This window comes from Colossoma macropomum, unplaced genomic scaffold (assembly GCF_904425465.1).
Source record: "Colossoma macropomum unplaced genomic scaffold, Colossoma_macropomum, whole genome shotgun sequence".
Taxonomy (NCBI): domain Eukaryota; kingdom Metazoa; phylum Chordata; class Actinopteri; order Characiformes; family Serrasalmidae; genus Colossoma; species Colossoma macropomum.
The window spans coordinates 46,976,443-47,120,621 of NW_023494787.1; the positions used below are offsets into that span (position 1 = coordinate 46,976,443).

General features: G+C 40.5%; 1 protein-coding gene across 1 annotated transcript; it reads left to right on the plus strand.

Moving 5' to 3' along the window:
* Positions 1–9,461: 9,461 nt before the first annotated feature.
* tshz1 (teashirt zinc finger homeobox 1) lies at positions 9,462–66,312 on the plus strand. The gene is made up of 3 exons (XM_036567600.1): positions 9,462–9,532; positions 11,928–12,542; positions 61,733–66,312. Exons 2-3 carry the CDS (start codon positions 12,503–12,505, stop codon positions 65,119–65,121), a joined length of 3,429 nt encoding a protein of 1,142 aa, XP_036423493.1. The 5' UTR covers positions 9,462–9,532; positions 11,928–12,502; the 3' UTR covers positions 65,122–66,312.
* Positions 66,313–144,179: the final 77,867 nt, after the last annotated feature.

Below are 144,179 nucleotides of genomic sequence, written 5' to 3' on the forward strand. Positions count from 1 at the left end.
CCTCGTTCTGAAGAATACTGCAAAAGGATTTCCTAAAATATCACTCATAGCAGGATTTATGACCCAAAACAATGTTTTTTGAATAACACTGAAAAGAGTTTTCATGATTAAACAATAAAACAATGATATTTCAATAATTCTGTAAACTCTTTTCTCTGGAATGTTATAAACTAAATGTAAGAAACTGATATATGATACAAATATATATTATTATTTTAAATCAGTAAATATGTGTATATTTGAGTAGGAAACTATATATATATATATATATATATATATATATATATATATATATATATATATATATATATATATATGTTGCTGTTGTCTGAAGAAAACCTCATATCTTCAAAATGGTAACTTTACAGGAGAAGGAAAAAACATACTTTACTTTTAATGTAAGTCAATGGAACCAGACTTTTTTCTGAGTCATTTTGGGCTGTTTCTTTTGGTCCATTCATCATTAAATTTACACTCAATGTAAAGGCCAACAGGCATTTTCAAAGTATGTCAAAAACTGAAAAATGACAAAAATGAAATATGAGGTTTTATATATATATATATATATATATATATATATATATATATATATATATATATATATATATATATATATATATATATTTTGCAAATACAAAAGAATATATACTTGTTAAACCGCCAATAATAAACTAGCAGAGATTCACCGTTATCTCTATTGTTTTACAAAATTACCCTTTTCACTTTCACTGTCTCACCTTAACATGATAAACATTACCATTACCAAAGGCTCAACAAAGGCCACGGCAGCAGATGTAGGAGGGCCGATACAGGCTTTCACGGCCTGCTATTATAGAGGCCCCAAAAGTGTCGTAGTGCAAAGATCATTACAGCATGGTGGGGCACTTTAAAGACTCACTCATAACGGTCTTGTTTTGAGGAAGAGGTCCCGGGTTTCTCACTGTATCGAGTCTGACACGGCTGCCGTAGTGCGAGTCACTACAGTGTTAGTGCTAGTAGTATCGATAATATTAATAGAGGTGGTTTATCTGCAGTGGCCTAATTATGACTGTTTTTGGTACGTACGACTCATAAATGGACCTCACAGTAAAAGTATATGATGTCTTTAAATGCAAAGTCTTCGTGCAATAAAGATAAAATGTATAATTAGGCCGTGAGTTCTTTACTGTAGGTAGTCTACTGCAGCTGCTGTAGTGTAGAATAGCAATAGTCACTACAGTATTAGTGCTAGTAGTACTGATAGAGGTGGTTTATCTGAAATAGCCTAAATATGAGTTTTATCTTTTTTTATTGCACAAAGATTTTGCATTTAAAGGCCTCATATCTTATATTTTTCTGGTATGTTTTCTGTGAGGTCCATTTATGACACTGTATGGTTTTTTTCCCCAAAAAAATGTCATAATTAATTTTTACATGACTAAGGTGCCATTAGAACCGATATATGTGAGTGGGCAGGGCCAAACTGCTGTAAGCTGAATAGGTGGATGTATGTAGATGTGTTGACATCACAAAAACAATTCATTCAAAATGAGCTGCTTAGTTTCCATATTTAGAAATTTATTTACAGAAATTGTATTCATACTACAGCAGTCTATTAGTCTACTATATATATATATATATATATATATATATATATATATATATATATACACACACACACACTTTACCGGTAAAATATTGGTTGATAGACTGAATGTGACTAAATACTTCATCATAATTTCCCCCTCATATTTCATATATTCCCATATTTACATAACATCCCATACTTGTACCTTACTATTCAAAAGTTTGGAAATATTTGACATAATTTTATATGCAATAATAACTTATATAACTTGCATTTAAATGTTCACCGAAAGATTTTTTTTTTTCAGATGTTTTATTCAATATTTCAAGATTTGTGTGAATAAATAAAAAAAATAATTAAATAAATAAATAAATAAATAAATAAATAAATAAATAAATAAATAAATAAATAAATACTGTAATTTTCTATTTGCATTTTTTTTGATGAGGTTTCCTAGAAATTTGATCTCCACCATTAAAACATAATGAATTCTAGATATTACTTTTATTATAACTACAGTTCTCACAGCCATTTTAGAATCTACAGCTGGGGAACATTTTACTTCTACTGACATTCATTCCAAACCTTTGAATGGTAATGCATTTATATATTTCCACAATACCCCATATTTACATTAAGCTTTCAACTTGCAGTGTTGGTACTTCATGTGTGGGAATATGAAAGGACCAGAGTGACAAAACACTTTAAGACGCGTTCAGCGAGCAGCCGAGTGTTCGGTAATGTAACCATGAGCATTAGGGCCTCTGACCTGTGGGTTGCCACGTCGACCGCTCCGAGGGATGATGTCATCACCTGTAGGGTGGGAGGAAACGTTTAGGAATGTTTACATTTAGTGAAATCTCATCATAAGTCTTTGTAAGCCTAAGCCTTAACCTACAACATAACATATTATAATAATACATCAAAGGGCCCAGATTTTTAATATGTGAGAGTTGGACACAGCCTGTTGTTGTGATGTTACAAACATATTTACACATACACTTATACAGCCTACAGCAGCTTGGCCCCACCCATTCATGTCATAACATGAAGTTACAAGGAGTTTTTGTAACGAGATACAGTACAGCGCAGCCAATCAGAGCACACATATCAGCCTTAAAGGTACAGTAACAAAAACAGCCAGTTTAGGTTGGAAAATGTCAATGTAGAAACACATTGTTGGTTCATAAACCTACCAAATGTTATTTGTGGACTTCAGAAAATATGAGAAAAATGGAAGATATGGGCCTTTTAACATAATATCATTATTTACAGTCGTGTGCAAAAGTTTGAGCACCCTCGGGGAAATGACGTTCTTAGAAAACAAACTTAAATATGGCATTTTTCTGCAAATTTTAGGGCTCAATTTCTATTTATTCACTGAATTTAACATATTGGAACAAATGGAACAGAAAAAAAATTGCACAGGCCACATTTTATGTTTTTTTTTTTCCCAATATGATAATAAGATTTAACAAATAACCAGTAATTGTGCATTAAAATGTGGAGGAAAATATTTTCCCTCACAAAATCAACTAAATGTGAGATGTACATTGTACAAGAAACAGCACACAATGTGATTTCCCTCACATATATCTGCACATATGCGTATTCATTATACGTCAGGGCATTAATAAAGTCACAAAATTGCTGTCCAACCACACTAACACAACATTTGCTGTCCAGAAATTCAAGTGTACATGACAATTATGTTAGAACGTCATGCTGTTTTAAAAGGAAAGCATGTTTTTTTTTCCCTTTTCCGAAGAGAAAACATTGTCATCGTGACAGTCAGCATCTACAAAGGTGCTCCGCTCGCAGGGAGAGAGGGGGCTGACGCTGTTCTACGTTTATTGTTTATAGATGTTTAGATCTTGACGTACATATCTGCGGACACGTCCTGCGCCGTATAGCTCGCGAGCGATCGGGATGAGAACGTTGATCTAATGTGACGAGCCGCGCTCCTTCAAAGACCAACACTTCAAATCTCCCTCTGCACTTCGCTTCTAATCCTGTCACAGATCCTGCACCAGATACAGCCTCGGTTTGAGGACCAGCTCCACAATAGTGTCGACTCTCAATACGCGATCGCAGTGAGATTGTGTTCATAGTTGACTTCAGTCTAGATGGGAAAATACATAAACAATGAACAATAAACAATACAAGGTCTTGTCCAGGGATGGACGTTAAGACCAGCTGTCACTGTTTGTAGGAAAACCTCGCCAAAATGGAAACTACACAGTAGAAGAAAACACATGACTTTGAAGTTAAAAAAGATGGTTCTTCAAGGGTTCTCTAGTAAAGACAGTGGTTCTGTATGGAACACTTACAGAACCATTTGCATGCTTAAATTTTTCTTTGCATGGTCAAACTGTTCTCCAGATTGATGGAGAATGTGTTGTGTATGGTTCTATATAGAGCCTTTTTAAAAATAGCACCAAACAGGGTTCTTCTATTGTTACAAGCTTGACATCGTAAGAACAGCAGAACCCTTTTTTTATGCTACATAGAACCATTTTCAATAAAATATACACATTCTCCATCAATCTGACGAAAAATTTCATCATGCATAAAAACATTTAAGCATGCAGATGATTCTATATATAGAACTCATGGTTCTACATAAACCATTCCTTTAACTAAAGAACGCTTGAAGAACCATGTTTTTTAAGAACGTATAGGATTTTATTCCAAGTGATTTTGAACCATTTTCATGCGTAAATTGTTCTCCTGAGAATATGTTGTGTATGGTTCTATATAGTGCCCTTTTGGAAATGGCACCAAAATGGGTTCTTCTACTGTTACAAGCTTGACATCGTAACAATAGCAGAACCCTTTTCGATGCTACATAGAACCATTTTAATATATATATATATATATATATATATATATATATATATATATATACACACACATTCTCCATCAATCTGAAGAACCGTTTTACCATGCATAAAACATATAAGCATGCAAATGGTTCTATATATAGAACTTATGGTTCTGCATAGAACCATTCAATCTTTAAAGAACCATCTTTTTTTAAGAACGTGCAGGTTTTTATTCTGAAGCATTTGCATGCTTAAATTGTTCTTTTAATGGTGAAATTGTTCTTCAGATTGATGGAGAATGTGTTGTATGTGGTTCTATATAGAGCCTTTTTGAAAATGGCACCAAAAAGGGTTCTTTTATTGCTACAAGCTTGACACCATAACAATAGCAGAACCCTTTTTGATGCTATATAGAACCATTTTCAATAAAATATACAACACAATCTGAAGAACAATTTCACCATGCATAAAAACACTTAAGCATGCAAATAGTTCTATATATAGAACTTAGGGTTCTATACAGAACTGTTCCTTTTACTAAAGAACCCGTGAAGAACCATCTTTTTAACAGCATACAGGATTTTATTCCAAGTCATTTTGAACCATTTGCATGCTTAAATTGTTCTTTTAATGGTGAAATTGTTCTCCAGATTGATGGAGAATGTGTTGTATACGGTTCTATATAGAGCCTTTTCGAAAATGACACCAAAAAGGGTTCTTTTATTGTTATAAGCTTGACACTGAAACAATAGGAGAACACTTTTTGATGCTACATAGAACCATTTTCAATAAATACACTCATTCTCCATCAATCTGAAGAACAATTTCACCATGAATAAAATCATGTAACCATGCAAATGATTCTATGTAGAACTGAGGGTTCTAAACATAAACATTCCTTCTACTAAAGAACCTTTGAAGAACCACCTTTTTTTAAGAACGTACAGCATTTTATTCTGAGTCATTTTGAACCATTTTTATTCACCCACTCATGATGAAGTGTGCATGCAATGTAAAGAGCAGCTGGCATTTTCAAACGCTGTTATAAACACTGAACAAAAGACTGAAGTTAAAAGCTTTTAATATGACGGCGAAAAACTTCAACACTGAAAGCTTTTATATCAGCTTGTTTTACTGTTAAATAAATACATATCTGCTCCGGCTGCTCACTGCAAAGGACGCAGATACGCTTAACAGTGTCGCAGTCCATCTCATGCACGAGTCTGAGCACCGAGCTCCGGCGTGAAAGAGCAAAATGCAGGCGTGTGCAAAAGTTTAGGCGCCCCCGGACAAACGACACGTTTTGTTGATTTCCAAAGTGAGAATAAGTCAACACCTCCTCCACAGAGAAGGCAGTTCTGCACATGTTAACGCACGATCACTGTTTATTTGCTGAATTTAACATATTAGCAGAAATAAAAGATGAAAACAGAGGCTTGTGTGAATGATTTTCGATGTGTTTGACTTAATAATTTACAAGGAAACACACAATTTGAGCAGCATGTTCTAACTCTTGCAAGCAGACCTCTTCATAAACTCCTAGAAAATAAGGTTCCCTTTGGTTCCCTCAAGAACAATGCGTAAAAAAGAGAATGTAAGCATGAAGAACATTTTAATGATTACAAGCCCTTAAAACATGATGTGAATCTGAGGCTTCTTTACATTACACTGCTGTTGGAACAAAACCTCGTATCTCCATTTTTGTCTTTTGTTTTTCAGTTTTTGACATCGTTTGAAAATGTCTGTTACGTTGTGTGTTCATTTTATGATGAAGAGACCAAAAGAAACGGCCCAAAATGACTTCAATCCAGAAAAATCTGGTTCCATTCACTTACATTAAAAGTAAAGTACGTTTTTTCCTTCTCCTGTAAAGTTATCATTTTGGAGATATGAGGTTTTGTTCCAACAGCAGCGATTATGTGGCGATTCTCTCAACTCGAAAAAGGAACATAATGTACAAAATTGAAAGAGAACCCTTTTTCAGCACCTTTATTTTTAAGGGCGCAGGGTTGCACTGATATGGGAGCCGTGGGCCGATGACGATATCTGATATTTTTCCATATCTGCTGATATACATTCATGTGCAAATGTTTTAGGCACATTAAATTAGATTTTAAATGACATTTTTCTGTGCAGTAAAACAAACAAATAAATATAAATAACTAACACAATACATAGTGATTTTGTGTATGTCAGTGTGTTTGTTTTTCCAAAGCTCTCTTCGAGGAAGTTTAGTACTATTTGTAAATATCATCCAATGCCTGTTTGACTAATCAGTACTTCATTAAATTATACCAAGTGAGCTGGTTGTCAATTTGAACATCTATGCATTGACTTAAGAGTGTTCAGGAGAAATCTAGAACCAAATCTGCATTGTTCTAACCTGCTCACTGATTTTATTTTTTTTGGAAAAAACAAGAAACGATCTGTCTGCAACAAGACAATAATGCTTGTTTGCATGTATTCTAATGATATGTAGTGCCTTTACATGCTTTTTCCATTCAGTGTCCAAAGATAAGTGGTTTCAAACAATGTGCTTGGGTGCCAAAACTTTTGCACAGCACTGTGTATTTACATTACACATTCATAAAATGTAGAAATTGGCACCTGCAGAGAAATGTAACACTTATATGGGGCTACAAGTGCAATAAAATGAATTAAATACAGGCATTTTATTACAGTAAGCCAGCGTCACCTAAACACCCTGTTCTTCAGTATAATATGTACATTAAATTATAATTAAACATCATTTATAGGTTTGAAATATTGGTTAAATCTAAACATCCACCAGCACTGTTTAAGCACATATCTGCTGATACTCATATGAGTCTGATATCATCACACACCCCTACTTTGCAGGGTAAAGTGTGTGCTCTGCCGTGTTCAGGCTGATCTAGGCCACTTTTATGATTAAGAATGCAAAAATGCTGCACTTTAAATGCCAAACACGAGAGAGCTTTATGTACGGTGGTGTGAATTAAGGTTGATATCTTGGGACGTGTCTGTGGCACGAAGCCAGGTACGTTCTAGCCTGAGCGCAAGAGGGAAAAAAGAGAGTGTCCACGTTTCATATACAGTCCATTTTCTCTTGTTGTTTGCCACAACCTTAGCAACATCAGAGCATAACGACAGACGGACAGACAGCCAAAAACGGCCTGAAATCCTCCCTAAAATTCCCTTCATCGACTACATGGTAAGTGAGCAGATCATGAATCATTTAGGAGTAAATGGCCGTGTTAAGTTGCAGGCTGAAGGCGGGTCAAGCCGGTTTGCTGAGGCGCGAATATGTATTTCAGAGAAGCTTCCACACTTCAGGACGATTAAATCTGAAAACAGGTGAGCTCGTACCTCCTCCTCTTTCTCTGCGCCCTCTACGCAGTGTCTCCAGGGTGACGCACGCGACCTACATACATGCATATCTCCCCCTTTAACCCGCAAGCTCAGCGTCCCAATAACCGCACGGTCAGGATGGTATAGAGAGGCATACGTGGCCCTGTGGTTTACCTGCGCCGTAAATCAGGGCTCCACACCTGGTTTACAGGGTCGGTTCCACTCTCAGAGAGCTAGAGCTTAGTCAGAGAGGCAAACAGAGAAACGTGATTTGATAGCAGGGAGACATTTAGGCTGACACACAAGCAGACAAGGCGAGTTTTGTGCATGTAGAATAATCAATAATGAATATAATGATGATGCTAATAATAGTGCTGCTGCTACTACACCCTTAAAAATGGTTCTTTAGTAAAGATGATGGTCCTTTATAGAACTGTGAACACACGTTTGAATGCATGAGTGGCTGGTTCCCTCTATGACGGAACACATGGTTGTTTAAGGAACGTTTTGCAAGAGTAATCAATAAAGAATATTAATGATGAGTAAAATGAATATAAAGAATATGATGGTGCCACTAATAGTCCTACAGCTGCTACACCCGTAAAGTTTGGCTCTGCAAGCTTCTCACTTTTGAATACATGAATGGTTCTTCACATGGTTCTCTCTATAATGGAAAGCATGGCTCTTCAAAGAACCATTTTGAGAATGGGTTTATGTAGCAGTGAGACATTTAGACTGCCACACAAGCAGACAAGGCGAGTTTTTTTTTTTTTGCAAGAATAATCGATATAGAATAGAATAATCAATAAAGAATATTAATGATGATGGTAATAATAGTACTACAGCTACTACACCCTTAAAATGGGTTCTCCAAGGTTCTTTAGTAAAGATGATGGTTCTTTATAGAACTGGGAACACATGTTTGAATGCATGAGTGGCTCTTTGCATGGTTAAATGGTTCTCTCTAAGATGGAAAACGTGGTCCTTTAAAGAACCTTTTTGAAAATGGTTCTATTTAGCAACAAAAGGTTAAAGAACCCTTTTTGGGTACTACATAGAACCAGTTTTGCTAGGACTACTACTGCTACTACTACTACTACTACTACTACTACTAATAATAATAATAATAATAATAATAGGCTTAACAACAATGCATTAAAATACATATTAATACTATACTAATACATATTAATACTAATAATACTAATAATACTAATAGTACTAATAATAGTTTGCCGTTCTAACTAACCTAACATTTATATAACAGTAAATATTACTAGAATTAAACATGTTGAGAAGTAAACACGTTGATTATAATAAACACATCCAGAGGCTATAGATATCTAACTAGCTGTACGACCAAATTTTAAATTTTAATTTATTATTAATATTAATATTTTTATTCTATGCAACAAATACATACACGTACACATCTGCAGGCTGTCCAGACCGCTGTGTTTATTTCTATGTATGTACATATGGATGCCCTACCACTGCTGCCATGCTGAGCGGTGCGTGATGACTTGATGGAAGCGTGCGTGATGGAAGCCTGGTGACGTAAGAGCCGTCAGCAGCGACAGGCAGGCGCGCGGCGGTGGGCGCGAGGATGGACGGACAGACAGATCGCCAGATAGACGGATAGACAGACAGATGGAGGGACGGGCGCCCAGGCGAGCGAGCGAGCGGACGGACGCACGTCGGGGCGGGACGCTCTCCACATGATCAGCCTCCGCCGACGGGCGAAGGGCGCGAGGGATCAGCAGCGCGGAGGCAGCTGGCGCGAGCTGGAGGACGCGCCACTCCGCCAAAGGTAAGAGGCTCCGCGAGACTCTTTCATTCCTCCTCGGTGACAAACGGCACCGCTCTGCTTTTCCTTCTCTCTCTCCGCACGAGCTAAGTTATGGTCGCGTGGCGGCACGCGCACTACTAGCGAGCGCAGGCGAACGTGCAACAACTCACCGGAATCTCAATCGGTGCGCAGCGTCATCATCATCATCATCATCATCTTCTTCTTCTTCATCTTCATCATCCTCCCTTTTCCCTTTTTCTTCTTTTTCTTCTTCTTCTTCTCGTGCTCGGTAAAGGGAAAGAAGGAAGCGCGCGTGCGAGGAAGGGAGCTTTGAAAAAAATAAACAGACATAGGCAGCGAGGCCAGGCGCGCGCCACTACTTTTCAAGGAGGCCGGCCCCAAAAGAGAAACAAAAACACCCCCCACCAACTCCCAACTCACCCAAAGTGGACAGAGTGGACACAGAGCGTCCAGCGGCGAAGTTCAGCTTTCTTTTAGTTCGCTTAGTGTCAGAAAAAGAAAGAAAGAGAAACAAGAAAAAAAAAGAAAAACGATGTTTTGTTTTCATTCTGCGACGCGCGAGAGCCACGCAATTTCATTTACAGCTGTTTTGCACTTGAATGAATAAGAATAAGTAACGCGCGCCTGTGGAGAGAGAGAGAGAGAGAGAGAGAGAGAGAGAGAGAGAGAGAGAGAGAAAGGGGGGCTCTCTCTCTCGCGCGCGCGCGGCCACGCTGAACCCGGCCGGCAGTCCCACCCCTTCCCGTGCAAAGTGCTCACTTCCTAGTAAGGTGGAACGAATCAATCCGCAACTTCCAACTGTCTTTCACAGAGAGAGAGAGAGGGGGGTGGGGGTGTCGGGGGTGGGAGACAGATAGGAAACACAGAAGGGAACATGCTTAAATGATTAAACGAGTCGAGGAGCTCAGTTCTGTCCTTATTTAGAACAAATAAACGACAGAACCGCCTTAAGAAGGTGACTAAATCTGTCCGCGTCGTTCACTCGCTGCCATTAGCGTAGCTGGAAGGGGAGGACCAGCGAACTTGCAGAATTCAACGATTTTAGTGTAAACAAAGTCAGAGTGGTTTGGTGTGGCAAAGAAACTCGACATTTCTTTCCAGTTTCCAGAGGGTCACATATAGGCAATATATACGACGAGTTAACTATATATATATATATATATATATATATATATATATATATATATATGTGTGTGTGTGTGTGTGTGTGTGTGTGTGTGTGTGTATGGCTTTTAGGCCAAAATCTCATAGCCATTAAACTCGTCAGACGTCTGGTTCCTATCATCAGTTTCTTTCTTTCTTGTTTTGTAAAAAAAATCAGTTCCCCTTGAAAACAGATTAAACACATTAAACACATACATTTCCCCTTCAAAACCGACTAAACATATACAGTATACAGTAAAATAGTATATATATATATATATATATATATATATATATATATATATATATATATATATATATACTGCTTTAGTTGGCTTTCAGGTCACTATCGTGTATCAGGCAGCATGCTCATAGCCATTAAACTCTTCAGACGTCTGGTTCCTATCAGTTTCTGTATACCAAACCACTCTGAATGACTTTACTTAATTACGGAGATTTCCCCTTTTTTTTAAATATTGGTGGAGTTCCCCTTCAAACCAGATTAAACCCTCAAAACCAAAGTTTCAGGAGCCTGAAACGCTGCTTTGTTTGCTGGAGAAGACAAAGTCCCAGCCGCGGCTTCAACCGAGAGATTCAAACAGACTGTTTACATTGTTTCTTGTCGACTGTGTTTGACGAGAGTGAATAAGAGTAAAGAGTCGAGCGGTGTGATTTCTGTGTCCCCCTCCCTCCTCCTCCTCCTCCTCTCCCTTCTCCTTCTCCTTCTCCTTCCTTCACTCCTCACTCCTCCTCACTCCCAACCGACCCTGTTTTGGGGAGGAGGGAGTGGAGGAATAGGAACAGAACAATTAAAAAGATTGACAGGTAGGTTTTCGCTGTCAGAGTGACGCTCCTCGGAGGGGTGGAGTGTAGAGAGGGAGCACGGGAGGCGACTCGATGCGTCTGTCTATCAGTTGAGGCTGTCTGAAACGCTCTCTCTCTCCGTAATTTCTCAGTCAGGAGACCGAGCACCGAGCACCGGAGCCCGCTCGCGGTTTCCTCCCCGGCTCGCGCCTTTTCGCTTAATTACTTCCCCCGCGTCGAACGCCTTTTATTCCTCCTTTCTTCCTCTTCATCTTCCTCATCCCCGGGCTTCCTAAAATCGCCCACATGTCTGTTTTTTCCTCCCTCTTTCGTCGAGGCTGCTCGTGCTGCTGAAGTGACTGACTGACTGACATTAACCGATTAACCGTCTGCTCTCTTCTTCTTCTTTTTTCCCTTCCCCTCGCTCCCTTCTTTCGCTTCGGCCCAGAGCTTGAAGTCGCCTGGAGTGGACATACAGAACCCGCGCAGTTGGACGAGGCTGTTTATTTATATTGCTTTTTGTTTGTTTGTTTCTTTCTGTCGTATCTGCCGACCGTGGAAGTTTTTTTTTTTCTGGTGAGCCCTCCGTCCTCCGTGATCCCTCCCTCCCTCCTTCCTTCCCTCTTTTTGATTCCGGATGGCAGCGGGGAGAATGAACGAGGCGGACGATCATGTCGAGTCCACCACAAACGTGTCAGCCTGAAAGATCTCCGCTCAGGAGGAGGAGGACCGCGCCGGCTCCGCTGAGGAACAAACTTGCGTCGTTTTTCCAGAGCAAAGACTTTCATCCACTCCAGTGAAGGACAGAGAGACAGAGAGAAAGAGAGACAGAGACGGGAACTAAAACAAACAAACAAAAAAGACCATCTGCTTTGATCCAGAGAACGGAAACGACTGAAAAAAAAGCAGAAAACGTCACACGTATCATTCTCACGTTTTTACGTTTTTGCGTTTTTACGTTTTTTTTTACATATATATTCCCTTCCTGTATGAAAAGTCAAGTGGAAAGAGTTGGAGACCAGCATGCCGCGGAGAAAGCAGCAAGCACCCAGGCGATCCTCAGGTAATGAACCAGCCACATGCACCAACACTACACTGTTTATGTATGTATGTATTTATTTATTTATTTATTTTAATATTATAATAATACCCATAATAAGAATAATGATACAAATTAGCCTACACAGCTTGCAACACAGGCCTCATGAAAACAAGAGCCAAGCCAGGGTAGTTGTCTCACTAGATCCAGCTGTAATGACTTAATGTTGTGATAAGTTACTTTTACTTTATTATAAATATATATATTTTAAAATTTTGGTAAATTCTTACAACAGCTAATTGGTAGAAGCGTGCAGAATATTGCACGGGGTGGCCTCCAGAAGATCAAACGCACTTTGCAGAGTTTTCCAGCGCTCGTGTTTTGGTCGCGCGTTGCCATCCTTCATTTGATGCTTGATTGATCGCCTGTCATGTGGCTCCCTTTGATCTATTCAGTCCCGATAACCATCAGCGAATCATTCACCATGGAAACGCGCGTGTGCGTGCGTGTGCGCTCTCTCTAAGAGGAGGACAACTTTTGCCCCCACTGGTGGTGGTGGGGGGGCATTCTTGTACTTTTTTTTTCTTTTTAGAGAGAGAGAGAGAGAGAGAGGGAGAGAGAGAGAGAGAGAGAGAGGAGGTTGCTGGGGCGTGTCACTGAAAGTAACACCCAAAAACATCTCTGCCCTGATAGAAGGTGCTGATTGGGAGCTTCAGAAGTGCTTGTAGGTTATGATTTGGTTGTAGAACAAGGCGCCCGGATGAGGACGGGCTTCTCGTTTGGTTTTCTGGTGTTTGTCTGGTTTTCGAGGGATGTGGACGTGCGCCAGAGCTGGACACTTCAGTCCACCCCTTCATAAAGAAAGTAAGAAAGTAAGAAAGAAAGAAAGGCATGGATTGTAATGAAAGGCACATTTAGCCCCAGAAACAATGAGAGGAAAAAGTGCCTCGCCACAAAGCCGCCGCAATCGAGTTACGTTACGATGTGCTCGGCGTTAGAGCCCCCGCGAGGTGGTGTAACAGGCGGGCTTTAAGGTTTAAGGCTTCATCTTTAACCCAAAGTTGATTCCGTACTGCTGCGATGAGGGACGTCGTCCCGAAATGGAATGTTTCACTTCCGAAACTTTCCTGGCGGCGTCGACTCATCTGGAGAGACTGTCATCGGGAGTTAAAAGACTGGCGGAGTTGAGATGGCGGCTGGTAATCTGACCTGGCAGGTCCTACCCAAAAACAAGCCATCAAGCCCCGCTCCCCCCACCCCTGCACCCGCCTCCACTGAATATTGATTTAATTGTCTGTCTTTTGACAGGCATATACATCATTGGCTGTAATGGTCAATCAGAATTTGGCAGGGCCTAGTTTTCCATCAGTCCCACAGCCTGATGCTTCTCCTCGCACTGTCGAAACGAGTCCAAACAGGGAGAGGAAAACGGGAGAGTAACTAGTTTGATAAGATTTAGCGCACAGCTACTATAGACTGGAGCAATCAGGTGCTCTGTTTTTTCGCTCCTCCTCTGTCTTAGCCGTTCGAGCGATTTGGCCGCGGAGTCGGGTCCTGCTACGGTCGTTTTGGTGCAGTGGGATCAGAGCGGCCCTCCCAGTGTCGGCCTGCTGCAGCCATTCGTTTTTATTTGCTGCTTTTCCACCGAAGCAGGCGCAGGCCTCCCGTGTTGAGCCTGAGCAGCAGCCGAGGAGAGCTGGAGAAGCTTGTATCTACATTCGAAAGGCTCTAGACAGTCTGCTCGATCTCTGAAACTGAGCAGACTTCAGGTTAAACCTTTAAACAGTTTTATAAGCTGGCTAGCTCGTCTGTCGAGTAAATGTTTTGCACCTTTTTTTTTTTATCAGTTGGCTGGCTAGATTCAGTTAAATCCTTCAACCTACAATCCTCTTTGCTATTGTTGTGTTTAAAACAGGCAGACAAATTAAGAAGCGTGGCCGTGGCAAAACAGCAGCAGACGAGGAGCCACCGAGCGCTTGGTTTTGAACCAGCACAGGGAGTCATTAAACTCAGCCCTTTCCTGAGGACGAAAGGCTTCTTAATTATCAGGCAGAGAGAGGCAGAGAGAGTGAGAGAGTGAGAGAGAGAGAGAGAGAGAGTGAGAGAGGGGGAAAAAAAAAAAAGGTAACAGTTCCTCTGCTGCTTTCGTTAGATAGGGGCCCTAATTATCTGAGCTTCTGATGGATTTGTGACAGCTCCTAACGATTAAAGCTGACAAATTCAGCTAGGTGTCAGCTCGGCAGCTGCCTTGATGTAATCAAGTTGATATTATACAGTTCCCATAGCCCGTAGTGCCGTATTAACTCAATTTTCAGGCGCAGGTGACAAATGGACTTTGCTACCTGACTAATCACGTCACCGCGGCGATGCTGCTTAATGACCTCGGTAATCCTGGCTTTTAACCGCACCGCTGGGCCCACCGAGGCTCTCGGCCAATCAGGGCCCGCGCTTAGTCAACACGCCGCCATTATCTCCTGTGTGTTAAATCACCCCCGCCATTCCGTATGTTATTGAACACGCCGCCGGTCCGGGCTGCTCACTAAACACTGAACTACTTGTGAACACATATCTGTATCTCTATCCACTCTTACACGGCATGATAAAAGCAGAATTGTTTATGTAGCGCGCTGGCTGTGTTTTTTTTTTTTTGGTTGTTTTTGGAAATTTTAGTTTTTTGATCACTGTTTTATTACAGTGCTGTTACAGGGGTAATTCTGCTTTCGTCTTGCGGCAGCTCACAGATACGTTTAGTCTGTAATCTCGTCCTGATCTGATGAGGATCAGGGGCAGATAGCTGCTGTTGTGGTGTGAGGTGTTTTCCCCACGGAGTGACCTTGACTGTTTTATGCATTTTTAACATGAGATATGTTTCATAGTTACACTGTGCATGTGTTTAATTTTATTTAAGAAGCTTTTTTTATTTTATTTTTTTTTGCTAGATTGAAAAATGCAAGCATGCTCAAATCCGTGAAAATTTGTAGTCATGTTATGATTCTGATTTTTGGTGCCCATTTCTTTAAAGAACCAAAAACAACATGTTTTCTATCATAGAGAACCATTTTTTGTCGCAATTCTTTAGAAAGCTTGTACTCCACTGTTAGAAATAAAGGTTCTATGCAAGTACATTTTTTTGTTCATTAAGGTACAAATAATGTAAACGTTCCCTCAAAGGTACAACAGTGGTTTTAGGGTCCAATTGTGAAACTTTTTTTTTTTTTTTTTCCTGGTGAAAAGTTCGTGTTTGTACCTTTTTGTAAAGCTAAAGTTTTAAAACTGAACAGTAAAATAAAAAGCCTGGAGACGAGACGGGGTGTGTGGAGTCAACAACTTAGAAAATATCATTTCAGTGGATTATTGTACAGTTATGTTCCCTGACTAAAGGAACTGAGATGTACCCTTTAGGGTCCCACCCCAGTGACAAGAGGGGGACTGCCCCAGTGACAGTTTAGTAACTTTATTTCTGAGAGTGTACTGTTAAAGAACTGCTGTTATTTAAGGGGGTAGATCGGGGTGCCAAAATTTTTGTCTTGGGGGCTAAAGTGTAAATGGTGGGCAGAGGGCCAAAAAGACAAAATAGAGTTTTTAAAAAATATGTTCTGTGATATTATACTCTATACTGTGACCACGATGCTTTAAACAAACAGTAATAAAACTAAAAACAAAGTGTAAATTTAACAATACAGATTTAAAAACCAGTGAATGAAGCCCAAGCGGCGTCATGGGCCAACTTTGGCCTGGTCTGCACTTGGGGCAGCCCTGGTGGAGATAATCCACCGCGCATAACGTGATAGAAAACAGTACGGCCGGACGCCCGAGGCGACTCGCTGTCATTAACCGGTGACATTGACCTCTTTAGTCGATACTCATGTTTACGCCCACCACTCAAAAGTAATAGTTTAATTTGCATTCGGGGCATCAAAGTCAGTGGCCTATAGGAAATCAAAGAGTATCCAGTTGTTGGGGAGGTTATAACCCCCTCCCCTTCGCTCAGAAATGTGGAGGTTGAGTTGAGTAATGAAGATAGATGACAGGTTTTATGGGAAAAGCACGGATCGAAATGAAAATATGCTCGGGCTTTACAGTATGCCAAGAGTATGACTGCATGTAGCAGCGCCGCGCTGCGCCACTAGTAAAGCTATCCCCGAGCCTAATGAGCTTTTTACACGATTGGGAGTTTTTAGTTTCCACATAAGTTATGTCAACTCTCCATCTCTCCTCAGACTGAATTAGGAGTCTCTCCAGACTGCTTTCTCATTTTCTGTGTGCGCCGCCGGTCGTTCGACGCCTCGGTCAGATAAAAAAATGTGCGCACACACATACATGCAACTGCTAAGAGGTAGCGTGACACCAGCGCGGGCTTGGAATAGCATAGGGGCAGCATAGCATTATGGGAAACGGAGCTATCAAAGGGACCAGATGCATTTTATCTGGCTATCTCTCTCTCTCTCTCTCTCTTCTCTGTATCTCTCTCTCCCTCTCTTGTCTATTCTGATCGTTTCTCAGCTAATTTGGTCCGCAGTGAGTCAGATAGAGAGAGTGAAGAAAGAGTACAAAAGAGAGAAGAGCCGAAGTCGTGACCCAAAGAGGAGAGTTTCGGAGCTGGGGGAGTACGCGAGGGTCAGCGCGGACCCCTGGGACCCCTAGTCCCGACTGCTCTCCGTCCTGCGCCGCTCTCATCTGTTGCGGTTTTTCACTCTGCCTCTTTGTGTCCGCTCCGAGGGGGAGAGCGGCGGTTGTTTTTAGAGGCTCGCTCGAGTTTTCTCATCCCAGTGTGGCGTTTTCCTCGGCGTACATCCGCATCAGATAAGACACACAAACTGCAGGACTGTACCGCCGTCACATCTACTCCGGGCTTCAGAACACGCCTGCGGGGGGCCGGCCTTTGATGTGTGCGAGTGTGTGTGTATGTATGAGTGTGTGTGTTTCAGTCCCTTCAGGAATTTGCGATTGTAGAGTCACACAAATTCAACCGACTCTCGCAATATTTGCAAAGGCTCGCAATTTGTTCCTTCTCCACATCATCTCTGCATTAAACGTAGTTTTCACAGTGCTTTCACAGTCAATACAAGCCTGCTTCTTTTGCGCAACATGCAGGGTGCCGTGTGCACCATGTGTCCTCTTGTGGTGGGCGGTGAGGGGGGATGATATAATCGATAATTGTTTTTTTTTTTTTTTACAAAAAGAAAATATGATAGGGTCGAGTGATTCAGTTTCGCACCGAATTTGCAATTTGAGCAGTTTTCAAATCGCAAAATTTAAATTGCATTATTATTCAAGAGTGTTTTAACATGTTTTAAGTGGGACAATTTAATCTGACAACACAGAGCTTTAAGAAAAGCTTAATTTATAGAAAAATAATCACATTTAAATCACAATATTGATAAAATAATTACAATTAGATATTTTCATCAAATCATCCATCCTAAGAATATGGTGCTAATTGTTTTTAGATCTTGTCCATGCCTCGTTACCTTCTACCGAAAAAAATTTTGGCAGTACTTTTTTTTACTTCTTTACCTGAATAATAACTTCAGAAATATGGAGCTTGTTTAGTATAAAAGTAGTTTCATTACACCATTTCAATCCAGCAATTTAAAAAACTATATTTTCTTTGAGAATTTAAAAAAGTGTTAAATAGTTTTCTAATTTTGAGTTCTTTCTCAACTTTTTGCAGTTTTTTGCAACAAAAGCTGTGCTTTATAGTGCCCTAATGTAAGCTCTATCCATAAGCTAACATTACACAGAAGCTAATGTGCTGGTTAACTTATAGCAGTATAATTTGATGCAACTTGATACTTTGTATTTTTACATCTCTATGAAACTGATAGTTCCAGTTCTGAAATCTGATTGAGTTGTGTTTGAAGCCATAGTAAATATACTTGCTATACGCACACCGATGACCGCCTCACAACAACTTCATTCTTTATTGTGCACTCACTAAAAACTGTTGTGATATGAATGGACTGCTTGCACGGACCACAAAGTGTGCTGATAGGATAAGTAAGAGCCAATCATGATGGTTTGTTTAGAACAAGAGGCTGACAACTTATTTTCTTAACAACTGAGCTGAAAATTAGCAGGCTAAACAGGTGTCGTGTCTAAGAACACCGCTTACCCGTGATAAAAACACTGTAATGAATGGCCGCTCGTGACTTATTGTTCTTTTGACTGTTTATATAACATGAATCAAATAAGATGGTACATTAAAAGTAAGAGGACAGTAAGTCATGTATAACAATGCTATGACATTTTAATGCAGGTGTAGCAGCAGTATAACAAAGTTCTGCCAAAATCAAAATAACAAACTAGCTGATCATGTGTTTAAAGCAGAACGCTACTGATTCCGATCGTGCATCCCTACTATATATGTGGGAGCTAAGAGGAGTTGCTGTTGACCAGCAAAGGATGAAGATTTTGCGCTGTAGCAACAGTCCGGTGACGTCTGTGGCTCATTGATTGTTCACATGAACACTCAATGAACAACAGCCAGTAAATCTAAATCTATGTGTGAAAGATTGACATGATTCCTCTCTGTGAAGTCAAGGCTAACAGGACTGTAGACGAGCCTGTCTGTCTGCGTTCAGCCGCATCAGTTTTGACAGATGAACATGAAACAAAGGGAAGCTCTTTGATGATGTTGGGTAAACACGTGTAAAGCCCCCTTAAACTCGGGGAAGTCACGTCCTGGGACTCTGTGTTCCTCCTCCTCTACGCCCCCTCCCCTACTCCAAATATCCTGCGCGGGTACAAAAGACCAAAGATGAAAGACAAAAGAAAACGCACTTTGTTGTTACCTTATTTTCTTAAACAAAGGCGTTTTAGCTATTTTAGCTCAATGAGAGAACGAGATAGGGAGGGAAATAAAGAGAGCGAGAGAGAGGAAGAGAGGGCGAGAGAGAGAGAGAGAGAGAGAGAGAGTGAATGGGGCCTAAAATAAGAGATTGGAGCACGGGAATAAAGGAACGGTGCTCAGAAAGGTATTAGAGCTGACAGATGAACAGAAGTGGGGAGAAATTCTCCCGCAGCAGCTGGCACCGCAGTCATTATCCTGACAGGTGTCAATTAAGAATTACTGCCTGCCTCAGTCCTCCGCATGGCCCAGCTGTCTCCGCACCGCAGAAATAACACTTTACCCTTGTCACTTTGTTAGTTCTTTCGCCCTAGCCTCCGAAAATGAGCCGCCCGAGCAGTAATCGATAACCAGTGTATTAGCAATTATTTTGCACATTGATTTACGAGGGCCAACGACTCCTACTGTGCTGTTATTAGCCCTTGATTAGATCTGCCCGAAAACACACACGCACACGCGCGCACAGCCCTGTTGCCAGGTGGATATATGTTTCCTTTGAGGCCCTGAGGTCTAGAACAATCTTAGTGCACAGCGTTAGTGGCCCTGTTGGGCCCTCCATCACGAGTGGCCGTTACAGAGACAGGCCCCTCTTTAGTGCCCCCCCCCCACTCCACAACGCACATATACGCACACCCCTTTCCGTAGGCTGTGAAATACAGTTCCATCTAAGGCAGGGTCTGGATGGATGCTGGAGGAGGGGGAAGTTGAGGAGGCTTGTAAAGGAGGGTATTAGAGCGGAGTCGTGGTCTGTTTGAGCATAATGGATGGCCGTTTGGCGTGTAAGACGCACCTGCTTACTTAAAGCAGGATGAACGGGGAGGGAGTGTCTGTTTGAAAACACATCCGGTCCTGTTTAGATGCCAGAAATCTGTGCTACGTTTAGACTTAGCCAGCTTTAGTTATTAGCTTCATGTTTGGTTAGAACACAATTTAAAACTGTAGTCATTTGAATGCAGTTGCTCCTTTTTGCGCATGTGCTAGGACCTGAGCAATGTGTAAATGGTCACCAGTACTGATTTTATGAAGATAAAAATTTGGGTAACATTTCTAACATTTGACTGGTTTTATTGGCCAGTATAATGGAAAAATAAATAAATAAATAAAGATTGTATAGATTGGTCTATATTGGTATATATTTTTTCAATACTAACCTAACAGCCTTGGAAAAGAAGATTCCAAACTGTAACTTTCGGGTACAAACACTGCCACTGGGGTTACATCTGCTGTACCTTTAGCTAAGGACTATTTAAAGATTGCAATATCTTGCATTAAACATTATGTTGCATTGACTCTACACAACTTGTCAGGCTTTTCATTTTATTCTTCTTTTAAAAAACATACAAATATGCACCTTTCCCCTGGGGATGTGAATGTGCTGTACCTTGAAAATTCATTTTAAGGTACACATCTGGAACTTAAGGACCCTTGCTGTTCCTTTAAGGGTATAATAAAAGCCTCTTGATACAGTAAAGGATACAGTAGAGACCACTTGACTTTATATTTACATTGTTTGTACCAGTACCTGTATAGTACCCCTTTTCTGACAGTGTAAGAAGACAACATGGGCAACAAAAACCATGCTCATACACTCTCAGAAAAAAGGTACTAAACTGTCACTGGTGTGGGACCCTCAAGGGTACATCTCAGTTATGTACTTTTAGTCAGGGAACATAACTGTACCGTAATCCACTGAAATTATATATTTTTTAAGTTGTACTGACTCCACACACCCCGTCTCATCTCCAGGCTTTTTATTTTACTGTTCAGTTTTAAAACATTAGGATAAGAAAAGGAACAAATATGTACTTTTTATCTGGAACAAACTAATTTAAGGTGCAAAACTGGACATTAAAACAACTGTTGTACCTTTGAGGGAACATTTACATTGTTTGTACCTTGATGAATGAATAATGTACCTGCACAGAACCTTTATTTCTAACAGTGTAGGAGAAGCGCATGACAAACTGCCCACATAAAGCTGCTGAACTACTCTAAGTAAAGTCCATTATGCTGGTGAAACAAAGTGACCTTTAGCTACAGATGGACTGATCATGTACTGAGGATACGTATCTTCTCAGGGTTGTGTATTGCATTTATTTTACAAGTGTACTGATCCAATATGCAGTATATATTCTATAAAATATATGTATGCATATACTTAAATAAAGTGATTCTGATATGTTTATGATGAAGAGCATTACTACACTGCAGTGTAAATTCCAAGGTTTGACCACAGAACTGGTTTGGGGAAAATCAATCACAAAAAACCTTCAGAATTATTAATTATTATTAAAAAATACTTTGTAATGCCACTCTGTAAAGAGAAGCACCACACTACAGCTATTATTATTATTATTATTATTATTATTATTATTATTATTATTAAGTGCTGTCAAGTCAATTTCAACTCCTGGCATCCACAAAGGCTGCACAATATGTTGTTTATTAATAATTAAACTGATATAGTGTAGTGCTGATTTTACTAAAGGCTGGGTTTGATCATTTTAAACAGCGTATTGCATTTACAGTATGATAATATTGCATCAGTGTTCATTAACATGGGGAAAGTGATAAGCATTTTGATTAAAAGCACTTAAATATCAATGCGGCCCAGAAAGTTCCAGCCTTTTAAGAATGTTGTTGCATATCGCTGCTTTTGGGACAAAACCTTGTGTCTCCATTTTTGTCCCTTTTCAGTTTTTGACATAATTCGAAAATGCCTTTTACATTGAGTGTAAATTTCATGATGAATGGACTAAAAGAAATGACCCAAAATGCCTTGGGGTGTCTGGTTCCACTGACTTACATTAAAAGTAAAGTATGTTTTTTCCTTCTCCTGTAAAGTTACCATTTTGGAGATATGAGGTTTTGTTCCGACAGCAGTGATATGCACGGTGAGGTTCAACATTTCCAATCTTTTACATTCCTCCTTTTGCATTGCTGCACTTTTAATGAAGGTCTGTCTTCTTAAATTAAAGCATTTTAACACATACAGTATCAGAAGAACCTCTTTCAGATTGAAATCTGCATCGGAATTACTGCAAAACTATAGAGTAAAATGTCTTTAGACTTAAGATCTGTTGGTTCTGGATCACTGACTCCAGGCTTGATCAGTGTAAAGATGAAGCTTCCTAATCCGCAGCAATCTTGTCCACTTCTCAGAGCCACAGCAGCGCATATTAGGGAGACAGAGTCAAGCCTTCAGCCGCTGGTGACACCCTCTCTCTTTCTTTCTCCAAGCCCATAATGCATTACTCCGAAGTGGCCGAATAAAGACTCCTCTCGTCTTTTATGAGCCAGCTTGAAGCACGTCTTAAAACGGCCACGCAAAAGCCTCAGCCTCCTGTGTTTCTCTCGTGACACTTTCATTGGCCATTTTTCGCAGAGTGTTTAGGGCCGAATTTGCAGTCCATCACTTCTTAAGCTGGAGAAAGAGGCCTCTGTCACCCCCCCAATCTTTTATTACCACACTGATAAAGGCCAGCCTGCACTGGGTAAGACAATAGTGAGGTAGCGTGCGGAGTAGCAGTAATTTCCAGCCAGCGGGGGAGAAGTTGCGTTTAACTGATAGCAGGCAGAGAAGTAATGAATATCATTTTTTGGGCGCCAGTTTTATGGCACTGATAAGGCAGCTGGGAATGGATACAGCAGAGGACCGTCATTTGGCCTCGAGATGGACAACAGACAGGTCATCGGCTCTTACAATTTAGGCTCTCCCGCTCTTGCTTTTCTCTCTTTCTCAGCCGTGTTTCTTTGCATCTCTGTCGTTTAGTCTCTCTTTGTCTTTTGCCTCCCATCATCTCATTGAGGATCTCTAGACTGTCTCAAGCAGCAGATACAGCAATCGATATCGGTGTCAGAATTTCTCAAGTGATATAATAACCAGAAAGTGCCTTGTCTCAGTTTTAAAGCCACAAAAAAGTCTGATTTAGACTATTTTCCTCTTATGTCAAATCGGCCAAGACATATCTAGTGTCTAAGGTTTGCTACTTTAAATTGCCACTGGAGCTATTAAGCTAATTTGGCTAAACGTTAGCAGTAAAAATGGACGACTATACATCTCATGACGGCTGCTATTACTGTTTTTAGCTATGCCACATATCTGTTTTCGTAGATAGCAGTATCACAAACTACATCAGTAAGGCTATTTGAGATGGCTTAATGTTTACAGGCCTTGATGTGATGATTTGCAGTAAGCATAGGGCTGACTGGTCGGGTATAAACACTTGTTAGCTACATTATCCTTGTAACTCCAGTAAAACATATCTTGGCTGAGCGATATCATTCGGGGTAAAAGAAAAACAGTTTACAAAACTCTGCCTTTGAAACTAAGGCCTTATGAACATCTATACTAAGTAATCAGGTTAGCCTGCGCAGAAGTTGCCTGCATGCTCAACACAGACAGGCCAGCAGGTTGCGACTCGCCTCCCGGCTTAACTTTATAGGTATTTATAGAGATCGGACACAATCGCACCCAAACTCCAAATGCCACATGTTGCGAGTGGACTAAAGCTTATTTTAAGACAGTGTCAGACAGGCAGCGTCAATCAGAACTATAAGCTTATAAGTCTTACATCTGAGGAGATGGTGGGGGGTATTCCCTCCAAAATCTCTGTCTCCCCTCCCCTGTCCTGCCAGTCTAGCTGCTGCTGTTTTGGCAGAGCAAAGCAAACTGGCCATCTTTGTCCGTGTGAGGATGCCTGACGTATCCCGCTCATTGTTATATGATCAAGGCCTTGTAGAGTATATGGAGATATATAGAGAGATATGTCATTGAGACAGGCTCTGACTCACATACACTCAGTCACCAACAGCTGTCTCGGAAATGAATGAGCCTACATATAATACACTATATATAGGCTTAAAAGTGATCAAAGTATCTGCGTAATTCAGTTATGGGCATATAAAAAGAAAGTGATTCAGAGAGGTTTCATGTAAAATGTGAAAGACTCTGATTTCTTTACAGTGGTGGTGATAGGATGCAGGGACAAAATGCCTACAATGTAAATATAGCCGTTTTATTTGCTATCAAAATGACCACTCAACCTATATGTCTTCTGAGTTTTATATGTGATGTTAATGATAGCAGAATAGTGATAAATCTGACAAAATAAGTTTTCTTTGGGAAATATTTTGCCTCACAATGCTCTATATTTCCTTTTTTGTCATGAACAGCTTTTAAAAGACATGTTGGCAACCAAAACCTTCTCGAAACTAGTAAGTAAGTAAGTAAGTGAGTAAGTTTTATTTATAAAGCACTCTTAAAACAACTTGCGTTGACCAAAGGGCTGTACATCAAATCAGCACAGACATAAACAAGTAAGAGATTAAAATATGAAAAAAAATAATAAGAACAGTTACATAAAATAGGGAAGGAAAGTGAATAAAAGAGGTAAAATAGTAAAAGCGAAATAAAAAACATAAGATGATCAGTAAAAAACAATCTTATTCAATTAAAACTATTAAAACTATCTTATTTTTTAAGATTACTTTCTGGGAGCTTTTAAAGGCTGTTCAGACATCTGGTTCCCATCACCACCACTGTGAACAATTCAGACTTGGGAAGTTTCTCTAGCATCTCTAGTATACTGCATGACTTTGTTTACATCTCATCACTTTAACTGTGCAGAAATTTTGGTGGAATTCCCCAGTAAGGGACAGTTCAGCAAAAATCACAATTGTAAGTTTGAATTGAATTGAATTTTTTAACCTATTAACCCAAATGAAATAAAACTGGACTAAAGTACAGATAAAATAAAGTTGCTAACACATTTTTTAGGTAACGTAACATGCTTTTGTCCATGTTTATAGACAAAAGTTTCTTATACAGTGTCAGAAACCACATATAGAAGTCTGTTTGAGATTACTTAAGAACTTAACACAGTTTGAGGCAATTGCTTGATGAATTATTCAATGCTAATTGATGTACATAAGCTTTGTTAAGTCCAAAACCAAAGAAACAAGCCTCAGACACCAAACATACCTCGGCTAATCGACTGTGTTTGGATTAAGGGTGAAAACTGTGTAAATTTAACGGTTTGAAATCCCATTGCTGTTACATAGACACCTAGAAAGAGATGAGGCTCCAGTGTTAACATGTCCCAGCAGAATAAAAGCAGCATTTTTCAGTGTAAGTTTGACAGCAGTGTTGGTTACTGACCTCTTTCTTTCAGATATATTTGTGCACCTACGACGTCACACCTCCAGAACTCGGGTTACCATCAGACAGTTGTTAGAAAACAGCAGATGCAAAGTTAGAAACGAATGAGTGACGTTTTTTTGTAATCAATAGTAAGACAAGAATAGATTCTGCATTTTTAATCCCCTTATGTCTGTTCAGAGTCAGCGCGAGTCACTTAGCCTGAATCAGTGCTGCGCATGATAGATGCTTGTTTGTCATTTTACATTTTCGCGTCACATAAAAATGCCCTGGCTAAGTAAATTTCTAACGACTGTTTTCTTAAAATGCAAGCACTTTCAATTCATCTCCGCTCTCGGGTTGAGACGAATGACGCTGTGTGTGTGAGCGAGTGTGAGTGAGTGTGTTTAGCTTGTCTGGGATACTGCATCATCCCCATGTTAAATTGGTTATGGCAGTGCAATCCAGCCCTACTTATGGCCGTCAGAGCAGCCGCAGCGTGTGACGAGCCTCAGTGACGATGGGTCATAAATACTGAAGCTGCGAGTGTAGCACTGTTTCAGCGATCACTCGTCAATATTCCCAACCCTGCACAGCGCTAAATGCTTTGTGTGAGTAAAGGAAATTAAAAATGAAGGTTTCGTTGGTTGCTTGAGCTTTGTGAGGACGCTTTGTGTCATATTTAGGGGTGGGCAGTGTAGAAATATTTATCATTATTGTGCTAAACTACGTCACAATATTATTATCCGAGCATTTACGTTTCCCTTTCTGGCAGACATTCTTATTTAGAACGATTTACAATTTAATCATGTTAAAGATGTAGCTGGATGTACAGTTAGGAGTCTAGCCTAAGGACTCTTAAAGTATACATGCCAACAGCAGAGGCTCACTTTCATTATTCAGCCAAATCGTAAATATAATACTTAATTTTTATGGGCCAATCAGAGGTCAGGTAACGTCACAGAAACGAGACCCATGTTTTGTGAGATTCAGATTCAGATTTTTTCTTTAGTACCTTTTTGAAAGGTGAGTGAAAAAGGTTAGTATAACTTTAGAGTGAAAGTATAAGAGTAAATTATCATTGTTGCCAACCAAGACAGTCAAGTCAGCTTTCATTTGATTTTTGTCTATGAACTGTTGTAACTGCTATGGCGACCATCTACAAATTCGCAAGTGGCAATCGTCGGGGTCCAAGCACTATGCGCCAATAAAGGAGCCATTAGAACACAAGTGATGGGCAAAGTTTGGAATGGTTTGCCAAATTTTTGTACACACTGGCCTTTTGACCTTGATATGGTAAGCAATACATTTTAAAATATTTTAAAAAAGGTCATAATACCTAAAAACTATAGTTTTTGGATATGACATATTTGTGTAGTTGCTGAACTCAATTAACTAAATAACTCCACAGCAATTAATAGCATCTTAGTCTCAGAGTATACCAGATTTTTTCCTTTAAAACACTAGAATTTTCTCCTAGGAATGATGCCGCTGGACCTTGCTGCAGGGGATTGGTTTCTAAACGTCTCACCTTTTTCAATTCTTGGAAGTTTTCACATCTGTTAAGGATAGAGTATGGTACTCTCGCACAGGCAGGGTATCAAATCCCAGTTTACTCACACAGTGTAGTGTTACTCACTAAAGTATCTTGTTTCATGGATATCAGCAGTGCTTAAAGATTGTGGATGTTTGCAGTACTGAAAGAACTCCAAAAAGAACATAATTAATTGAATTGCAGTGCAGAGTGTGAAACATCAAATAAAAGTGATTGTATTCATAATTTCTAATAGTATTTTTTACATGTTGCACTACTTTTGCTTTTTTTCTGTTCCAACATATCAAACCTTAGAAAAAATTAATATCATACATATCACAGGAAATGACAAGGTATTGCGATATTAGATTTTTGCCATATTGTCCACCTCGAGTCATATTGAGAGTTTTTTGCTGATTGTCCTGCCTTATTTTGACCCCAAAAAAAACTTTTTTTTTTTGGATTATATGAGCACCTTGATTCCTGAAAACACTCTCAGAAACTCATCCTGAACTGTGAGTGGTTAGAAGCTCGTTTGCATATTGCAGCCTTTTGCAGTATCGGTAATATCAAAAAAGTGACAAATAATATATTGTGCAACCTTTTCTCTATACATGAAATGTTTCACGATATTTTGTTGTTAAGAGATTTGATAAGAACCAGCAGTGAAATGTTTAATTAAATAACTTTGAATACAATTTTTTTTTTTTTTTATTTAACATTGCATATACTGTGCTGCCCTAAATCCAATGAAACAGGACTTGTGGTCTCTGTGTAATGTACTCTTTAAGTACTGATGGTGTCCGCAATATGAAAAGTCAAGTATATTATGAAGTAATTTGTCATAATAATAAATATTGTCGTAACACCAGCCCTTCTGCTGTTGCTGTAAAATTGCAATAATGATGAACAAGTGATATATCATGCTGCCCTAGTGGACTGGATTCAGTATCTACTATGAACTTTATGTAAGTTCTGAAATTACGAGAGTGAGGAACTGAAATGTGAACCCACATTAGGCCCTTAGAGCTGAAGGGGTTTATAAGAGAGTTCAGGTCGAATCATAGTGCTGGGTTTGTTTGAGCCAGGCCAGAGAGTGTGAGGGGGGGGGCTGGGTGTCAGTGTTGTCTAACGCTCATCACTCACTGGTTAATGATACTCTTCTCTCGTTTATTCTCGCCATTCCCCTGCCATTCCCTCATTCTCATGGGCCTTCGCGAGGCAGAGCGGGGGTCATCCAAAGTTCACGACCCCCAGGTGGTCACCATAATACTGCTGTGTCCTCAAGCATGTGTGTGTGTGTTTGTTTTTGTTAATTTTTAGGACCTTTGGGGCCGGTTTCCCAGACATGGATTAAGCCTAGTCTTTTCACCATTGGAAATTCCTTTTAGTCCAGGTTTAGACTTAATCTGTAATGCCAGAGAAAAACAGGGAAAACTTACAATGCAGGTCCAACAAAATGCTCCCTTTTTGAAAAGTATCTTTACTACCCTTTACTTTACTTTTGGGGTATTTTAAGCCGACCGTCAACAGAAGTTCTAACTTCTGGCTGATGCTATAACACTTTTAGAGGGCAGCAGTGAGTACAACCTGCAGCTAATCAGACAGTTCAGCCACTTTAGACATCATAGTTTTTGTATTTCAACCCCTTAAAATCCCAGTCTTATTACATACTAAGGCTTATTATTGCGTTACTACAGGGACTTCAATGCAAACTGGCTGAGCTATTCTTAGGTTATAGAAGTGTGTAATAAAGCTTTGGGCCTGCCAGTGAGCTCTGGGCATTTAAGGGCTTAATCACATTTAAAAAAGAACATAATTGCAGTTTATTAAGTAAGTTCTACATGCACTAGTATAGTTTTATACTAGTGCATGTGTATGCAGTGGGTCAGTTGGGCCAAAACGGACAAAATTTTGAAAAGTTTTACATTTTTGGCATCTTAGTAATAGTACTTTTGTAATAGTTTTTACTAGTTTTTTATACTATTACCATTGTCACTTCTTCTACTACTACTAATATTAAAAACAACAATAATAATATTACACTCTTATCAAAAATGCCTCTGTATAGTACCATATAGAACTATATATAACATGTTTTTCATCACAGAGAAGAATCATCTGGCTATGCAAAAGACAGTTTAAACATGGTCTTTTGAGTCATCAAGGTTCTGTATATAACCACTGTCTTTACTAAAGAGCCCTTAAAGAACCTGCACTCATAATTAGAAATAGAAATATTCTCCACAATGCTAATCCAAGACTATCTTGCCCTGTTTCTGCATTTTATTCATTTTATCACATTATCAGTTGCAGTTGTTAATATGGCAGCTGAACACCAGATACAACATCACGATTGCGACGGCCCCGTGTTGCATATTTTAAAACTGAAAGAGTGAAAGCCTTGTTTTGGTCAGTGAAGTTAAGAACAGGGTTAGGTTTAGGGTTAGGCTTTGAACATTCCCCGGCCTCGTTGGTTCTCTCTGCCTCTGTGAGCGAGTGTGAGGTGTTTTGTGAGCAGAATGGCAGATTTATAGGCTTTGTGCTGTTCTCGTGGTGTGAGAGTTGAAAGGAGTCTCTCTGGTGCTGTCACTGAAATATGTCAGCCTGTGTGCGCTTCTCTTTTTTTCAGAGGTGTTGGTTGATTGTAACATGCTGAAAGTATTTAGTACACGATTGTCTGAGGATGTTTTTTTGGCCGTGTTTGTGTTGCTCTTGCGTATGTGTGCGTTATTCGATCGCTTCTCGTCCACTCTCGACGTGTCCTGCGAACCATCAAATATCAAAATGCGGAGTAAAGGCTCCATTTCTCCCACCCCATGCTGCCCTCACCCCCCTCCCCAGCTCCTTTTTTTTCTCTGCACTGCTCCCTCACTCACTCTTTATCTCTCCTGCATCCTTTCCTCACACCAAATTTGGGTCACAGCTGTAAAGGCAACGGGCCTGATTTGTCTAGTTCTACTGTTTCTACCTCTGACAGAGAGACTAGTGCATGTGTACACAGAAATAAAACATTTCAGGGTCAGTTGGGCCAAAGTGGACACAATTTAGAATAGTTTAACATGTTGTGTAGCCTGTAATACGTTTATAATGCTGTTACTGTTGCCACTACTACTGCTAATAACAGTATAATAATAATACTTAGCAAAAAGGCCTCTATATAGTATCAAAAAATGGCCCAAAATTACTTGGGAAGATGTCTGGTTCCATTGACTTACATTGAAAGTAAAGTTTTTCCTTCTCCTGCAAAGTTACCATTATGGAGATGCAAGGTTTTGTTCTGACAGGAGCGATATATTTATTTCCCATCATAGAGAAGAGCCACCTAACCATGCAAAGAACCATTTATGCATTTAAACGGTTCTCTGATTTGTCGGAGTTCTGAACATAATCATTGGTTTTACCAAAGAAACCTTGAAGAAGCCTTTTTTAAAGGTGTATTCATAACAAGGGATGCTGAATGATATCAGAATCAGAAATTTACTTAAAAATTATCAATATCAGATATTTGAAAACTGAATATTTGATTATGTATTTATTTTACTCCAAATGAGCAGAACATGTAGGCAGCGCTGAGTATTTACATTAAAATAATGCAAATTGTATTTATTTTACTGCATTAGAAAGCTTATAGAAATGATTGAGTCCATTTTATAGAGCTGTGTTTGACCACTTTGGACCACAATTCCCATATTGGCACATCCTAAACAAGCTAAAGTTCTATGGAAAAGTTTAAGTACCCCGGTCAAATGACATGTTTTGCTGATTTTCTAAGGGAAAACAGGTTAACATCCTCTAAAAACTAAAACTAAAACTGTGGCCTGTGCAAAGTTTATGGCACATTTTACATGGGTCAGAACAAAACCTTCTGTTTTCATTGTTTATGTTTTAATTTTTTTCACATAATTTGAAAGTGTCAACTGTTGTTTACATTGTATTAAAATTTCATGACAAACAGACCAATAGAGATGGTCCAAAATGACTTGCAACAAAATCCTTTTACTTGAACTTTTAAAAATTATATTAAAAATTAAGAATGTTCTTTTTTGGAGATATGAGGTTTTGTTTCTGACAGTGACGATATGTTAAATTCATAATAAATACTTAATAAATTGTTAAATTTGCAGAAAAATTCCATATTTATGGTTTATTTACTGAATTTAATGTGTTAACCTATTTTAATGTAGAAAATCAGCAAAATGCAGTTTGGATGTTCAAACTGTGCATATGACGGTATGTGCTAATATTTTGGGCCTATTCAGCTTCTACATCATCAGAGTGTCTTCCTTCATATGAAGAGCTGGTTTTCTTTTCTGAACTATTAAAAAATGCTAGAGGTGAAATGATACAGCTTTTTTAAGACCACTATCAATGAAATCTTGAATGAGCTTAACTGAAACACTTCACTTAAAAAGAGCATCTAAGCTACTCCACAGGAAGGAATACACAGCTAACACTGTGAATGAGCACTGTTTCAGGATCGATTTATTACAGATTCCTTCTTCTGTCCGATACCTAGTCCAGCATTTTCGGCTGATGCTGATGAGTGGTGTCATCTACACCGGAATACTTTTAGCCTAAAGTTGCTTTAAACACCTGAAAGTTTTGAGTGCTGACATCACAGTACGAGGTATATAACACATGGTGTACAAATGATATAATAACTTTTTATAGTTATTATTAAGTTATTGTCACACATAAGGTATAGTTTTCCTCTGGTTAGTCGCAAAAAAGCCTGGTGTCCCAATACTTTTGGTTCAGGCAGCATATTTTTGTCAGCGTAGGTGTGCCTACGCCTGCACGATCAGGTCGAGAAAGCCCAGAGCCGCGGAATTAGAGTGTTTACCCCAGCTAACGTCCCTCTCTGACCCGCGTCCAGCATTCAGCGGCTGGCGGCCTTAAATCAATCTCCGCATTCAGCGGCCTCACAAAGGGCCCTCTCGTTAAAAACGCAGGAGAAAGGCGAAGGGGAGGGGAAAAAAGAGCCCGGCAGTTACAGTGCTCTCCTTTGGAGGAGGAGGACGAGGAACGGGGGGGTGGTGGTGGTGGTGGTGGTGGAGTGGGGGGGGTCTGGGTTGGGGGGGGCTTATATAAAGGGCACGGTCTGCGTCCATGCCAGAAAAGACGGTGATTTCCTTTTGCAGCGGGGCCATACATCAGAGGGCCTCCCAGCTGCACTGTCACAAACTGACAGAATGACATGTGTCATTTATCAAAGGGGGGCCAAGGCTTGGGAAAACTCATATGACAAAGCCTGGGAGAGTTCACTCCCCTGCCTACACACATACACGCTTTCACTTCATCTCTCTCGCTCTCTCTTTCTCCCTCTCTCTCTCTCTCATTCCATCTCTCTTTCCTCTCGCTCGCTCACTCTCTCTCTCTCTCTCTCTTAATCTCACACACACACAGTCCCCTCCCACCTCGCTTGCCTGTTGCCAAAAAATGGGCCTGCAATATTTCTGTCATCCCTGCACCAATGCTCCCTCTTGTCCTCTCTCTCACTCTCTCTCTCTCTCTCTCTCTCTCTCTCTCTGTATGTGTGGGGCGAGAGACATGCACAAGCAGCAAAACTTTTTTTCCTCCTCGCCTGTTTACCAGCCGTTATTTACCAGCCGTTATTTACCGTTATTTACAGTTATTTATATTTCGCCGCCTTTGACAGTCGTTGTACAAGCACGGCTGGCATTGTTTAATCAGTATTACCAGTTAATGGGACTGATTAAGGCTAATCAGCATGCTAATTATATAATCCTCTATAGTTAAAGAGATAAAGTGCTCCACGCTAGCTATATGCACACAGCCACGCTGTGACCAGACCTTACTCTTTATGTCCTGGGTGGGGGTGGCGGACGGGGGGTCAAATACAGTTCAGATCGCATTGCTCTAGTCTCCGGGGAACAATCCTGCAGTCTTTCAACATGTGATCTATGTATTTTTTTTGCTTTCTAGCACCGGATCTTAACTTCATGTCAACAGTTTAGTGTCCTTCAGTTTGCATGCTTGACTAATAGAAGTCGCAGTTGTGGCTGGCGATAATGAAAATCATGTTTATTTTAATTATCTCTGACCTGCGTCTCATTGAAACAAGTGCAGATCCTTAAGTTTCAATCTATTTCACATTTAAGTTTCTAATTAGAACAAGAATTCATCGCTTATTGTTGTAAAATTGTAGAAAAAAAGCATCTTTTATAGTTTTGCAATGTTTTTGTTATTGTTGCTCACATAAACAAACAGGCAGACGCAAACCTGTCAATACAGAATGCAAATATAATTTACATAACTAACCATGTAATTAATTGTTTTATTATGTGATTACATTTAGAGAATCTACCACAGGGGTCGGCAACCCTGATGTTAAGAAGAGCCATTTTGTCCTGTCAACAAAAATCAAACCACCTTGGGAGCCACAACATTTTATGTCCTTTTAATCGAAGTAACGTTTCACCATTTTGGCTGTAAATATGTCTCAGTATGTGCTAATATACCAGTATAGACTAAAAAATGTAAACGAAAACAGACTTACTTTGCTCTGCTTTAAGCTTTAGCTCAGCTATAGCTGCTTTTCTCGCATCTCTGGCAGGAAACTTTTCCACAAAAGTAGAATATTTTCTAGTGTCTAGTGTCTCTCAATGTTCATCTTTTACGAGGCAGCTTCTTGTTCGAATTTTCCCGTTCCACCTTAAATGGGCCTGAGGCACCAGAATGTAACTGCTACACCATTTAAGGTGGAACGGGAAGATTCGAACAAGAAGTTGCGAAGAAACTTTGCTACTTTTTAGTGTTTGACAGCTTCTGGTTGCAGATTAAACGTATCAGGAAATCAGCTGGAGAGATTATTATTATCGATGTTTGTCTTAAATCGCTGTCTTTGCCTTTTCGTTAGCTACTAGCTAGGCAAGATTCTTATCTGCATTACTGTGACCAGCAGCCTTTTTTTTTAAATAAGGGCACCCTAACTGTTAAGATATATAAGCCTCAATATGGCACACATGACCAATACCATTAAAATATGTTGTATTAACCAAGCAGCATATCGCTGCTGTCGGAACAAAACCTACCATCTCCAAAATGGTAACTTTACAGGAGAAGGAAAAAACATACTTTACTTTTAATGTAAGTCAATGGAACCAGAATTTTTTCCAGGTCATTTTGGTCCATTTCTTTTAGTCCGTTCATCATGAAATTCGCACAGAATGTAAAGGACAGCAGACATTTTCAAATTATGTGAAAAAATGAAAAATGAGGTTTTCTTCCGACAACAGCAATATTCTATTTATTAATAAAACAAAAAAAAGTTGCTTGGCTAGTAGGCCGCCATTTTTGTTGCAGCCTTATTTTTTTGTGCACTGAGTCAGAAACATCTGATTTAACTCAAATAGATCATTCACCCTTTCAAACTGCAGCTGGAGCATGACATTAGATAGAAAGAAAACCTTTGTGATCGTCCTGTTTTGCATAGGACTGAGTTCAGTGCAGCCATATCATCACAGTGTGACGACCTACTAGTAGAGGGGTTTAGCCTGGTTATGATGTGTTTTACTATAAAGCAAACATTTCCATTTGCTCTGCATATCAGTATTGAACATGTTCACTACTCTGAAGTCTTAACTCTTGGGTTTCCCTTTAAGACAGTTGCCAGCTTATCCAACATCAAGATACACATTGTGTATTGCGAAAATAGTATCGTGATATTGTAATCGCCCACCCCTCGTTGCAGTTGTGTAGTTATGAGAGAGAAACTGAAGCGCAGTTGTTGGCCATCGCGTCCCCCAAGCTGGGAGGGAGGAAGAGAGGAAAAAAAAAGAAGTGGATGATGTGGTCAATGGTGCGTCACACACACACACCGAAACGTTTCTTTCTGGAACACACTCTCCCCAGGCCGCCTCTCATCCTTTCACCCACCCCTCTCCTTCCCTCTGTCTCTCTCTCTTTCTCTCTGTGTGTGACAGGGCAGGGTTTTTCATTTGTCTTCATAAGCTTAATTTATTTTTGCAGCCAGATGTGAGCTGACAGGCATCAGTCAGCGACCCCCCCCTCTTCACCCCCCTCCTCCTTCCCCCCCGTCCTGCCGTTCCTGGGTCAGTACAACAGGCCCGTCTCTCCGTTTGACTGAGTCCCCCCATCAGCATTACACAAGATGGATGTGTCTTTAAAGGCCAGATTGATTGTGGATATCAGAGTTATGGCATCATTTATCATGGGAAATATTATTCAGGTGCAGGGGGACAGAACAAGCCAAGGGGAGGCGGTTGAGTGGGGGGGGGCGTGAGGGGGGGCATTGTTAGAGGGCAAATTGAAGGCAGCAAAAGTTTAATTGTGTCCGTGTACGCAGCGGTTTTCTTAGATTTTCTTTTTAGGCCGAGCGTTAGACCCGTCGAGGCTACTACCGTTAGTTCGTGGTCATCAAATGGGCCAGAGTAGCTATACTGAAAAAAGATTATAATTAGTTAAGCTGACTGTGATTATTCTGGGTGTGTTGTCATCAGTTGGGTTGAGACAAACTTCATGTAAATAAAATAATTAGATGCATTTATTAAGACACAGAATGGGTCTTACAAAAACAACGAAAGTTCTGACTTCTGATGATACATCACCTTTAGAGGGCAGCAGTGAGTACGTTTGTTTATTTGAGCTCGAACCTTGTCTGTCATCATTTGGGAGCTACTAAGTATCAGTGAGGATTTTAATGAATGAACAGTTCTTTCTAGGCGAAAGATTAATTTGCATATATTTCCATATTAACTCCTTAGAGCAACACTAAATATGGTCTATTTGACAGATCTATTTGAGTGTGAAGAGTGCTATAGCAAGTCTGCAAACATCCAGGAGGGGGAGCTCTCACTGGTTTAACTCATTGATTGAAGAACAAAGATTAAATGTCTTTTCAACATCATATTTCCATAAAAGGACTAATATTTTAGTCAATTTTCCGTATTTCATAAAACTTTATTTCTTATCCTCTTTCTCCAGGCCCTCTAGTGGCCATTCCACCAGTGGAATGGAAATCGATTCATACATTTAATTAACATAATCAAGTAAATAAATAAATATAACTCTATAACTCTGTAATCAGACTAACTAGGAGTCTGTGTTGAGCTGCTAGCGAGCAATGCGTGTTAAAAGGGGAGGGATGAGAACCTGAGGGGTGAGAAAATGCTGTGCGTTTTATGGTTTCTGTGAAAAGGGGTTAATTCTGTGGTTAAAGCCTACTCTGCCTAAGCTAAATGCTAAAAGACCATAGCGGACACATTACAATAGAGCTAGCTAGATGCTGTTCCTCCAAAACAAGCCAGCTCTCCTCTCCACTGCTGTATCTCACTGCTGTATCCCCTGGGATCTGAACGTGGTGCGTCTTTACATTTGAGAGTAGACTGAGCATTTTACTTTGGCCAGAAAATGAGCACATGGTGCGTAAAAACATACGCTAGGAATCAAACTTTAGCCTACCAGTTACATCCAAATGTCTGTACCTCATCCAAGATGGGTGTGAGTTTGGCCTAATGGACCCCTGGCTTACTTAATGATAGAGGAAACATTGCATCTGTATAAAAGGACAGATGTTTTCCCTCGTTCACAACGGCCTGGTGAATCTTCCATGCCTCTTCTCTCTCTGGCTGTATTAGGTTTTGCTGAGAGATGTGCTTTTTTTTTTTCTCTTTTCTCTCTCACTCAATTGCAAATGCACATGCACACTCTTTTTCTTTCTGCTATCGATGGTTTGCTAAGAGACATCTTCCTGCTGAGAAATCTGTGCTCTCTCTCTCTCTCTCTCTCTCTCTCTCCCTCTCCCTCTCCCTCTCCCTCTCCCTCTCTCTGTGTTATTGATTGTGTGTGGTGTGGGCCTCTGTATGATTTAGTGCTCCTCTCGGACCCTCCACACACCCTGCTCCTCCGTCCGCCCACTTTCGCAGATCCTTCTGGAAAACAGAGCACCTCCCTCCTCCTCTACTTCTTTGTCTCCGCCCCCTTTCTCCTCTCCAGGGTCAGCGGATTGTGACTTTCAGCTTCTCTCGCCGCGGAATCCATCATTATGAGTCCGGTTTGAGTCACTCAGCGTTCAGTGGGAGAGGAGATTTCTTAGTGATTCTTCACAAGGCACAAGCGTCATTGCCAAACATTAGGCTCAGATCACAGAGATGTTGTTCTCTCCCTACTTTGGAAAGAGACCGAGACAGTTTTACAGCCAAAATGTACGACAACCTATTATATCAAATGTCTTCAATGGCTGCTGCAGTGAAGCACACTAATTAAGCTAACAGTTAAGGGTGTAACGGTTCCAACAGCAGGGGTGCCTAAACTTTTTATCTTGAGGAGCCAAAGTGTAACGTTTGTGGGACCGAAGGCCAAAAAGATGAAACAGTATACAAATAAAGAAGATATCGCTGCTGTCGGAGCAAAACTTCATACCTCCAAAATGGTAACTTTACAGGAGAAGGAAAAAACATACTCTACTTTTAATGTAAGTCAATGGAACCAGAATTTTTTTCCAGGTCATTTTGAGCTGTTTCTTTTCCTCCATTCATCATGAAATTTACACACAATGTAAAGAGCAGCAGGCCTTTTCAAATTATGTCAAAAAGTAAAAAACAATAAAAATGGAGATACAAGGTTTTGTTCCGACAGCACTTTTAAAAATGCCTTTTTTAAGCATTACAATATAGTTTACTACATATTTTCCAATTTTAAAATACAGTTTAAAAGGAAAATAAGAGTTTGTTAAGTTGCATGTGTTTGTTCTCTCATTGTGTGAGGGAGTGGGGTGGCATGCCAGACATCCTCAAAAGCCACGTTTGGCCCACAGACCACAATTTGGGCAGCCCTGCAGTACAGCATCAAAAATCTAATGCTTTTATGCTTCTCGCTCATTCCTGAAGGTCTCATGCATCGTTTTCCGTGGAAACCACTGTCAGTGATCAAAACTAGGCATCTAGATGCAGCCTATCAGAGTACAGCAAGCACAGATGGGGGCGTGGCTTATGTTAAGCATACACCAACGCTGAAATGACTGGGCTTTTTTCTGAAGTGACTTAAAAATTCTAGGATGGTGTGATTTTTCGGTGTTTATTTTTGTAAGAAGGGGCGAAGTAGGTGGTGAAAAAGTTCTGATGGAGAACCTGTATTAATCTGAGCCAAACTAATCTGTGTAGAATAGAATTAGAGCTCTGTACGGTTATGCTTTAACACCTAAAATGTTGAAAATGTAATCAAACCCTGACCTTGGAATTGAAAAGTCATATCAAACCAGAAAAGATAAATAAAAGTTGTCCATATTCTGGAATATCTTCATGTATCCTGGTCCGTATTCATCTGTGATCTCTGATCACATATTTATAGTGAGAGTTAATCAGCCAATTACAGTCTGTAGCCAATAGAGCTGCACAGTAAGGACAGAATACTCAAGTTGTGATTATATTGCAACATATGGATATACACTTTAAAATGCATTGAAAATGCATGAGTGAATCAGTAATGTGACACAGTCAAAGAATGGCCTGCATTATTTTGAGCAAATATATTTTTGGAATATCTTGATACATCAAGTATCACTATAAGTAAGCGAACAATAGCTTTATTAGCCTATTGATGCTTCTGTCTGTAGTTTTATATTCATCAAACTGAAACACACGATTGAGTCATTCGTATCTGAGCCTAAAGCCTCGTTGTGGAGCATCACCTTCTCCGCTGTAGCGCGTGTGACCACCATTCATCTCCTTCCCCTGCACACATCATCAAAGCAGGAGCCTGGATCTGCCCGGGAGCAGCGATTGGACGAGGTCGCAGCACGGCAGGGGCTATGCTACTTGTATGTCTGTGCTTGTATCATGTGTGTCTGCTAAAAGGCCTCAGCAGCATGTCCTGCTTTATGAGGAAGTGTTATTTACGAGCACTGCCCTCAGAGATACTCTTCAGAGAGGAAACTGACACCAGCTGGTAGCGTTCTGGACTGTAGCGAGCGGCTAACGTTTATGGCGAGCTGACCTACTGAGGCCTAGCAGTCACCCCTGCGAGCTTAGTGTGCAGTCAGAGACACCACAGCAAAAAAACAAGGCGTTTTGCATGAGAGCGCATTGTAACTCCACAGATATGCCACCTTCACCGCCTTACTGCAGGATTATCATCCAGATGTTAGTCTCTAGTAAGGCTTAAGCAGTAAATACTAGGAAACAATTATGAGAGTGAGGAACTGCAGTGTGGCCCCATATGGACCCTGACAGTTTAATGGGAAATCACATTTTTGTATTATTATGTCATTTTTGACAGTAACGTCAAGTGTTATATGCCATCAGACGCAACACGAGCTCAACTAATGAAATACATCACTCAATAAATGCTCCTGTATCTTATTGTAGGAGACAAACAACAAATATTAGACACAAAAAAAAAGTTAGACAAGGACTTTAATGTTTACAAACACAGCAAAACTCTAAACAACATATAATCAACCAAAATGATAAATAAAAACTGTTCTATACAGAACAGTAGAGCCTGCATGATGATCTATGTGATGAAAGAAGGAAATAGTCCACAAATTGGAGAAACTGTGGTTCATTCCCCTAGTATCACTAGTTTAATGTGACATAAACCGTGTCTCCAGTTTACAGTACTAAGAAGTTAATAGCTTTATCACATATAGATTCATTTTATAGTTATTTTATAAATCATAGTAGGAACTATGTTAAGATATGTGCATTTATTATGAAGGTTTGTATGAAAGTTACAGATCAGCCAAGATGGAAGTTGATTGTTATTTAACCCCTTAAATGACCAGGAGCTGCAGGTCCAGGCTACCATTAATCACACCTATAACGTAAGAGTAACTGAGTCAGTTTGCTTCATTTTCCATTTAGATATTCAATAATAATCCCTAAAAAAGTGGTTCTTCAGGGGTTCTTTAGTAAAGACAGAAAACTTAAACAGCACTAACAGCGTAAACTGGTCTTTGAAAACCTGTTAAATGTGGTTCTTTAAACTACTTGTAAATGTAGCTGTACAAGAACTTTTTGTATTGTTTAAATGGATACTAAAACAACCATAGAATATAATGTGCAGTATGAAAATAAGTAAGTAAAATTGCATAAATTGGATAAAAACAGTTGGGGGGTCTCACAGAGCTGAAGAATTTGAGGTAAATATATAATTGCAATTATCCAGATTTTTTTTTTTGTTTGCAAGTGCAAATTAAATGTGACTATTTTCTTCATACTAAGCTCAGCACATCCATTTTTACAAGCTTCAGACTTGAATGCTGAATATATCCTGCTAGCAGTGTGTCCGTTCATAAGTTCTGCATTATTAGGTTATATTTCTCCAGCTAAAACAACACTAAATAATGTAGGACATAAATAAAATTGCAGATTTGAAAATTGCAGTCTGTAAAATTGCGATTTCAATGTAAAATCTATTACTTGAGGGAAAAAAACATCAGCAGTGCCACGTTAAAATAGCTATCAGTATCTATGAATACAGTGACTTTTATTAAGTTTTTTATTTCGCTGTTGTCAGAACAAAACCTCGTATCTCCAAAATGGTAACTTTACAGGAGAAGGAAAAAACACACTTTACTTTTAATGTAAGTCAATGGAACCAGACTTTTTTCCAAGTCATTTTGGGTCGTTTCTTTTGGTCCATTCATAATGACTTTTACACACAACATAAAGGGTAACAGGTATTTTCAAATTATGTCAAAAACTGAAAAATGACAAAAATGGAGTTACAAGGTTTTGTTCTAACAACTGCGACATACTGAGTCCAGCTAAACAGGACTAATTGTGCTCTCTTTGTAATTGAACACGCAGCTGGTCAGTTCTCTCACACACAGCAGTGATAAAGACTGTCATATTGCCCATTATTACTCTTAACCCTGTAATAACAGTGGATGTAAATATAATGCGAGTCTGAAGGAGAGCAGAGCTGAATGAACGTGTTCTGATTCGTATCGTCCTCTGAGCCACATGTGCTCTCTGTATGTGTCACAAATGAATGGCTTCTGCCCATATTTGTCTCCAGCCTGTGCGGGGTTTCCCGGTCAGAGAAGGGTCAGATTCTGGGAATGTGCGCGAGTGCGCGTGAAGGGAGGGATGACGGTACTGGGGGAGTTGATTGATGGGTTATTGTGCAACCAGACTCAGCTAGACTGAACTGGTGAGGTCATGGCCTGAACACAGACTCTTTTTTTTTCCCTTTTCTTCCTCTCCCTGCCCTCTCATTTTCCCACTCCTTCTCTCCATTCTGCTGTTTTTCTCTCCCTCCATTCTCACCTCTCCTCTCTCTCCTTTACTCACTCCCTGGCTTAATCGCTCTCTTCATCTGCTCCCCTCCCTCCCTCACTCCCTCCCTCCCTCCCTCCCTCCCTTTTCTGCCACACATCTATCTTTTTTTTTTTGCTGACCATCCCCTTTCAGTGCTTCTCTCTCTCTTTCTCTCTCTTTTTTTTTTGTTTTCTTTGTCTCTCTTCCACAGATTCCTCCTGTACTTTTTTCGTGAATTATTCTCTGCAGCCGCATGTTGATTACGGCAATTCATCAGACGTGTCTTCCTTTCGAGCAACTTTTCAACAAAGTGCTCTCGTCGCAATCACTTTTGTTATGGTTTAGAACTTAATCTATGATCTGCTATCAAACCGTGTTTGTACTTCGCTGCAGCCATCTTTTTCTACCTCAGAGAGAGAGAGAGGGAGAGAGAGAGAGAGGGAGAGAGGGAGGGAGAGAGGGAGGGAGAGAGGGAGGGAGAGAGAGGGAGAGAGGGAGAGATCGTCACTGTGAACGATGGCTTTTCTTGCTCTTGCTGCACTCAAAGGCACTGAATAGTTCTCCAGTACATGGTAGATCTCTCTCTCTCTCTCTCTCTCTCTCTCTCTCTCTCTCTCTCTCTTCTCCTCTTTCATTCTCTCTAGATTAAATCAAAATATGCCGCCTCACACCATGCGCTGTCATTCAAACATAGCCATAACAGAAAGTCTTTGAGCCGTGATACATACGATAAGTATCATAACAATATCTTTTTTTATTATGTATTTGTGTCTTTATTGCAATATTGCAGTTTCCAAAAAAGCAGTCTGTCCGAATCGTGCGGCCTTATCTTAAACCGTGACACATGGAAATATGAAGAGCTTCACTGTGTCAAAGTATCGTAGATGACATCACTATATACTCTACCATTCAAAAGTTTGGGATCACTATGTTCAATAATAAGTAATAAGTAAGACAAGAGGAAGCTTTAAATAAAAAGGGTTCAGAGTGAGAAAGACTGACTGAGAAAGATAGGAAATGTTGAAATGAAGTTAATATCCAGGATTCATTCTAATTCAAAAGTGATCAAATCTCGAGATCGATGACAAAAAATTTAAATAAATGTGTCTTTCTGTAAATATTTAATTATAGTATATTGATTATATATTAATGACTTCTTGTCCACAAAATATTTTAAATATTGAATAAAATATAAAAAAAAAATCATGATGAACTGACCAAAAGAAAATTACTTTTGGACCAAAATTACTTAGAACTAAAGTCTGGTTCCATTGACTTACATTAAAGTAAAGTATGTTTTTTGCTTCTCCTGCAAAGGATATATATATATATATATATATATATATATATATATATATATATATATATATATATATATATATATATATATTTTAATAAATGACTTTTTTGGGTGCAAGGTGTCATCAGTATCTGGGGGAACATGAGATATATTTTGTGTTTAAATATGTTTGTTTTTTTTAATTGTCTAGACACCTTAATTTTTTTTTTCTCTATTAAAAGAATAAAAATAAATGAAAAAGGAAAAGAAAAAGAAAGCATACAAATATGCACTTTTAATACCTTTCAGATCTGTGAATGTAGTCTACATTTAAAACTAATTTATGATAGAAAATTAGGCCTTAAGCACTGCTTTGAGGGTCCATTTACATTGCCCATTGTACCTTGTTCCTGACAGTGCATAATTGCATTGTGGTATTTCGTCTGCGCTGTGCCGCCCTCTGAGCCATGCATTTAGGTTGCTTTAGCGTGTTCGGTGTGTTTAGACACCCTGTGTGGTGTTTATTGCTGCACTCCCAGCAGTTGCAGAGGGTTTTTAAGCAGTAAAGCTGTACTTCGACCCGTCAGACCTCGTCAGACAGTCAAATGGGCGGCCCTGGGAAAGAGAGAATAAAAAGGCCTGCGATTGTGTTGGAGCAGAATGGAGCAGGGGTTGCTGCGGGGTCATCAAGGTGTAGTGCTGCGCCTCTAATTGTTTTCCATCTCCACTCTCCTTCAGAATGGCCTGATTTATGGCAATTATCCATCTTTAGGATCATCTATCAACCTGGTAGTTGCTAGGCAATGGGAGCAGCTGCTGGTGTGTCTGTGTGTGAGTGTGTGTGTGTGTGTGTGTGTGTGTGTGAGTGCGTGTGTGTCTGTGTGTGTGTTTGGTCTACTGAGTTTTCTGTCAGACATTCAGCACAGGTGACGGTCTGGTCGAGACTCTGTTCTCTGGGATTTACAGAAACAAAGGCTCCCTGTCTCTGTCTTTTTCTAGGGCTGTGTGAAATGTACCATATTGCGATTAAGTTGCAAAATACTGCGATATAGCAATACATATTGGTGAGCCCTTGAAGGCACGTGGTTAAGGATTGGCTGCATTATGTTCAGCTCAGTTTATTCTTGTTTGATCATATAAATGGTGTAAGTTTTGGCACCCCCAGACAAATGGTGTTTTGTTGCTTTATTGCATCCTCTACTGGAACAAACTCGAAGATAACATTTTTTCCTGCACATTTTGATGCGCAATTTATTTGCTCAGTTTAAAAGGCCCATATCCTACAATATTCTTTCATTTAAGGTCCACATTTGATATTTAAATGGTTTCAAGCAACAAAAACAGCCATAGTTCATTGGAACATGACCATTTGTCAACCTCTCTTTCATCCCTTAGAATAAAACAGGCAGGATCTGTTACTGTGCCTTTAAGACAGATATATGCATATGACCTCATTCACATTTATAGGTGGATACATTTAAATAAGTTGGGTTCACAACAAACCAGACTGTTTTTGCAGCTTTGGTTTTATATATTATATGTTATATGTTATATATATTATCCTCGTATCTCCAAAATGGTAACTTTACAGGAGAAGTAAAAAGCATACTTTACTTTTAATGTAAGTCAATGGAACCAATTTTTTCCAAGTCATTTTGGGTCATTTATATATATATATATATATATATATATATATATATAGACTGCGTAGACCAGGTAGTGTTTACGTACCATGTCAAGCTGTTTTATTCTAAACAATCTGAAAAAAAATGTTTTCCATGATATGGAATCCTTAACATTAAATAAAAACATAAAATTAGAAATTAATTTTACATAATAATAGTGCATTAAAAATAGGCAGAGGCATGTTGCCTATACAGAATGTTTTAACAAATTTGATTTGCATATTCAACCAGAGGTGCGAAAACCAAAGACTGTACAAACACCCATAGAATGTCTGTGATTGGTCAGCATAGAGCACACAGTACATTGTCAGAGGTTCATTTGCATACAGACATCTGTAATGTCTATATTTCAAAGGCTGATATTGCAAGAACATTTAAAAAAACTGTGTGGTACAGCCCTATAGGCGCTCTCTCTCTCTCTCTCTCTCTCTCTCTCTCTCTCTCTCTCTCTCTCTCTCTCTCTCTCTCTCAGCCTCCAGATGGGGGTCCTCTGTGTGTTCTGACACTGTTGTGTCTTTCTGCTGCTTGTGTGAAGCCTTATCAGTCTTCCTGTGGAGGAATGGTGCAGGATGCTCCTCCGCTCTCCTGGTGTGTCTGTTCTGACTGCGTTTGGATATTTATATATAGTTTAACGAAAGTAATCTAAAAAAAATAATGCATTAGAACAATTAGGACACTGAATTTACAGCAAAGACTACAGTGTTAACCTTTTATCCGGCCATATGTAGATTGGCTGCCCTGTATTGGGCTTCATTCAGAAAGCAGACCGCGCTGAAACACTCCTTATAACTTCACTGTGAATGGGTGGGGCTAAACTGCTGTAGGCTGAACAGGCAAATGTGTTGGTTTTTGTGACATCACAAAAACAATGAATTCAAAATGGGCTGATTTTGCAACTTAGCTTACAAATACAGTATGCATGCATTGAGGGGCTGCACATTAGTGTTTTTTAAAACTTTTTATTTCAAAACGTTCTATGATACAGATGAAACAAAAATGTATTCAAAGTCACTGTAGACCATTTCTGTTAGTCTGTTTCATCTGAAAGTTTGACTGTTTTTAAATTATGTGAATAAATAAAAAAGAGTCAAATATGGAGATTAAAAGTTTTGTTTCGATAGCGACAATTTATAACTAGCCTACATCTCAACTTGCGTATAGCTGGCTGAACCGACCCCTCGGCATTAAATTATTAAAACAAAAAATCATTGTTTTATTAAATTGTTATATACTTGACAAAAGCCTAGGATGCACAACAATCTGCCATCATGACAGTGTTACTCTCTGCTTCAAAGTAGCCCACTTTCTGGTGTGACTGTCAACTTAAAAAATGTGAAATGTAAAAACTGAACAACGATATCCGTATTTGAATATTGGCACCTGTAACGGCTAACCAAGAATCTGATCACCTGTGCACACCCCCAGTGGTCCAGCGTCCAGGACAAGAAGGCATGAAAGCGGCCAGAGAAAGGTGCAGATGGGAGGAGGGACTTGAGGTGCTTATGATATAATGGCCATTGTCTCACGGCTGCGCGGCTCCTCTCTGACAGCACGGAAAGGTGATTTATAGACTGCGCCTGACGGCACGGCGGCCTCCGCCTGCTCCCACAGAACAGAGGGAGTGAGAGAAAGGGCGAGAGAGAGAGAGGGAGAGGTACAAAGGCAAAGGAAAAAGATAGAGCACTGCAATGCAGGAGCACCTGGAAGGAGAGAGTGCCCGAATTTTCTTCATGTGCCGAAAGCAAAACAGACGTTTTCTTGTAGAAGGTGTGGAGTGAAAGCCCTATTTTACAGCTGATCAGCATGTAAACTCAAGCCTCTGCCTTTTTCCTCAGAGCTTTCTATTCCATCATCATTCCAGCCCAGGTTTATTGTTTTCTGGGAAAAAAAAAAATCCGTACTGATTAGCACTCATAAAAGCATAAGACGTTTATTCAATTAATTAAATTAATTAGTTCAGCCCAATAGCCTATCAAATTAATTTCCAGCCATCGTTAAGGATTTCCATCGACCCCTCTTTTGAATTCCATGGCAATACGCTTGTATTTAGGATCCGTCACATAAACACTCTCTCAGCAGGACTAATTAGGTGCAGGTAATTATTTGTGGAGGTATTCAGGTGAAGACTGAAGCGCCCTCAATTACTCAGCAATCATGGATGGTGTTTGAATTAGCTGAGCCTCAGCTTCGGCCTGAATCCCAAACGGCTATGCTGGACACGTAGTAGCCATTATTTGACGGCCTATGTGTGCACTATATAGGGAGCAGGGAGCCTTTTGGGATTTCACCGCAGCCTCTCGTTTGCATTCCACAACAAGCCCGCAAGGAGCGGCGGACCTACAACTGCTGGAAAACTCGACCGAGATACGAACGTTATCCTCTTGAAAGGCCTTTTAGAAATTCAGGTGCGCGGAGACAGGAGGCTCTCCCAGGAGGGCTTCCATTCATCGCGTAAGCGGTCTTGTAGCACATAGAGCTTTATCCCTTCTGGATGGAGAGAGGTAGATTTGCAGTTTGATATGTCTTTTTTTGGACTGCAGGACATCTGTTACCTCACACTTACCTGACCGTATATTCTTTGGGAAACCGTGCCGGGGAGCTTTGATTTAGCAAGCCGCTAATGTTGTGCTAATACTGATTCTTCCTGCTAGGGAGGGATGAAGGAAAGAAAAATACAGTTTTATTTATTTAATTTTTTTTTTTGGCAGTCAGTTGATCCCTGCTCCACATTTCTTTTTTGCATTTTTCAGTGTTTTTTATTCCTTTGTACTTGCAATTAAGAGCTCACTGCGCTTCAGCCTCTTATCACCACATGCTCACATGCTAAGCTACATCACAGGTCACATCATTACATCGTGCCGCTCTTCTAAAAGCACCCCTAGTTCTTCTTTTTTGGCTGTTCGCTGTAGCATAGCAAGCTAACTGCACTTCAGCCTCTTATTCTATGCTCACGTGTCGAGCTGCGTCATAGGTCACGTGATTCTCACGTCATGCTGCTCTTCTAAAAGCTCCTCTTTTTTTTTGGCTGTTCGCTTTATTTTATTCTTATGCAATCTTTCAATTCATAGCTAGCTAACTGCACTTTAGCCTCTTATGGCTACATTCTCACATGCTGAGCTACATCACAGGTCAGGTGACTTTCACATTATGCTGCTCTTTACAATCCACTGTTTTGTTTTTTTTTGGCCTTAAAATTGTATTTTATTCCCTGAATTAGCAATTTGGTAAAAGCTAACTGCACTTCAGCCTCTTATTCTGTGCTCACGTGTTGAGCCGCGTCACAGGTCACGTGATTCTTACGTCGAGCCACTCTCCTAAAAGCTCTTCTAGGTCTTTTTGGCTGTTCACTGTATTTTTTTTCTTTTTTTTGGCATTAGCAATTAGGTATTCATAGCTAGCTAAGGGGACTTTAGCCTCTTATGGCTACATTCTCACATGCTGAGCTACATCACAGGTCACGTGATTTTCACATTATGCTGCTCTTTACAATCAACTTTTTTCTTGGCCTCAAAATTGTACGTTTTTCCCTGAATTAGTAATTTGGTAAAAGCTAACTGCACTTCAGCCTCTTATTCTGTGCTCACATGTTGAGCCACGTCACAGGTCACGTGATTCTTACGTCATGCCGCTCTCCTAAAAGCTCCTCCAGAAAGAAAAAAACAGCCACTAGCCTGGGCACTACCTCAGAGATGTAAATGGCTGTTAATAATCCGTTAATCGAGCTCTTTCATTATTCAGCAAGCGTTTTGGTAATACCGTTTAAGCGGTGTTGGCGGGAGCACAGGGCGCGAGGGCTTTGTTGCGGTTAGCGTGCGCTGCTGCTGCTGCTGTCGCCTCCCCTTTGGTCTCCCCTCTGCATTGTCAGGAGGCTCATGTGAACCGCACTGTCTATATGACCCATTTTAGCAGCCCATTAGCATAATTTGGCTGTCGCGTGGCCACCGAGTTAATGTACTTGCAAATGACAGGGAAAGTGTGTTATACGACCTTAGGGTTTTTTAAAAATTAAATGACAAAGTAGGCCGCACTCTGCATCGAGGATGGGCCTGGCGCTCTTGCATACCCATGTACAGTAGCAATGATGTTTGTCTGCGAGGCGAGTTTAAAAGGGTACAGTAGTCTATATTTAGTATTTTGGGGCTAGGGAGTACTTATGATTTTAAAAATAACAAAAAATGGTAAAAAATAGCCTGCAGTGGATGTAGCGTTGAAGACAGTGGAGTGGAATTCCTATTAAAGAGGAATTCTACAATTTTTTTTCTCAATTTTCTAAACTTACAGTTTCTTAACAGTGGTGGTGATAGGAACCAGAAATAGGGATGTCAACAGCATAAATATAGGCATTTTATTTTCTATCCAAAACAACCAGTGAATGAACATGTCTCTTCTGAGTTTTTACTGTAAATAGTTTTAAATCTGAGAGAAGGAAATGAACAGTTTTTCTGACTAATTTGGCACATAGATCTTTGCACGTACCTTTCTTCTATGAATATATTTTAAACATATGTTTTAAGCCTTAAACTTATTGCATAACTATCATAAGGCTATGTGTGAGGTATTAGGTAGCGTATTTCTAACCATTACATCCAATAAATGTCTAATCTAAACTCTACTAAACTCTATAGATGTCTGGTTCCCATCACCACCACTGTAAGCAATTCAACTCTCTTCATACTTTCAGTGTTTCTTTTTGCTAATTAACAAAGGAGTCACTAATAAGCATCAGCTGAAATCAAATTTGTCCATTAGTTGCTGTCCCAGAGTGAATCCACCCTGTAATATCAGTAAAATATTTATTAATGTCAATAATAATTAACTGATGATAGAAACCAGAGGTAGGGATGTCTATAGCACAAATATAGCCATTTAGTGGATTTGTAACCATTATATCCAATAACTGACTAATCTAAACTCTGCTAAACTCTTCAAACATCTGGTTCCCATCACCACCACTGTAAGCAATTCAGCTCAGTAAGTTTCTGTAAAACCTTTCATATTTAATCAAACCACTTGGAATGCCCATTTTCATTTTAACCATTTAATTATGCGCAACATTAGAAAAATCATTGGAATTTCACTTTAGATATTGCGGTACTGGTGTGATTAATGACTTTCAGTATTTCTTTTTGCTAATTTAGAAAAGAATCACTAATAAACATCAGCTGAAATCAAATGTGTCCATTAGTTGATGACCCAGACTGAATCCACCCTGTAATCTAAAAATTTATTTTGCGGACAAATGCATGTTGAGACCACACCATTCGCGCGCGGGCCCGGAGTGCTCCCGTCCCGCCATATGGCAGCCTGTTACGTTCAAACTGGCCTTTTTCACGAGCGAGCGCTCAAAGGGATTCATTTGGAGACGCCGCAGATCGCTGACAGTGGGCGAGGAGAGGTGGGCCGGGTCCTGTGGAAAACGCCCGTCTGCACTTCAAAGCCTCCTTTTGTTTAGTCTGTAATAAAGTTAGATGTGTCTCGCGGAGAAAAGTGCCAGAAAAAGCCCACCGACAGACGACAAAGACGGTCCTCAGAGCGAGGGATGATGAAAAATGTGAGTGCTTTCTCCTCGGCGAGGTTCACGTTGGGCCAGAGGCGGGGGGGTGGGGTTGGGGCGGGCGGGGGTGCGGATCAGAAATCTGTCCATCCCTATAGCGAGCTTGTTACTCCTCCAGCCGGTTCATTCATCAGTGACCACGCTCAGAATGGAGGCTATAATCATTAATCACCATTCACACAGCGCTATGAGTAGAGGAAGAAAAAACTGCTTACAAAAGGGAAAGCGTTTAAAGTGGTGTAAGAAACTGAAACAGGCTGTGATCCCACACAAGGCCAGCGTGAAGCCAGACTATACTTACTAAAGTACCAAATCAGAAGGCGTTGAAGGAGCAGTCGCTAAAGGCCCCTGTTGGTTTATAGTTTTGCCCCGATTGAGATTTTTTGCCCCCCAGTCTGCTGATTCCTAATCTGATGGATAATAAAGCCACACAGTACACACTTTACGTACATTAAAGTTACCTAAATCAAGTGCTAGTGAGGTACGCTAGTGTCCTATTTACATTAACATTACTCTAAATTAATTTTACGTATATGAACTGAATTTTTTTTTGGCTGAAGTTACTATTTAATTGTGTATTCAAGTTGCTCTAACATTAAGGCGTACTGCTAGATCTCTGAGGTAATTTAACCCTTTTAGGCCAAAGCAAAACATCATTTCTGCTATTTAATCTGCTCTTCGCTCTTAATCTCTTGATTTCTCAACACTGCTGTTACAATTATTAATGAATGTGACCTAAGAAAGATTTTTTTATTTCATTTTTATCTCACAACCTACAATTTTAATCAGGAAAACATGAATAGGAATATACAGTACTTTACAAAAATATTGCTGCTGTCAGAACGAAACCTCGTATCTCCAAAATGGTAACTTTACAGGAGAAGGAAAAAACCTACTTTACTTTTAATGTAAGTCAATGGAACCAGACTTTTTTCGGAGTAATTTTGGGGCTTTTCCTTTGGTCCGTTCATCGTGAAATTCAACCACAATGTAAAGGACAACAGACATTTTCAAATTATGTCAGAAACTGAAAAATGAGGTTTTGTTCTGACAACAGCGACGTGTTTAAAAAGCTGTTTATCTGGGCAGTAAACATTTCTTTGCTCATAAAAACGTCATTATAAACCTCTCCTTGATGAAAGCCCTGTATTATTTGTAGCTCTCATCCAGTACCTAGTTTGTCTAATCAATCCTTCATTAAATAAAGTCATGTGATGGCAAGAGTGCAGTAAGATGGCAACTACTTCTTTAAAGATCAAGAAAAACATTAACTTCCAGTGCTTTAACATTTGCTTAATTTATTTTAATGTTATATTGTGTTTGTACGAGCAGAGACACACTCACTGCTGAGATAAACGGTTTTAAACAGCGTGTTTGGGTGCCTAGACTTTTTCACAGCACTGTAAGTCACACAGCAGTGGCGTTTTATCATTCCTCTGATCAAACCAGACAATAATGAGCACCTACCAGTCCAAACTGGGCTCTGAATGAGCGTGCACACTCACTTGGAAAACATAACAGTGCATCCAATAGTAAAGATAGACTCGTGCATCTTTTATACACTGATAGGAAACAAGGCAGCACACAGTAAGCTCTGATTCCTTCTGATAGCTGGGAGCTGACATGTTTCACTGTATCTAACGTGCCGTATCTCCTCTGGCGGCAGATTTAAACAAGTTTAAGGGCCCATCGGGAAGTTTTCAAATAGATGGCGGGACGCTCGGTTCCATAGGATTAACCTTAATGGTGTTTTGATAAAAGGTGGGTAGCTTAACTGCAGTCCAAACAGTGGCACCTGCGAATATTTTGTCTGTCGGTCTGTTTTCATTTTCCATTTTACACCAATTGTTTACGTCTCGAAACATTAACAGTGGGAAAACGTGATTACAATGGTGTAAACAGAGCATGATGGGAAAGAATAGCTTCAAGAAAGGATCTGGCTTTGTATGTTCATTAAAATACGCTCTGATCAGCTCCAATAATCGTTCAGATCAGGGACTTCCCTCTCAGTTCTGGAACGAGCGCTAGGCCTGGCCTAGGTGCGGAGGCTGCGACCGCTTCTCCGGCAGACCTAGTAGATCACTGCAGGCCATGAACAGACTGGAGCAGACAGCATCCAACCGCCCTGGAAAAGAGGGGGGAAAGAACGAGGGAGAGAGAGAGAGAGAGATTGCTGCGTTCCCACTGACATGCTGTGCATTACCATAATTGGCTTTTCTACATGATAGGACAGAGGAAATAATAATGTCATTTTATTTACAGCCTTCAGTGTCCCGGCCTTCCCCCTTTCCCTCCCTCCTCCTCTCCACCCCCCTCTCTCTCTCGCTCTTCCCCTCGTCTCCGTCCGCCACTTCAGCAGGCCGCGTAGGTCAAATGACATGGTTTGATCAGGCCTGTCCAAAGGCATCAGGGCTGAGTGGCATGTAATGGAGACCCGGTGACAAACCGCATCGGCCGGCCAAATAAGACTTGCCAGTTTTCCCATTAAAATGTCGGCTAAACAGCGCGGCTCTCCGCTGGCCACTCCAAAACCACTGTGACCGGCTAAATCAGCCGACGGAGAGGAGGCAGAATTGGACATTAGTACTGCAAATGACTGCTGTGATTGCCCCCTCTCCTCCTAAATAAAATAAATAAATAAGGATGGGAGGGGAGGGATGTAAAGGTGGGAGATAGTGGCGGATGTGGTAGGAGACAGGGCGATGGTCTTTTCTACTTCGTCCATCCGCGCACCCTTGCTGCATGTCTTCTTTCGGTTTGAACTGATAAAAATGACCTGAAGCGCTCCATAAAAACTCTGCTAAAGGAATATTTGGCAAAATAAAGCTCCCCCCTTTACTCCAAATGAAGCTGATTAACGAAGACATGTTTGTTGTCCGAAGTTCGCTTGTTTAGTTTTGCACTGGAGCTACGAGGCTGTAGAAATGGACAGGCTTCATGCTGCTTTTAGCTTTGCTGATGTACTTTCATCCATGTTTATAGAGAATAATATGTCATACAGTATCAGAAACCAATCGAGACTATTAGTGATTACCTAACAACTCCACACGGACGCTAACTGGTGGTGTTTAAGTTTCCACTTCTTCGTAACTTGGACGCCAAATATGTCTTGGCTCATCAACTACATAGCAATCTGCCAAACTCATGGATGATTCAGCTGCACAGTGAACACAGATTAAAGCTAATAAAACAAATGAAATTTATGAAAAGTACTTTAAAATGTTACACTAAACTTTAGGGGTGTAACGATTCACAGAATTCACAATTCGATATGATACAGTAGCGTCTAAATTTTTTTAAATACAGCAAAAATAAGGAGTGGCTAAAAAGTGCTCTATGGTAATATCTTAATGCTTCGATTTTCAATTTGAGCATTCAAAATCATGAAAATACAATTGAAAAAAAAAACAAAATAAGTAAATAAATAAAGGCTGTGCTTAATAGTGTCCTGATCTAATGCTCTAGCCAGAAGCTAATATGTTAGCCCCACTAACTATAAACTAATGCACCAGTTACGCCATGATACAATACAATATGTTGTATTGTTACATCTCTGCTAAAATAAAACTGTAACTGAACTGGGAACTTGGGAAAATTGGTTCATTCTGATTTGTTCGCAGTGGTGTTGATAGGAACCAGACGTCTGCTCCATTGTAGAAAGTTAGTACATGCGCTGGCTATGAATTCACTGCCTGATGCTGATTGTTTTATGATCGTTGTGAGAATGTTTTGTTCTTTTCTTTTCTTTTTAATTCATTCACGATGCGGAGGAACATGTAAAAAAAATCTAGCCAACAAAAGTCTTTTTTTTCAGATTCACCATAATTTAATCATCAAATTATTATATAAACGTTCATGTAGCTTCATGTGGAGGTTCACTGGTCATTTAAGGGAATACATAAAATGGCTATATTTATGTTATAGGCATCGTGATGTCACCACCACTGTAGATAAATCATTAGCTTCTCTGCAAGGAACTGTTTCACAATTATGCAAAAATGTAAAAATTTGGTGAAATTCCCCTCTAAAGCCTGTTCTTTTTAGCTTCCTGCAGGTGAGCTGTTGTTTGTGTGCGGTTTATGTTTGCGTGAGTTGGGGGTGTGTCATATTCTGCAGCTGATCTTTGTTGGTTGTGACAACGAGCGCTGCATGTGTGTGTGTGAGCTGCTCATGTCCTGCTCGTGTCCCGTTGCTGTGTCACCTGTCCAAACTCAGTGAGGTCTCGGCAGCCGCAGTGACAGCTCCGCTCTGGACACAGATGGCCTCGCTCTCCTTTTGCGCCACACACACACACGCGCGCTCACACACATGCACTGAAGGCCTCCATGCAGTCTGATTGTTTCAGATACTGGTATGTAGAGATGCACAGATCATAAATGTTTATGTACATTTCTGATTTCTTTACAGCCAAATTGGCCGATATTTTGGATTTTTTTTTATTAGCTGTTTATTTTTAACCTGAAGCTCACACTGTGTGGGCTAAACGAACACATGAAGTACACCAGCACATTTCCAGTACTTTCTATTAGCCAAAGTCACAATATGAATAACATCATTTGGTCTTTAATGAGCCAATCTGGCATTTTCAATTAACAAATAAATATAATTACCTGTAAAAATGGCAAGAACACAATGTGTTATGCATACAGGCAATGCAACGGTATGGTAATTGCGAGCTGGTGCCGGAATCTGATATTTTTCATGTACATACAATCATGTGCAAAAGTTTGTGCACCCCTGTGAGAAACAGTAAACACTTCCCCTACAGAGAACACGTTTCACATTATAATGCACATTTGTTGTTTTCGCTGAATTCAACATACTGGGGGAAAGTAAAGCGTAGTACGTGGCACATTTTGTGTTTTATGTGTATTTTTTTTCCAACATGTTAAACTCAAAGATAATAAATAGGATGCATTTAGACTTAGAAAATCCCATATTTATGTTTCTTCCCGGTCACTAAAACATGTCAGCTGACCAGTTGTGTGGTATTTTTCTATACGCAAAAGTCTCCAAAATGATTTTGATATCACCTCTATTAATAACACTGCAAAAATGATGTCTTGGCTAGTGATGACATCTTAAATCTAATAAATATACGTAACATTTTTCATTATGAGACTGTTATTTACCTTTTTTTCTACCCATTACATGTCTTGTTCCATTGTTGTCAAAAACAGTGCTTGAAATGAGCATTATATTCCAGTGGAATGACAATTTCACTAGATAAAATGACTCAAAACAGGCAAAATATGTCACCTTGGAAAGTGACATCTTAAATCTAATAAATAAATGTAATGTTTTTCATTATGAATGATATTTACTTTTTTTTACTCATTGTTTAAGTATCTTGTTTGCTTTTGTTCAAGAACCAGTGCTTGGCATTATCTTCCCCTGTAATGACACTTTTTCTAGATAAACTGGCTCAAAACAAGCAAAAATCTTACGATTACAGTTTACATAATTATAAATATTACATATATTTCATATTTTCCGTAGATTTAAGCGTCTTCACTTGCCAAGGTATCATGTTTTCCGTGAAACGATACATTGGGCAGCCCTAATCTGCAGTATCCTCTTTCATGTTAACACAGTTAGCACTTCATTACCATCATTTCGTCACTCGGAGCTGCGCTATATCTGGGAATCCAACTTTTTTTTTCCTCCTCTCCCTCCATCAAAGCATCGTTCTTTTTTTAGTCACTATTGATTCGTCTAATTGTATGTATTCTTGAAAACTTCTCTGTCCCTTTTCCCCCCTCTTTGACAGTACAATGTGGGCTTATTTTGACTGACAAACACAACAACCCCCCCAATTCCTCTCCTCCCTCCTCCCCTTCCTCTCCTCTTAATCCCTCTCTCTTTGTTCGGCGTGACGCTTAAAAGCAGAGAGGCTCAATGAAAGATGTCAGCAGTCAAATTTCTGATTGGGTTATTAAGTGCGAGCGCCATTCGTGATCGTCTGGCGGCTCCTTGACGCAGATGGAGGAGAGGGAGAGAGAAAGAGAGAGAGACGGAGAGAGAGAGAGAGAGAGAGAGAGAGGAAAAAAAATAATAAAAAATTGCCTAGTCTTGATGCGCGGACAGTGACACGCCAACACGCGTGCCTGTCACACGCCACGTGGCGTCAAAGGCTGAAGAGAAACGTTCGTTTTAGTGTCAGGTTCTGCCCATCTTCTCTCAAACGCCTCTCTCTCACTCTCTCTCTCTCCCGTTCCCTCTCTTCTTTTCTCTCTCTCTCTCTCTCTCTCTCTCGCTCCCTTGCTCTCTGTGTAATTATAGTGAAGAAGAAAGTTCTCTTTTCTTGTTGTTTTTAATGTGATAAGCTGTCGTAAAGTGCCGCATCGACTTGAGGGAATTAGCCGGGGCCTTTGGTTCTCAGAGCCAACGTTATATATTCCTTTTCACAACAATTTCAGATAAGTGAGTTATTTGACAGTTCGTAATGTTTATTTCAACGAGTCCTGTTGGTTTACTGCGCCTGCTTGATTTCTCAGCGGGTCCTGATGGATTGTGAAGTTTAAGGCTGAGCGAAGTCAGTTCCCTTTAAGAATGTTCCGCTAAAAGATTCGTCACTATATCCTGGTATGTAAGTACGTACGTTGCCCATCAAAAGTTTGGGGACACCGATTCAGATTGTGCAGTAGTTTAAAGCTGCGCTATGTAAGATCAGAAGATTAATATCGAAATAAGCAGCATTATCAACTGAAAACACACACCGAAATATGGTGAGGCCGCCCTGTGAAGTCTGAAACAGTAACTTAAAAGTCAGGGATGCTGGACTAGAGTTTGCGGGAGTTTTTCACCCCACGTCGTACGTCTTTGTGTTCATGTGCAGGCTCAAAAAGAAGGTCCAGCTCAGTGTTTAGGTGCCAAATGTATAATCAGCATTATACGGATGAAGGTATGATGACAGTAGTAGATGATTCACTCATATCCTCGGAAGACGCGTCCTTCACCAAGTTCTGACTGAGTTCTCTTTGAATTCTCTTACAATTATGAGATTCATCCGCTTGGGGAATGGCTCTGAAACACAACCCACACTACAAAGGCTTCTTTCACACGTTGCATGTAATTACACATTTCCACCAGAGAGGTCTCCAAATCCCCAAAACTCACAGAGTGTTTTAACATTTTGAGGACTCAGTTTTGGATGGATGGATAACTTTATTAATTGTCTATCATTAATTGTCTTAAGTCGTCTTTTATTCGGAAAACCATCACAATGTAAATATAAGTGCTACACATTTAAAAAAAAAATGGCAGAACCATCTAATATAGAACCATGAGTTCTATATTAAAAGACGTTGAGTTTCTATATGTCACCAAAAAGGGTTCTTCTATTGTTACAAGCTCGACATCATAACAATAGCAGAACCCTTTTTGGTGCTATTTAGAACTATTTTCAAAACAGTTCTATATAAAACCGTATACAACACATTCTCCATCAGTCTGAAGAACCATTTCACCATGCAGAGAACCATTTAAGCATTAAATGGTTCTATATAGAATTCATGGTTCTAAATAGAATCATTGAACCCTTGAAGAACCGTCTTTCTTAAGTCTATCTTATGAATAATGCCAAATCCTCCTTTTTTATGATGTCAGCACTCGAACCTTTTACGTTTTACACCACTTTTGGTCTAAAAGGGTTTCAGTGTGTGCTTTTAACAACGTTTGGGAACGAAAAAACTGTCGGATCGTTATTTTAAACTGCTCTTCATACCAAAGTGGATGAACACGAAGCTTAGTGTGGAACGTAGAGCTGACACGATACCACTTTTTCTTTTTTTTGATATGGAAATCACAGGAGTAGGCATGATGATAATGTTTTATCTTGATAAAATATCCCACAAGATGTTCTTCTAAGCTTACAGCATTTAAAGACACTGACAAACTGCATGATTGTTGCAAAGACAGCAACATTAGGCCTGTTTAAGAGAATATACTGTAGAACAGTGTGTAAAACGCTGAACAAAAATAATGGAGCTGGTGAATTCTGAGAGTATTTTTTAATTGTTTTTGTTGACCAAGTTCCAATTTCATCAAACATCTCTGAATGACTTTGTTTACATCTCAACCGCGGGATTATGCAGAAATTATTACTATTTTTACAATGTATTTTTCTCACGTGGCGCAAAAGTAACAGTGAGAAATTTCGACGGCAGGGTGTCCCCAAACTTTTGATGTGCACGGTGTATCGATAAAGACGAATTAAAGTAGTTCTGAGGAGGTGCGCCTCCGTTCACGTACACATGCACACTCGCATCAGTCAGTGGCATCTGCTCCTGCACTCCCCCCCCCACCACCACCCCGCCCCCCTTTCAGCTTCTCCCATGCAGCCATAAATGGCACCTAACAAACATCAGGTATTGTGTCCGGTCTGATTACAGCACGCTCAGTAGCACGCTGTTTGAAGCTGACAGCACATCTGCTTGGAGCGCCTGAGACGGATGCTGGCATCTAGGACAGATAGCTGCTGGTGGCTCAACCGACATCGAGGAGCAACTCTCAACTCTCAACACTGTCTGTCTCGTTCTCTTCACTCTCGCCCTCCCTCCCTCCCTCGCTCCCTCTCTTCATCTCCTCCTCTGCTCCTTCTTTTCCTCCTCTGTCTCTTCCTATCGCCTTCAAACTACTACTACCGGCTGCTGCTGTGTGTGCTGTGTTCAAAATGGCTGATAAGAACGAGCCCCCCCCCAGCTGAACACCCCATCCACACAGGAGAGAATAGGAAGCCCTTTCAGAGCTGGACACATTAGAACCAGAAACGCACGTATCGGGCGGAGGCGCTTTGATGTATTTCAGTGTTGCTCATTTTGTTTATCTCCCGCCGCAGATCGAAAGCAGCTGATGAAACAGAAATTTAATCCAACCACTCCTCATTAAGAACTTGGTCTCATGGCCCTTTATTCACTTTTCATTAAGCAAATTAAACAAGTAGTGTACCTCTCTCTCCCCTCTCCCCTTCTCTCTCTCTCTCTCTCTCTCTCTCGTTCTTTGTCTCGCGGCTGCCGCGACAGTGTGCTATTATTCTGTTTTCTGTCATTGCTCCGACTGCATACAATACGAGGAAACAGCTTTTTGTGTCTCGAACATGAAACCTCACATTTGCAAACGTCGGTATTGTTTTCGGCTACAGCCGGCAGTGTCTCTAATTCAGACGTAGGTAACTGGAGAAAAGAAGATTTCTTTGCCAGTCTTGGGCGATTCAGCCAAATACAACATCTCGCCACTTCACGTTTTCTCAGGACTCACTACGCAATATTTAGTTTCGTTAAGTTGGGACAGATAAAAATAAAAGTAAAAACAATCAGAAACTGTAAGTAGAGTTTCACACACTGCACTAAATTCAGCTAAACCGTTTAGTTACCATTAAGTTACCATTTCATACATCAAATGTAGTATTATTATTAATATTATTATTATTATTATTATTATTATTATTAGTTGTAGTAATATTAGTAGCAGTATTACCCAATATACATTTTTCACATTTTAGAATAATAGTAAACAGAGCAAAAGTCTGAAATGACATCATGCACAGACCAAAAAATTCTATTGAAAGTATATTTTACATTATTTTTGAAAGTTGCCCCCCTTTACCCTAAAACGGCTGCAGCTTTACACACCTTAAAATAATCATAAATAATAGTGGTGTGCATAAGTTATGTATATATATATATGTGTGTGTGTGTGTGTGTGTGTGTACACACCTAGTCAAATTGTGTTGTATTCATTAAAAAAAAAAAAAAAATGTTAAAAAAGTTAACATGTTAAATTCTATTTATTTAGTTTAACCTAAAATATAAGTAAAGTAGAAAATATAAAATCTGCCTATTTGGCAGATGTTTTATTTTTTCTCAACGTTACATTTAGCAAATAAGCAGTAATTGTGTGTTAAAGTTAAGCAGATCATTTAACAATGTAGATAATTTCATACATAGAATTAAATAACTGATTTGTAATTCTCTTAGAAACAAATTTCATTTGCGTTTAAGCATAAGTCATTCTGAGAAACGCATATGTACATATATACTAAGTTTTGACGGGTATGACGGGGTACTTCAAGACATTTTCACTCTACACAATTTGTATCATGATATTTAGTATTTCTGAGAGTTCAAAAGTTAAAACAGATGAAAAAGTAGTGCCACTTTTACAAAATACTATCAAACACTATGAATACAATGACTTTTATTAAGCATTTCACATACTGCTCTGCCCTAAATCCAGTTAAACAGGGCAAATTATGCTCTCTTTCTCATAAAAATATGTTTGTGTGTTTTAAATACTGACAATATCCACAATAGACCTTATCATAATAGGCATGATATGCTATAGCATAACGTCATAACTAACAAACTAACAGTACTCTGAAGCGCTACCAGCACCATAACACTCGCTCTTAGCAGAAACTGAATTATTTGGAGGCTTGGAATTTGTTGTTTGGTCTGGATAAACAGTGAAAAGCTCTGTACATTATTATGCACCACAAATATTTAGAAATTTTAATATTTTTTATAACCAACTGAAACCCAGAGGCAAACCAGCAGGCCAGGTTTTACATCATTCTCCACTCTCTCTCTCTCTCTCTCTCTCGCACGCTCGCTCTCATACATACACACAGTAGGGCAGCACACACAGTGGACTCCCTGAGATTTAGTACAACATGGACCGTGACAACATGACATGTCATTTCCACTCGTGCTTCTGCGCGACACTCTGCAAGAACTTCTACCGCTGCTGCCAACTGCACCGGGGTGAGCTGTGCGCAGCGCCGCATCTTTGGCAATAACTCAGATGCAATCTCCTACCCAGAAGAGCCTGACTTGAGTGGCACAGTGGCAGGGGAAACTGGATCAAAGTCACTCACAGCCTGTGCCCTCTAACTACGAGGAAGAGAGTGAGGGAGAGAGACAGAAAGAGTGAGAGAGGGAGAGAGAGCCAGTCAGTGTACCTTCTTTTGTAGGTAGTCTGATATGTCTGGTAAATGGGCTGGCTATCGACACGTGGCGGTTAATTTGTGAGGAGGCCTCATTTAAAATCGTCTTTCAACGAAGCGGTCAGCGATTGAATTGTCTGAGCACATCTGTCCAGTAGCTCTATAGTAATAGGATCTATAGTGCTGCATGTTCAAGTAGTGGTGGACGGTATGGCAAAAATATAGCATAATACTTCAAGGGATTTTCTTGATACACAATATGAATCACAGTGTTGTTTTTCTGAGGTTTCATAAGATGGAAAAGACAAAAAGGATCACATTTAATAAGTAAATATACTATAAAAGCTATGAACACAGTGATTTTTATTCCACTAAGTCCAATTAAACAGGCCTAATTTTTAAGTACCAGCGATATCCAAAATATGCTCACGATGGTAATGAATATGATCATATTTCCCACCTCTAGCTCAAAGGGATTGCTCCGTAATTTTCAGCCAGGCACGCTGTAAAGTTTCTTTTTTTCTTTTCTCGTTTTTTCAAACTGTCTGGTCTCATTTTTTTATAATGCTCTTTTTTGCTGTTGTCCCTGGTTTTCATCCTCAAGGGGACTTATTTTTCTTGCTCATCCATGCTCCCCTTTACCCTTGCTGAGCTGTAATATTCGATAGCTTTGTTAGTCTCAGCAGTGAAGGGTACTATCTATCATAGTCAAGATATGGATGTTTGCCACTTTATAATTGCAAACCTGTGTCCTCTGCCAGGACTATTGACAAGAAATCTCTTTAGGATCATTATGTAGACGCGCACACACATACTCTAACACATGGATGAAAAATGTATACATCAAGCGATGCCTTAGAAGATTCAAAACCACAGTAACTTTTCAACATCTAAATCCATTTTGAATGTTGCATTTTTCTCTCTCTTTGGACCTCATCATCATTTTTTGTTCTTTTTTTTCTGCTCTGTGTTTTCACAGCCTATGTGCCTGAGGACGAGCTGAAGGCAGCCAAGATCGATGAGGAGCACCTGCAGGATGACGGCCTCTCCTTAGACGGCCAGGACACAGAGTACCTGTGCAACGATGAGGACGATGCACGTGAGCAGCTAAGCTATCAAAACTCCCCTCTCAGCAATGGCACCAACCCAGACGCTGGGTACGGCTCACCCCTCAGCGACACCAGCGATCACCTGGCCGACTTCAAGAGCACCTCCTCCAAAGAGGGCCAGGACAAGGAGGAGGTCGAGGACATGGAGACAGATGCTGGTCTTTCCTTGCAGGATAGCCTGGCGCAGATGAAAGCCGTCTATGCAAACCTGATCTCGGACGCCTCCTGGTCCAGCATCGCAAAGGACATTATGAAAAGCAAACAACTTAGCGCCAGCAGCAACAGCACGACAAGCAACCACAAGGGGAGCAATAGCATTGTGAACAGTCATGCAACTAACACAAATAGCAGTGGAGGCAGCAGCATTAGCACTGCTAGTGGTAGCGCTAGTGCTACAACGACCACCCCCACCACCACAAGCACCAACCCTGCAAAGGCCGCTGCTTTTACCAGTCCGAAAAATGGGAACATAAGTGGTACCAGCAGTGGAGGTGTCGCTTATGACTGGCACCAAGCTGCACTTGCTAAAACTTTACAGCATACAGCGTACCACCTCTTGCCAGAACCCAGTCTCTTCAGCACGGTGCAGCTGTACCGGCAGAACAATAAACTGTATGGGCCTGTATTTACTGGTGCCAGCAAATTTAGATGCAAGGACTGCAGTGCAGCTTACGACACCCTTGTGGGCCTCACAGTACACATGAACGAAACAGGCCATTACCGTGATGACAATAAAGACCAGGAGGATGATTCAGGCAAGAAATGGTCCAAGCCAAGGAAACGTTCCTTGATGGAGATGGAGGGCAAAGAGGATGCTCAGAAAGTCTTGAAGTGCATGTACTGTGGACACTCATTTGAATCCCTGCAAGACCTCAGTGTCCACATGATCAAAACAAAACACTACCAGAAAGTGCCTCTCAAAGAACCAATGCCAGCTCTTGCCTCAAAGCTGGTGCCCTCTACCAAAAAACGAGTCTTTCACGACTTAGTGTCCCCATGTTCACCTGAGTCCATCAGTAGCACCACTGGTGTTCCACTGGCAGAGTCCACACCCACCAAAGACCAGAAGGTTTCTAACCCCTATGTTACCCCTAACAATCGCTACGGCTATCAGAATGGTGCAAGCTATACCTGGCAGTTTGAGGCCCGAAAAGCCCAGATTCTCAAGTGTATGGAGTGTGGAAGTTCTCATGACACCTTGCAGCAGCTAACAGCCCATATGATGGTCACAGGGCATTTCCTCAAAGTCACCAACTCTGCTTCAAAAAAGGGGAAACAGCTAGTATTTGACCCAGTGGTGGAAGAAAAAATTCAGTCCATTCCTCTTCCACCAACCACAACACGTCTGCCAATTCCAACCATCAAATCACAACCAGATTCTCCATTGCACCCCTCCACAACTGAGGACAGGAAGGATTTGCAAGATGAAAAAATGGAGGTGGGTGAGCCAGAGAAGAAAATCAAAGAGGAGAAAGAGGATCCCTCTGAAAAACCTGAGAAGTCCGAGAAACCTGGTCAGTACAAGTATCTCCGAGAGGAAGATCTGGAGGAGACTCCCAAAGAGGGTCTTGATATTCTAAAGTCTCTAGAAAATACTGTATCTAGTGCGATCAGCAAGGCTCAGACTGGTACCCCCACATGGGGAGGCTATCCTAGTATCCACGCTGCCTACCAGCTGCAAGGTTCAGTGAAATCTCTCTCTGCTGTTCAGAGTGTTAAAATGCAACCTACATACAGCGCAAGCAGCTTGAAGTCCCTGTCAGCTGAAACCAGTGCCCTCATCCATTCCCCAAGCAGTCCGTCCCCACCACCGAATCATAAGAACAATGTCCTGGCCATGGAGGAGTTAGTGGAGAAAGTAACAGGAAAAATTGTCTCGAAGAAAGAGAAGGAGGAAAAGGGTATTGAACGCATCCCAAAGCATGTCTCTGCGAAATCACCTTCACCTGTACCCAAGGAGAAGAAAGATCTGCCTCAGCCAACTGACCTTAGCAAGGCTACAAAGAATGGCACCGCAGAGGAGATTGAGTCACTTGGGAGGGAAGGAGAACAGAAGGAGAGCCATGCAGATACGCCTGACAAGAATGGGATGGATGCCCTCAAAGCGCCGGTCAGCAATGGTTGCAGCAGTTTGGGAATTATCACTGATCACTCACCAGAACAGCCTTTAGTCAACCATCTCAGTGCACTGCAGTCTATCATGAACACTCACTTAGGCAAGGCTTCCAAAACTGTCAGCCCTCTCCTCGATCCATTAGCAATGCTTTACAAAATCAGCAACAACATGATGGAGAAGCCCATTTACAATCCTACTCAGGTTAAACAAGTTGAGTCCATCAACAGATATTACGACAACGATGATCAGCCAATGGACTTGACGAAATCCAAGAGCAGCAACGGGCGCACAAACAACGGCTCCTCCACTGTCATAAGCAACAATAACAACAGCAGCATCGCTAACAGTAACCGACCCATTCTGTCCAACTTATCTGAATCGGTGTCTTCCCCTCTGCGGGAAAATGCTTTGATGGACATCTCGGACATGGTGAAAAACCTCACGGGCCGCCTGACACCAAAGTCATCGACGCCCTCTTCTGTCTCCGAGAAGTCAGATGCGGATGGCAGCGCTTTTGAAGATGCTCTGGAGGATTTTACCCATGTGCAAAAGAGGAAAGGAAGACAGTCTAACTGGAACCCTCAGCATCTCCTGATTTTGCAGGCTCAGTTTGCATCCAGCCTTCGTGAGACCCCTGAGGGGAAGTTTGTCATAACGGACCTGGGTCCTCAGGAGCGTGTACATATCTGTAAGTTCACAGGTCTCTCCATGACCACGATCTCTCACTGGCTGGCCAACGTGAAGTACCAGCTTAGGCGGACAGGCGGAACCAAGTTCCTAAAGAACATTGACTCGGGCCAGCCTCTGTTCCTGTGCAGTGACTGTGCTTCCCAGTTCAGAACTCCCTCCACGTACATTAGCCACTTAGAATCCCATTTAGGGTTCAGTTTGAAGGACCTTTCAAAGTTATCTCTAGACCTCATGAGGGAGCAGCAGGCGGTCACAAAAATGATAACGGACAAGACCTTCAATTCCCTGGCCTTGACCGAGGAGGACTCTAATTCCATCTATCAGTGCAAACTGTGCAATAGGACTTTTGTCAGCAAGCATGCAGTCAAGCTGCACCTCAGCAAAACGCATGGCAAGTCTCCAGAGGACCACTTGATCTTTGTCTCTGAGCTTGAAAAGTTAGATAAAGCGTAGAGGAGGAGCAGGCCAGTGGCAGTGAAGTGACTGGCTCGAGAATCCTTGCACTACATCACTGTAATGCACTGCACCTGAACTGAGCCTTCAGTCAAAATCAGTCAAATATTTGTTGTGCAACTGCCTGACTGGACCATGATCTGTTTCTTCTTTTATTAATTTTTTGTTTGTTTTGGTTGTTGTTTTTTCACTCTCTTGATTTCTATATCTTACTTTGTATTGTATTTATATATGTGTTGACTTTGTGCATGTTTTTTTCCATCAGTGACCAGATTCAAGCAGATTTTTCCACTGTTTGTATTCTGTGGAATTGAGAATGAGACCAGCATGGTATCCATGGGCATGGTCAAAAACAAGACTGAAGAAGTAATACGTGAATATAGTTGAGTCTATCATACTGTACACTTAACCGACAAATGTGCAGGAACCATTAAGAATATATATGAAGTGAGAAAGACGTATTTTGTTATTTTGAGCTCAAATTCCCAAATTTGGCTTTATACCAATCAAACTTCCACAAAATGATCTGTGAAAATGACACATTGAAGGCAGCGATCTTTCAAACCTCAAAGGATATTGATGATCACCCTGCTGCTTCAGATGGTCCACTTTGTGTTTTCAAATGACTTTGTTTTTACGTATTTGTTGGCAGTTGTTTTGTTGTTAAGTATCATTTTTTACAGTAGCAATTTGGAAATGTATGCTTTGGTACCGACTTTTCTCTTTCTATAGGTTTGCTTCGATTTCAACCTGTAAAGACTTAATTAAATCCTTATATACAGTACATATATATTTAAATGATCTGCAATGATGTACATGTACATTTTCATCATCATATCTTGCCAATTGCCGCAGCATTGTTTGTATGGTGTGCATTCTTTTATATTGTCATTTTATATATAGTAAACAAAAACGAAATAATATGTAAATAGATATATATGCAGACAGTATGTGACCAGTAGCGTCAACGTTCATCCTTTTGGTCCTCCAGTGTGGTTAATATTAATTGATTTGATGGAATGCGTCCTCAGATGCGCAGTACGTGTGAGTGAAAAGAGCAGTGCACAACAGGAATTCCAGTGCATTTCAATGTTTTTAATCATACCATTGTGAAATGTCCCATCAACTCATGAAAAAATATTGTTTTTGTCCCTCAATTGTAAAATAAATCCTGACGCAGTTCTTGACTAACTCTCTGTCCACCAGTTTTTGATTCTAACCGACTCATGTTGTGCTGCATTTGTGTGCTGCAAGTGCAGACGCTTTCAAGAAGCAATGCATCTTTACTCACCGCATCAAGAAATCCTGCTAGAATCTGTATACCAGCTGGTAAAGCTAGTCCTGAAGGTGCCTTTGAGCGGTTGTGGCTTTTTCTAAAATCTGCAAAGTTAATAGTGATCAGCAGCACGAGTGGGACTTGTTTTTAGACCGGGGGACCAAACACCAACTGTACTTTCTCACACAAGACCGTTGCCTTCTTCCAAAAGAGTGAGAGCAAGAAGCCGACAAGAACACTCCCAGATCTGAAAACTGCTAATAGGTCATTTGTTTACTACCCAACAGCTACTGCAGTAACTTAGCAGAGAAAGGCTAGTTAACGGCTGTGTTCAAATTAGGTTAACTGTCTTTTCTAAAATATTGGTGTTTTCATTTTCACATTTGCTGCTCTCATTTATTTGCTACAGTGAGTCTAACAAGCTGGGATGGAAGAAAAAAAAGGCTGTTAGATAAGCTAATTTGAACACAGGGGTTAACCAGCCTTTCTTTGCCAAGCTACTGCAGTAGCTGTTCAGTTGTAAAAAGTCATTTGCTGCTCTTATCTATGTGCTACAATGAGACTAACAAGCTGGGCTGACTAAATGAAAACTGGAGAGCTGTTTTTATTTTAAATGAGATATAATTTTATGCTAGCTGCCCACCTGCTCAGATATATCAGATATTTTGGAGCATCCTTCTTAATTGCTATTATCTATTATCTAGGGCACCACTTTGTTTTTTTTTTTTCTCTTTTTGTTGCTGCTGCTATCTTTAAATGAGTCACGTATGACTCCTGCAACACTGGTAAGCAATGCAAAAAGTAGTGCAATCAGAAGAACGTTGTTTTATCAACGACCGTGCCAATTTTGAACAGGCTAATCTCTACCAGACTTTAGACATTAGCTGACCAATTATACATTGTTAGAAATAAAGGTTCTGTACATTTTTCATTCATCAAGGTACAAACAATGTAAATGTTCCCTCAAAGGTACAACAGTGGTTTTAAGGTCTGATTGTGAACCTTAAATAAGTTTTTCCAGGTGAAAAGTTCGTATTTGTACCTTTTAATAACCAAATGTTTTAAAACAGAACAGTAAAATAAAAGCCTGGAGACGAGACGGGGTGTGTGGAGTCAGTACAGCTTAGAACATATCATTTCAGTGGATTATGGTTCAGTTATGTTCCCTGACTAAAGGAACTTTAGATGTACCCTTGAGGGGACCACCCCAGTGACAAGAGGGGCACTGCCCCAGTGACAGTTTGGGCCTTTTTTCTGAGAGTGCAGCAAGCAAACTGTTGCTGTACCATGTGAGGAGAGGGCCATGTAATGTTTACACTTGTCTGTGCGTACCTCTGTTTATATGTGTGGGATGATGTGGATGCTGTTAGCCAGGCCAAAATGTTACTGGCCCACCGTGATTTCTCCCGACTCTCCTGAGTACCCACTTTGGTTTGATTGAACTCACCACAGCCACAGAGTGTGCCAGCAATGGATTGCTTTTGCAGATAAACCAAACATTTTAGTCAAAATGTTCTGGAACATTTTCACCTTCATCAGGCTGTCAATGCGGCTTTACACTTTTGTTTTGTATGTAAATGAGGGAGCGTTTCCAGGGACGAACCCTTCTAGCGAGCAGCGAACGCTCTCTCACCACGAAAACACAAACTTGTGGATTTAACGCTGCTCAGTTAAACCTGTATATCTGTCTCGCCAGGGCTGATGGCAGGAACACAGATCCAGCCTTCTCCCTTTGTTAAGGATCTTAGCGCAGTCCCCGTACGTATTCTATGTAAATTACTGTAATCACAACAAACAGTACAACCTGAGTACCTGCAGAGCAAACTGAGACATCAGCAGATAGACGCTGTTTAAGCAGATTTGCGTGGCTTTTGCCTGCTCCAACAAATATTTTTCCACAGGGATTCACGGGGCTTTTCCCAACTTGTAGGTAAATGCCAGATTTCTTTTGGGAATCCAACAATTTACTCTTTTCAACTCAATTACTTGGTGATAATGTGCGTGGACACTGGGGGTTTTAGAGGGACAGAAACCTGAGGGGGCCTAGGACTGAAGCGCGTGGCGTTTGCACAATAATCTAAACCTCCATTCAAAGCAGCTTTGGGGAGTTGCAGCAGCAAACCTCCTGTTAGTTGTCCTATTTGAGAGTACAATCTCACTCAAATTGGCATGTTTTGATTTCCCAGTGGTCCCCTAGTGTATATGCTGAGCCTCGGCCTTGAAGTTCTGGTTCCCTCCAATTACTGCAATTTGTCATTCAAACGGCACTTGTGCTGGTGGAGAAATAACTTGAGATCGTCAGAGATCAAAATGCATACTTGTACAATTAGATCTATACGTTTCAGCACCCAGGTCAGAAGATTGTTGTGGGAGAGAAATGTTTTTAGGAAGCTGCGGCAGAAGGAAGGAGCCGTATGAGTTTATGCCATCTGTTTCATTCGGGTAGAGGCGCTAGCAGGCCTCGAGAATAAGTTGGAATAAAACTGACTTAACAGCGAAGCAAGAAGTAACATTTTTTTTTGCCTTCAAAATAAGATGAAAGGAACATTGTTATTAAAATCATACCTTTTGGGGACTTAGCAGATTCAGGTGTATTATAAAATTAAGCCTTCCATTTTTCACGACACATGGGGACGTGACTCTCGGTGAAGATAAAGGGGGCACGGCAGGTTCCTCTCCAGAGGAATTTCAGAGAGTGACTTCCTGCCTCCCTGCGGTTTTCTTTTACACTTGCCGGAGGCGTCGCGTCGAGAAACAATAGGACGTCGCCGCGTTTCACAGCTTGTGTTCCGTACCTTAAAGCTAGGGTTCGATTCAAGCCTGGAAGCTTAGGGTGAAATGGTTAAAGACAACAGAGAAGGTAAACACTAAGGCGCGGAGATTTAAGAGAGGCCTCGTTGGGTTTGTTTTTGTCACTCTTTTTTTTGAATATGTAATGCCAAGTGGTGGTTAAGTACAAGATGAAACTTTGCTTATTCCTTCTGTCTGCTTTTTCTACAAAGCACCCTATGTCGAATTGATAAGTTACATGGCTGCTTGTGAGGGGTTACTTTTGACAAACATTCAAATTCACATCCCACTTTTAGCATTTCGTAGTCTTCCTGACGAGAGCCTGCATCCCCTGTTTGAGTGTTTGCTGCTGCAGCGCACATATAAGAAATAAGATGCTATTAAATTAATCGAAATGATAAAGGTCTCTTATAATAGCCCGGCTCTTTGTCTGTATCCTCCTACAGTCATTTTTCTCTCAGTGTGCAGACAATGTATCCTGTAATATTAATTTCAGAAAGAAAAATATCATGAATATTGAATAGCAAGTCTTTGCTCACAGTGTCGGATGTTGTCATCTCAGATGTAGACAATCAGCGCGACTCCACCAGACGGATCCACGTGCTTTTTTCACTCTCTCTCTCTCTCTATTTCACTTTAAAGTAAACAGCATAAATTGGCTCTGTTTCATTCCTCCTACTCGACCTCATGGGGGGGAGAGACTAGGCAGAAATATGAAGCTACACAAAAGCATTCAGTGACAGTGGGAGGATGATGAATTCTATCTGTTTACAATTTGTAATAATCAAAAGGCAAGGCAGCGCAACCGGGCTCGAGAGCAATTGAAATGTTACGTTTTTTGAAAATGACACTCGTTCCGTGTTTGCTGCACTTGACGTTAAATGGAAAACAATGAATCTGAAGAAAAAAATAAAAGGCATCGCATGGCCCACACGGCACTGAATATTCATGTTGCTCTCAGCAAATTAAACAATGCGAAAGCAGGAAATCATCACGGAAGCATCAGCTCATCCAGTGAGGTTTACAGTGTTATATTCGTCTTGTTCCAGACCTGCAGTTCCCAGTCCCAGTCTGGCAGACTCCGCGCTCTGCACCTTTTGGTGCATTCCCAGAAATAAGACACCTGAGCCATGCTTGATATTCAGCAGACGGGATCAATCAGGTGTGCTAGATTACAGAAAACACAAAGATGGTTTTGTAGGCCAGAAGATGGTCCGTACCAGGGGTCGCAACCTGAATGTTAAGAAGAGCCATTTTGTCCTTTCAACAAAAATCAAACCACCTTGGGAGCCACAGCATTTTATGTCCATTTTACCATCATGGCTGTAAATATGTCTCAGTATGTGCTGATGTACCAGTATAGGATGGAAATGTAATATAAACAAAAACGCAGACTTACTTTGCTCTGCTTTAAGCTTTAGCTCAGCTATAGCCGCTTTTCTCGCATCTCCGGCAGGAAACTTTTCGGCAAAAATGGAATAGTTTATTGTAAAATGTCTCTCCACGTTCAATTTTTGTGAGGCTGAAGTCAGTTTCTCATGCGCCAACTTCTTGTTTGGATTTTCCTCTTCCACCTTAAATGGTGCCTGAGGCGCCAGAATGTAACTGCTGCATCATTTAAGGTGGAATGGGAAAAATCGAACAAGAAGCTGATGAGTGAGAAACTGACTTCAGCCTCGTGACTTTTTAGTGTTTGACAGTTTCTCGCTGCAGATTAAACGTATCAGGAAACCAAATGGAGTGATTATTAATGCAAATAAGTCCATTTGTCTCCAAATTATCAACGTTCGTCTTAAATCTTTCCCTTTGCCTTTTCGTTAGCTACTAGCTGGACCAGATTCTTATCTACATTGCTATGGTGACCAGCAATCTGGACGCCAACCTTCAGGGTTAAAGGCTGGTGAATTAGCAGTTATACATTAATGCCAGCGTTTGTTAAAACTGTGTTAAAACTAACTATCAGCAGAGCTTTATTGTACCTCAAAGCAGGATTGTTTTATGTTTACCTACAAATCTAATTCTGCTGTGCAGCCAAAACAGGGCAGTAAAAGAGCCGCATGTTGTCAATCCATGGTCTATGCTGTGGTCATAACAGTTTTCTGTCTCTTAGAGTTGTAGTTCTTAAGGGTGTTTTCACATATAGTTCTGAGGTTAGTGAACCAACCTCAGTTCTTTTAAAGTGAACCTGAAAGAGAAAGCAGCTGCAAATATGTGTGCTTTTTGTGTTTATTATGTAAGGGACTCTCTTTCTGGTCCTCTTTAGCAATGATGGGATCTCAGACCACTTACTGTTCACACTAGAACAACTTCTTTAGAATTTTGCTTTAGAAAACACAAATCCTACTGTGTTCAGATCATTTTTATGACCCTTTAGAGGTCTACTTTACTGATCTTACAAGGGCAGTTTGTCTGCCTAAATATGCCCAGTCTGGGAGCTGCACAGCCTGGGGCAGCGAAGGGTTAACTGTCTTGCCCAAGGGCAACAAGCAATGCTGGGATTTAGTGACCTTCTGGTTGCTAGCTCATGTCTCATTCCTCAGCAGTCTGAGACCACTTGAAACGGTGAAACAATGCAAGTATTTTCTTGCTCAAATACTTGATTCAGTGGCCAGTTACAAGGTTTAGTAGGTGTGACCAGGGAAATCAGCGAATTGTGCTGGACTAAGATCCCTCTGGACCAGAACTGATGATCCCTGACTTAAAGTAACTTTACGTAACACTTTTACCTGCAAATAGCTTCAAAATCATTTTGATGGTACACTGACTTATAATGGTGAGAATGGCATCTGTCATTGCCACACTGGGCTGGAACACCTGCTATAGCATTGTGTAACTTTGGAGGAGTGGGCATGAGACCTCTCACTAGAATTGCGTAAACTATTGTGTAACTATTCAGCTTGCTATAACAAGCTAGCTCAGTATTCCCAGCATGGCCATCATGGCAGAGACTGCCATTGTCAGAGGAAGAAAGGAAGAGAAAAAGACAGAGTGACAGAGCAAGAGACTGGACAAGAGTAAACCTTGGACTAGCTGTAAGTCATTGGCGAGAGCTAAAAAAGATAAAAGGTTGCAGGACAAAAAAATCTGTTTGCAAAAAAATAAATTAATCTCAAATATTGCCAAATTTATCATCAAATAAGCCTTGAAAGTTTGCAACCTCCTGTTATAAAATCCTGTAATATTACTCTAGCTTGTAAGTCAAAATGGTTATTTTGCATCACGCAGGGATATGGATGCTACAGTTGAGGTTATTTACACATAGAAACAACTAAAATCATTAATGTAATCATCATCATCATCATCATCATCATTAGCTTCTTAGTTCAGATAGGGTCGCGGTAGCAGTTGGGAGAGCAGAGAATCCCAGACGACCCCTAAGTGTAATCTGTAGCATCCAAATCCCTGCATGATGCATGTGCATGCGGAAGGGTATTGGATTCTGTACCATTCAGCTTGTCAACAAATGCACATGTACAGCTGTCCATGGGTGGGGGTCGCAAAGCATGATGTGACAAAATCACAATTCTCGCATGATGCTGCTTCATAAAACTTAATAGTTTTGCCTATTTTGCTTTCAGATAGATGTTGCTGTAGCTTTCAGTCATCCAGGTAACTGAATTGTCAAAGTCAAGGCAACTGGACAGTCTTGAAGACGTCTCAGCTGTTGTACCACAGCTTTAGTTGTTCAGTGTTCCTGCAACTATGCAATGGAGATCTAGACCACAGGGTCTCCAGGACTGGGATTAGGATCGGGAAGCTCAAGGTTCCCAACATATTCCAAGGTAAGCACTACTTTTGGATCAAAATTGCTAATTACCAAACCCATCTAGCCTGTGAAACTCACAAAACTGCTTTTATAACATGTATAAGGTGTCAGCCAATGTCATAGCCTAGTTTATGAAAAGATATGACTTTCAAAAGTGTTGCTGTAAATACACCAAATCAATCGGATAATAAACGGGCAGTTTGTGATGTTAAAAAATCCTTTCTGCCCAAGCGACTTTTCAGGCTGAATTTGTCTTTCTAAAAAAGTCCACATTAGGTCTATCTCCCAGTCAGATGATGGCTGTCAAACGAGGCAGAGTAAAATTGAATCACAGTCGAACACACAGACGAAAACAAAGGCCTGTCAGATAAATACACGAGCCTGAATAAATTGTTAGCACATTTGACTGGCAGGCCTAGGACGAAACGTACGTTTCAGGGAATAAATACTGGGGAGAAAAAACTTTAGAGTCCCTTCCTGTGATGGACTGTGAGATCATTGCAACGAGACTTATTTGAAGCTTTCTTCGGAACTGACGTGTGCAGCGTTGGAAGCCGGCATCGTAAACGGTTGTGTTGCTGTCAAAAGTGAGCCGTGTTTGGAGATGGGACGTCTGTGTTATTCATCAGAGCGAGGAGAGCGCCGTGAAGAATGGAGATGTGACAAAATCGCTTCTTTATAGAATAATGATGGCTGACACAGGGCCTAATGGATGCAGTGTTTTTAATCTCGCCTCAGTGATGGACTCTGCTGGCAGGCCTACAGGTGTGCTGTGACAGCCCGTCTCTTCCCCTACTCATCACTTACACGCGGCAGACAAGGCTTCGGCCTTTTCCTCCTAAGCACTAGGGATGATTCGGGAAGAGCCGAGAAGGGGTCAGTGCCACTTGAACTACAGATTGTCCCTGAACGGTGGTCAGGAACTTTGTACACCTTAATCTTGAGATCCAAAATCTTGCAAAATCTTTTTTATGGAACAAGAAGCTGGAATTCTCGGCAACTCAACCTGTATAAAAGTGCTCTCTCTGTGTTGTTCTCACAATATCTTTGGTGTAAAGAAGCCCAGAAGAAGCCTAGCTAATCCCGGTGCTACTACATCTTGATTCAACAAAGGAGTCTATGATACTTTCAAACCTCATGCATTTCCTACATCAATCTCTTGCTGTTTCTCATGTGCTGCAAAACCTTACATTGGCTGTTGCAAATGTTTATATCACTTAGATCACTAACACATATAAACAAACAGGAGATGAGATGATGATGAAGCTGTGCAGCTCCTTTCGTCTTTGCTGTGAAGACAGTCGATGTGGCGGTCCTTCGTTGCTGCTGGGAACAAACTGGGATGCTGTAGTGTTCACAGATACAAGAGCATTTACAGTGATCACAGTGCATCTCTGAGATGCAATGGACCCTGTTACCTTGACTAACAGTGTCCACTTATGATCACTGCAGCTGATGCATGTTACTGCTGGGTGTGAACAGGGCCTTAAACATCTCCCCACCTCACACAGGTTTCTCTTATCTTCTTCAGACACTTTTTGGCTAGTCTTAGTGCTCAGAATGTTGGTCTTCGCCTTGTAACATACAAAGTGCCCCTACATTGACTTCCATACTGTCTGATTCTGTTTTGGAAATTTCTGCTTACAGCTTAGAGCTTGAGAGCCTGTATTTCCGCCTTCTTTAGTATCACTCCTTACTTTATTCCTGACTTTCAAAGCATTAAATCATTGCACTGGAGTCACCCTCTCAGCACTGAAGCCAGCGATTATGAGAAAACAGGACATCAAATTGATCAGGAAAGTACTTTTTACTGCAGCCAAAAGAAGTTTTAATTTGTTTGGACAAAAATACTTTTATGTTTTATTTTCATTATGTTCTATGTAAGATATTCTCTTTGCAGAAATAGAGATTAAACAGGTGTGTATTAAACAAGTAAGGGCTCACCATATCAACACCACACAGTGTGAAAAAAGCATATGGAAAGATACTCCAGACTAAAGAAACGTTTAAATTAAGGTACACATGATAGTTTGTTATGTATCTGTACTCTAATTGTCACTACACACTAACCAGCACCATCCTGTCAGGACCTATAACATGAAAATGTGGTTCAGGTGGGGTCAGGATCGGACAGAATTTTTTGGGGCTCAGGACGGGTTCGGACTCAAAATGTGATGTCCTGTGTCAGGTTGGGCTCAAATGGAAATGTTTCAGCTATGTTCAAGTTCAGACAACATTTTATATCTGATTAAAGCTAACAAACATCTGCACTGACCAGCATCATTCTGAGTGATTGGGGGGCCAGCTGTGCTCTCTTGGACTCCCGGCCATGGATGGCTGTAACATCACCAGGGATTGAACTTGCAATCTCCTGATGATCGGGCCAAAGCTTAGACGGTTGCGCCACTCGGAATAAATTTTGGATCTAAGGGTCAGAAAATAGAACTTGCCCATTTTGATCAAGGTTACATTTACCAAAATCAGGTAGAAATTTCCATTAAAACATGAAAACAAATGACCTGATTTTGGTAAATGTAACCTAGATCAAATTGTTGAAAGTTGTGGCAAGTTGATCTGAAAACCTTTTTGCTCCCACTGTGTTGGTATACACAATACTTCTAAAGAAGCCAAATATGTGGTGCTGAATTCATGCTGCTGCTGTTCAGCCATGCACTGATTCATGGAAACGATCTGTGCTACTTAGGAACACCTCACATCACAATAGAAACATTAGAAACATTGGACATCACATATCAACATTATCGCTGTTGTCGGAACAAAACCTCATATCTCCAAAATGGTAACTTTACAGGAGAAGGAAAAAACTTACTATACTTTCAATGTACGTCAGTGGAACCAGACTTTTTTCCAAGTCATTTTGTTCCATTTCTTTTGGTCCACTCATCATGAAATTCACACACAATGTAATGAGAGACATGCATTTTCAAACTTTGTCAAAAACTGAAAAAAGATAAAAATGGAGATACAGGGTTTTGTCCTGACAGCAGCGACATATACCTCACATATACATGAGAAACACCTCACATCAGTGCCAAATGATCTTTTATTGGATTTTGGGTACATTGTACAATTGGACAGTTTTGAATAGTCTGAATACAGATCATAATCATGTAACATCCAACACAAAGAGCCTAAATATTAACATTCAACTGTTTTAATAGAAATTGCTTCGCGTACGTGACTTTTGGCAAATAACAAACAGATCTTAGACCTAAAGGCTGAACTCATCTCAGACCAGAAGGTGATAGAAACCAGCCCACAACCTCCTATTTCGCTAATATATCTGTAGGTCTTAGACGTGACACATGGCAGAACATCTCATAAAAATCCAAGTTTAGTCCATTTTTAATGCAGTGCTTTCAGTTGTTCAGGCAACTGCATTAAATTGCTCTCAGCTTGGGACTATTTTTTATAACTTGTCTCCTGTGTATCTTTGCCTCGGGTCTTTTTTTCATGGTTTTCCCTTTCCTTGCTGAATTAAAGGTTAAACATTTGATTCAAATCATGCAAAGCTCCCTTTAAAGCAAACATCTTATAATTTCTAGCCAGCCTCCTTCCAGTAGTGGCTGTACATATTTTCCACTTAAAGTGATTTACTGACATGCATTCACTAGTGAATGATTGAATTTTGCCAGGCCTGAGTGATATTTGCACAGCATGTAATTGCAGAGGGCGGCATTGTGAAACAAAAGCCTCTGCACATGTTGCTATGGGATTTCAGTGCAATCTTTTCTTAAATTGGTGTTTAAAAAAGAGAAAGAGAGAGAGAGAGGGAGAGAGAGAGGTTTCCTGGCAAATTAATGATTGAAAAAAAAAAATGGATCTGTACCCATTTTCAAGACAAATGTAGTATATTTCTACTCCCTGGTGCCCTTAACAGTCAGGGAACAGAAACCAGAGCCTCGAGTACAGCTGAGTATGACTGTCTGGTGGGATTCAGTTGTGAGTATGTGAGTATGTGACTGCTGTCTGCCAAAGATAATCTGATATGTTGCATGATATATATATATATATATATATATATATATACCACATATAAGACACTTCATCTGTTTATTTTACATCATGGTGCAGAACAAAACAAACCGCAATATAATGATTTATTAGTGCAATTTATTTCAATATTTAATGTATCCAACTTTATATTCACCTATTGATTTCATTTCATTTTCTCTCGTATGCAACAGGAACTCACTCTACCAACCACTTTTGTCTCTGATGTTGGCATGATGATTGGTTGGTCGTGCCCCTTGACAAACGTCAAGTTTGTGCTTTGCTTCAGTGCATGTAGTGCTACTATCCCAAAAGCAACTCCACAGATACCCAAGGTTTACATGAAAGTGCTTATAAAGTTTCAGCTCCTAAATGAGGTGATAAACTCTCTGAGCTCCTTTTTCTTTTCAGAAATGGCAAGCAAACAGTAAAAACAACAACAACAACAACAACAACAACAACAACAACATCAACAACAACAAGAAAAAAAAACAGTAATAAGTCCAACTGCAGGGGTGCAAGACTTAAACCTGTTTATTTGTTTATTTGTTTATTTTTAGGATCCCCATTAGCTGCTATCAGGATAGCCTCTAATCTTCCTGAGATCCAGTAGACATACAATACATATAAAATACACAAAATAGTGCAATAACAATCAACGAAACAATTCATACAAAACACAAGTAAAAGATAAAAGATGAAAAAACATGAAAAATGGAAAATAACATAGTAGGACAATTTAAAACATAAAATAACAATAGAAAGACAATTGAAAAAGGACAAAACACACTGAAAGAAAAGGCCATTTGGTATATCTCACAAAGACCTTAGCCAACTCTATTCTGGTAAGTATTTACATCACTTAGTCACAGTAAAAGTATATTTTCTTAAAAATGGTAAAAAATCTGTAAAATTACAGGTATTTTTTTTAGGAAATACTGCCTTTTACTGGAATTTAACAGTTTTACTAGTTCAACTAGTCATTCTGACATAATTTACCACAATAATAACAATTAAACACAAATACCATTAAACACAAATGTCTGTGAAATAAAGGTGATCATTTGTTTTTGTGAATTTACATTCCATTTCGGTAAATTTACAGCAGCAGTGTCACAATATAGTATATGTATGATTTGTTCACATGCACTTAACCTGTTGTCTTTAGCGTTTAATGGCATTACATGGTGGAAAATCTGCATTATCCTTGCTGCAAACTACCCAACGAACATCATCCTATGGATGGTCAATGATAAGAACGTGTCGGTGCTGCCTGAGATTAATCATAGTGGAGCATAAACTGGGCCACTTTGTCAGGAAAATATTGTTATTAGCTTTGAACTACATAATGATGAATTCAGGGGAGGATGTCCATTAAAAAATATAATTGAGTCCACAGTTTTTAGTTCTCTAAAAAGCTTGCCCTTAATATTTCTCTAAATATAGAGGCTTATTTGCTTCATAATCAAATAACGAAAGAATGAGCATTTATTCAATGAAAGAAGATTATCAGACTTAGTATAAGGCCGCCTTTGTGGATAGTAAATGCCATTGTGCCCCCCCTTGGTCAGCGGTCATTACTTTCACTTAATGAACAAGGACCATGTCTGACCAGGACCTTGTACGTTTTGCTAGCTATTGTTGCCCACACACACAGGAGACAGGTCCCTGTTTTATAATATCACAGATAACTTGTTAAGTGGACTCAATAACTGAGCAAATTAAAACTTGCTAGGTAGATATACTTCTGAGACTTTTCTGCAGCCCCCTTTGTGCCCCCATGCTGCCCTCCAGGGGCCATGGCCCCCATTTTGAGAACTACTGTTTTAAAATACAGATGGATTATTCCATGCAGGTAACAAAGGATTTAAAAACTAAATACAACCACAAGTTTTGAGAGTTCTTTGAACCAGAAGATGGACCAGATTTAGCTGCCTAATACAGAACAAAATAGGTTAATGCTGAATTATAATAGCACCTTTATTATATCAATATATTGATATATATGAAACAAATAAAGTTCATAGTAAGCATGCCATGAGGTTTTAAAAGTCTAGGCTAGATGTGGCCCTGTTCTGTTCTGTTACGAGTTGAAGTCTTGGCCCTATGTGCCACAGCATCCCCGCCGGTGCTACAAACAGCACTAGCATGTCCACCCCGTTTCTAGCTTAACCTGACACTAGCCCATGCTGTTTCCACATGCCTTTTCTTGTTTTGGTTTGTTTTAATCAGATGGAGGGTTCTAGCGACGGTGACATGTCTTGGCTCACGCACACACACACACACATACACACACACACACAGAGGCACTCGCACGCCACACAGGCAGAAGGACAGTGGGCTGTCCGGCGTAGCATCATTAGCTCAGCGGAGACATGGCGGCCCTGACACATGTCGGCCCGCTCGCAGCCAGCCCACGGACGAGCGCGAGACGCGCGCGCATAATTTGGAGGTAACGCCACGTTTGTGTGCAGGCATGCTGTCAGCCCATGCAGCGGGAGCCAGGGGGACACTGGGGCGGGGGGGTACGTGGAGATCAGGAGATGGAAGGGTATTATACGGAGAGTTCTGCTGGGCTCAAATGACTCGCTTCCTTGTGAAGTTATAAGCAGGCAGGGCGGAGGGGTGGGATGGAGAGAGAAGGCTTGCGTTCCACAAAGCCACTGGAGCGATCACAGCCCTCGTCCGAGAGAGGACCTGCCAATGCCGTTCCTACTCAAACACCATCCAGCTGGGATTCACTGTTTGGTGAGTTTTGGACATGGCCGTTCAGGCTGATGCCTGATGTCATGCAATTGAATCAGCATAATTTGGCAGAAAAGACGTGGCTGGCGCCCGTTTTATGTTAGCATAGGGATTTTTTCCACAGTGCTGCTAGCTGCTACTCTTAACTAGCAAAGCCACAATAAGGAAAGGTAATAAGACACCTATCCCCTGTACTTCCATCAATTAGGTAATAAACAGTAACATTATTTCCAATGAAACCTTTCCAATCTAATATACTTTAATCATGTCTTAGCAAGTACCCACTTCATTATATAGGTACAGTGCAGGAACCTTCATGTTCCATCCGCGGACAATCGATCAAAAGTTGGGAGTGAGTTCTTCCTGTTTTCCAGCTCGGTGCTAATGTATGCAGCCGTGTTGCTCTGTGGGTATTTTGCCCCCCTCATCCATCAATCCATCCATGCATTATGCATATCAGGGGTCATATTGGTGGCTGCCTCCCCTGCAGAGGCACTAATCCTTATCTTAGCTGTAATAACAAGATTAGCCAAGGTAAGGGGCTTACAGCGGGCTGCTGGGGGTCCCGGCCTGACCACAGCGGGGTTGACAAGGCCAGGGCGGTGAGCGGATCCCACGCGCTCCGCTGAGCGCAGCTCATTGATTACCTTAACGCACTACGCAGGCCTGGGGTTGGACTCAACGCATACGTCTCTTGGTTAAATGGCAGTTAGCTTCACACAGCAGGGGCTAATGTCATGAAAGTGGTGCTGCGTGGGTTGTGGTTGGGCAAGCTGTGACTAAGAGTGACTTCACATTAGGCCCTCGTTAAGTGGTGGAATATCATATAATTGTTTAATACATCCTGTTTAAAATAAGACTGAGGCCTACAATGCTTGGCATATTGCTTCTCTAAAGACCTTCTTTAAAGATTTTAGACCAGTAGAATCTCATTACTCTGTATTCATTTGGCAAGTGCTTGGTTAACCCTTCAAAGGTGCCAGCGTTTAAATACAGAAATCACTTTTTTTTATGTTGCATTATAGCAAGAGAGAAAATATACAGACCAACAATTCAGCGAAACACAAATTTTCTGTTTTAACCGGACTGTGAAACGCCCCAGATATACTCATATTTGCCATTAGGTATATATATTATATTATACTGTTCTAAGGATGTGTTGCTAAGGACATGACCAAGAAGGCAGAGCTAGTGTGGCTTTATCTCTAACGAGGAAACTCCAACTACTCTAGCTGATGTTAACTATGTTCAGAAACAGTTATTCTGGCAAAATAATGTTAGCACATTGTCTGCTAAGGTTAAAAGATCACTTGAAAGAAAAGGGTCCTCATCTGCTTCCAGTGCTCTACCGGTTAGTTGTAGTTTTAGCTCATTAGTTCATTTGAGGCACCCTCTATTACTCACACAATGTGAAAAACATGCTTTCAAATGTGTACTTTTGCATGTTATTATTATTATTATTATTTTTTTTTGCAACACCAGTGCATTAATATCAACTGAAGTCTGACAGTTCTTATGTAGTTTTTACCTTCCTTTCAGTTAAGCCTTTAAAATCCCAGGCTTTTTACATACTTAGGCTTATTATGTAGTAACTACAGGGAGTTTAACACAAACTGGTTGAGCTATTCTTAGGTTATAGAAGTGTGTAACAACGCATTGGGCCCTGGCCAGGTAAGGGGTTAACAGAATATCTCTGTGTTAATCCATACAGATACTCAAATATCACAATTATGATGCACATCCCTAGTATTCATACACAGAGTGCATAAAAAGACTCATAAGAGATGTTAATGAAAGATTAAGGTCAGAACTATAGGTGAGTTTGTCTTAGCAGAGACCTCACATTGACTTTGGGGGAAAACGCTTGAGTTTACACCTCATATTATTACTGATGGTGTTTTATCAACACATATTTCGTCCATGTGAACCTTTTTCAGCTGCTCTGTCCCAAATAACGTAATATGAGATTGCGATTCAACACATTCCATTCCATTCTTGACCCCTTACTACCGCAAATCCCATGGTGCATGCAGTACTCCGAACGGCAGTCTGTGACGCTCTCACTTGGGGATGCCCAGCATGAACGCAAGCTCCATAAATGCATCAGCCATTAAGTTTTTTTATTCTTCTTCAAAAGTACATGTCCCATATCTGTCACGGACAGATGCTCACTGGGACTGATATATGCCCACTCAGGACGACACGGCTAGCTGCTTTGGCTGCCAATGTTTAGAGTCTATTAATTTTACAGTGCTATTTGGAATTATTCATCTGCTTAAAGGTTAACTGCCTCCTTGCTTATGAAGAGTGCATTTCCCAGCCACACCCGCGCCGGACGTGAGTGTAAGAGGGTGTCCGCGGCTCTGTTGGTCCAGGCAAAGCCCATAAAGGCACGTCAAGCTCGGTGCGTCCCTTCCACCGTTTTTATCACCGCGGCTCGGACGTCCACTTCTTTAAGAGATGTATTAATAGGGGGACGAACAATCCACTTAATGCCCAAAGTGAAGCGGGGAGGCGTTTTTACAAGTCCGCGGATGAGCTTCGCTTTCATAGCCGCTGATTTAGTGCACTGGCTGCCACTCGCCTGTCAGTCGGGGCCAGAGTAATCTCCCTTTGTCAGCTGCCAGAGGGGGTGAAGTTCATCTTTGCAATAACGTTAAATGCACCGGTGCTCCTCGTCTCATGCATATGAATGGATATATAAATAGGGAAGTTGAGGAGCAGATAGATCGGGTGGCTGTCACTTCAAACTTCCTAATCATCTCCACTAAAAGCATGCCATGCCAGGCAACACAAGCCACTGGGACTTGACATGAACGGGGGAAGGTAGCTACCCGAACGTTCTACTACAGAACCTATCAAATGTAATTCCTTTACAGACCTCTCCTGGGACTTAATATCTACTGCAGCCGGCTCTAGCAGCCTGACACGCATAGCATTTGATAAGATGATAAAATGATGCGTGCTATTATAACGTGTTATAACATAACATGAAAGCATCCCATCATGAAAATCTTAGTTTGCTGATTGTGGCCTTAACAGGCCTTGCAAAAAGATTTTTGATGGCATCAACAGAGGCAGTCGGGGGGTGGAGGAGGAGGGCGGAGGGGGGGTTAGACTTCTCTGAAAAGGGTTTCTTTAACACCTCTCTGCAGGCTTCGGTGCAACATGGCACTATTTTTATTGACACCCTTTGAAAAACAACAACCACAAGGCAAGCTGTCACTCATGCTCCCCTTCGCTCTCTCTTCAATCTGAGAGGCAGACTCCGCTCCATCTTCAACCTGTCTCAGTCAGCACTGCCTCCACCGTAGGGCTGACACGTCCCCTCGCCGCTCGTTGTCACCTCACACACACACACACACACACACAAGCTTCTCGACGTGCGACACTTCCAACCGAGCACACGCCCACACGCGCGCACACGCACCGCCACAATGTGTGACAACTCCAACGCGACGCACCGAGACGCACACAAACACGCAGCGAGTTAATTCCCGCCCGCGTATGTTTCTTTGTCCACATTCGGCTGGTGTTAACCCAAACCGAGATGCCAGCGAGAGAGAGAGAGAAAGGGTGGGGGAGTGTGAGGACAGAGATAGAGAGAGGGAGAGATGACAAAAAAGAAAGAAAGACAGAAAGAAAAGAGAAAAAAGCAAACGTGCCAAAGTCAGGGGCTGCCAGTCAGCGGCACGTATTTTGACAATCATAGGCTGTCATCACTCTGTGATCAACTGTCACAGCCCAGGCGGCCAGGAGATGAGCCGAGAACTGGCAATCCTCACTTTTCCTCCCCGCAAAGCACTGTCGGGAGAGTCACTTCTGGTATTTACACACACACACACACACACACACACACACACAAGCGCCACTTGGAAAGTCGACAAATCAAACATGTCACAGCAGCACACAGTGAATGATGTGGAGACCTTGTGCACCGCTCAGCGTAAGAAAGCTAGAACAGGCATATCTGCCTAAAAATAACGGATAGGGTGTCATTTCAAGTGCTATTATGCTTCACAGAAGGCCTGTCGTATGCAGAGCCCTTGCTGTCATTACACTGCTCTTATATTTGGGAGATTTCAGTTTTGATTGAATTACAGGCTCCTCGTTATTCCATCACATCTTCTTATCATTTTTTTCTGCATGTGCATCCTGGTGCTACTGAGATACTCAGCCTCAAGTATCATGGCATGTCCAATTTGCGTAATCTGTAAATGCAGTCTCCCATTTTTAGCAGATGTGGGCCAGTTCATTATGATGATGACCTGAGCCTGAGGCTGGAATGAAAAGGAAATGACTTTCAAACTGACCACCATCTGAACTGATAAAATGCTCAGCACTTTAACCCCTGCATCTTCACAGACTTCTCAGTGGGGTCCAGACTGCAGTTCACACCTATAGTTTAAAACTATTATTATGATTATTATTATTATTATTATTAGCATTATTATTATTATTGTTGTTGTTGTTGTTGTTGTTGATTTCCATGTAGTTACCAAATAATAACCCTTATGATGTTGGCATACAAAGCATATTAAAGGGTTAAGCCCCTTACTGCATGTTGTTGCCATATGGCAACAATTACTTTCTTTTAATTTTTGGCCTGTTAAACATACACAAGGCCATTTTTCTCTTTCTTTGAGAAATGGTGCTTTGTGTGTAAAATGGTATACTTTTATCTGATCACATACCTTTTTACAGTTTTATATAAAATGATATAACATAATTGTTGCCTTATGGCAACAGCATCAGCATTGAACTGCAATCTGCAATGCATACAGTGGACGTAAATGAATACACTGCCGTTGGACATATTGGACAATGGGATGTTTCTTTCAGTTTAGTTATTTTCATATACCTTTCTGTATTGCGCAAGCATCAATGCATATATTGCTGTAATGCACATGTTTTTATGCATGGATATAGATCTGATAGGTCATATGGCAGTGCATTCTTTTACTCCCATTGTTAAATAGCAAAATATAAAAAAAATGTATATCTATTAATGGCATAAGTCTTGTTGTAAAGGGTTAACAGAGAATTTAAAATGATTCCTATAATTTTGTAAACTACACATAATGCACAGGTAGAACATGACTAAATTAGCATTGTCCTTGTCTTATGACTGTTAGAAATCCACAAGAAGAGAAGGCTTTCATGCTCTCTTGTTGCTCCAGCAGGGACAGGGTTAACCTATCCCATCTGCCCAGAGAGCCTGCAGGGCATGGAAGCAGCTTTTTGATCTGTGTGATGGACACACGCTCAACGCTGACTGGACACGGCCAGTAACGAGAAAGAGAAAGAGAGAGAGAGAGAGAGAGAGAGAGAGAGAGAGAGAGAGAGATGCAGCAGGCCATCTTGTCCATCTCCCAGTGTTCCCTCAGCCTTGTCTGTCTGGGGTGTGTTGTGTGAGCTTGTCGGCCTGTGATTTTGCTCTTTGGAGAATAAGGCAAGGTAGGGGTCCATTTCCTCCCACCCCACAGTGCAGTCATGTGAATAGAACTTTCCCCACTGAGCTCAGAGGGAATGAGAGACAGAGTGCAGAGGAAGAGAGAGGCAGAGAGAGAGAAAGCAAGCCGTAGAAGAAAAACCCAAATGTAAAACGATATCAATGTTAGCGTCTTGCACAGTGAGCGCTAGCCCTGATTGTCTTTCACAGCACCAGTATTTCAAAAGCAAAGCGATATTTTAGTTTCGTGCAAAAGCCCTTAAGAGCTACAATACGTTCAACGTTGTATCCTTGAATTATTGCTAAAGATAGTATAGCGATGGCAGTGCATACTGATGAGGCAGACGCAGTGCATGAAGCTGTAATAACTGCATTTCAAACCGAATCCTTTCCCTCCAGGACCTGTTTTATGGGTATTTGAGCATGTACCCAACATTTTCAGAGAAAATGACCAACCTGAGAAAGTCTGTTGCGGTCCCTTTACACCATGGCTGATTGTTGAAATGAAACCTCACCTAAAGCTCACTATTTACAGTTTGAGTTTGATTCTGTGAGGGCAAATATCAAATCAGGCCTCCTCAAGTCTAACCAACCAGTATGGTTACAAGCCTGGAGAACACTAAGAGCCCATTTACAGTGTTTTCAATCTGCAGTTGTTGTGTGAGGACTGAAATGGAAGCATTAGTGAAAGTTCTGCCAGGATGACTCTAGTGCTACGTCATTCACTCATTCAATACTCCTGACCAATCATGGGCCTACACCTGTCTTTAAAATGACTCGACTTATGTACCTTATGCTGCTTTTAGGTGCATATGTTTTGACGTTGCCCACCTTCTTCCTCACTACCACCCAACTAGTGGCTCTGCCCCTGCCGTCTCTACCCGGCAAGACCTGGAACGAGGACGGGGCCTACACCACTGAATTTCTGCTGAATTGTTATCTTTCGACTTGTAAAATTGTCCTCCTTCACATTTGCCTCCTGAGTCTTTCTGGCAGAACTCTTGAGTCTGCATCTGAGCTCCTTCTGGATGGCAGAACCACCCCTGAAGGACTGAAAGACAGAAGTCAGGAGGAATAAGGAGAAGGTTTGATGGGGTGCAAAAACTTTATCAAAGGAGACAGAAGTGTAAGATGGAAATAATTTAGATGTTATGCCGTAATAACTGTGTAGTGCGCTATTTTGTGAATCTGCCAATTTGTAGTGCTATCAAAAAACATGGGTGGACATCCAGTGAACAGCTAACATAGCAGTTGGCAGGCAGGTTAACTCACCAAGCAGCTAGTATAGCAAGCTGGCTACCACAAACAGTATTTTAATTCTAGTCGATCTATCCAATATTTCTTATTTTGAGATGGTTGTGCATTTATTATTAGAATATCTATGTAGCTTATTTCTGGACACTTTGTTACTTGTTTTAAGTAATTTTATCAAGTAAAATTGTTTCACTATACTGGCAGATAATTTTGCTGGTTTCAAGCACATTTCTTAGAACAAGCAAAATCTATCTAGCCAATATTGTGAGATATATTTACTTAATAAAATCACTTAAATTGCATACAAAATGTTTGGAAATAAGTGCAATAATCTTAAAGTAAGCTTAGAACAGAACTAGATTTAAGATAATTTTAATTGACAAGATACCTTTTTTTGTAGTGTACATCTAATACAGTATCTCAACTAACATTATATTATGCAGTCTTTTATTTACGAGTTCATTTATAGATTGTGTGGAAGAAACGTTTTAAGAGTCTGCTAAAATTAGCTTTTCCTCCAGACATGTTCACACGTACTTATAGAGGGTCTATAAACAGTATTTGCCTCTGACATTCTTCAAGATCTGGTTTTGGAAGATGAGATTATGAGATTCATCCCCTTAAGAGGTCAAAAGCAGCACAAGGAGTGACATTATTGTTCAGGAACGCATATCCGCTTGTCGAAGTTCACTGCAGCTGAACTTCACACAAAGTTTCACACACAAAAATGATTAGCACAATCACTCAGCATGTCCAATTCCAATGAGATGACTACACTTTTGCTTGTGAAATTTGTCTGGCAAAAGAAACAATGACTGGGCCTTTAGAGTCGGGAAGATAGATATGAGGAAGATGATTCTCACAAATTTCATAACTTGTTGACTTGTTGACGTAACCAAAGGCATCGTGAGAAAGATAGTGATGTTTTTTCTTCTCAGTGATACCGTGGACGATTTTCCAGTTGTGGCTCTGAGGCTTCTTGGGTTGGCTTTTTGGATGACACTACATAACAACAATGATGTAGCCTAGACCGGCTGTTTAAGTGATGCTGTATCATGGCTATGAGGCTCTCTGGACTGGGGACCTGATCGACGTGACAATGCAGCCTGGGCTGGCTGCTTGGTTGATACTGCACTGCAGCTGTGGGGCTGCCTGAACCGGTAGTGTTCAACTGCATGAGCAGCGCTACGCCACTGCTACAAGGCCTCTCAGGCTGGCTGCCTAAGTGATGCTACATCGCAGCATCGCAGTTTTGCAAAGGTTTAAATCATATTTAGTTAATAGACAGTTCATGGTTTCTCTGGGAAATCATTCATCAATTAATTAATATTTCTTGTGGAGTCCCACAAGGTTCAGTTTTAGGGCCTTTGCTTTTCTCTTTGTACATGTTCTCTCACATACATGTTAGACACAATTATACATTTCCATTTCTTCTGATAATCAAGGCTCTGTAGACAGACTTATCAACCGTGTGTCAGATATTTTTCAGCGGATGTCGCAAAATTTGCAACTAAATCCTAAGTAGGAAAGTACTACATTTTCTGATGATGATGCTGCTGCTGCTGCTGAACTGACCTTTCTAATGATGCTGCTGCTGCTACACAGAATCAGACTATTTAATTATAACTATTGCTTCACCTGTTTTTCCCCGTTTCTGTATTTTAATATTTTATACAAACTTTGTTTGCCATCTGGTGTCGACCAGAGGATGGGTTCTCCTTTTGAGTCTTGGTTCCTCTCAAGGTTTCTCCCTCTTTCTTTTAGGGAGTTTTTCCTTGCCACTGTCTCCACTTGCGACGCTCATGGGGGCTCAGACCCAGATTTTTCTGTAAATCTGCTTTGTGACAACACCTGTTGTAAAAAGCGCTATATAAATAAACTTTGACTTGACTTGACTTGACTTGAAATACTGATCATTGGTACTAAAACTCAGAGAAAGCTGCTTTATGAGAAGCTTGGTTCTTTAGTTTTGTATTCCAAAGCTGAAGTACAAAACCTGGGTGTGATCTTAGACTTTGAGTTCTGTTTTCTCCCAGATGTAAACAGAGTCACAGTAAAGTTTGGCCTTTTCTATCTCAGAGTGATGCAGAAAAACTTGTTTATGCATTTGTTACAAACAGAATTGATTACTGTAATGCTCTTCTTACTGGGCCATGTCTCTTGGTATTCATGTCATTTTCTTATATTTTAAATTAGATTAGATCATTTCTTGTATTACTGTCAAGCTTTGTCTGTAAAGCACTTTGAGCTGCCACTGCATTATTATTATTATTATTATTATCATTATTATTATTATCATTATTACTATTGGTACATCTCCAGCATGGCCTGGAAGGTGTAGGCAGTGTTTAGCCACTGAGCATGACAAGAACTGGTGACTTTAATGAATGACCTGTCACATTATCTTCTCATAGTGAGCAACTTGTCTTCAAAAAGAGGAAGAAACCGGTCTCCGTGCAGGGCCATCCATTTGTACACAATAATTACAATCAAAGGACCAATTCTACTGCCTTTTGCTCAGGATAAAGGAAAAGAAACACGCAAATAAACACAGAGCACATATACACACCCGCTCGCACCAACACGCTCTGACTCACATCAGCTCGTGCGCCTGCTCTTCAACTTTGATGTAACTTAAGAAGAAATCACCACCCACTTCTTTATCGCATGCTTGGGCTCGTCTAGGTGCAGCGAACCCTCCAGGTTTTTCCTTTTTTTTTTTGGAAGGAAAAGTAAATAAAGAAGCAAGCCTGGCACTCCGCTGCGTGCAGCGTGACACGTGTTTATCGAAACAAGCCCCAATCTCCTCTCGATGTCTAATTAACGGGGGTAGATCCTCACAACAATAAATGAATATGCAGATGAGCCGCGCGGCTGGCGCTAATTTCGTCAAGCGGCGATAACGAGGGCGAGTTAATCTCTTCTCTTTTAACCCTGATTTACTTGATCCACCATAACAAACAAACAGAAATAATAATCCTATTATTGTCTTAATAGCAGCTTTTTTTTTTGTTTGTTCTCCGAAGGGTTGGCGAAGAAGGATCTGTGAAGTAACGCCGCCTGTATTGTGGCAGACAAAACTCGAAATCAATTTTCATCCATTACTGCTCTCTCTCGCTCTCTCCTTCTCCCTCTCTCTCTCTCTCCCTCTGTTTGATTCTCCATGTATTCTTTATTTATGTTCTTTGTGAGGTTTTTGTTTGGTTCGCTCGTTCTGTGTTTTTTGTTGTTGTTCTTTCTTTTGGGTGTCTTCAACTGTCATCTTCACTGCTCCTTGGACAATGATAATGAACGATGAGGGCTTCAGCTGGAATTAATATTAAGAAGCTTACCGTGCTGTCACATGCAGTCATGAGTTGCCATTCTACCCTACGTTTGACACGTTTGCTCTGAAATTTTGCCTCAAATCAATACACATATCTTAATGGGAAATGGTGTAGAGCATATGACACCACGTGCTTGTGAATGAGCATATATATATATATATATATATATATATATATATATATATATACACCGATCAGGCATAACATTATAACCACCTCCTTGTTTCTACGCTCATTGTCCATTTTATCAGCTCCACTTACTATATAGGTGCACTTTGTAGTTCTACAGTTACAGACTGTAGTCCATCTGTTTCTCTGCATACTTTGTTAGCCCCCTTTTACCCTGTTTTTCAGTGGTCAGGACCCCCATGGACCCTCACAGGGCAGGTACTATTTGGGTGGTGGATCATTCTCAGCACTGCAGTAACACTGATGTGGTGGTGGTGTGTTAGTGTGTGTTGCGCTGGTCTGAGTGGATCAGACACAGCAGTGCTGCGAATAGTCCACCAACCAAAAATATCCAGCCAACAGCGTCCTGTGGGCAGCGTCCTGTGACCACTGATGAAGGACTAGAGGATGACCAACACAAACTGTGCAGCAGCAGATGAGCTATCGTCTCTGACTTTACATCTACAAGGTGGACTGACAAGGTAGGAGTGTCTAATAGAGTGGACAGTGAGTGTACAGTGTTTAAAAACTCCAGCAGCACTGCTGTGTCTGATCCACTCAGACCAGCGCAACACACACTAACACACCACCACGTCAGTGTTACTGCAGTGCTGAGAATGATCCATCAATATATGTGATTATATACACACGTTCCTTGGAATGGAAACATTCCTTGATGACCTGATTTTTCAGGCGCACTATCAAGCTGCGAATCTCCTGTTCTACCATATCCCAAAGGTGTTCTATTGGATTCAGATCCGGTAACTGAGAAGGCCACAAAAGAACACTGAACTCGTTGTGTTAGCGAAACGTTTGCTTTGTGACATGGTGCATTATCATGCTGAAAGTAGGTATCAGCAGATGGTAAATTGTGGCCATGAAGGGATGAACATGGTCAGCAACAATACTCCAATAGGCTGTGGCATTCAAGCGGTGACTGATTGGTATTAACAGGCTCAAAGTGAGCCAAAAAACTTTCCCCACACCCTTACACCACCTCCACCAGCCTGGACTGTTGATTAACAGCAGGTTTTGTCCATGAATTCATGCAGTTGGTGCCAAATTCTGCCCCTATGGTCTGTGTGCCTCAGCAGAAATTAAGCTTCGTCAGACCAGGCTATGTTTTTCCAGGTCTTTAGCTAAGTACTCAGTGCAGCCTCAGCATTCTGTTCTTGGCTTACAGAAGTAGAACCTGATGTGATCTTCTGCTGTTGTAGCCCATCCTCCTGAAGGTTTGATGTGTTGTGCATTCTGAGATGCTTTTCTGCTCACCACACAGACTGGTTATCAGAGTTACTGTAGCCTTTCTGTCAGCTCTAACCAGTTTAGCCATTTTCCGTTGACCTCTCTCATCAGCAAGGCATTTCCTTCTATCTAAATCTATGACACTTGACATCCTTCAGTCATCACTGACTGCAGATGTAACAGTACAGTATGCAGTTAGAAGCTAATAGAGCATTACAGAGGGTGCTACAGGAGAAGATTTAGAGACCACTAGTGCGAGGGATTTGTTTTAACTGAATTAAAAGGAGAGTAGTAGTGTCCCATAAATGTAATTAGTATATATAAAGAATAAAGCTTTGTTTTGTTTTTTGTTTTTTTGTTTTTTTGTATACTGGCAGTGTGCAAAAAATGTAAAGCTAACAAATTGCTAGCAACCAAATTGTCTTTTTGGCCCTCAGCTCAACACAAAATTACACTTTGCAGCCAAATACAGGCTACAGGTGTGCAAGATATGCAGAAGACTTCATTTACTTCATTTATTTAATTCCCAGTCAAAGTTTGCAACATCCTGTCCTGCCCTGGCTTGTTGTCCTTGTTTCATTCTATATCTGTTTTGTTTATCTTCCCTTGTGTGTCTTGTTCCATGTGCTTTTGTATACATAAGCCATGTGCTTTAGTTGTTGTTCTGGTCTTTGCCTCCTCTCCAGTCCTGCCTTCTTGTTGTCTGTCTCACCTGTCTGTTGTCTGTAGCCCCACCCTCTCATTAGTCCCAGGTGTTTGTTGTTTGTTCCATGTGTATTTACACCCCAGGTTGTGTGCTTTGTGTGTTTAGGCCCTGTTCTCAGTTTCTCTGTGAGTGTTCTTATTGTTTTGTTACTTTGTGGATTCTGTCGTCATGGCTTTTAATAAAAACAAAGATTTGCGCTTGAATCCTGCCTTTTTGTCTCTCCCAAAGTTACAAAATGACCATTGAGGAGATTAGAATAAGATCATCAACATGCATAAGAAAGAAGAAGTGTAAAAACATAAGTTTCCAAATATATAGTTCAAAAAATTATATAATTCTGTAATTAGATACAGAAAGAATGGGAGTCCAAACAACCATGCAGGGCCTGGAAGACCCCAAAACTGCCGCCATCAGATAAACAGCATTTAAAGCTTTCATCTTTGAGAGAGAGGAGAAAATCAAGCTGCTCCAGATCTGAAAACATCCACTGTGAGATGACAACTCAGTGCTATGGGTCTGAAAGGATGTGTAGCTCTCAAGAAAAGGAAATAGCATCAAACAGTGAAGCAGCTGGTGTTCTCAGAACAATAAACTACAGATCCAGACCTGTTAGGAATTATTTGGATCATGAGAAGCAAAAAGTACAACCAACGTCTAAGACTGAACTTCACAGGTGTGGAAAAATATCTCTGGAAAACTGAAAGCACATCTACTGAAAAGAATCTAAGCTGTAATAAAAACAAAGCGTTTCCATTGTAATGTATTTCTAACCTTCTATTTATATATTCATAGAATATACTGATAAATCCTATGAAAACACTTTAATATGATTACAGTCAAAGCTTTTCCCCTCAACACGTTTCACACACGCACACACACAGTTGCATGTGCATGTGCGACGAGTGTAAACGTGTGACGAGTGGCAGTGTGACAGCGTTGCAGGTGTAAGAGAGGGCTGGCATTTTCAAGGGCACAGCGAGCCCAGGGAGAGGGGCCAGGACGGCCAGAGACTGGCACAGTGGCCAACGGCGCGGGGCCGGGTGGACAGAGCGCGGGTGCTTCCTCTGCAAGCAGCAACTGAGAGAGGGTCGCTGGCATGCGCATGGCACACGGTTTATTTATAGAGAAGAGAGAGAAAAAGAGAGAGAGAGAGAGAAAACGCTGCCAGGGCAGAAGCTGTATGGTGTTATTGTGACATATGGACTGATCTGTTTCTGGATGTGCCTGCATGAGGCTGTTTCTGCGCTCTACCCTTCTGAAAAGATGCAAAGCAACTATATTTTACACACCAAATGATTGCTTTTGTTGGACTCTGGTGCAGTGTGTGGAGCGGTGATTATGCAAAATGAGGCAGCAAATTTCAACAGATATTCTCCTCATAGATATGCAATTCATAAACATTCAGCATCTTGCAAAAACGAGTTACAAGTGGAGAAAAAAATCCCTATCTTAGGCAACGAAACTCAAGCTATAAAAGAGCAATACACAAAATGGTGCTGCGTCTGTAGCATATCTCGTGCAATGAAACTCAAACTATAAAGCAGCGATACTGTCTTGCACCCAAACTATACTCAAACAACTCAAGTGCTCGAGTGCTCGTTTCATGCTCTTCAAAGAAGCTGTGAGAGCCCAGCTATTGTAAATCTACACGATCAAGGTCTAGGGTGTTTATTTGAGGTTGGGGCGTATGCGTATGTAGGTCAGAGGGAGGGTCTGCGTGTCACAGTTAAGGGGTGGGGGGCTTCAGACTCGAGCCTAAAGGCATCTCTCATATCAGCTCCCACTGTAATAATGGCTCCTAATTACCATAATAGCCCAACTTATCTGATGCGTTTAATTATGATGGCGCGTCTGGTACCCACTTAAAGGGGGTGCTCGACTTTAGTGATAGCTTTCATGTTGAAGGAATTTTAGTTGCTGGATAAATTTTTCCACCGTTAAAGCTTGCTGGTTACTCTGTGAAATGTGAAGTGTACTGGAGAGGAATGTGAATGTCAATATAGTGAATGAGAGGACGGCTACATCATTGAACTTGCATGGTCGTATTGTAGGGGATAGAGTCCTCCTTTTAGTCCTTGATAGCATTATGTAATATATAGCAAGCTTGTTATAACTACATATCCATCCGTTTTATTAGAAACATCTACCTTGTACTGCCACTCACTGGCCACTACATGACCTCCTTGTACTTGTATACAGTAGTGTATAGGGACCATGTATTTTCAGGCTTTCATGTATTTAATTTCTAGTTAAAACAGACATTAAGTAAAAGTGGTAGTTATAAGATACTATGTGCTATATATATATATATATATATATATATATATTGTTGTCTGTCACCCCTGTCTGTTGTCTGTAGCGCCACCCTCTCATTAGTCTCAGGTGTTTGTTTGTTCCCTGTGTATTTACACCCCAGGTTGTGTGCTTTGTGTTTTTAGGCCCTGTTCTCAGTTGAGTGTTCTTATTGTTTTGTTACTTTGTGGATTCTGTCATCATGACTTTTAATCAAAACAAAGACTTGCGCTTGAATCCTGCCTTTTTGTCTCTCCCAAAGTTACAAAATGACCATTAAGTTACTAATTTTCCAGGAGATCTTTCTGAGGAGATTAGAATAAGATAACCAACATTCATAAGAAAGAAAAAGTGTAAAAACATGAGTTTCCAAATATATAGTTCATATAGATATTCTGTAATTAGATACAGAAAAAATGGGAGTCCAAACAGCAAAGACAGCAAAACTGCCCCCATCAGATAAACAGCATTTAAAGCTTTCATCTTTGAAAGTGCGATGGGCCTGAAAGGATGTGTAGCTGTCAAGAAAAGGAAATAGCAAAAAAATTCAAAACAGTGAAGCAGCTGGTGTTCTCAGAACAATAGACTGAAAAAAGTGGTAGCTATAAGATACTATGTGCTATATATATATATATATATATGTATGTATGTATCAGATACTGAGAAACTGTGTCCCCATCAGATAAACAGCACTTAAAGCTTTCATCTTTTTCATCAACCTGCTTCAGATCTGAAACATCCACATCCATCCTTCCACTGTGAGAAGACATCTCAGCGCTATGGGTCTGAAAGGACCACCCCAGAGTCCAAACCTCAACATCACTGAACGTGTTTGAGATTACTTGGATCACAAAAAGGAGAAAATGCAACCAATTTCTAAGACTGAACTTGTAGTTGTTTCAAATATTTAAAAAAATCTACAGGTGTTTCCATCCTTCCACTGTAAGAAGACAACTCAACGCTATGTAGCTGTGTCCCAATTCAGGGGCTGACCATCCTTCGAAGGTCACAGTCTATGAAAGCATGTCCTTCGAAGCCTGCTTAGACCCGCGAAGGCCGAACTGAAATGAGACGGTCTGCCCTACGGCGGAATTCCTGTTTGCGTCACAGCACCGCTGTTCCCGCCCTTACCGCTGCATCACGAAATGCCGCTCTTGTCAAGTTCTTTAAAGATGGAGCCAGAAACTTTGATTTTAGTTTTTTCATTTATTAGAGCTGGAAATGCTTTACTGCCGGCACCTGCACATTAGTGTAAGTGTTGCTTCAGACCACTTTGGCTTTTTTTGCATTTGTATCATTAGTATCACCATTCAACTCAGTTTAAACCCAATACTTACACTTAAAAGTGTCTCCTCAGCCGCCGTTCATTCCTCTACTGACGCCACCATGTTCTTGAATCCTCACCGGCATGCAATGATCCTCAGGATATGTTGGCTGGCGACGGATCCACCTGTTGGATCCTTCATTGCCAAGGAAAACATATGAAGGAGCCTTCAAAATGGGACAGCCTAGTTGTGCCACTGTGACTCAGTCGGCCTTCAAATGCAGCCTCTGAAGGATGCAGCCCCTGAATTGAGATACAACTTCTGTGTCTGAAAGGATGTAACCTCCTTTACTGAGAACAGGAAATAAAAAAAAAAGACATCAAACAAAGAAGCTGCTGATGTGCTGATGACTGACCACCCCAGAGTCCAGAACTCAACATCATTGAAAGTGTTTGGGATTACTTGGATTGAGAAAAGCAGAAAATACAACCCCAACGACTTAACTTTGGCACTATATCAGTGAAACTTCCATGTTGAGAGGGATCTACCTCCTGAAAAGAGCAGTTCTGATATCAGAAACTGGCCACTGATGTCATAGCTTGACAACAGATTGGCTACAGTGTCTTACTCAGCAAGGTGGATCTATGAAGTAAGTGTTTCCAATAAAGTAACCTGTTCATTGCGAGGATTTCAGGATAGGTGTAAACCCTTAATACTGATTGTATGAGAATCATTATCTAGGTAAGTTGTTACAGATCCTATAGAGAACAGCCCACACTACCATTTTTACTACTTTTACCACTTTTGATTCCATTGAAACGTTCTTTAGAGACCCCAAAATGGTTCTTCTACGGCATATAATCCTTTTAGTCACTTTTGTTTTCAAAAATGCACAGTCTCTTATGAATCTATATTCAGTGGCAGTGCTGACAGACGCACAACGAGATACAGCCGTGGATAAAAATGTAATTTTGGTGTCAGTTGAGCGTGGACACATCTAATAGCCCAAAGCACAGCCTTGGACATCATGACTCGATTGATAACACGACTGCTTATCTGTGGATGTTCTCAAGCTGTATATTGCAGCATTTGCGTAGAGTGGCATTAGCTTGCTTACGTTCCATGCGCTTACTGAAGTATACATCTGTTACTCTTCATAGAAGCCCAGGAGTCGTCTGAAAGGAACTCAGAAGGTCTAGTATGTCCTTCTCGTGTTCAGCTGCCTCTCAAAACGCTTTTTTTTTCTTCCCCCTCTCTCTAATATCACCCCTAATCTCCTTCATTAACGAGCATCTCTTAATTGTCAGAGTTGCTTCTCAGACATCAGATTTAGCGTAAGCCGATTGCAATCGTGGATGTTGTCGGGCTAATTTGCTGGCATATTAGAGTTGATGAGCGGCGGTGGAGGACAGGGCCCCAGGCTGGACCGGGGATTGGAGCTGTTTGATATGAGCAGCACCCTGCTGACAGGGCTGTGGCGAGGCCATATGGAGGGGGAGCAGCCTGAGCCTCGGACAAGTGCTCGGCCCAAACAGCAACTGCCCCTGTGATCGCCTATAGGGCAGGACAGCTCATTCATGCAGTCAGTATGATAATAATGGAAATAAAGAATCTACCCTGATATGTTTTTGAACAAATTCTATGCAGGTTTGGCAAGTGCTTCTTAGAGGATACTGCAGTCCCACTTTATGTGTCTAATAACTGTGTAGTTACACATGAACAACATATGCAACAACACTGTAACTACTGATAATTTAGTCAATGTTATAGATGGATTACAGAAGTATAGCCTATGTAATTACACACGTGTATCAACTTCAGTTTTGCCTCATGTAATTACACCAGTGTAACTTCTACAGACGAACTTTCCTGTAGTGTAGTTGTTATGTAGGTACTGTGTAATAATGGAGAGGTAATATAGACATTTCTTTGGGTTTGACGCAACACATTTAATTATTGTCATAAAAGTTACATTTTAAGATAAGGGGACGTCTGCTGTCCTGTCACATTGCAGAACATTTGAGACTGGTTACACAGCGGTAGCAACATAAATGCTAGCTAAATGTTAGGAAAACTGGCAGATACAGTGTAAGTAATGTCTTAATGTAAGTTATTACATACTTCCTTTTACTGCTGGAAAACTTCTGAAAAACTGGGTCTGATTACAAATGCAGTTACATTTATGTTATTACCCTTGTGTAATTACATGAGAGAGAATAGGCTGTTACAACTGTTAAGATACACTTGTGTAATTACATAAGGTGTACTTCTGTCATCCATCTGTAACAGTGACTAAATCATTAGTAGTTACATTGTTGTTGCATATGTTGTTCGCATGTAACTACACAGTTATTAGAGACACAATTTAAAGTGGGACCAATATTGCCTCTGTAAAGCAACTATGGGTTTAAGGAAGGTGCTATATAAAAATTGAACATATTATTGAAATGCAGCTCAAATCAGATTTCCAAGTGCCTTTCGCGCCATTTGGAATGAGATATACAACAATGTCAAATCCAGAGTAAGGGAATGAGAAAATCTACAGTTTCAGTCACATCCACTGAGGGCTACCATTGCCCTTAAACCATTTCATACAGTTGGAAGGTAAATCAGTGAAATTTTGTTAGAAGTTCTGTTTTGTTCTCTTTATCCCCTGAGAAATCTGCAGTAGTAGCATTTTGCCAGGTGAGCCACTTGGGAGACTCTATTGCAAGGTCTTACACACCTTGATAACAATGCATACGTAAAGTCAGCCATAGACTAGTCTGGACTTTAGTCTGGACAAAAGTTCCTTTGCTTGTATTTCATGCTTACCCTGTACATTAGATTTGATCACAAGTGCACTTTTCTGAATCAAGCCTCTCAATTTCACTCTTGGAACAAATCATATGGAACTCAAAACTCTGTAGGCCTTTACTGTAGGCTTATACTATGTAAGGTGATTGTCTCTGCTGGAAAGTCTGCAAAGTTGATTGCTTCATAGTGTAATAAGGCTGAATTGACTAAACATTCTGAAAAGCCCCCCATCCTTTAGTTACTGTCAAACTTTTAGCTCATGCCACCTGGTAGCATCCACAGCACTTGTGCTAACATACGAAACAGTTCAGTCACACAAAATTAAGGAGTTTGAAAATGTTATTATTCAAAACAAATGGGCTTTGTGAGACAATCAGTGTAGATATATTATACCGCTGTTGTCAGAAGAAAACCTTATATCTCCATTTTTGTTGTTTTTCAGTTTTTTACATGATTTGAAAATGCCTGTTGCTCTTTACATTGTGTGTAAATGTCATGAAGAATGGACTAAAAGAAAAAAGAATGACCAAAAGAATGACTCAGGGAAAAAAAAGTCTGGTTCCATTGACATTAAAAGTAAAGTAGGTTTTTTCCTCCTCCTGTAAAGTTATCATTTTGGACATACAAGGTTTTCTTCTGGCAGCGATATACACTTGAGAACTAAAAATATATGAATGTAGTAGTTTATATGTAGAAGTAATTTATGAAAGCAGTAGTTTTTTTAAGGAGCAAACTTATATAGCTGACCTTAGAGCAGATCTAGATCAATTTTAGCTATTCTTAGAGCAGACCCAGGTAGCTAACCTTAGCCCTGCTGTAAAACACAGTGTAGACCAGCATGAATTCCATGCTGGTCTATGCTGGTTTATGTGGCTTAGTGATTGTTTCGCTGATCACCCAGCATAGTCCTGCTGGTTGACCAGCATACCAGCATCCAAACCACAAGACATACTGTTGTCGTTCTCACTGCAGGTTTGTTCTGAAAAGTATTGTCTGAGTTTTTCTTTTGCTTGATGGAGAAAGTAATTCTCAGAAATGGACTGAGAGATGCATCAATAATTATTTTGCAATGGTCAATTGAGTTCTGTGACATTTTGGGCATCCTCTGACCCTCCAATTTTGGGGCCAACAACTCACCATTCCAAACATGGCCAAGCGCTCCCATCCCTTATTTATTCCGAACAAATGTCTGATAGACTTCCCGAGAGTGCTGTAACTGGGTCGACACGGCTCAGTACAGTGATGTATGAAAATAGCTGTAAACATTGTGCTATTTTGTATTAAGCAGAAGCGAGAAAATGGGCAACACACAGTATATGCTGTAAACGCTCTGATGCAGATGTCTGATAATGTTCTATCCATCATATATCCTCTCTCTCTCTCTCTCTCTTTCTCATTCTCTCATCTTGTTCAGGATTAGATGATTCTACGTATCCTCCAGACAGAGAGAGAGAGAGAGAGACAGAATAACGTATGAAAATTACAATACATCAAGTAGGAGTTATTACGGGATCCGCTCCCCTCCTCGTCTCACTTCAAAGTCTCGGCAATTTTCTGATCCATGTGACATTCACCCTCCTCCAGGGTCAAACAACATCTTGCAGCCTTCACAAAATGATTAAATATTTTAAACAGCTCGCGCCCGTACCTCCGTGGCCCCCGGAGACTGATGCTGTTATCGTTTTTGTCAAAGCCACTTTCCATCTGCATTTGTCATTCCTGCTTCGCCTTTATGAGTTATCAATCGCCGCGTCAGAATGCAAAATAACTGATGTTCTTTGGGCGGTATTGGATGCGCTATCTCAGGCTTTTAATCAATGCATATTTCTTCACACTTTCCCTCCTCATTCTCTACGCTCTCGTATAAATCTTCGGAGTCCCGGGCGCCTGTAATGTATTTGCGCCGAAGACGCTTTGACGGCAGCAGTAGTTATATTATCAAACATTACACCTCGGGGCTAACAGAGTATCAGGGGCTTTCACACATAGGCAATGCTGGGAATTACAGACAGGAGGAAATGACTGCTGCACACGCCCGAGAAAGGATTGCCCCCGCCGTATATAAATCAACCGCTCTGAAAGCTAATCGTTCTCACTCAGAGATGTGGCATATACTCCGTTTTTTAGATTTGTCTTGCCCGGGAGAAGATCCCAGGCCATGCGAGGCCTTTATCAGTGGTAACAAGGTTGTTAATGTATCTGAATGCGCTGTACCTTCTCCATCTTGGCGCTGGCTTTGACAGTTGTGTAAGGGACTGGAAAGACTCGGATCGAATGGAAGCTGGTGGAGGCAAAGGTGGAGGCTTTGGCTTTTGCAGATATTTGAGGGGAATAGAGAGGGTAAAAGAGCTGGACGCTGGTTTGACCCTGCATATGTGAGGGAAAAGAAAGAAATCTGTAGATGGGTTCTCCTTTTGAGTCTTGATTCCTCTCAGTCTTTCTAACTAATGCTCTCAATGTGGCATTCTGGACTAAAACTAGCTTTTAATATGTCATTTGTTGGGCTATTCAGGATAGAAGTCTGCACAAGCATGTACCTGTGACTTGTACCTGAAAATGGGGAAAATCAAGGTCCACTCTTGCTTCAGATCTGAAAGAATCCACAAGTGTTTCCACTGTGACAAGACAACTCAGCGCTATGGGTCTGCAAGGATGTGTAGCTGTCAAGAAGCCTCACTGAGAAAAGGAAGTAGACAATAAAGAAAATTATCTAGCAAAGAAGCTGCAGAACAATGGACTGGCCACCTCAGAGTCCAGATTTCATCATCACTGAATGTGTTAGGGGATTGCTTGGGTTGTAAGAGGCAGAAAACTTTGAAAGTGTGGAAAAATCTCTCTTTGGAAAACTGAAAGACTCTGCTAAAAAAGAACAAAAGTAATATAACACTGATGTCTGAACAAAACCTTGTATCTCCATTTTTGTTATTTTTCAGTTTTTGACTTAATTTGAAAAAACCTGTTGCCCTTTACGTTGTGTGTGAATTTCATGATGAATGGGCCAAAAGTAACGACCCAAAATGGCTTGGAAAAAAGTCTGGTTCCATTGACTTACATTAAAAGTAAAGTAGGTTTGTTCCTTCTCCTATAAATTCATTTGGAGATATGAGGTTCTGTTCTGACAGCAGCGTTAAGTTGGACTCACTACATATTGGGAAATTTGGTATTATATTATATGTTAAATATATGTTTTGATTTTTTTTTTTTTTCTGATGCTGAAAAATGTTGAACTCATCTTTAATGGCCATTTTCACTGGAAATCAAACAACGAAGGGTGGCCTTTTCAGTATTGGGCTTAGTGGGGTGCTGGTTGAATGCTAGGACTCACACCACCCCCAACCCCACCCTAGGCCCAGCAATTTATCCAGAATTTACCCTGTGTCCCTCTGAAGAGCTTAGAGATATTTCTGCAGAAGGCCTTTCTGAGTCATTAAGATCAGACAATTTTGAGAAAAAAAATTTAAATCTTCAAATTGAAGTCATAAATTACATGCCTGTGACCTGTACACAGAAAACGAGCCACTTAAACCGCACAGCTGGGCTGCTGTGTCCCCTAAACAGCCCTACAGCCATTATTGAGTCAAGCCCTGAACGCCACTGCCCTACTCCATCCCTTCGACAGCCACACTAAATTACCATGCTAGTCATTTTTTTTGAAAAAAAGAAAAAACCTTTGAACCTTCTAGCAACACTTTTCGATCAATTAAGAAGCTGAGCATTAATTTCACAACCCCGTAACTGTTGTCCTCGAGCGTCACTCCCTCGCGATTGATCCCGTGAGTGCTCTCTTTAGTGCTCCCTTTAACCCCCGAGTGATGGTAATAGCAGAAGGAGATGAGAGCATTAGGATGCCTTCCTCGGGGGGCCAAAAGGGTGGGGTGTGGTTGGAGGGACACCCACTCAGACACCCCCCTCTGGTGACAGCCCCTTCTCTAGCCCCTACTCTGAGGCAATTTAAGCAGAAATTAGACCTGGCGGAGCCCGAAGAACCGTCCTGACAGCAGCCCAATGCTAAATAAATCACAATCGGCTCCTATTGTGAGGGACGCCGCGGTGGCTGAGCCTGACATGATGGCTTTTACGTTTTAAAGGAGGAAAGGTTTACCTGATGCCAGTGCTCTGTCATGACATGTTCAGCTCCTAAATGACCGTTTTAAATCAAGGTCTGGACACAAGCAGCTCAGGAAAGTGACCTGGTTAAGGCTTGTCCTCTTGGAAATGGTCCACTGTCTGAAATAAAAGCTGTGGCTAGCAGGTGTAATCTCAGAACTGTCGTTAGTTTCTTGTTCATGGCTATTTCTGTGCTTGCTGATCAGAATATGGCAATCAATTGCAGGCCAAAAGTTTAGAGGCCACACTCACTATAGTTATGCCACCTTATTTCCAAGCTTCGACTAGGAAAAATCAAGGAAATTGTCAGGTTACCTGGAAAAATCAAGGAAATTCTCAACTCACCTGGAAAAAAAATCTAGGAAATTGTCAGCTCAACTGGGAAAAATCAAGGAAATTGTCAGCTCAACTAGGAAAAATCAAAGAAATTATCAGTTCAACTGGGAAAAATCAAAGAAATTATCAGTTCAACTGGGAAAAATCAAAGAAACTTTCAGCTCAACTGGAAAAAATCAAGGAAATTGTCAGCTCAACTGGGAAAAGTCAAGGAAATCATTAGCTGAACTGGAAATTCATTCCATGAAAGTTGGAATTGTGTTCATCGTAGTCATACCAACATGGGTGCTCACACCAGCAGCACTAATTAACCACCACTTATCTACTCTTAATGAGATTACAGTGTAGTATTCCTTGGCTGTCAGAACAAAACCTCATATCTCCAAAAAAAGTAAAGAAGTCATAAGAAGAAAAACAACTTTAACTGTCATTGTAAGTTAATGTAAAAAGATTTTATTCAGTGTCATTTTGGGCCTTTAACATTGGCCCCATGTGTCATGAAATTTTACATAGCATAAACGACAGAGGGTATTTACAAATTATGTCAAAAAAATGTAGAATGGCCAAATGGAGATAAAAGATTTTGTTCTGACAGAGACAATTTGCTTCAGATCAAGCAGGATACAGGCATAGTGGTTGGTTAAATCTACATTGACTACAAAGGTGATTGTTTGAGAATTAAGTGTGCTGCCAGCTTAAGCTAGCTGACAACATGGTTCTGCACAAAATAGTAGTAAAATGTATCAATGTAGTGGTCTCCTACCCTGGTCCCAGAGAGCTCCCCTCCTGCATAATTTAGTTCCAACCTGTACCCAGTAATCTGCTCCACCACTTTCTTAACTCTAATACGTCCGATCCAGCCAATCAGGGACTGTGAAGTGGTTGATTAGCTGGAGCAGGTGTGGCAAATGGTGTTTGGAATCAAGCTCTGCAGGAAGGTAGCTCTCCAGGACCATCACTGGAGACCACCGTGTTAATTTGTTCATATTGAAGCTGACTGAAATACGCAACAAATAAATATTGTCATTATTTTTTTTTCTAATAAACACACTATATGGACAAAAGTATGTGGACACATCTCATTCAAGTGTTTCATTCACACCTACTGCAACCAACAGTAAAGTTTGGTGGAGGAGGGATAATGGGCTGGGGATGTTTTTCAAGCCCCTTAGTTCCTGTGAAGGGTAATATTAATACTGCAGCATACAAAGACATTTTAGACAATTATAATCCTCTAAATTCCAGGGTGGCGCAACCGTCTAAGCGTTGGCCCTGTCATCAGGAGATCGCGAGTTCGATCCCTGGTGATGCTACAGCCATCCGTAGCCGGAAGTCCGAGAGAGCACAATTGGCCTCGCTCTCTCTGGGTGGGTAGGATGGCCCCTACTTCTCCCCCCATCACTCAGCGCGATGCTAGTCAGCGCAGGCGTCTGTTAGCTGACGTAACAGATCTGACGGTTGGCGCTTTCCTCCGAGTGCGTTCGGCTGTCCAGTGACGTTGCGTGAGCGGCAGCTCGAAAAGAAGCGGTGGTTCGTTTCACAGGTCTCGGAGGAAGCCTATGTTAGCCTTCACCCTCCTAGCATTGATAGCATCGTGTGATTGGGGGAGTCCTAACTAGCGGGTGGAATTGGAGACGACTAAATTGGGGAGAAAAATGAAAAAATAAATAAATAAAAAAAATAATCCTCTAAATTCCTGCCAGCAGTTTGGGTTGGATCCTTTCCTGTTCTAGCATTCCTGTGCACAAAGCTTGACGAGTTTGGTGTGGAGGAACTCCAGTGGTCTGTACAGAGCCCTGACCTCAACCCCACTGAACACCTTTGGGATAAACTGGAACGTCAATTGTGAGCCAAGCCTTCTTATCCAACATCAGTGTCTGACAACCTCACTAATGCTCTTTTGACTGAATGGGCACACATTCCCACAGACACACTCCAACATCTTATGGAAAGCTTCCTAGAAGAGTCGAGGCTGTTATGTCTGCCAAAGCGGCTAACTCCATATTAATGCCTATGGTTTTGGAATGAGACGTCCAACAAGCTCATATAGGTGTGGAAGTCAGGTGTCCACATAATTTTGGCCATATAGTGTACGTAATGTAGATCTTTCATTATTTTAGCATTATGTGCTACTTGTTTGAGTAATATAAATCAGTAATATTGAGTATATAAACCTTAAGGGCTTAAGGACTTTTCGATGAGTTTACAGCCTATTCGACTAAATTAGATATTTGGTGGGTCTTGAGACAAACACTACCTCTAAATATGTGTACTGGAATTTCTGCCATGAACAAGGTTCACAAACAAATAAAGAACTGCCCAGAGCTGAACCTTCTCAGAGTCTCTTGCTCTCTTTCTCTGGTCTAATGGAGACTCCCATTGTTAATTAGTCTGTGTGTTTGGTCAGTGCAGGGGCAGATCAGATTATTGTCCCAGACAGACTCAATTAGCACAAGATGGAGTAGTGACTGCTGTCGCTTCATCAGGTATAAACCAATAAGCACCCAGACGGCATCCGTGCTGCTCAGCCACAAGACACCTCAGGTCCAGTCAGGGACTCCCAGCCCTTCCACAGCAGAGGAAAGGCCTGAGAGCAAGAGAACTAACCAAGCTAATGTAATGCCACTGTCTAATGAAAGCTAATGGAGATGAATCAAACAGTAAGGATGCCTACCTTGCATTATAGGTCCCTTATAACTTACGCTGCCTGAAATTTCATGTATATCCATGAATGAGAGCAACGGAGACTGACTTGACTTGCATATCATCACTGAAGTAAAACTTTGCATCTGTTTATGTAAGCAGGAAAAGAGATTCTTATAATTGGTCAATGTAACTGAGCAAAAAAATGGAAACGTTTACTCTTCAAAATGTTTGTCCATTCTTCATGGATCGGTCATTCAGTGTAAAAGTCAGCTGGTATTTTGATAGTTGCAATAAAGTACCTAAAATTGGCTAAACAGCTCAGCACATAACAGTCAACAGCTCAGCTAACAGGTTAACTGTAACTTGACAGAACCAGCCAGACGAGGTAAAGAACAAGAAATGAGGCTTTCCTCATAAAGAGTTAGACAAGATTCATAGTTGGTGAACAGGCTTGGGTCAAATCCAAAAGAGCAGAAAGACAAAAGGGACAAACATAACAAAGGCAACCAGATCCAAAAAGGCATATGCAGAAAATCCAGCAACAAAAATGTCAAGCAGGAAATGCTGAGTAGTTCTGCAATGAAAAGCAATACCTCACAACTTACCTACTCTAACAGCCGGGCTTATAAACTAAACTAGACTGGTCATATGACACATAGAACAAGTGGAAAACATCAGTATTCTGGTAAGTGTGAGCAGTGATTGGAGGATTGAGGAAGTTCAACAGTCATGTGATCTCCTATGGGATTCTGGGAAGTGGAGTCCATATGTGAGTTGGAGCAGGAGGGAGGTGTGACACTAACAGCTCGCTCGTCTAATAACATTCAGAGGCAGGTGTTCAATTTATGTCTTTACTGAAGGATTCACTGTAAAACAACCTACACAAAATAACATAAACATAAAACCCAAACGACCGTTACACTAATCAAACATTTATGTTTATGCTGGAATAAATACCAGAAAATGTAAATATTCTCTACCGTTAACATATCATAGGAATACAACATCATGCTAGTTGAAATTAGCATTATACTAGCAGTGGTAATCGGATAAAAAAAAGGTTAATTATACATGTTGCAGCATTTAGCAGTGCTATTTAATGACGTAGACAGTCAGCATATTTTCATGATTTTAGGTCTGATTCTGTGTGTAAATAAAGTTAAAAAAAGAAAGTACTATTAAAAAAGCAAAATTTTGTGATACAAAAGATAAACAAATAAATACATGAATAAAAAATATAAGCAAAAGAGTTTAAAAAACAAATTGAACCACTTAGTAGGGGGATGGAGAGTGGGGGGCTGTTGGGAATACTTTAAAAAAATGACCTGAGAGAACTTGCAGTATTATGAAGCTTTGCACACACACATGCACACGCAAACCCCTTTAAAAAGACGATCGGCCCCTTCAGCAGGCGGTCTTACGCATCGTTTCTGTCAGCTGCTGTTTGAGTCCATTCAATCGATGCGCTTCACCTAATTGATATCTGAAACATCGTCCTGTGATTTATCGTCAAAGAAATGTAAATGCCATATCCCAGGCAGGTGTCTTATATTTTCCGCCCATTTGTTTTGGGGAGTGAGCGAGGGGGAGGCGGCATGTTTAATTAAAATTCATGAGTGAGGAATGTGCTGAATTGCATTGGCCATCACTGATCTCTTTGGATTCAGTCTGCTGGGGGGGGGGTTGAGTGATGGTGGACAGGGGAGAGTGTTGACAAGGGCGAAGCCAGGAGCGTCCTGGTTTTATTACACACACACACACACACACACACACACACACACACACACACACAGTAGACTATGCACAAGAAACAACTGCAAAACAAGAAAAGTGATCTCTTCTTAGTTTTTTTACGGGTCAGTGTTGCTCTTTTCAAACCTTGGCCAGTAACAAATGTAACTACTTTGAACAAACTCTAATGCTTCCAGTCTGAATAAATTAAAGCTACACTAAATTCAATCGCAGCGCAAATCTCTATCGTACCTGTATTACAGTACTCTGTAAAAGGAGACACACTTCATTTATTATTATTACAGCTTTCATTCTTTTCAAGAGACCTGCTTTTACATCTTTTTACAGCTCCAATTATGCTGCGTTCACATGTTCGCACTGAAACAATCGCCACCTCATAGTGGTTAGTGGCCAATGGTGGCATAAAGCCATGCAAACGTTGCCATGGTGACCCAAGCGCCAAAGAATATGGACAATTATTAGAGGAGATCTTTATCGATGATTGTGTATTTGAGGTGAAAAAGGCAGGAGGACCCTCTTTTATTGTTGTTGTACAATACTTGGTTCATCTACAACTCAACAACAAGACCTTTGGCGTCCATGGATCCCAAAAAACAACATCCGGTTTATTCCACTGCTGCAGTCGATGGCAAAAGTTGGGAGAATTGAACTCTGGATGGAGCGTTCTGCTCACCGCTGCCATCTCCACTGATTGCCACTCCACTGAAAACAATGCAATATCCTGTTTGCCATCGTCCATCTACCGCAAATATGTGAACGCAGCATTAAGATTTGCTTGCTTTTCATGATCCAAGCAGTCACAATTAATATGTGACCGCACCCCTAAATATGTGACCAGGAAGAAATAATAAGCCTATTCTTCCATCTTGATCTGATGGTCAGTAGATTTATTTTAGATGTTTGAAATAAAACTTTTATAATGTCAGAAAATCCAGTTTTTTTAAGAACGTCACAGCAAAACATCTCATTACTCATAAGAAATAGTTAGATAGATAGATAGATAGACAGATAGATAGATAGATAGATAGATAGATAGATAGATAGATAGATAGATAGATACTTTATTGATCCCGAAGGAAATTTAGTGTCACTAAATTAGCAATATAAGTGTATAGAGAAAAGAAAAAGTAAGGAAAAAGTGCAAAAACAGTACACAGAAGACAGAGCTACTGGAAAGGCTGCCACTCACAGCGGCGCCAGGAGTAGAGAAATAAAATTTGATGTTAGGAAAAATTTAATGTGCCAAAAATTGCTAGTTTCTTACAATGCTCATGTTTAGAATGAAGTGTAAAATTAGCCTGGATGGTCACAAGTGAAACACATTTGGTGTTGCCAGATTTGTTTTCGGTAGTGTTAAATAATGCATTACGCACTGTACACAGTAAAATGTCATAATTGTAAATTTTTCATTGAAACAGGCATCAAGTGGAAGAAGTGTGCCTAAGAGTGCCACACATTATATGAATATCGTGGAGGATTTCAACATCTAACATTTAAAATGAAGAAAAACTGAATCTGTAATTATAAGAGATTGATAAATTACCAGTATTGAGTATATATGAAAATATTAGTAAATGTCCTAACAACATTCTTTATTGCTCATATATATATATATATATATATATATATATATATATATATATATATATATATATATATATATTGCTGTTGTCGGACGAAAACCTCACATCTCCACAATTTGAAAATACCTGTTGTCCTTTTTCACAATGAATGGACTGAAAGAAGTGACTCAATATGACTTGATAAATAGTCTGGTTCCATTGACTTACATTAAAAGTGAAGTAGGTTTTTCCTTCTCCTGTAAAGTTACCATTTGGGAGATACAAGGTTTTCTTCGGACAACAGCGAAATATACGACTGGCTTTCTGTGATGTTTTATTATTGACAAATTTAGACAAATGTTTGCAAGTTGGAAAAATTATAAAAATAAACGAATGCATGCTCAGTGAATTACTACATTTTAGCTAGTTTGCAACTCAAAAGTAAAGAAAAAAAAAATGAATCATTTCTGTAGAACTGAATGCGTTCCAAAGAAGTTTATTTTGTCCACTTATATAACTAAAACAACATGTGCTGCTTTTTAAATGGGAAAGATCTCTATTCAGCATCCAATTTGAGCAAATAAGACTAAGACCCACACAATTAATCGTGATTATGACACAAAACAGTGCGATTAATTGCAATTAATTGACTTAATCACTTGACAACCGTGCAGAATACTAAAAATAACAAAACATGTGCAAACTAGTACATAACGTTACACTGTCATGCCTACTGCATTCCAAATGGCCGAAGTGCAACTTGGGCGGGTCGTTCGCCTGCTACCTGTCACTTTTAGGGTGGGTCACCATACATAAATACACGTATATCAGTCCAAGGTCACACACAGATTTCGAGGATGACTACCTGGCATGACCTTGGCAGTAGGAGAAGGCGAAGTAGCTCTTAGCTAAGACACTCTAAGCTTCCAGTGAGTTTTACCTTCAGAATGGGAAAGAGCCGTTTGTTTGCCATCAGCAGTCAGTCTCACTCAGTGACTCTAAGCAGCTGGCCTCTCTCAGCTGCATTATTCATATGACACACACTCAGAGAGTAAGAGAGAGAGAGAGAGAAAGAGAGAGAGAGAGAGAGAGAGAGAGAGAGAGAGCACCGCTCACCAAAGTTACAAGATTTATGGCCCTCTGTTTAGGATATAATTCAAAGTTCATACTCACATACATCATATTTTGAAGCACATAGATTATGAGGGGGAACACATTCATCATACTGCAACACACACATACACATGCACTCTCTCTCCCACTCCCTCTCTCTCTCGTTGCCTCTCTCTCTCGCTCATTCGCCGTGGCGCTGTGTTTGCACCAGGGCCTAATTTCACTCGGATGCGTCTGGTCCGCACGAAACAGATGAATGCTTTAGTCAGCTTTGTATTAGCTTTGTCACTGAACCCATCGCACTCTAATGAGCCCGCGCTTAAAATAGACCAACTCTCCAAGATAAGGCTAAAGCGGCAGCGCGGAGATGGAGTGCCGCATGGCTGCACCGTCCTCCACTCCAAAGACTGATAAAACGTCTCCGCCGTTTGTCACTTCAGCATCTTCGCCTTTTTTTGAAAGGAGTCCTTTCCGTTGATCCAGTATTTATGGCTCAACAAAGCAAACAGTCACAATTGCAATTACGTATCATTCATCATTCAACTGTTCTGTTGCTTAAATGTGATGTGTTGACACCTTATGAGGATTTGGAGATGTAGGTCATGTCATCTTGTGCCACACATGGTTGGTATTAGAGCCTTCGAGGTCTTCAGAGAAGGCGTAATGATTTCTGGGAACAAAAAGAATAAAAAAAGGCTGGAATTTTTAGTCCAATTTTAGGCCCAATTTCTCCATTTTTTATTGTACTTTTTGTCTATTGTTTTCCATCTGGTCCATTTATGACATGAATGCAGTCATAGTTCATTTTAGTCAGGGTTCTATATAGCACCAAAAAGGGTTCTTCTATTGTTACGACGTCAAGCTTGACACAATAGAAGAACCCTTTCTATATAGAACCATCTACAGCACACTCTTCATCAATCTGGAGAACGATTTCACGATTTCATGATGCAAGAACCATTTAATCATGCAGAGTGTTCTTTAAGTGTTCATGGTTCTACACAGAACCATTTTCTTTACTAAAGAATCCTTGAAGAACCATCTTTTTAAGAGTGTATGTGGTGATTTGTCTGTTTCAAAACTTTTGCAGTGTTTGCGTACTACATAAGACACTTTTTAAAAATTAATTTTAATTTTAATTTAATTTGGTTCCTTTGAATTTATAATAATTATCATGCTTATACTGTTTGTAAGTTTGTATTTTTTGTTTGGACAAAAGTTTAAAAAAAAGATTCAAATCTTAAATACAACTTAGTAAGGCGAGATAATAAGTTGTGGGAATGGGATAATTAAGTTGTGGCCACCACTTAGTAAGGCATGGGGATGAGATCCTAACATGTGGCCATTACTTAGTAAGGCATGGGAATGAGAGGATTAAGCCTTGACCACAGCTTAATCAGGCATGATCTCATTTCCAGGCCTTACTAAGTCATGGCCACGCATTAGCATCTCGTTCCCACATGTTAATATGCCATGCATTATTTTTATTTATACGGGATGTCACCAGCAGGACTCTCAGCAGAGCTCTCCCATTGGTTAGGGCTTCAGGAGCTGTATTGAAGGCCTTACACATTTAATTAACTACCATCATAATTTGGAAATGACTACGGAATCAACCAATCATGTTTGATTTGACCAGTTTAGTGAGACAAATGTCACCACTGACAGTGAATAAGAGTAGATAAATTTTGTGTAAATTCTTACAAATACAATGAAACCACCAGCTGGTAAAGGAAGATCAGCCTAGCTTAAAAAATGTCTTACAAAAGAGTTCAGGTGGCACTTGATCAGTGATGATGTTCTCAGAAGCAAAAGCAGAGCAGTTATTCATCACTTGTGGTTTTTTTTCATATTCACCTGTGATTTTGTTTGTAATCTCTGAGTCAGTTTTCAGAATAAATGGCTCTTTGATGACATTTAAGAATGCTGTGTACACAAATACTCTGTCAGCTTCCAAGACTTTTCATTTCATTGCAAGAAATCTACGCCTCTGTGCTTTTTCACGCACTACAGTCACCACAGCTGTTGAGACTACAGCACAGTGCAGCATTAGACTTAAGCTAGTGGCAAGGAAGTTTTGACCACTGAGTAGGAAAAATCAAAGAAAATACCCATTAACTAGGAATTCGTACTGCTGAGGTGTTCTCTACTATGAGTTCAGCATATAAGGTCATATCACTAAAGTTGCTGAGACCCTCAACAGTAAGAAAGTACTATTCTCTACTTTTTCATGAGGTTATAGTATTGAATCAGTTGACATATAGACATAGTAGTTGGTTAAATCTATAATATTAACCATAAAGGTCACTGTTTTGAGAGGATATGTACAATCGTATGTACAAGTTTGAACACATCTGGTCAAATTTTATCTTTTTGTTGATTTTCAAAATGAAAATGAGTTAAAACAGATTCCTCTACAGGGAACACACTTAAATGTGGCATTTGATGCAAGTTCTGGTGCACAATTTCAATTTATTTGCTGAGTTTAACATGGAAAGAAAAATGAAGCATAAAGTTAAAATGAATCCGGGTGTCCCAACATGGTTCCAGGGTGGTTGTTGTGGTGTTATAAGTATATATATACCTTATAAAACACAGAGAAAAGCATTTTGATGAGTGGCTGGTGAAAAAGTCATGCCACTTGAATGGGAAGAATATGAAAAATGAATTTGTTTCCAGTGGCATTAAAATTTGCTTCATGCCAAAGTGAACCCATTAAATTTGCAAACCTTGGAAGTGTCAGCCAAAAGGGCGAGCTGCGGTCTCTTCTTTCTAAAAAATAGTAGATGGAGAAACATTCCTCAGCAAATAAAACATTTATCACTCACAGTTGCAAAAAACAAAATAATTAAGTAGCTGACGTTAACTGTTTACTGAACTGTGGATTCCCTCCAAAACCACCTCAAATCTGGACCGCTCGTGCTCTCCTGTACGGTCCAGTGTGACTGTCACAGCTTTACTATGATTACGACGTTCTGTTTGGTGAGCTTGTAACTAAAAGAGGGCCTGAACTGAGTTGAATGAACTAAAAGATTGAGTGAATCCTGAACTAGGAGCTCTTTTTCAATGTAAACCTGTGCCAAAATGTGAACTGTGGAATGTAAGCCTAGTCATCCCATAGAAGGTTTAGACTTATTATTGATTATTCTTCTGTAATGTGGTTGCTGGTGTGTGAGGGGTGAAGGAATAGGCCAAAAGGGGATGCTGATTTTTTTTTTACCCTAAAAAAAGTGGCACATTCTGAAAAGAAAAGTTCAGAACCCCTGCTGTACAGGATATGTTCACTTATTTTCACAACAAAATGGAATTTGACCAGGGCACCCAAACTTATGCAGACAACTGTACACCGATCAGGCATAACAACCTCCTGGTTTCTATGCTCATTGTCCATTTTTTCAGCTCCACTTACTATTTAGGTGCACTTTGTAGTTCTACAGTTACAGACTGTAGTCCATCTGTTTCTCTGCATACTTTGTTAGCCCCCTTTTACCCTGTTCTTCAGTGGTCAGGACCCCCATGGACCCTCACAGAGCAGGTACTATTTGTGTGGTGGATCATTCTCAGCACTGCAGTTACACTGACATGGTGGTGGTGTGTTAATGTGTGTTGCGCTGGTACGAGTGGATCAGACACAGCAGTGCTGCTGGAGTTTTTAAACACCTCAGTGTCACTGCTGGACTGAGAATAGTCCACCAACCAAATATATCCAGCCAACAGCGTCCTGTGACCACTGATGAAGGACTAGAGGATGACCAACACAAACTGTGCAGCAGCAGATGAGCTATCGTCTCTGACTTTACATCTACAAGGTGGACCGACAAGGTAGGAGTGTCTAATAGAGTGGACAGTGAGTGGACACAGTGTTTAAAAACTCCACCACCACCCAAATTAGAGGGGATCTGGTCTTTTCAAAATGTCTGCATAATTGAACAGGTAAAGTCAATCAATGACATTAATATGGAATTGTTCACAGTGGTGCAGTGGTGGTGATGGGAACTAGATGTCCAGCTCTAAAAGCTCCCTCACAGAAAGTTGTTACACAAAATAGTTATGAATGCAATTCCTCATGCCTTAGACCAGGTTTGTCAAACTGGGGACCTTCCAGGCCAAAATGCTGCAGATATTAGCATTTACCCCCATGTTATGCTCTGAATTCAGTTCATGAAGGCTAATTAGGCAATGGGCTGAATCAGTTGTGTTTAGTGAGGCAGCATGCTAAAGTCTGCAGTGTTTTGGCCCGCAAGGGCTGGAGCTTAACACATGTACCTTAGACATTGGTTTATGAGAAGATTTAAGTCTTAAATGGAATTTTCTATTAGTGGTGGAGGGTGGAAGGGTATATACCAGACACTGTGAGGCAAAATTGCCCCAGATAATTTTTTTTTGTCCAGATTTACCACTATTTGTGATACTGGATTCAGGTATTAACAGGCAGCAGGTCATATAAGGCAATAAGGTAGGTCTTATAGGTCTGGACAGTGTGTTAGGGCATCATCAACATTACATATAAAAACTCATGATGCATGTAGGTTCACTGGTGGTTTTGGAGAATAAATAAAATGGCTATATTTGGAAACTTCCAAAAAAATTGGTATGTTTCTCTACAGTTAATCATTTCACTCATTCCTCTCTGAATAAGTCAGTTTACATGTCAATGATAGAATTACTCAGAAAATCAGTGGGAGATTTAAAAGACAGTAACTGATATTTTGGTTCACGTGCATCACATTATCAGACACTCCTGTTTTTAAAGACAATATGAAACTAATGATTTATCAGAAGTCTTTTTTTTTCCTTTTTAGGAAGACCTAATGTAGTTTTATTCCGTAGAAGGATGCGTTAACATTTTCAGTAATTTATCTGCTGTGTTATTTGGAGACTGGCCCACAATTCAAGCCAGAAGATGTTCTTGTCACTTTTTCAAAAGGAGAGCTCGCTGTAACTGTCCCTTCATAAGCCATGAGAACATTATTGACAACACTGCGAATGAGGTTAATAGTGGCAGAGGCAAAATGCTGAACACTGGCTTAGAAAAATCCCCCCATTAGCCATCGCCATGCCCGAATCAAAAAGAAAACCATCATTTGGCACTGACCCCCTCAGTCGAGCCCTCCAGCCTTCACACGTTCAAAGAGACTGGGGAGAAAAAAAGAAGGGAACATGTCTTCTGTCTTTCATTTCGAGGGGGTGAAGAAAAAATAAATTCTGTTTTGTTTATCCCCCTCTCGGTTAATCGCTAAATTATGAATCATTTCCAGTAAAGACGGAGGAGAAGCCGAGGGAAAAAGGCACGGAGGCGGGAGACAGCCGAGGAAAGAGGAGAGGAAAAAAAAGAGCAAGAAATACAACTTACTTTCAAAAAAAAAAGAGGAAAAAAAGAAGACAAGACTTAGCTGGGGGTGGTAGGACACACGGCTCAGAAGTCCCATTAATTACAAAATACATTAATATTTTATTAGTCCCTTATCAGTAATTAATCACACACTTTGATGTAAAGTTCAGCTTACAAAAGCATAAGGAAATGGTCTCTCAGCTTTACAAAAGCGTGAGGAGATGGCTCGCCAGTTCACAAGACACCATTAATCCCTACACGCCTTAAAAGTGGTCTTTTAAAGAGAGAGAGAGAGCGAGAGAGAGAGAGAGAGAAGAAGAAAATATAACAGACATGACATACTAGAAGAAAGAAATAGTGGCTACGAGGTTGTTAACAATGACATCTAACCTATAAGCAGGAGGAGAAGGTGGGCGGGGCTTACACACAGACCACACTGATTTAAGTAAGCTAATTTATGCAGTGGACAGAGGACAGCCAATCACAGCAAATATTATTCTGATAATTAGCATGCTTAATTGCAACTGTCAGAATGCAGCACTAGAAGGGGCAGACTGAGATTAATAAAACAGGCTGGGTTTGTAGCTTTTTTCTCAGCCTTATACCAGTTTTTTGTATTTTGTACATTTGTGAGGTGGATTCAAGCATTAACGGGCAGCAGGTCATATAAGGCAATAAGGTAGGTCTTATAGGTCTGGACAGTGTGTTAGGTCATTTGCAGTATTACAGGACAGGGTGTTAAGTATTATAGTACACTGTGTTTTGTAAAATGGTACTATTGTGCTTGGTAATAGGAATACCGACATATTATAGGTGTGTTTGGTAATGTGGGCAGTGTGTGTTTGGTAATATGGGCTGTGTGTTAGGTACTGTACTATAGGGCGGTGTGTTTGATAATATGGAGTGTGTGTTAGGGACTGTATTATAGGGCAGTGTGTTTGGTAATGTGGAGTGTGTTAGGGACTGTATTATAGGGCAGTGTGTTTGGTAATGTGGAGTGTGTTAGGGGCTGTATTATAGGGCAGTGTGTTTGATAATGTGGAGTGTGTGTTAGGGACTGTATTATAGGGCAGTGTGTTTGATAATGTGGAGTGTGTTAGGGACTGTATTATAGGGCAGTGTGTTTGATAATGTGGAGTGTGTGTTAGGTACTGTATTATAGGGCAGTGTGTTTGGTAATGTGGAGTGTGTGTTAGGTACTGTATTATAGGGCAGTGTGTTTGATAATGTGGAGTGTGTTAGGGACTGTATTATAGGGCAGTGTGTTTGGTAATGTGGAGTGTGTTAGGGACTGTATTATAGGGCGGTGTGTTTGGTAATGTGGAGTGTGTTAGGGACTGTATTATAGGGCGGTGTGTTTGGTAATGTGGAGTGTGTTAGGGACTGTATTATAGGGTGGTGTGTTTGATAATGTGGAGTGTGTTAGGGACTGTATTATAGGGCGGTGTGTTTGGTAATGTGGAGTGTGTTAGGGACTGTATTATAGGGTGGTGTGTTTGATAATGTGGAGTGTGTTAGGTACTGTATTATAGGGCAGTGTGTTTGATAATGTGGAGTGTGTGTTAGGTACTGTATTATAGGGCAGTGTGTTTGGTAATATGGAGTGTGTGTTAGGTACTGTATTATAGGGCAGTGTGTTTGATAATGTGGAGTGTGTGTTAGGTACTGTATTATAGGGCAGTGTGTTTGATAATGTGGAGTGTGTTAGGGACTGTATTATAGGGCAGTGTGTTTGATAATGTGGAGTGTGTGTTAGGTACTGTATTATAGGGCAGTGTGTTTGATAATGTGGAGTGTGTGTTAGGTACTGTATTATAGGACAGTGTGTTTGGTAATATGGAGTGTGTGTTAGGTACTGTATTATAGGGTGGTGTGTTTGATAATATGGAGTGTGTGTTAGGTACTGTATTATAGGGCGGTGTGTTTGATAATATGGAGTGTGTGTTAGGTACTGTATTATAGGGCAGTGTGTTTGGTAATATGGAGTGTGTGTTAGGTACTGTATTATAGGGCGGTGTGTTTGATAATATGGAGTGTGTGTTAGGTACTGTATTATAGGGCGGTGTGTTTGATAATATGGAGTGTGTGTTAGGTACTGTATTATAGGGCGGTGTGTTTGATAATATGGAGTGTGTGTTAGGTACTGTATTATAGGGCAGTGTGTTTGGTAATATGGAGTGTGTGTTAGGTACTGTATTATAGGGCAGTGTGTTTGATAATGTGGAGTGTGTTAGGTACTGTATTATATGACAGTGTGTTTGATAATATGTACAGTGTGTTACGACTGTATTATATGACAGTGTGTTTAGCAATGTGGACCATGTGTTTGGGACTGTATTTTAGGGCAGTGTGTTTGGTAAAAATGCAGTGTGTCGTACCGTATTGTATCATAGGGCAGTGTGTGTTGGCAGTCTGGACCATGTGTTAGATACTGTATTATAGGGCAGTGTGTTTGTCAATATGAACCATGTGTTAGATATCATAGGATAGCATGTTTGATTATATGGACAGTGTTTGGTATTGTACGACAATGTATTTGATAATATGGACAGTGTGTGTAGTATTGTAGGACAGTGTGTTATGTATTATAAAGCAATGTGTTGGGTATTGTGGGCCACTGTGTTAGCATCATATCTGACATGCATGGCCTAAACTCTAAATTATTAAAGGTTTTCAAGCCATTTCCAACTCCTTGCAACCATCTTCATAGTGTTTCTCTAGAATATCCTGTCTTCTGTTTGGGTCTTCAGGCTTCTCTTTGCTGATTAGCATGATTCCTCTGATTGTATCTATCCATCTTGTAGCTGGTCACCATCTACAAAAGACTTCACTTTCAGAGATATAGTTACTTAAAATGTATTACTGTGTTTTGAGATGTCTAAAAATAATGCTGTGAAGTCAAGAATGGGCTACCATAGCAATGGCCTAGTAATACCTCAGCAAACACCTGGGGTACCATAGCAATAGCCTAGCAACACCTTAGCAATCACCTTGGCTACTGTGGCAATGGTCTAGTAATACTTCAGCAACCACCTGGGGTACCATAGCAACAGCCTAACAACACCTTAGGAATCACCTTGGCTACTATAGCAATGGTCTAGTAATACTTCTGCAACCACCTGTGATAGCACAGCAATGCTCTAGAAACACCTTAGCAATCACCTGTGATAGCACAGCAATGCTCTAGAAACACCTTAGCAATCACCTGGGATACCTTAGCAATGGCCTAGCAACATCTTAGCAACCACCTTTGCTACCATAGCAATGGTCTAGTAATACCTCAGCAATCACCTGTGATAGCACAGCAATGGTCTAGAAACGCCTTAGCAATCACCTGGGATACCTTAGCAATGGCCTGGCAACACCTAAGCAACCACCTTGGCTACTGTAGCAATGGCCTAGTAATACCTTAGCAACCACCTGTGATAGCACTGCAATGGCCTAGAAACACCTTAGCAATCACATGGGATACCACAGCAATGGCCTAGCAACACCTAAGCAACCACCTTGGCTACTGTAGCAATGGTCTAGTAATACCTCAGCAACCACCTGTGATAGCACTGCAATGGCCTAGAAACACCTTAGCAACCACCTGGGGGACCATAACAATAGCCTAGCAGCATCTTAGTGACCACCTACCAAACAACAAGCCATGCCCTAACAACAGATGTCTAAAAATAATGCTGTGAGGTCATGAATGTTCAAGAACATAAATACAATAATAAACTATATATTTTTTAAAATATATATATTTTAATTTTTTTTTTTTATTATAAAAAAGTTGATTTGGTAATCCTCAGTAAATATTATGCCTACGCATGCAATCTATTGCATGCTGCATTTACTCGTACAAATAGGATACAGTTTTCTAACAATAGTTCAGGTTGACGTAAGGACAGCAGTGTTTCGAGGGGGTGGGATATTTTTTGTCTCTTCACAGGCACATGGACACAAAGGCACTCACAAAGCACACCCACATAAAGACTCATTACATAAACCCCGCCTCCACACACACAAACACAGACACGCCGAGGTTAGGTTGAACTGAGGACACCTGGGTGACTGAAAGGTTGCAGTGAGGTTGCTCATACCCTGGAAGGTCAGTCTATCCTGTAATAGATAGCCGTGATCCCTCAGTCCCCTCCACAGCCCTGTGGCTCTTCCATCCTTTGTTTTGGTGATGGATTGACCCACCTGCGAGCCCCCGGGCAGAGCTCCACCAGGGGGCCTGTGCCCACAAAACAGCTGTACTGTTCGACGACAACAGATGTAACAAAGCCTCTTCTCTTCTCCCAAAAGCAAACAAAAAGGCACCCGCTGATCCATCAGAGACAACGACAGGTGAATTTGTTCTCTCTGTCTGAGCTTGCCCAGCCACCGCCTCCGAGGCTCTGGCCACAGGGGATCACCTCACTACGGATGGCCACGTTATAGCTCATTGGTACTTCAGCTACTGCCATGCCTCAAAGGTAATGTGGTCACTTTCATTTTGGACATTAGGCAACTAGGCCAGACAGTCTTTATGCTGAAAACTATCTGGGTAGAGAGAGTCCGGAGTGTGATATCTAGCACTCGGACACAGTTTACCAGTAAAGAGTAAACATGCACTTGGCTACTCTAGTCAAATTGCAAATGTAACCTCAGAGGTCACAGGTAAATTAATTACTATGTACTCACTTTGTAATTAAATTGGCTTGAAAAAGCCAACTTACTGGTCTACATTTTCTTCTTAATATCATTCTATGGTCAAAGATTTGAAGCTGGTCTCCTCCTACAGCTTTTAAGCTAAAGCCATGAAACTTTGCATGATCATAGAATCTATATCCATATAAGTTGTTTGTGCTTTTTTAGCTGTTTCAACTCACAGTGTTGAAGCAGTAACATGATTTTTTTTTTCCATAGGAGTCATTTCACTTATTCCAGCACAGTCAGCTAAACTCCTCTTAACCATCATACAATTATGCTAGACACACCTTAGCAACCACCTTGGCTACCATAGCAACAGCCTAGCAACACATTAGCAACCACCTGCTATACCATAGCAATGGTCTAGTAATACCTTAGCAACCACCTGTTATAGCACAGCAATGGCCTAGAAAAACCTTAGCAACCACCGGGAAAACCATAGCGATAGCTTAGCATCACATTAGCATCCATCTGGTATACCCTAGCAAGGGCCTAGCAACACCTTAGCAACCACCTTGGCTAAAATAGCAATGGTCTACCACACCATAGCAACCACCTGGGATACCACAACAATGGCCTAGCAACACCTTAGCAACCACCTTGGCTACCATAGCAGTGGTCTAGTAATACCTCAGCAACCACCTGTTATAGCACTGCAATGGCCTAGAAACACCTTAGCAACCTCCTGGAATACCATAGCAATAGCCTAGCAACACATTAGCATGCACCTGGTATACCATAGCAATGGCCTAGACACACTTTAGCAACCACCTTGGCTAAAATAGCAATGGCCTAGCCACACCTTAGCAACCACCTGGGATACCATAGCAATGGCCCAGGAACACCTCAGCAACAACCTTGACTACCATAGCAATGGCCTAGCAATACCTTAGCAGCCACCTGCAATAGCACAGCAATGGCCCAGAAACACCTTAGCAACAACCTTGGCTACCATAGTAATGGCCTGGTAATACCTTAGCAACCACCTGCAATAGCACAGCAATGGCCTAGAAACACCTTAGCAACAACCTTGGCTACCATAGTAATGGCCTGGTAATACCTTAGCAACCACCTTAGCTACTATAGCAATGGCCTAGAAACACCTTAGCAACCACCTCACAAACAACAAGCAATGCCCTAACAACAAGTAGACATACTATACCTTGTAGCAACACCATGGCAACTACCTGAAATTACTGTATAAACACAATTCAGTTATGAAAAATGTAAGGTGTTCTGCAACTAATATAACTTTTGAAGCATTATTAACTTTTAATTATTAACATTTTCAGTTTCTTAGGTCAATGTGTTAAGTATTTTCGGACAATGTGTTATTATGGGTTGGGCCTTTAAGCTTTGTGGACATGCACACATTACTAAACACTGGCCCTAAATGGCAAAGCTAGTTTTTATTCATTTTAAACTTCTGCATGATCATGTTAAATATTGAAAAATGATTAAAAATATTTAAAAAGTATATTTACAAATAGCATATTTTAAAAATGCCCTGCGATGGACTGGGCCCTGCGATGGACTGGCGACCTGTCCAGGGTGTATCCTGCCTACCGCCCAATGACAGCTGGGATAGGCTCCAGCATCCCACCGCGACCCAGAAGGATAAGCGGTTTAGATGATGTATGTATGTATGTATGTATGCATATTTTAAAAATATTTTTTTAATATTTAAATTATTTTAAAATATGAAATACAAATATTAAATATTATCCAACAACTAGTTGTAATATTAAATATTAAAATATTTTTAAAATTACAATATTAATACCCTTACTTATTCAGAAAGTAAACATTACCTAGTGACCCAGAACGGTGCCCTAAACATATACAGCCTATCAAAGATGCACATTCCCAATTTTAGAATTTAGCATTAGCAGTTGGCATTAAAGGCCAACACAGCATGAATGGTTAGATCTCTGACCCAACAGCTGGGTTATTCCAAACAAACAGCCATTAAAAGTGATTCCATTTTGGGTTATATCCTGCTGTTTTTCACTGAGTATTATTTTTCATGTGCACACAAGCCTCTCCCAACACAGACACACACACACACACACAAAACTCACACACAAACACACACAAAACTCACACACAAACACAACACACACATGCAACTGCATTATTTGACGATAAGCATTTATTGCAGCTCATAAACTGTATCTCAGTTTATCACAAACCTTCAGAACAGTCACTGTGACTGCCAAGCTTAGAAAATATGCCAATTCTCTTCTTTTGTTTTATCATACTATTTGTATGAAAATCAACCAGATAGAAGAGATCAGGCAAAGGACAAAGGCTATATTTAGGCCATTTTAGGGAAAGGTTACACTTTTTTGCCGAAATACACACTTAAAAAGATGGTTCTTCAAGGGTTCTTTACTTAAAGCAATGGTTCTATATAGAACCATGGACACTCGAAGGACCGTTTGCATGCTTAAAGGGTTGTTTGCATTGTGAAATCGTTCTTCAGATTGATGGAGAATGCACTGTATATGGTTCAGTGTAGAACCTTTTTGAAAATGGTTCTATATAGTACCCAAAAGGGTTCCGTAATTGTTACAATGTCAGGCGTGTAACAATAAAAGAACTGTTGTTGGTGCTACATAGAACCATTTTCAGAATGTTCTATATTGAACCATATACAATGCATTCTCACACATTCAATCTGAAAAACATTTCACCATGCAAAGAACCCTTTAAACATGCAAATGGTTCTTTGAGTGTACACAGTTCTATAGAGACCCATTCCCTTTAATAAAAACCCTTGAAGAACCATCTTTTTAAGTGTGCAGATTTATGAAATTACTCATCATGCATGTAACTGAATTCTGAATGGAAATCAAAGTGTGATCGGTTGATTCCACTGTCACTTCCTAATTAGGTCGGCAACGTGTAAGGCCTTCTGGCCAGTTCCTGAAGGCCCAACCAAGTCGAGAATGTGCTTCAGTGTATCCACCTGTCTGATCGCTGTTGTCAGAACAGTACCTCATATCTCATTTTTCAGTTTTTGACGTAATTTGGAAATGTGTGTAAATTTCACGATGAATGGACCGAAAGAAATGGCCAAAAATGACTTGGAAAAAAGTCTGGTTCCATTGACTTACATCAAAAGTAAAGTAGGTCATTTCCTTCTCCTGTAAAGTTACCATTTTGGAGATAGGAGTTTTTGTTCCGACAGCAGCGATATATAATGTTGTGACTCTGTGTTGAGCTGCTAGTGAGTAATAATGTGTGAAAGGGGAGGGTAAACCATTCACATCTCTCCACAACGGCAGAGAGATGAGACAAAAAAGACAGAACTGTAGCTTTCTTCATATCAAGGAACCCATAATAATTCTAGGTAATAATTCCAAATAATAATTCCAGTTTTGTAAATTGCACATGTCTACCAAAAAAGGTATAGTCCAATGGAGGGACCCTCAAAACAGGTGGAAATTGCAGTTTATGGCTACAGTTAATTATTATTATTTTTATTTATTTTTTTTTAATAGACTAAACATTGCATTATTGAAAAGGTAACATTTTGGAGACATAAGGTTTTGCTTTGACAATAGCAATATATTCATTACATTCACATTTAGCTTATGCATGAACTCTCCTAGTAGCAACCACTTTTAAAACACTGTAATACTGGAATAGTATGAACGTATTATAAATTCCACTAAATATCTGTTTCTATATTTGTGGACTGGTGTTTTGGGGTTTTTTGATACATGGCTCCTGAACAATGTCACATACAGCATTTTGTCAGATAAAATGCAGATTTTAAGAGAAATGATTTGAGAAGAGATGAAAAGTGCATATGGCTCCCCAGCCTTGGCTTGCTTTCACTCACATACGGCCTTCGCTGCTGAAGCTTTTAGGCGTGTGCCAGGAGTTTGTGTGTGGGGGGGCCACACACACACTGGTCACAGAGGAGCCAAACACAGGCCACACCTGAACTGCTCACACACACACTCACACTCACACGCACACACACTCACACACACACACACACTGTCCGAGACTGACCCACCACCGCGCTAACTCCCACACACTTGGCCGAAAAGCAAGAAAAGACTGAAAGGGTGTGCGAGAAGCAAAGGTGCTGAGAATGAGATGAGCACTCTTTTCTGCTTTAAACCTTTCATACAAACAGCTCTCTTTGGTATGTGATACAAGATTATCCTCCCTTTTCTTTCAACTCGAGTTGCATTATGAAGGTGACGTAGGTTCATATAGAAGGCTAAATTGATATTTCTTGTGGTATGCACTGTTTTTACTATACGACTTCACGTTCATCAGGCCACACAACACCAACAGTCGCATCCAAAAGTCTGGGCTCACTGCAAAAAGTAGTGTCTTGTCAAGTGAAATTATCTTAATTCTAGTTAATCTATCTAATATTTCTGGTTTTGCACTTAATATAAGATTATGGAGCTTATTTCTAGACATTTTTACATACTTTTGAAGTACTAAGTAACAAGTACTTTTTAAGTACTAAGTGCTATGTTTTGAGTACTTCTATCAAGAAAAATGATCTCACTGTTCTGGCAGATAATTTTGCTGGTTTCAAGCACTTTCCTTAAAACAAGCAAAATTATCTGCTAATATAGTGAGATAAAGTTATTTAATGAAATTACTTAAAACAAGTACAAAATGTTTGGAAATAAGTTACATAATTATAATTTTTTGCTGGTCGAATGACCAGATATTGATTTTCTAAGTGAAAATAAGTATTACATATTGGATAAACATAAAATTAATGTGTCATAACTTTTACATAGGCCAAATTTTGTTTTATTTTTTTTCCCCTAATATATTAAAATCATCAAATAACCAGTAATTAGATGCAATAAGGTATACAGACTGTAGAGGCTGTGAACTTATTTTCATGTAGAAAAGCATCAAAACATGCAATTTGACCAAATGCACCCAAACTTCTGCATATGGCTGTTCATAAGCTCTTAATGCCAACTGATATAAACCTACATAAACATTAATAAGGGCTTATTTCAACAGGCATCTTCACTTTTTCAAATAAAAGAGTTGACTCCACAGTCCAAACAGTCCATATATGGAAACAAAAAAAAGCACCAAAACAATTAATTGTTGTTGTGATGTCACTGAAAACAATGCATTTACATATATCCCCCTATTCAGCCTACAGCAGTTTAGCTACGTCCATTCACACTGCTATAAGGAGTTTTTCAGCTCGGACTGCTTTTGGAATGAGACACAGTGCAGGGCAGCCAATCAGAACAGAGTTCATTTACATATTGTTGCTGTCAGAACCTTGTGTCTCCAAAATAGTTACCTTAAAAGAAGAATGAAAAACAAAACAAGAAAAAACAAAACAAAAACAACAAAAAAAAACTTGGAAGTTAATAAAACAAGATTTTTGTCCAAGTATATTTAGACTTTTTCAGTTGGTCCATTCATCTTTTAATTTTAACACAATGTAAACAGTAACTGGAGTTTCCAAATTATGTAAAAAAGTGCAAAAAAACCCAACAATAAAAAATCATGCTTTTCCACAACAGTGACAATATCATCAATAATCAGTCTTAACTGTCTTAACTCTTAAATGGTGTAAAAAACAGCCCATTTGATACTGAAAATGGTATAAAAAAGACTGTTTTGGGTGCATAATAATAATAATAATAATAATAATAATAATAATAAAGAGATAAACAGTAATACAAGAAATTAAAGTAACTAAAGTATTAATTTAGAATCATATAAGAAAATGACAGATCAAATTAAAAGATACATAACGAGACATAGAGTTTTAATTAAATGCTGAGTTAAAGAGATACATTTTTAGATGCTTCTTAAAAGAGTTTAGAAGCAGAATAACTAAATGAGGCCTCATTCAAATGTCATATGTAGACCTCACGGGTTGGGGGGGTGGGGGCGGTGGGGGGTATGAAGGATACGGTCCTTTTAACTTGACACCTGTGTTGAAATGACATAGCATGTTATGATGCATGTTACAGTGATATAATGCTATAATACTGCAGCGTAATGCTACATGTCACCACATTACCAGCACACACTGAGCTATAAAGTCAGGTGTCATAAAGTGCATTTCATTCTAGGAAGTGTAATGACGCAACCTGATGTCAGAAAAAAATCAATCACCTTGACATCATAACTGGCAAATGCAACCTTTATTACAGTGTCATGCAGCCTTACGAACACTTATTTATTGTTGCCTTTCTCGTTAAGTACATGCTCTTACAGTGTGGCGTTGTTGTGCAAATTGAAAACTGCTCCAAATCAGAATTAAGCCTACCAGCCCACAGACACATTACGCAGGCAAATATGTTCACTTACCATAATTTGAGTGGGTGGCATTACAGCAAATCTCCCGCAAGCACACATATACGGTTCCTCATAGCAACCATTCACGGAGGCCCAGCCTGCACTATTCGCCGCTTACATCAAGGCCTTGTCTGAATCATCTGTATGACAAGCGGTCGTCATACGAGCATACGTTTGCAAACACACATACGCAGGGCAGCGCAGTGGCCCTTTTTTTCCTAGACTCCTTCATGTTGTGCCATTTCAAGCCTCTTTGTCCTGCTCTGTTGGAAACAATCATCTCTGCATCACAACTTCGATTAACCTCCACCCACAAAGAGCGCTGCGGCAGCAGAATTAGCCAAGCCAATTTTGAGAGATGCTCAGCCGTCATTTTATTAACAGCAATTTGCTAAATGTGTCATTTTAAGTTAACACAGACACAACAGCTCTAAAACACCTGAACTGGCTATTCTGACAACAGCAGTGGTCTCAAAAGTGTTGGGTCAGTGATGAGGGGCCTGGCTTTAGATTCAGGCTCTTTTGATTAAAGATATGTGTTATTATTTTTCATTTCTAGAAAATGTGGTACTTTAAATGATTATTCCATCAATTCAGTCGTTAAGATGTAAGTGAAATCAGTCAGAGTGGTTTGGTGTGAAATGCTCCATTATAGAGAAACAGAGCCAGGATTGTTCACAGTGGTGGTGATAGGAACCAGACACACAAGTTTAATGTGTAAAATCACAGAAAATTATTAAATTATATGGTTATGAATATGCTAGCTGATGCTTGAAACATTGTTTAATGCGATATAAATTATATATTTTTTTATGCTTTGAGGTTTTTGCCCATATAATTTATATATATATATATATATATATATATATATATATATATATATATATATATATATATATATATATATTATGTTTACATCTCAAAAGTTGAGTTTGCAGCAATAAAAAATAATAATGAATTAAGCAATATTTATATTTCTTAATTTACTTATTAGCTACAGCTTATTTTGTGCACATATATGGTTACATGATCAAGACTGACCACTTTAATTTTATTTACATGCTTACAAAAAAGCTGATTTTGTCCTAAAACTTAAATTAACCTTAACAAGTCACCTATGAAATGTGTCCAATAATTATCCCAAATTAAAAGGACACTCTCTCGAAAGAGAAGACAAATTATGAAATTCCTCATAATTTGTCTTCTCTTTCATCTTCAATATCCAAATTACTAAAATAAAAATGATGAAAATTATGAGGTGGCCACTGTCCATAAACCACAGTGCCATGGACTCAGTCCAGGTCTGTAAGTGTGAATTCTGAACAGTAATGTGGGTCTCACCTCTACTGAACTTCAGATATACTTAAAAAGACATTTAAGAACTTCTTGTGAAGATTATCTTTCAACACCAAATCAAAAACCTGATATAACCCACTTCTCCAGCACTCACATCTATACGTTTTTAATAGATGAGTAAGAAGATAACTTCACAGACATTTATGGCAGGTCTTCGATCATTTCACGTCTCTGCCAAGTTCTCTGCTTCTCCCAGTTGCTGAGCTGATTTATCAACATTGGGTACCTGAAGTATTTTGGGCTATACTGAACCATTCGAGTCACGTAGATGAAGGTTCATCATTTTAGTAGACTTCCAGTAGAGCATCATATGATGTCTGATTGACTGAACTGTTAGGGAGATGTTGCTGGATGTTTCATGGCCACTTGGGTAGTTTGCATTAATGAATATATAGTTGGTCCATGGTGGGTAAATAAAAACAATCCTAATTGAAATAAAATGTAAAAATTACATAAATAATGGGCTTTCTGGTGCTCTGATAGTTAAGTACAAAATATAAAAATTATATAATTTAGGTACAGAAGAGAGGGCTCTATTCAAAAACTATGTGTATGTTGGTAATAAACCCTGACAACTTTCCTAAAAAGCAAACTGTAGATTCATACTGTATTTAAATTTCTATAGAGGAATTACTGTCAGACTGTAAGTAGCACACACTGAAAATTCACAATGGATTAAAATCACTCCACAATTATTACCGTCAGACTGTAAAACTACACACACTGCAGATTCATACTGGATTAAAATCGCTCCGCAATTATTACTGTCAGACTGTAAAACTACACACACTGCAGATTCATACTGGATTAAAATCGCTCCACAATTATTACCGTCAGACTGTAAAACTACACACACTGCAGATTCATACTGGATTAAAATCGCTCCACAATTATTACCGTCAGACTGTAAAACTACACACACTGCAGATTCACACTGGATTAAAATCGCTCCACAATTATTACCGTCAGACTGTAAAACTACACACACTGCAGATTCATACTGGATTAAAATCGCTCCACAATTATTACCGTCAGACTGTAAAACTACACACACTGCAGATTCATACTGGATTAAAATCGCTCCACAATTATTACCGTCAGACTGTAAAAACTACACACACTGCAGATTCATACTGGACTGGAAGACCTTAGAGAGAGAGAGAGAGAGAGAGAGAGAGAGAGAGAGAGAGAGAGAGAGAGAGAAATAAAGCCGCTTCATTGCTTTCTTCCAGGTGCCTTTGTCTGCATGATTTCATCTACGCGCCATAATCAGCCCCCCTTAATGAAAGACCTTATTACAGTACTTAACATACAGTACAACCTCAGATAAACATATCTAGCTGAATTAGAGCTACAGAGAGCCTTGGTTAGGGTTCTGCAAAGGTCAAATCAGGACCTCAGTTTTGCCGCTAATGCACATTTACAATCGCAGAAGCCGTGTGGCTCAAAGGTTGGAGAGCTAAGCTTCTTCCTTTAGGAACATGACTCTGCTGCAAAGTGTCCTCAGTGTGTCAGAGAGACTGTTAACACCACATGAGCTGATACAAAGCCCCGTCATTTATTTTGATAATGAAGCAGAAGCGTCACTCTCCCTCCTGCCAGGTCAGATTTTGAAGCCTCCGACACCGGAACGACTGCCGAGAAATCGCTTCTCTTCCCTAATTAGGGGGCGAAAACTTGCGAAATTCCTGCTCTCGCTCCGTCTGAAGAGGGTAAGCGAGCACTCACGGCTAATTCGCGCGCTGCCTGCAAACATAAGTTCCATCCTTCCAACCAGATCTTGCTCCCTCTTCAAAATATTTGCCATGAACGACTTGTGAAGTGAGGGCTTTGAAATGTCTAAACTGCGCCCATTCATTGCAGTCTATCAGGCGCGAGCACATCAAAGTGCAGTGAGTCCCTCAGATCTGCTTGGCTCAGTGGAATAGCACTGTATATGGATGTCTGCGCGTGTTATTGGTATTCATGACACGTACTTCTAAACTAGCCTGATATGCACGGCTGTTATTTGTAAATACACTTCAAACATCTCAATGGTAGTTTAGTAGATGGAGGGAGCGCGGCAGGTTTTATACAAAGTATCTCCATTATTGGATGCCTTCAGAAAGAGTCCCAAACAGTTTATATCAGTATTTACTCCCTAACACATTATTTGGATCTCGACTTCGTCTTCTGTCTGTTTTCTCCCACCAGCTCACGGTGCCCAGGGCCAGTCTGTAGACGAGACTTTGTTTTCCTTGCTCTCTCCCTCACCCTCTCTCCTTCGCTCTCTCTCTCTCTCTCTCTGGCTCATTGTGCTCCAGCCTTCCTTCTTTACTCAGGGTCCATAGGACAATGCGGTAATCTCGCAGCGCAACAAGGCTGATCTGCGGAACAATGCAGAAAGTAATAATGTCTCTCCAGCAGAGACGTGGCCGGCTCGGTCGAGTGGGCCTGCCACCGTTTTTTTTCTCTCCTCCACGGGCGCTTTCCGCACAAATCCGCCCTTTGATCTGCCATTTGGAAAGAGGAGAGGGATCCAGCTCAGGAGAGGAAGTTGGCAGAGCTGGGCATGTGTGTTTGTTCTGGAAATGATAGGGTTTGCCGCCATGCACCCAGGCCAGCTTAGAGAGGGAACCTGGGCGTTTGTTTTTGTACATTTTCAGGACAAGATTGTCCCGGAAGAATGTAGTGCAATGTCACGGCCAACAAAACGGTCTTAGGTAAAGTTCTTGCTCCACATAATACGCTGCTATGTTAAACTACGTAGCCTTACACACTGGTCCTATGCATTGTGCCACGGTGGTAGGGGGTGGGGGTGCACATGTGAAGCACAAAAACATTGGTAATAACCTTTTATTTGAATGATGGTACGTTACACTGATGTAACCAGGACATAAACATGTCATAAGGAAGGACCTGCATACTATTTTTATGGTTGTTTTTGTATATTTTGTTACATATCTTTACTTCTTGTTCCATTCCTGCATCTGTATAATAGTGTATGGCAATACTTTTGCTCTTATTTTGCTCTTTACTGTACTTTGTACTATCTATCTATCTATCTATCTATCTATCTATCTATCTATCTATCTATCATGAAAGATATCTTATGCTGTCATAAGTTGTCCTGATAGATTTCATAATGTCTTATGTCATGGCAGCTTATGTCACATGGTATATCTCGCTACATGTAGTCTAGCTACCCTTCAGGGCATCTGTTTTACTCATATGGCTGAATGCAATCAAATCCTCGCAGCAATGGTCCAACATATAGTGTAAAGCCTTCCCAGAAGAGTGAAAGATCAGTGTTTACCTGTGACTTGCCTCAATGTGTCACATTGTTTGTTTTACTGAAAAAAACAATTTTCTAAGTCAGGAAACTGAAGGTCTTTGTATTTCATACAGTACCATGCAGATAATGCACATGGGGCTTATTATTATTAGATATTAGTGATTACCTATAATACACGGGCAAATATAATATAATAACTACAATTCATTGTGCAATAGCTAAAGAACACCCTTTATTTAATTGATTTACAGTCAAAACAGCCATTAAGTACAATATCGCTGTTGTCAGAAAAAAGCCTTATATCTCCATTTTTGTCGTTTTTCAGTTTTTGACATAATTTGAAAATGCCTGTTGCTCTTTACATTGTGGGTAAATTTTATGATGAATAGACCAAGAGAAACAGTCCAGAATGACTAGGAAAAAAGTCTGGTTCCATTGACTTACATTAAAAGTACAGTAGGTTTATTCCTTCTCCTGTAAAGTTACCATTTTGGAGATACGAGATTTTCTTCCAACAACAGCGATATATTAATATTGCAGAAGATATTTCTGGAAAGAAGGGAAACGTCAAATGAAAAAAAGTGAAAAACAAGAATTTCCAAAAACTGAGGTTTAAAAAATGCTTAAAAGCTACAGAGAAAATGAGACTCCTAACAACCACAGGGAAGACCCGGCAGACACCAAAACTGCCCCCATCAGACAAACAGCACTTAAAGCTTTCATCTGTGAGAGAGAGGAGAAAATCAAGCTGCTTCAGATCTGAAAACATCCACATCCATCCTTCCACTGTGAGAAGACAACTCAGCGCTGTGGGTCTGAAAGGATGTGTAGCTGTTCAAGAAGAACCTCACTGAGAAAAGGAGACATCAAACAAAGAAGCTGAGCAATGGACTGACCACCCCAGAGTCCAGACCTCAACATCACTGAATGTGTTTGGGATTGCTTGGATTATGATAAGCATAAAGTGCAACCAATTTCTAAGGCTGAACCTTGGAGGTTTGGAAAAATATCCCTGTAGATTTTTTTTGAAAAACTGAAAGTGAGTCTCCTGAAAAGACTGGACACATTAAATATTGAGTTTGGTTTTTGAGGCTGCTGTGTGATTTGAAAGGTTTGTACTAAAAGGTCATTTTGACTGGCAGTACTGAGCATATATGGCACATATGTATGATCCTACGTTAGCTGCAGAAACAAACCTGGCGAGTGGAGTGCAGGTTGTCATGTGCAAATCACCCAAGAGCAGACGTTTTCTCTTCTCATCAGCCGTGTTCCTTTGTGCTCTCTCGGCTGTTCCTTTTAGGCAGTTAAGACAATTAATGAATAAATGAATGACAATCAGTAGATGAAATGAAAAAGTGACGACAGGTTAAAAGGCGGAGGGAGGGGAGAGAGACTGGAAGGGACTTATTGAGAGAGAGAGAGAAAGAAAGAGAAAAGAGTGGGTGTGAGAGAGAGAGAGAGAGAAAGAGAGAGAATGAGAGAGGGAGAGAGAGGGTGAGTGAGAGATAGATAGAGAGAGAGAGAGAGAGAGAGAGAGAGAGAGAAATAAAGCTGCTTCATTGCTTTCTTCCAGGTGCCTCTGTCCGCATGATTTCATCTGCGCGCCATAATCAGCCCCCTTAATGAAATACGTAATTAACATATTATAATTGTGGTAAGGATGGTTTTGACAGAAATCATTTTCCATATCTAATACTATGCTAATTTAATCTGTTCCTCACTCCCCGACATGACCCTTGGTGATTAAGTTTCATGGCAGATTTCTTCCTCTCTGCGCCGCCGTGTGTGTGCGTGAGCGCATGCGAAACTCTATGTGTAGCGCGTGCATATGCGTGCGTGTGATTTTCTGACGGACGGGCGAGGGTGACGCGTCCTCTCAGACGTGGCTGTCATCAGCGTGAGCGCCGTTGGGTACGCAGACTGGAGCAGATGGCCCAGAATGGCAGGAGACTGGAGGAGAGGCAGCGGGCGATATGTGTGGTCTGCGTGAGGGAGGGGAGAGAAAAAAGAGAGAGAGTGAGAGAGAAAGAGAGGTGAGTGGGAGTGCAGAGGAGAGGGAGGGATGGAGGGATGGAGGGAGGAGGACAGAGAGATGGCTAACCAGTCTTAGAGACGCACTTGCACTTTGTCAGGGACGCACTTCGGTTTTGACCAAAACTTTGGTGACATTTTATTTTGAGTGGTCCTTTTTTAGATGCAGCAAACAAATCCTCAGTAACATCAACAACATATGAATGACGTAGCAGCAGTGATAGTTGGAGAGTCCATATCTGTAGATGTTTAACCTGAGAGGACCATCAACATCCTCAACAAGCTGTTACAGACACACTGACACCATCCTGTACCTGGAGCTTAACTGGCTAAGGGTTTGGTTAAGTTTCGGTTTCGGATTAGGGCTGAGGTAAAGGTTAGGATTAGGTTTTGAGTTGAGGTTAAGGTTAAGGTTAGGATTAGATACAAAATGTAAGAAGATGCATTTCAAAGTGCAAAGACCGTGAGGGACCTAGAAGGGTCAATTGTGAATCATAGACTTGCTTAAACCGAAGGGATCAGTGGAGGTGAGGTAGGATTTAACTCCTTTGAATTGGAATCAGGCCACTGCTATCTGAGACAACGAGCAGCTATCGCTCCATTTCTGGGCATGCAGATGTCTGAGGAAGCCCCCCGCGTGAAGTGCCTCCTCTGCCGTGCGTCGGAAAGGTCAAGTAACGAGGGATGCGAAACGGAGTAGAATTAATGCGCAACAGCTGAGTGCAGAAGGGAGCGCGGCAGATGAGTGACAGCACGTATGCCACTGCATAATGAGCCCATCTCCCTCTCTGAAAAACTCCGGCTCAGTTTGCCCCCTCCATGCCCTCAGGTGGGCTCACCTCCCATCCGGGAACAGAAGCGCGGCCTGAGCCCGTTAAAGGGGTTCGGGTGAGAGACGCTACAGGAAGCTGACGTCTCTGTCGGAACGCTTGTGTGTCTATTTAAGTAGTTAATTTGGAGACAGAGTTGACACTGTGGTAGGCCGTGTGCCCTTATTCTGACAAACAAATAAATAAAACATTCTTCATTGTGGTTCGCTGACAATACACACAAAAAAGCACGGGATGTTAAAACGCATTCACTGCAACAATTTGGTATCTGTCAAAAAAATTACATTTACACACACTGCTGGTTTGGTTGTTGTAGGCGTGTTTATGGGTGAAGATCGATGATTCTTCTCACACGAGTGGGAAGCTCTTTTAAACACCAATGCATGTCAACAAAAACTGTTGGTTTTCTTCACAGAAAGAGGTGAAAAAGCTGTGAGATGTCCTTTTAGATCTTTGGAGCTGTACCTATTTGTACAGCACAGGCGTTGTCACAAAGAAGCCTTACAGAAATCTGGGTCTAAGCTCCTAGCAAACAAGCTTGGTAACAGTAGCAAGAGCAAACTCTCTAAGAATGTGAGGAAGAATTGTTGAAAAGAACGAAGACTTAAAACAAAAACTCCCTACGAGCATAAGGAAGAACCACTGAGAGCAACCAAGGCTTGGACATAAGGAAGAAACCTCAAGGGGAACAAAGATTCAAAAGGAAAAACTCCCTAAGAGCATAAGGAAGATCCATTAACAGGAACCAAGACACAATAAGAGACCTTCCCTGAGAGCATTAGGAAGAGCCACTAAGAGGAACCAAGACTCAAATGGAAAAACTCTCTAAGAGCTTAAGGAAGAACCATTAAGGGGAACCAAGACCCAATAGGAGACACTCCCTAAGAGCATGAGGAAGAACCACTGAGAGGAACCAAGACTCAAAAGGAAAACTCAGTAAAAGTATGAAGAAGAACCACCAACAGGATCAAAGACTCAAATGGAAAAAACTCTCCAAGAGCATTAGGAAGAGCCACTAAGAGGAACCAAGACACAAATGGAAAAACTCTCCAAGAGCATGAGGAAGAACCTTTAAGAGGAACGAAGACCCAATAGGAGACACTCCCTAAGAGCATTAGGAAGAACCACTGAGAGGAACCAAGACTAAAAAGAAAAACTAAAAAGTACAAAGAATAACCACAAACAGGAACGAAGATTCAAATGGAAAAACTCTCTAAGAGCATGAGGAAGAACCACTGAGAGGAACCAAGACACACATGGAAAAACTCTCTAAGAGCTTAAGGAAGAACAACTTGGAGGAACCAAAACTCATAAGGATAAGGCACCCTATTTTGAGCCTTGACATTGGATGGCAAAACAATAACAGAACCATAACAATAAGGGCAATGAGAATAATAAATAAATAAATAAACAAAGTCAGTCTAATTATTCAACAGAATTTAGATTAACCAATAAAAATAATAACTATATTTCTCAATGAGACTGACTGAAACTCATACCACTGTCCCAGCATTGCTATCTGTCAGTGTCTGTCATTTTTCTCCTTCAAATCAAGAGTAAGAGTATTTTTGACAGATACGTCTTTTGATGTGTCTTTGCGAATGTGTAATTATGCCAGGTGCTTCATATGAAACAAGTCAAAATCCATATGTGTTACTGCGAGACTGAACCGTGATCTACCGCAGTCATGCAGGAAAATCACTGGTGTTAAAGTAACACAGTCAGTGTTAAAGTTGTCTCCTAGGTACAAGGTGCTGCTACACAGGTCTTTAGTGTAGGTTTTAATTGAACCTTGAGGATTTTACCGAAGATCTTCTCAGGTTGTTCTTACAGTGGCAGAGTTAATATTGAGTATAAGGGGTTCAAGAGCATGTGATCCCATTGGCCTTGAAGCTTGACATACACATAGACATATATGTCCAAAAGTATCCAGACAGCCATTTGAATCAGTGAACTTTCAGCTTTCGATTGCACATGAACAGCTTGTATAACCTCCATAGAAAAGCATTTTTTGGGATGCTGGAGAAGCTGCACATGAGGTCAACATGCCCAGTTCTGGCTGGAGGTGTATCAAGTCTCCCAGTATTGGCCTGTGGTGTAGTAGAACTGCATTCTCTGGAGTGATTTAATACCTTTGAGAAGATTTATGATCCAGAACCATTCAGCCAACTTAAGTACCTGACCTCACCGATACTTATGTGGTTGAATGCAATCAAATCCTCACAGCAATGTTCCAATATCTGGTGTAAAGTCTTCCTAGAAGAGTTGAGACTGTAAATGCAGTAAATGGGGACAAACTTTCTATTAATACCCTTGATTTCAGAAGAAATGCTAGACCAGCAGGTGCCTACAAACACACACACATATATATATATATATATATATATATATATATATATATATATATATATATATATATATATATTGTGGGGAACTGGTTATGACAATGTTATGTAGCAGTGTTCAAGTAAACTGATGTTTTTCCTCCTTTCAATTAGCTACTTAATGCCTTACATCACTTTTACTAACCAACTTACTGATTTTATTTCCTATCCGAAAAGACTAGTGAAGCTACTGAATCGTCTGAGTTGTTGTATGTAATGTGATTATTATAATTAAGCGCCGTCAAGTCATTTCCAACTCCTGGTGACCATATGGATAGTGTTTCTCCAGAATGTCCTGTTTTCTGTTTGGGTCTTCCGGCTTCTCAATGGCTGATTCATGATTCCTCAGATTGTATCCATCCATCTTGTTGCTGGTCATCCTCTTGTACCTTCAACCCTTCCAAGCATAACAGTCTTTTCCAATGTATTGGTTCTTCTCAGAATATCTCCTAAGTAAGTTTCAGATTGGTATTCTGGGCTTTGAGTGAGAGGTGTGGCCTTGGTTGAAGATCCATTCGGTTGTTTTCTTTGCCGTCCAGTGTTCTTTTAAAAGTCTTTACCAACACCAAAGATCAAAGGCATCAGTATTTTTCCTGCCTTGCTTGTTTATTGTCCAGCTTTCACATCCATAAAGAACCACAGAGAAAATCATAGCCTGGATGATTCTACTCTTTGTGGAGACAAATCATTTCATTTAAAGTTCTTTTCGAGCTCCTTCATCCTTGTTCTGCCAGGCACCAATCTGTGTCATATTTCATGAGAGCTGGATCCTCTGATTGGTCAGAGTAAGCAAAAGCTGTCCACTATTTCCACCATTCCCACATCTTCTCCATCAGTACGCTGTTAGAAATAAAGGTGCTGTGCAGGTACATTTTTCGTTCATCAAGATACAAACAATGTAAATGTTCCCTCAAAGGTACAACAGTGGTTTTAAGGTCTAGTTGTGCCTTAAATATGTTTTTCCAGGTGAAAAGTACATATTTGTACCTTTTCATAACCAAATTTTTAAAAACAGAGCAATAAAATAAAAAGCCTGGAGACGAGACGGGGTGTGTGGAGTCAATACAACTTAGAAAATATAGTTTCAATGGATTATAGTACAATTAGGTACCCTTGTGACAGTGACAGTTTACTACCTTTTTTTTCTGAGAGTGTGGTAAAAATAGTAATGACAATAGTCACCAAGAATGTATTTAAAAGGGCAAACTCTTATCTCAATCTACTGTAAAACAATGTCTTAGACATTAGGCAGCTTATTTGTAATGATTTCATCTAATAACTTTCTGTTAGGGAGCTTTTAGAGACAATAAACTCTTCAGCACCAATTCTGACTAAATTTCTTTAGAATGAACATTTCCCTGAATGACTTTGTTTAACTTTTTAACTATGAAGAAATGTTGAAAAATCAATTTACTTCCCTGTTAAGAGTGGTCTTAAGGTGGGCATAGTCGTCTCAACTACTCAGCGTATGATATAAAGGCGTGCATGTTCAGCAGGGTGAGAACTCCCCTGTGTGTAATAATGTGACTGTAGACTCAGTCTGATGAGTGAAAGCTCTGTTTTTCCAAAAGCAGCCCAGCAGTAAGATGGTGTGTGTGTGTGTGTGTGTGGGTTGTCATGTGTATGCTCTTTCTAGATGTTGCAATGATCTTAAGGCTGCAATGCTTTGGAGAAACTCACCCTAGGCTGGTAGAGCACATCAGAGAAGAAAAGTCAGAAATAAAGCTGCTCTCGTCATGTGTCTTGCTGCTTTTTTCCCCTGCCATCTCTGCTGTTTTCAGAGCCAAGTCAAAAATTACAGCAGAGATTCGCAGTGCACAGGTGTTGGAGTGGATGCGTGCACAAACACACGTGCATTTGTATTCCTGTCTTTGTGGGATATTTCCACTTGATTCAGTATTACTATAGCTATGAAATGCTGGCAAAATGCTTGCACATTGACAAAAGATTGGAGATGCCCAAACATCTACTCCATATGTGCTTGTTGAACATTTCGTTCCTAAATCAAGGGCATTAATATGGAGCTTGTCCCCCTTTGCTGCATTAACACTCTCTACCTTTCTAAGAAGGCTTTACACTCGATTTTGTAGCATAGTAATAGCAATTCACTTGCAGTCAGCCACATGATCATTAATAAGGCCAGGACCTGATGTTGACTGATAAGGCCTGGATTGCATTTTAGTTCATCCCAAAGGTGTTGGATGAGGTCGAGGTCAGGGATTTGTGCTTTGAGTCAAGTTCTTCCACATCAAACTTGACTAACCATTTCTTTATGGACCTCTATTCTGTGCATTGGGTTTCGCTATCGTCCTAAAACAAAGTTGAAGCGCACGCTCCTTTAGAATACCTTTGTATGCTGAAGCATTAAGATTTCCCTTCACTGGAAATAAAGGGCCCAAACCAAACACTGAAAAACAGCCCCAGCCCATTATCCCTCCTCTACCAAACCTTACAATTGCCACTCTGCATTCCGGCAGGTAGTTTTCTCCTGGCTTCTGCCAGATTCATCTGTCAGAGAGCCAGATGGTGAAACATGATTCATCACTCCAGTGAGAGTGTTTCCAATAGAGTTTGATGGTAATCTCAGGCTTATTATTTACTAAGGCTTATTATCGATTCATTGCAGAGACTTCAATGCAAACCTTTTGAGTTTTCTTAAAATGATAGAAGTATGTAATAAAACTTTGGGTCCACCAGTGGGCCCTGGCCATTTAAGGGGTTAAGGAAGAAAATTTTTTCGAGTGTAAGTGCTTAATTTGACTTTAAACTACACCATCTTGTAAATGCTGCTAACCATAGGCAATCAAACTTTGTATTTACATCATTTGTCAGCACAGTTAGCATTTTAGGGGTTAATGGAAATGGAAAATTTGCCAGGACTCTACAAGATAAAATGTACATTAATCATCAGTTCCAAGATTCGAATAAAACATGTTAAATGCCTTTAACAAGCTTCAAATGTCCATATTTAGTCTTAGAATGGCCAAAAAAAAAAACATTTATGTGCAGCAGCGTTAGCTTAGTGCTAAAAGAAATTAATCTGATTTTGTTTTTTCTCAATCTGTTTTTTCTTATTTTTTGAGTTTTGACATGAACAGGCTGAACTAAACGCCTAGTCATAGTCAACTCATAGTTCGCTACTGCTGTATGTACTATATAAAATTCCAATAATAGTGTTAAATAAGCATGTCATCGGGCAAGCCAGAGGCTTAGAAGTTTTAATTTTGCACTGTAATTAATTCTCTATAATACATTAATAATGTAAGCATATAATCATTAAGAAAGTAGCTGTGCTATGTTCAATGATTGTGTTAAAAAAAAGCCTGATAAATACTTATGGTACAACATCAAGGTACAAATGTTCAGAATGCAATGATGAAACTAATAGATTAGGCTACTAAACTACAAAACTTTTTTGGGGTGTATTTTTCAAATGAAAATAAAAAAAGAAGAATTTTTCCTCAGAGAATTTGACCAGATAGCACCACAAAGTCAAAATCTTTGGGACATTTGATCCCCAATAAGAGCCAAATACATGGCTGCACACTCACCCACTTTCCACATGGATGAAGTCCCACGCTAACGTGGTCCATCTGCACTCTGCTGCTCACTTTGATTGGCAGGTGTACATGCGTGCCACATCAGCTGCCAATACCTGGAGACGATGATGTCACTGCAGCCGGTCTCCTGGGAGACGGTACGCTAGCTCACTCTGCCTTCACACATGAAAGAAAGCCATTGCAGGTGGCGGGAAATAGGTCGACGATGAAAAGAAAACATTTTTTGGCTCGCCGGTGCTCCGCGAGGCCCGAGGGTACGGCTTTGATATCGAATGGATCCCCAGTCATGATTAAACGCAGCTATCTGAGACCAATGTAATACTAGAGAACAGAATACTCTGCCGGACAGCAATGGGATCCAACCTCATCTCTCATCTCTGATATACACACACACAAAAGTTCTTACCTGGGTTTCCATCACAAGAGATATAGATCTGTATGAAATCCCATTAAATATCATATGAAAGTATCAAAGAATCTGTGTTTGGAATTCATGCAGACAATTTGTTAGGCCTACTTTTTTGTCTGTCTGCTAACACATACGCTACGTCCAAAATGGCATACTTAAGTAGTGTGTAGTAAATTCGAACCAGTGCGTATTATTCAACCATTAATCCCTTAAAATCTCAGGCTTATTATATAGTAAAGATGATTATTCTGTAACTACAGGGACTTCACCGCAAACCGGTTGAGCTATTCTTAAGATAATAAAAGTGTGTCATAAAATTTTAGGCCTTGGCCATTTGAGGCGTTAAAGAAATATGTTTTTTTCAGAATGTAAGTGCTTACTTTGACTTTATACTGCATCATCTTGTAAATACTGCTAACCATAGGCAGTCAAACTTTGTATTTACATCATCTTGTTAGCACTGTTGACAAAAGACAAAGAGTCAAACAGTCCACAACTAAATTATTCTTGTGTGGTTTTTGTGTAGACCAAAGAGTTTTATTTTTCTGGCTGTATTTAGCTACACATGCATGAATGATCTACTACTTTCCCCCCCCAATTTTGTCCCCGATTTAGTCATATCCAATTCCACCCACCAGTTAGGACTCCCCCTAACTAGGAGGGTGCTAGGAGGGTGAAGGCTAGCACAGGCTTCCTCCGAGTCCTGTGAAGCGCCACCACATCTTTTCGAATTGCCGCTCACACAACATCATTGGACAGCCGAACGCACTCAGAGGAAAGCTCCAACCGCCAGATCTGTTATGTCAGCTAACAGACACCCGAACTGACTAGCATTGCACTGAGTGATGGGAGGAGACCGAAGGCCATCCTACCCACCCAAAGAGAGCGAGGCCAATCGTGCTCTCTTGGACTCCTGGCCATGGATGGCTATAGCATCACCAGGGATCGAACTCGTGATTTCCTGATGATAGGCCCAACGCTTAGACAGCTGTACCACTTGGGAGCCCAGAGACAGCTACTTTTATTCATAAACTTCTATGCCTAATACCCCCAACACTGACCATCAGTACTAGTAAGGTGTTAGTTAAGTAATCTCAGCTCAGAGGTGACACCACACCTCTGAATAAAAACAAATAAATAAATAAATGTGGCTAAAGCATTCTAGTGGAACAGCAGCTGACTGACTAGCAGAAGAAAACCTGGCCACTGACTGTTAAAATTAACCTTCAATAATAAATACAGTCAATATAGTAACATGTCCAAGTTTATATGTCTTTATAAACCATGTCAGTGCTGTTTTGACCCACAGCGTTCACTGGACTCCTCTTGGACAGCTAACTTTGCTATCTCACATCACTGAAGAGCATCAAATCCTAGCTTAGCAAGGCAGCAGTAAGAACTGACATTTACTAAATGTCACATTGAGTGGTAACAAACTGTGACCGAGTACATACATTTTCACTTGTGCATCGCAGGACAAACCTTTACTGGATTATTGAGCTGCAGTAGTCCTTTCATTAAACACGCAGCGTTCACTTTTGGGGAATGCCCCGCCTTCCTGGCTGAAATGGAGATTTTAATTGGTTCTGTTTGTCTTTTTGGTCCTGCCTATTGGTCAGAAGTCCATGTGATTAGGGAGAATGGAGTGGCCTGAGCTCGATCAAAAAGTGGTGGGGCATCACCCCAGTAATTCGAAAAGTGGCTTGCTCACCCCTATTGTTCTGGCAGACATGCCTCAGCTTTTCATGACTGTAAATGCCAGATATAATGTATATGTTGTTCACAGCAAGTTCTTCATATTTGGTGTTATGCACCAAAACATGGGTTTATTTTTGTATTTGTGCTAGCTAATACCTGTCATCACTTTCCACCACTTTTAGATGACATTCATCAGCCTTCCACTGCTCCACAGCCCAATACTGGAGTGCTTTATACCCCTCTGGCTGACACTTGGCATTGGGCATAGTGACATTAGGCTCATGTGTGGCTGCTCCGTTCTTTCGGGCATTGCTTGTCTATGGATATTATGTGTGCAGTGTCAGGAATGGGTGGCGCTGAATTCACAAATGAATGGCTGTCTGGATACTTTTGGACAGCGTACTACGACAGCTCAACTAACACACGCATTCATAAAGCGCTGTTGACCTGATGCTGTGAGATAATTGTGTAATCAACAAGTTCATTGTTCATTCCCAGCGGACTGCAATTTTTTTTCCTTTTCAAAGAATATTAGCCGCATAATTGGTACAGTAAATATGCATGCTTGACGTGTTAATTTATGTTAATTAATCTACAAGTCATCAGGGTGTAGAGAGAAAAAAAACTCGAGTGACACGGAGAAGATGTATTTAACGGAGAGATGATCTCTCTCAGGAACGAGCGAAATGAAGTCTCAGACATGCGAGTCTTTGTCTGCTGCAGTGTGAGCCGACTTTCCCTCGAGTTCAGAGTGACAGGTAAGGTGTGCGAGAGAATGAGTGAATAGACAAAGAAAGGAAAAGAGAGACGGGTAAAGAGAGACGGGGAAAAAAGAAGACGTAGACCTAGCATAACCGAAAACACCCCCAGATCATGCACCATCAATAACGTTGCACAGTAATATCATCGGTCACTGAGGTCACTGTCAGATGTCAGTCACTAATTTCCTCAGCAGCGTTTTAGATTTTTTTTCTAACTCCTCGCCTCTGGATGTCTTCATAATCTAGAGCAGACACAACATTAACCCGGCGCACGTACAGAGATACGCATCTAAAATGGGTTTGTAGCCCTGAGGGTGAGGGAGATGAGTGAAGTTATCAAACACTGCTGCCACCTCATGAGGACCCCACCTGTCATAACACTCTGATCACTTAGCAACACATCGCACCCCGCCGTGGCCTCTGGGAGCAACACCCTGTTTCAGTTCAGACGCTACACACTGGATTCTTACAGCAACTAACAGTCATGTACAATTGAGTAATCAACAGACAATTGGTTGTTTAATCATCTAATGATCTAATAACAGGCAAATTTTTAAGGCAGCTTTGCCCAGTTCTGTCCATATAACAAGCAATTTAAATGAAACAGTAGAAGCCATATCGCCCCCTATGCTTCCTGTAGTGTATTAGAGTCTGTCAGAATGACTGTGTGGATCATATGAACATTATAAAGTGCTTTTTAAATAAAACAGTAGAAGCCATATCGCCCCCTACACTCCCTGTAGTGTGTTACAGTCTGTCAGAGTGACTGTGTGGATCATATGAACATTATAGAGCTTTTTAAATGAAACAGTAGAAGCCATACCGCCCCCTACACTTCCTGTAGTGTGTTACAGTCTGTCAGAGTGACTGTGTGGATCATATGAACATTATAGAGCTTTTTAAATGAAACAGTAGAAGCCATATCGCCCCCTACACTTCCTGTAGTGTGTTACAGTCTGTCAGAGTGACTGTGTGGATCATATGAACATTATAGAGGCTTTTTAAATGAAACAGTAGAAGCCATATCGCCCCCTACACTTCCTGTAGTGTATTACAGTCTGTCAGAATGGCTGTGTGGATCATATGAACATTATAGAGCTTTTAAAATGAAACGGTAGAAGCCATATCGCCCCCTACACTTCCTGTAGTGTATTACAATCTGTCAGAATGACTGTGTGGATCATATGAACATTATAGAGCGCTTTTTAAATGAAACAGTAGAAGCCATATCGCCCCCTACACTTCCTGTAGTGTATTGCAGTCTGTCAGAATGGCTGTGTGGATCATATGAACATTATAGAGGCTTTTTAAATGAAACAGTAGAAGCCATATCGCCCCCTACACTTCCTGTAGTGTATTGCAGTCTGTCAGAATGGCTGTGTGGATCATATGAACATTATAGAGCTTTTTAAATGAAACAGTAGAAGCCATATTGCCCCCTACACTTCCTGTAGTGTGTTACAGTCTGTCAGAGTGACTGTGTGGATCATATGAACGTTATAGAGCTTTTTAAATCAAACAGTAGAAGCCATATCGCCCCCTACACTTCCTGTAGTGTATTACAGTCTGTCAGAATGGCTGTGTGGATCATATGAACATTATAGAGTGCTTTTTAAATGAAACAATGAAACATAAAATATAAAAAGAATCTTGAAGAAATCCGAGTTTGTTACCTTTTTTTTTTTAGAAAACGAAACTGATGATACTAGTAAATCATAATATATATTGACTTTTACATGATAGAATTGACTGTAATAGACTTCTAGTCATTGATATTTCATATTTCATAGAATGTCTAAATAAAC

Excerpts from the sequence above, each read along its gene's own strand:
- tshz1 (XM_036567600.1), top strand. The coding sequence starts at position 12,503 with ATGCCGCGGAGAAAGCAGCAAGCACCCAGGCGATCCTCAG. Across the intron at positions 12,543-61,732 it reads AGCACCCAGGCGATCCTCAG|CCTATGTGCCTGAGGACGAG; the intron begins GTAATGAACCAG and ends GTGTTTTCACAG.